Here is a 144179-nt window from a genome sequence, read left to right as displayed (position 1 = left end):
CTGGTATAGACCAGGGGGCCTCTTACTACATCTAGTGCCCTTGGGCCCCCATCTTAGCTGGGGCCTTTACGTCTTCCTCTTGTACCTATCAGTAGAATCGACTTGCCGATCAAGGGGAGGTCGTTACACAAAACAGAGCTGAGGGGTGGTGGGTTATGTGCAGACGGAGTCTATGGTGGAAGGCTGGTAAAGGTCCAGCTGGGGAAGACAAGCCCTAGCCCCGCCCCTTCCACCTGAGGCCCTGCCCCTTGAGCCAAGCCCCGCCCACTCCCAGCCCGATCCTTCGTGGACACCTAGAGGGCTGGAAAGGTGTGGAGGGGCCCTCACAGCCCTGGGTCTGGCCCCAGAAGTGCTGTGGTGTGGGAACTCAGGCAGACAGAGCTTTGAGGAGGACCCCGTCCCTTCATAAATCGGGGGGTAGAGAGGGAGGGGCATGGCTGCCACACACGGCACCACAGAGGTGCTGGCCAGTGCTGCTGCTCATAGGAATGTGTCAACAGGCTGGTGTAATTTAGACAGGCCCCTGGGGATGTCAGGCTGGGGACACCTCTGTTCTAGCCCCGGAAGGAGAGGGCACAAAGGTGACTCTAAACCACCAGAACCTCCCTTCCCCTGGGGTCCACGCTCTGGGAGGTGCAGCCTAGAACCGCCCCCTGGGCACGTCATGGGCGGAAGACTCTGGGGCTACGTCTAGACGACAAGCCGCTTTCGAAAAAGAGCGTCTCGACTACAACTAGTACTTTCGAAAAGGCGAGCCGCTTCTTCGAAACAGAGCACCTCGGCTGTCTGGATGCTCTTTCGAAAAAGCCCCGTTTGCATTCCATAGCGCCTTTTTTTGTAAGAGAAAAAAAGGCGTTTTTCCTCGTAAAACGAGGTTTTCCGAAAAACCTGCCGCATTCTTTCGATTTACTGTTAACAGGACACGGCGGCAGCCTAGCCACAGGTAAAGATTTTACAAAAAAAGGCCACTTTTTTCAAAAAAAACCTGTAGTCTAGACACGCCCTGGGTCTGGGCTGGGGAGGTGCAGGAAGGGGAAGAGCCACCGGCTGCGCAGTGAGCCTGTTACCTCAGGCCTGTCCTACCAGCTCTGGAAAGGAGTCGCTTGAGTTCTGAAACTGTCCCCGCCTCCCCTCCCTTTGCCCTCTGAGTGAGGCAGCTGAAGGGAAGTTAATGCCACTTGGTGAGACTTTTACTCGGAGGAGGGATTCCGGCTGCACGTCTGGGCCTGCCGGGGAGGTTGCTGTGGAACGTGGCTGCCATGTGGCTCTGTTGTCCAGTCTGCCCACTGGGTCTGGCTGGAGCAGAGAATTCAGACCCCAGCCTTCGACTCTTCCCCCCCCATCTCTCTGCACCTCTGAGGGGTGTCTCCCCACTGCCTTGCATCTTGGGCAGTCATCCACAGCTGGGCCAAGTAGGTATAAACATCTCCTCACTCCCCCCTCTGGCCTGGCTGGCTTTCATAACCTGTAGTTGCCAGTTGGGAGCGATGAGGCGTGGGAGTCAGTGAGAAACTTTTGGGGGGAAATGGGAGAGAGTTTGTCCTTGGGGCTGGAGGGGGAATTTTGAAAATCTGACCTACAACTTCAGAAAGCAAATGAAAACAAAAACCCCACCCACATTTAAACAAAATAAAATCTCGGGATTTTTAAGCCAATCTCAGGATTTTTAGCAGCGGATTTGGTGTGTTTTATAAACTCTCGGATGCTAGCCAGAATGAGGCGTTCATGATGACCCATTGGGCAATGCGGAGGGGAAAAAAATCCCATCCCAGACTCCTGGTCTTGTTTTCATTTGTGTTTGTTCCCCACTGACCGCAGAGGAGAACGAAGCGGACTGCTACGCTCTGGGGCAACAAGGGATTTCTGAGAGAAAGCTGAAAAAGGGGGCTCAAAACCACAGTGGCGGTATGGATGCAGTTCTCACATGCTGTGAACTGGCCGTTTCAGTGACACCAAAAAGAGGCGCACTGGTTTATAGCCGCAACGTCCCTGGCCCCATGTCTCGGGCACTGAAAATCTCATTTCAAGATACCCTGGGGCCTCTAAATTTGTGCCCATATAGGCTGCAATGTTGCATCGGCAGTCCTGAGAGGCGTGATTTCACACTGTGTATGTATCTGTAGGTACCGAAGATGACACAGCCCTGTAGACCTTAATTATCCGGCACCAGCCTGCAAGAGTCAATTCCCCCCCGCCCCGCAAAGTGAGTGCAAAACATCCCACCCTGAGCTGTGTTTTACACCTCATCCGCACGGATGTAAATGACCGCCAACTGCCAAGCAGCGGATAATCGGGGCCTTGAGGCTCTGTGTTTAATGTTTCTTAGCAAGTAACTAGTTTAGAATTCTTTGCTGACCTCATCACTGGTCTGTTGGCAGAACTCACACGCACAAGGGTTGCAAAACTGATTAGTGATTTTTGCATGTCCTATCAGACATGCTTAACAAGGGGCCAGCTTTTCATAGCCCCGATCTACCCTCGGGCGTTATTTCCTAACGACCTCCCCCCCCCTTCGGTTACATTTATAAGCGGCACGTCTACACGACCAAGCTCGTTATTTCAAAATAACAGGCTGCTTATTTCAAAATCTGTCCTCCCATTTTCCTCTGGCAACAATGCTAATTTCAAAATAGCGATTTCAGAATAACAGTCGAGTGGATGCTCCGGTGCTGCTATTTCGAAATAACAGCTCCCCAAAGTCATTCAAACTAATTACTCCCCAGTGCTTCCTGGGGCTCTAAGTTGAGGTAGTATGTCCACATTAAAAGACCCAGCCTCGGATTGATTTTGAAGCTTCACCATAGTGCGGACACACTAGTTTGATTTTGTTATTTTGGGAGTTAATCTGTGGAACTCCTTGCTTGAGGAGGTTGTGAAGGCTAGGACTATTACAGGGTTTAAAAGAGAACTAGATATATTCATCGAGTCTAAGTCCATAAATGGCTATTAGTCAGTATAGTTAAGGAATGGTGTCCCTACCCTCTGTTTGTCAGGGGGTGGAGATGGACGACAGGAGAGAGATTGCTTGATCGTTACCTGTTCGATTCACTCCCTCTGGGACACCTGGAACTGGCCACTGTTGGCAGACAGGATACTGGCCTGGATGGACCTTTGGTCTGACCCAGTATGGCCATTCTTATGTTCTTATGATGTTAGTTATTTCGAAATAGTTTCCTAGTGTAGACATGCCCATAAAGTGTTGAGTAGAAACTCCCAGGAAAGAAAAGCTTTTGAAGACATCTGAAGCTGGGCATATAAAGTTACTAGATGCTGTTTTAAAATGTAAGGCTAACACAGTTAATACAGCCACTAAAATATCAGGAGGTTAGCGTCTCTGTAGTATAAGTAATAGGGAGGTAGCTGTGTTAGTCTGATCTTGGTAAAACAAAAGGAAAAATATGTAGAACCTAAAAAGATAGTTTCTTAGGTGATGAGCTTTCGTGGGGCATCTTGTGGTATGTTGCTCTGGCGATTTACACCGCTGGGAATCTGGCCTCTATATGTACGAAATTCTCCCCCCCCCGCACGCACACACATAAATATACCTGGGCGTAGCTGAACTTCGGTACAGGGGCGTCATTGGAGACCCTACATTTTAAAAGTCCTGCCGGCGACATTCAAACCCACTGGAAACATCTGCAGCTGCTCCTCGACAGACAGACAGTCTGATGTGAATTATTTAACACAAAGTGCCATGACCTCTATTAACAAAGAGAGATGCTTCGAGGTCTGCAGGCAGCACCCTGGGATGCGGCCGGATCCAAATCAAACTAAAGGAAGATGGGCTAGCGGGTATTGTACGAGCCTATGGAAAGTGGTGGCCGGGAAAGCTGCGGCAGAGAATGCATGCCAATGCACTCCTCTGGTAGCTTAGCTGGTAAAATCACACTCATAAATTGTGCAAAGGCTAATGATGGACAGCAAGGGATGTGCACACCCCCATACGGCCTCTGGAAAGGAGAGATTTCTGCAGTGATCTTGCACTTCCAAAAATCAAATTATATTGAACTTTCCTGGGTGGGTTTTTTTTCCCCTTCCACCCCTCTGCCATCAAAAGAAAGAACTGAAAGAATCGCGCACTTCAAGGCTTTAAATCTGAAACTTCCTAATCCCCTGAAGTCCACACTAGACTTCTTGCCTCCATGGAAACACCAAAGCATTCATCCAAGTGATTGGCCTCCAATGAATTTTAGATAAGACAGAATGGAAGGGAATTGATGTGATTTTAATGCAGAAGAAAGCGGTGGAAGGGAGGTCCACTTGGTTCATATTTGAATAAAGCAAACATGCCAGACAAAAGGCTGACAGCTGTAAATGACATTGTCAGTACAAAAATTATCAGCCAGTTTACAATCTGTTTGCTTATGTTGAACAAACAGAATGTGTGTGGCATCCTGTGGGTTCATGAATGGCAGAAATACTTGCAGGCTCCAGAGAGCGGCAGATATCTGTTCTCTTCCAGCCCTGCCACTATTAGATAGCCATTTGACAGCCACACTGGGAAAAAAAAAAGGAAATTCTCTCCGCTGCTTTTTTTCTTCCCTTTTGCTTTAAAAAAAAAAAAAAAAAAAAAAAAAAATACAAGACAAGCCCCAAAGTTGGGACTAGACCCTTGTCTTTTTGTATCAATGGTGTGAATTATGTTGGCAGTGGTGCTAGATCAAGCTGTTTACTAATGTGTCTGACATTCCAAGTGACAAACCTTCAGTTACCTAGCAAGGGTCGCGGGTAACCGTCTTTATTTTTGATTCCTTCTAGGAAGCAGATTCTGGGAGCCCCCCCCAAAGAACTGCACTTTCCCTGCATTGTCTAGCCTGTCTCATCCCTCGCTTTGCTTTGAACTTGTTTAACATTTCATACTTCCACTGAATCTCCCCCCCCCCTACAAATATCAGCTACAAAGAAAGCAAACAATGATTTAAAGGGTGTCAGTGCACGGAGAGCTGATGAAATATCTATTGTCTCCTGAAGATGGGGGCTGCAATTTTTAATCCAGTCGTGTGTCATGAGCAGCGGGGGTCTCAGTTTAACCCTCAATCCGGATCACACGTCAGAAATCAGTCTCTTTCTCCCTCAAGCCTGGGAGAAGCGACCCAGTGACTAATTTATCTTCACACTTTGTTAGTGGATCTTTATGGTGCTGCTGCTGTGTGATTGTCTGTCTCTGCCCGAAGGCATATGGCTGAATTCTATACCTAATAGAACTTCACCTTTGAGTTCAATTCTATTTAATTCAGGTTCTTATCCTACACCCATCACCATGGTATCTGAGCACCTATTTGCACTACATACAGCTACCCAAACAATCGACCTCCTAGCATATGGTAATCTCACATTAAAAAGCAAGTGGACATGAATGCCTACCTTTGGATTTTTATTTCTCCTTCCAGATATGACCATTATTACACCAGCGCCCTTATACCCTGAGCACAAAAGATATAAGAAAATCGATCTTTTTTTGTGGTGGATCATGTCCATCTCTTTCATGTAGATTTAAAAGGGAAGAAAGAATCCGTTTAGTGGCACTTGGCTTGTTTGATCAGAAAGAAAAAAAAATAATGACAGGTGAGTATGGTCTGTTTGCAGCAGATAAAGGGAGTATAATAAAAACAGAAGAATACAACAATTGCTTTTCAGGCAGCCAAGCATCAAAACACATTTACTTCTATGAAAAGTTTATCCAATTATTGCACACCGGATGACGCTTGCTAGGTTGTGTCCCTCTTTTCATTTTAATTTAATTGCTGTTTCTTTCCCTCTGATATGGCAATCGGTCATAAAGAGTTGACCACCATTAAAGCTGTTTGATTTGGAGCCCTGTAGTGTTTGACTAAGAGGGTAAATGCAAATTTGATGAAAGAATAAGGATAAATTTACATATCAGCTTCAGCTCACATGGAGAGAGTAAACATTCTGTTTATCTCAAGTGTCACTTTATGATTTCAGTAGAATATAAAACTGACCTTGGCCCAGTCATTGCAAAAGACCTGAATGAAATATATTGTTGTCTAAATACAATTTACTCAAGTAGAACTTGTCAGCAAACCCTGCATAACTCAGCAAACAGGGTTAGGCAGCCGGGTCTATGGGACAAAATTGCTCTGATAAACTCCAAAATGAAATTCTTGACTGCGTTATAATTGGCAAGAGAGAGAGGAAGAGAGAAGGCGCTTACCCCAGAAACACAATTTCCTTAATCGGGGGGTACTTTAAAAACACCTTTGTTTTAGTGTGATTAAAAGAACAAAACACTTACAAATAAATAAGCAGTTACAAAATTACTAAGGCAGCATAAAGCACTTTACGGAATTATTGTAAACAAAATACCGTACCACAGCTGATAGGGTTTTGTTGCTGTTTTTAAAACACAAACACAACAATCTACATGTGTTTTGTAGGTTTTAATCATTTGATTGCTACACTGTTCTAGTTTATAGTGGTTCTTTCCCTCGCATCAGTTACAAATAAAATGACTCAGAGATGTCTTTTTGGATTTACACTAATTTTTTCATTTTCTTCTGCCCAATTATATCACTCTTCATAATCTCGGAGAAGAAATATGGAATTTTGGTTGCTAAAGAAGGTTCCTTAGCTTGTATAAAAATACTTTTCAACAATTCAAAATGCAACCAGTATTTTTGTGTGCTTCTCTGCCAAATTTTTTTTTTAAATTGAGTCAAACTGACATTTTCTCCTCCTGTAATGTAAACGTCTCACAAAAGTATCAAAATTACTAGTGATTCCTGTTCAGTTAATGATGCTGTTTATTTAATAACAAGACAAAACAATTAAACAAACATGAAAGTAATTTGACCCAATGTATTTAATCCTGACAAAGAAAAATGAGAAAATAGAAGGGGAAATCTAGTATTAAAGTAAATAAAATAGTCTGACCTATTCTACGGATCTAGCAGGCTTTTTTTTTCTTCTCCTTCCATGGAAGGACCTAACATAAGGATATACGGGAAAGAATTAAGGAGACACTAACAAAGAGGTTATGTCTAATTTTTAATTAGGCTGTTTCTTTAGGGGTTTGATCCTGTTCCCCCTGAAATTAATGGTAAAACTCCCAGCTACTTGTATGAAGCCCGAGGATTTCTTATTAGATGCACTCAGAATCCATCAAGGAGTCAGCAATCACACTACCTAGCCCCGCTGCTATGTTGTTGTTTTTACTGACCACAATCACTAACGGTTCCGCCTGAGATCAGAATCCCAGTGTGCAAGGTGCTGTACAAATGCATGCCTCAGTCTTTGCAAGATCAAGGTCACGGGAGAGACAGTCCCTGCCCCCAAAGAGTTTCTGTTTTAAACAAAGGATGCCAGGAGAAACAGAGGCACCGAAAAGCAAAACGATTTTCCCCAGGGCCACTGGCTTCTCTTAAAGAAGCACCCAGGAAAAGATGTGCTAAAATCCTTTACTCACCCTGCTGATTTTGGGGAAGCTGCACGTGCGACTCAAATGAAATACAGAGAGGTCCTTGCTCAGTCAGGGGCAAATTTTGCCATTTTTTCTCCCGTTGAGCTATTCCACAGATGAGCCCTTTGAGTTCCATGGTATAACCCAGGGATGGGCAAATATCACCCAGGGTTAGCTCTTGGTGGGCCCGCACTGCTGTATTTATCTGCATGGCTGCAGGTATGGGTGACTGCAGCTCCCATTGGCTGTGGATCGCTGTTCCCGGCCAATGGGAGTGGCGGGAAGCCGTGTGGACCGGGACACAGCTTCTCAATGCTCTGATTGGCTAGGAACAGTGATCTGCAGCCAATGGGAGCTGCAATCACCTGTATCTGCAGCCTTGCAGGTAAATATAGTGGCAGCGGCCCGCCAAGGGCTAACCCTGGTGAACCACCACCGTGTTATTGCCCAGTCCCGGGTCTACCCCATGGAATAAGCATGATCAGAATCAATCGGGCACAGTCTGGAAATTCTGACGCCATTGAAGTTCCTGATAAAACTTTGAATAACTTCAAACAACCTGAATTTCATCCTAGACTTTTTGTATTATGCCATAGCTACAGAAGAGCATAAGAACGGCCGTACTGGGTCAGACCAAAGGTCCATCTAGCCCAGGAGCCTGTCTGCCGACAGTGGCCAGCACCAGGTGCCCCAGAGAGGGTGGACCGAAGTCAACGATCAAGCGATTTGTCTCCTGCCATCCCTCTCCAGCCTCTGACAAACAGAGGCCAGGGACACCATTTCTATCCCCTGGCTAATAGCCTTTTATGGACCTAACCTCCATGAAATTATCTAGCTTCTCTTTACACTCTGTTATAGTCCTAGCCTTCACAGTGTCCTCTGGCAAGGAGTTCCACAGGTTGACTACACGCTGTGTGAAGAAGAGCTATTAAATGATGACCATGGTAACACATTTATTATTTAATGGTGGCCATAGCTCTTTTGTAGTCTTTTTTGTGTGTGTGGTTATTTCTTCAGTGAGCTCCTTGAAAAATACCACTTCACGGACAAGGAAACCTATAGTCCTAATGCAAATTCCTACTCAATGTCACGGGACTCTTGTCTTTCCAGGAACTGCAGCATGGATCACGTGGGTTTATTTTGTGGAGATAGTTAGTAAGATTTCGTATCCAGCTGCATGCTTCTTATAGGAGCCTGTGATACATGTGGGAGAAGCTATGAGTTCTTAAAGGCATCATTCTTGGAATAGTGAGTCCCGTCATTGGTCTGGATTCTGGATCTTTGGTGTCTATTGTTTTTCAAATAGTGCTAAGAATCACCAACGGAGGTCAGGTCCCATTGCTCGAGGGGTGGTAGCTACATATATATGCTAGCCCCTTGTCCAAAATGCCTACAATCTGTGCACTCAATTTTGGCTTTTCGACATGATCTGAGTCCAGGATATTAGGAAGCTGCCTGGTCCTTGGAGCTGACTATCACAGGCACAAACTGGTTTCAGATTTTCCCCTTGCGGTATGGGAGGAGGAGAAAGAATTAGTACCAGCCCTATTGCTCACAAATGGCTAGCTCTACACTAGGCAAGAAATTCAATTTAAAATACGCCACTCCAGCTACAAAAATTGCATGGCTGGAACCAACTTAACTTAACCCGAATTTCTGGGGCAGTCCTCACAGTGGGAGGTTGACATGAAAAACTTTCCCATCGATTTCCCTTACTGCTTGCAACTCCGAGGAGCACCAAGGTTGACGGGAACACCCTCCATGTTTGATTTAGCAGGTCAAACTAGATTTACTAGACCCGCTAAATCAAACCCTGGAATATCGATCTCCAGACGGTCAATTTTCCGGTAAATATAGACAATAGATTAGTGTCCTCTCCAACAACTTGGCTGTGCTGGCTAATAGAGCTAAAAAACTGAGAAAAAAATTACACCAAAAATGCAGATTCATCAAAATGGAAGCTTTTCACAGATACAGGCAGTCCCCGGGTTACGTACAAGATAAGGACTGTAGGTTTGTTCTTAAGTTGAATTTGTATGTAAGTCGGAACTGGTACATATTGTAGGGGAAACTCTAGCCAAACATTTCTCCAGAGCTCAGTTTTATTCTGCCACACCTCACTTCCCTCAGTCCTTTATTCTCAAGCTGAGGTGTCTGCTGAGAAAAGCCGCTCCGCGTCTCCCTGGTCTGCTGGGGGGGCGCTAGCTTTGCGTCTCCTTGGTCTGCTGGGGGGGAAGCAGCTAGTGCGGGGTTGCCTCACCCCGTTTGTAAGTAGGGATCCGATGTAAGTCGGATCCGTGTAACCCGGGGACTGCCTGTATTTGTCCGACGGACCCTTTTCCATCACCACCACCAACAGGTGACGAGTTTCGAAGCCCCCACACAACAGAACACGCCGAGATTTTTGAAGCGGACAATTCAGGTTTTCCAGTTCCAGACAACTTTTCGTTAGGCAACGGGATCTACTGAGCGTACAAGGAGGAAACATGGCCCAACGCGGAATGAAGTGTTTCCAACTCAGGTTACCTGACTTCATTTGGGAGGTTTTGCCATTTCCCATTCAATTCCCCTGGCCAGCAGCAAACACAGGGGCAGGTCACGATCCTCATGTAAAAGCCTAAACCTCAGAGCTGATGGCATTTGTTTCTTTGGTTAAAACCCTCCTCCTCCAAAAAAAAAAACAAACCAAGAAAATCTTTTGTGAGTTGAAGCACAAGGACAGCTGTTTATGGAAGGCTGTATGGTAATTGCTATACATAGCAGCCCATTTGTATGAATAGACAGCGCCAAATTATGAAATAAGCTCTTTCAAAATACACTCGAAAAAAGCTACGCAAGTAGCGCAAATTGGGTTGCTCGTTTCGAGCTAAGGGTTCTGTGTAGACACACCCTTAGGCTCTGTCTACACTAGGGAATTGTTTTGAAATAAGTTATTTCCAAATAATAACTTCCAAAATAACGATTTCGAAATAAGCTAACCCTCTTCGCAAGCAGGAGTTATTTCGAAATAACAGTGTGGACACTCGGCTTGTTATTTCGAAATAAGGGGAATTATTTTGAAATAACTCCCCAGTGTAGACATGCCCTTAGGGGTGAATTAGAGCTAAATAACAGCATAGAACGCTGAACGCCAGACTGGTGGCTGTAAACAAACTTTCTGGGACCGCGGGAAACATGGCCATACCCATGAAAAGTGGACATCCAGCTCACTAAAATCATTCTAGATGATGGACGTTTCTGGACCAGAGAGTTCTGGACTAGAGAGGTTCAATTTGTAGCCATAACCAGGATATTCAGAAGTTGTAGCAAGACCTCTAGCTTTAACCATCTGAATCTTAGGTGAATGTCCAGAATATGTTGCAAAAGGGATTTTAATCCTTGATATTCAATGGGCTAAATTCAACCTAGAGTTTACACAGGTTTTTGCTGATGGAAATCCTGGTGAAGGCTCCTAGTTTGTTGGAAGACTGTAAGAAAAAAGAGTAGCCCATAAGTTTCCTTGTATGGCCGTGCATGATGGTCCGTATAGGATCAGTGCAGCCCCCGAAATAATGCTGTTGTGGCATGAACAGCCAACCCATGCAAAACTGGAATTCATTTACAGATTTGATACTATTCCTGTGGGCTTAAAAAAGGCATTCACTAGTTGGCACATTACAAAGCCAATATCTCCTGCCTTTAATATCCGCATTTCCACATAAAAAAACTATGTCTGGATGCACTAAATAGTCGCATTGACATGGGTCCTACCATTGACAGGTACTGCTTCTGCTGTTATATCTCTCTCTTGGTTTCTGTTATTTCTACCCCATTTCAGCTGATGAAGTGGGTTTTGCCCACAAAAGCTCATGATTCTATATAATTTGGTTAGTCTCTAAGTCCTGGTTTACACTAGGGAGTTTTTTCGAAATAACTCCCCTTATTTTGAAATAATAAGTGGAGCGTCCACACTACCAAGCCCGTGATTTCGAAATAACGGACTGGTTATTTCGAAATCTGTACTCCTGCTTTCCTCGGGGGAATACGTTTATTCCAAAATTGCTATTTCGGGAGTTATTATTTCAAATGTAGTCATTTCAAACTAATTTCCTACGGTGCCATACGACCACTCATGGATCAAAGCAGCCTGTTCAAAATGGCTCAGCATTTTTCCCCAGGAAATTTCAAACATTTTCATGTTTTAAGAAAAGTTCTCCCAGATTTTTTTTTCAGATTTTCGAGGGAAGAGCAAAACCTAACTCCATTTCCATTTTTTTTAAAGCTAATTGGTGATTAAAAAACCATGATTTATGCTGATTTATACCGGCAGAGGATCTAGCCCTAAATATTTCAAAGCCAGCTGAGAAAACAACCCCTCAGATGGTATTATTAGATGATACTTTACAGTATGCGGTTTAAAAAAAAATTCAGCTGCTCTACGGGTTGGTGATTTCTTTGCCAGCTTTTCCTAGCTAAGGTACAACCTCCCTCCTTCTCCCTCCCCCGGGTGAAAGATAGGGCTGAGCGTGGAAGTGCTGACACCACCTCAATTATAGTGCTGCTTTGGGGCTCTGGTATAATGAAGGAATTTTCTCCTTTTTGCAGGATGAATACTAATTGCTGGGTGGGGGGGGGGGGAGAATAGGTTGTAATGCAGCAGCAGCACAGTAGTATGGTGCCACCTAAAGGAGTTGGAGGCAAAAGAATGCCAGTCCTGGTGAAAGTGACAAAGACTATCGGGGTTACTTTGTTTTTTCTCTTGCCGTTAAAAAAAACACCGACCCAGGGTAAAGCCCCTTCTTTTCTCTGTTGTCAATTCTGGCTTTCTGTTATCTCCCGCCAGCTCCTCTGAGGAACTGGGGTTTGCCCACAAAAGCTCATGAGACAAGATATATTTTTGTTGGTCTCTGAGCCCTGGTCTTTACCAGTGTTTTATTTCATAGGTTGAATGAATAAGCGGCACAGCCACACAACCAAGCCTGCCTTTTCGAAATAATGGGCCGCCTATTTCCAAAGCTGTCCTCCTGCTTTCCTCGAGGAATCATGCGGCTTTTCAAAACAGTTCCAACATTGCGGTCATGGGGATGCGCCGGTGCCTGTCTTTCGGAATAACGACTCCCCAGGGTCATGACCCCCCAGCGCTTTCTGGGCCTCTACATCCAGGGAGCGTGTCCGCATTCCCAGAGCCTGCCTCGGGCTGATTTCGAGGCTTCACCATAGCGGGGACACGATTTTGTTATTTTGGGAGTTGTTAAATCGATGGGAGTTATTTTGAAGTAGTTTCCTAGTGTAGACGTGCCCTATGGTGCCACAGGACGATGCATTGTTTTTAAAGTTACGGACCAACACGGTGACCCCTCAGAAGACATTCTGGGGAAGTAAAACCCCAGTTGGCGCACCTTAGGTGAGGTGTGCGTGGTTGTACGGATAACAGGAGATGGGCACGTTAGAAATATTTGCACACTCGGGTCTGCCGGCCTGAGGAAATGGTAAGACAAAGCTGCCCCATCTTAGGAGACACATTCTGCCCCTGCTTCTTCTTTGCCCCAGAGGGCTAGTGTGTTACGGCGCTCCCTGGCTACCTCCGCCGCACTGGCCGGTGTGTTGAGGGGGCGGAGGAATGGGTCCGTGGCAATGCCTCTCTGCATCCCACCCCCCGGTGAATGTGGAGGAAGAGAGCAGGCCTGGAATCTTCTAGACCTTTCCTTCACCTGACTGGAAATTGAGGGGCCTTATTCCTTTTGCCTCTTTATCCCTGGCAGCGTAAGGCCGGAGCTAAATTAGACCTGGCAGCTCAGCTTAAGGGACGGAACTCCAGCTATGTAGACTACGCAGCTGGAGTCGGCTTGCCTTAAACTGAGCTTGGTGGTGTCCCCACAGAGGGAGGCTGATGGGAGCAAACGCTCTGTGATGGTGTGGGCATACCTCGCACTGGGGGGGATGGGGGGAGTGAAAATCCTATGAACGGAGGAAGCCCCGCCCCTTCAAGCAGACTGGGCATGCTCCAAGTGCTGGGGCAGCATAAAAGACAAGAGAGTAGCTCAGTCTGGGCTGGCCAGCGGAGGAGAAGGATCTCCAGCCGGAGCTCCTGAGCTGCAGCAGCAGCAGAACAGGGGACTCAGGAGACGGCCGCTACGCAACCCCGTGGAGTTTCTGGGAGAGGCTGCAGCCAGGGATCCGGGAGACCCGGCTGCTACGTGGGACATCGACCCATCAGAATCAGAAGGAAGTGACCCAAAGAGGGTGCAGGAGCGGCCTCTCCCACCCAGGTACACTCGGCGAGTTTCAGGCAGATTCCCCGCCGAGGGAGTGGCAGACCGTTCTGCCACTCACGGGGCCCTGGGTTGGGACCCGATGGAGCAGGGTGGGCCCGGGTCCCCCTACCAGGGCACTTGCCCCAACCCTACAGACTCTGGTCATTAGACCCTACTGCCCTACTAAAAAGGGCTCTCTGTGCTGCCCTGAAACCTGGGCTATTTACTGACTCTGGCCATAAGGCCATGCTGTCCTGAGACAAGGGCTGCTTATTGACTCTGGCCACTAGCTCGTTCTGCCCTGGAGCAAGGGCTGACCAAAATGGACTCTGACCAGTAGGCTGTATTTGCCCTGAGAGAAGGGACAGAACTATTGACCTTAGAGACAAAGCTCAACTACTCTAGACAGCAAAGGGATATTTATGGACTATAGAGATGGCTGATGACCCTGTGGCCGATCAGGCGGCATCCACACCCCTGAATATCTTCACACCTGCATACGCTGTCACACGCTCCCATCACCTTCCCATACTCTTGGCAAGAGCAGGAGTACCGGATGCCACTGAGGGCACTCTCTGAGTTCGATTTAGTAGGTCTTCGCTAGACTCGCTAAATCAAACTCTGGAAGATCAATCATGGCAGCAGCAATTTTCCTCAGTGGGAAGACGTGGCCTAAGGACTTTTGTTCTGAAGTAGAGATAGCTCATTCTGAGGCAGGGATTGTGGATAAACTTTGAAAATGGAGGTTTAGTCTCCTAGATCAACATTTCTGGGTATATTTCCAGCTGTGCAGAGTACCGGTCTCCCCATTTGTAGGGGTAGAGTCCATTTCTGCTTTGTACCCCCCTCATGAGTGGCCGGGTGAAGAGCCTGCAGACATCTGGGAGGAACCATTGTGCCTAGTTTTACTTCTAAACTACAAACTTCTCCTTTCTAACAAGCCATTCTTCTGACACTTTAACCCAAAGCCCATAGCTGACATTGCCGGGGTCTGAATATGCAGTGGCTGAGAATTTGAAGAAGGGGAGATCCATGCCAGGGAAGATAATGGAGCAAGTATTTAAGGAATTCATCTGCAAACATCTGGAAGAAAATAAGGTGATAGGTAACAGCCAGCATGGATTTGTGAAGAAAAAATCATGTCAAACCAATCTGATAGCTTCCTTTGATAGGATAACAAGCCTTGTGAATAAGGGAGAAGTGGTGGATGTGGTATACCTAGACTTTAGTAAGGCATGTGCTACAGTCTCGCATGACCTTCTTATCAATTAACTAGGGAAATACAACCTAGATGGGGCTACTATAAGGTGGGTGCATAACTGGCTGGATAACCACTCTCAGATAGTAGTTATTAACAGTTCAGAATCATGCTGGAAGGGCATAACAAGTGGGGTTCTGCAGGGGTCTGTTTTGGGACCAGTTCTGTTCAATATCTTCATCAATGATTTAAATGATGGCATAGAGAGTACGCTTATTAAGTTTGCAGATGATACCAAGCTAAGAGGGGTTGCTTTGGAGGGTCGTCATTCAAAATGATCTGGACAAACTAGAGAATTGGTCGGAGGTAAATAGGATGAAGTTTAATAAAGACAAATGCAAAATACTCCATGTAGGGAGGAATAATCTGTTTCTCGCACACAGAATGGGAAGTGACTGTCGAGGAAGGATACTGCAAGAAAGGGATCTAGGGGACACAGTGGAGCACAACCGAAATATGAGTCAACAGTGAGACACTGTTGCAAAAAAAGCAAACCTGATTCTGGGAGGCATTAACAGGAGTGTTGTGAGCAAGACAGAAGAAGTCGTTCTTCCGCTCTACTCTGCGCTGGTTAGGCCTCAGTTGGAGTATTGTGTCCAAGTCTGGGCACCGCATTTCAAGAAAGATGTGGAGAAGTTGGAGAAAGTCCAGAGAAGAGCAACAAACATGAGCTAGGAAACATGAGCGATGAGGGAAGACGGAAAGAATTGGGCTTGTTTAGTTTAGAAAAGAGAAGACCGAGAGGGGACATGACAGCCGTTTTCAGGTATCTAAACAGGTGTTACAAGGAGGAGGGGAAAATTGTTCTCCTTGGCCACTGAGGATAGGCCAAGAAGCAATGGGCTTAAATTGCCGCAAGGGAGGTTTAGGTTGGACATTAGGAAAAACTTCCTACCTGTCAGGGTGGTTAAACACTGGAATAAATTGCCTAGGGAGGTTGTGGGATCTTCATCATAAGAACATAAGAACGGCCATACTGGGTCAGACCAAAGGTCCATCTAGCCCAGTAGCCTGTCTGCCGACAGTGACCAGCACCAGGTGCCCCACAGAGAGTGAACAGAACAGGGAATCTTCAAGCCATCCCTCTCCCGTTACCCGTTTCCAGCCTCTGACTGAGGTTAGGGACACTATTCCTACCCATCCTGGCTAACAGCCATTGATGGACCTAACCTCCATGGCTACGTCTAGACTACATCCCTTTTTTGTAAAAGGGATAAGGGATCTTTTGGAAAAGGCTTTATTTTCCGCAAGATCCGCGTCTAGACTGGCGCTTTTTTCCGGCAAAACACCATGCCGAAAAAAGCGGCAGCCATTTTTATGCTAATGAAGCGGGGGGGAATTAAATCCCTGCTTCCTTAGCAATTGCGATACGGCTAATTTACATCCCTTTTCCGAAAAAGGGATGTAGTCGAGACGTAGCCCATGAGTTTATCTAGTTCTGTTCTGAACCCTGTTAAAGTCCTGATCTTCACACCCTCCTCTGGTTTAGAACATCAGCCAAAAACAAACCGTTTTTGTTTAAGAAAAGAAACTACTTTTTCCCAAGTGAAGGCAACGAGAAAGTTCCTCGAGTAAGTAGACGTATCATGGCTAGCTGGGCATGAATTCTCAGTTTCAGCGAGATCCCATTTCCACTGCTCCGGCAATTATTTATACTTACTTTAAGTTCCCTGCCTACTGCCTGGGAGGTGTAAACAGGCTTTTGTGGGCCTGATTATCAGGTTCAGGATCTAGGTTGTATGTTCATCACTCAGATGCTGCTGGATCTCACCTACATCTTTCCACTGGCTCCAGCCCGCAGAAACACCAGTCCTTATACTGATGACATACAGTGAGAGAAGCTTCGTATGCATGGCCCAGCTACCCAAAGAGCCAAATTCTCCCCTGCTTCGGGACTGCTCTTGGTGCAGAAGCATCCAAGAGGTCCCCTGGCTCTCCTACCAGACAGTACTAAGCATGGGTGGTGGGCGAAGGCCTAGTTGGGGAAGGCAAGCCCCAGCCCCGCCCCTTCTGCCTGAGGCCCCGCCCCTGGAACCAAACCCCGCCCACCCCAGCCCGATCCTTCCTGACCACCTTGTGATGTATAGCCATGGCTTAGCTCCATGCCCTGCCACCTCCCCTTCTGCCTTGACAAGCCAAGTTGCTGGGAGAGGCATAAGCATAGATCTAAATGCAGGGGGGGAAAAAAGCCCAGCAAAGACCTATGTTATACTAGTCTCTGCTGGGCATCTGAGGTCAGCTTGTGGTGCCTTTATACTGCAAAAGGCCATACTGCAGTGACATTCAAACCTCAGGGGTTCAGGAGCCAAATTAGCCATCAGCATTCCACTCCCCCCCAAAAGCCGCAGCAGTATGAATTCCTTATTCCATTTATTAGAGCACTATTCATATTTAAACAGTGTGACAGGGGAAATATTTAGTTTATAGATACACAGTATAGAGAATTCTCACAGCCAATACGTTAAGAACGGCGCGCAAGCTGATAACTTAATTGGTTAACAATACAGGGAAAGCCTCCGGGCTGGTTAATCATTAAATCACGCTGCGTGTCAATTGCATGCGTTGCAAAGAGCTGCAGGAGGCGTGGCTCCTGAATCACCGTTGGAGGATCAGTGCCTTCATGCACAACAGATTGGCTCTTTTTCCTTAAACGTTAGAGAATTTCCCCCCTCCCCCGACTTTTAACATTTTTTTATAAGATCCTTGATGCACACCGAAGGAGCTGAGGGCATATTGGCCCAGGTTCTAATGCGACCCAAATCAACGGTACGTTACTGGCCTATTCTGTGATCCTTAAGTGCAAACAAAGGGTATGCCATTATTTCAGAATAACTTTATTCCAAAATAATGAAGAGTGGGTCTACACTGCAAGTCTTGATTTCGAAGTTATGCCGAGCTGGAGGACTTCTTACTCTGATTCCTGTAACCCTCAGGCTACGTCTACACTGGCATGATTTTCTGAAAATGCTTTTAACAGAAAAGTTTTCCGTTAAAAGCATTTTTGGAAAAGCATGTCTAGATTGGCAGCATCGGTGGCCAATCTAGATGCTGTTTTCCGCAAAAAAGCCCTGATTTGCGCAAGAGGGCTTTTGCCTGAACGGGAGCAGCACAGTATTTCCGCAAGAACACTGACGATCTTATATGAGATCGTCAGTGTTCTTGCAGAAATTCAAACGGCCAGTGTAGACAGCTGGCAAGTTTTTCCGCAAAATCACATGATTTTGCGGAAAAACTTGCCAGTCTAGACACAGCCTCATTGTATGAGGAGTAAGGGAAGTTGATGGAAGAGGGTTCTTCCTTCGACTTCCTGCTGTATAGACAGTGCCAAAAGCCGAATTAAGCTATTTCGACTTAAGGTATGCAATTGACGTAGCTCCAGTTGTGTGACTTAATTCGGCTTTTGCCCTGCAGTGTAGACGTGCCCAAAGTGGGGTAGAAGTCCCTGGCTTCTATTTTCTCCTCCTTCATCTGTTGAGAGAACTCGGTGTGCACTTTGGGACCGGATTTGTAAATAGTTTCTGTACTGTATTTGTACAGCACCTTGCGCAATGTGCCCTGAGCCCAGAATTGGGATTCCCAGGTATTACAGGGAATATAGTGATACACGGAGGTAGCTGGGCAGAGCCATGATGAGCTATGCTCGAAACTGTCCTTTGCCGCTCATATAAACAGACAAATAGGTGCATACATTGGCATTGAGAACAGACTTTGAATTCCCTCTGGTAAGTTCCTTACATTCAGAAAGTTGCACTTGGTCCAAAATTCTTTCCGTGTGACATAGCTAACAAGCCCAAACAACAACAACAACAACAAAAGAACCGACACGCTGCATGCTAGGCACTAGACGTGACTTACTGGCGAGTCCCAGGAATTCTCTACTCTGAATCCCCGACACATTAAGAAGGTCCGTGCTTTTGTTACTGTGATAAATTATTTTTTTCCTAGGATTTCACATTTTTACAGCTTTTTCTTTTCCTCCCCCACGTGACTCAACTTGAAATGGATAAGACCACCCCACAATACAGACACCATGCAAAATGTAAATGTCATTAATCACCTCCGTTACTTTTCAATCCAATTTGTTCTCTTTCTTGGACTCTTTCCCTTGTGTTATTGGAAAAATAAACAGACACATATTTATAACAGTCCCTTAGGGCTAAGTCAACAGTTGCATTTACTTTCTGACTCAACATCTTCAGCTCCGGCTAGATAGCCTTTAAAACTCTTCCAAACACAACAAAGAAATAACTGCATTTTCCAAAACAAATCATTTGGCTTGCATACAGCACGATGATAGATGTAACACAAAAAAGTTATCTTAACATTGTACCTTGGTTTCTAGGCTCTGTGAGTTTAAAAGTGATAGCTTAGGTTGAAACGCGTCTTTCAGATTTCTGATAGTCACGTTGAGACATGCTATAGCCTGTACTAGAGGACAATTCGTACATGCCGTGGGTGCATCGTGAGGTTAAGGACATGGACAAATTGGTTTTCAACCACTCAAACCAAGTATTAATAGACAATTAAAACAGGCCCTCCAGAACTTAATTCTGTTTCACACACCATCGTGACCTTAGGCTATGTCTAGACTGCAGGCTTCTTTCGAAAGAGCCTCTTTCGAAAGATAGCGTCTAGACTGCACGGAGAAATTTCGAAAAAGCGGCTTGCTTTTTCGAAAGAAAGCATCCAGTGAGTCTGGATGCTCTCTTTTGAAGAAGCCCTATTTACATTGAAGAACGCCTTCTTTCGAAAGAGGAACTTTCGAAAGAAGGCGTTATTACTCGTGAAATGAGGTTTACCGCCATCGAAAGAAAAGCCGTGTTCTTCCGAATTAATTTCGAAAGAACGCGGCTTGAGTCTGGACGCAGGGGAAGTTTTTTTGAAAAAAGGCTACTTTTTTCGAAAAAAACCCTGAGTCTGGACACAGCCTTAGTAAAGTTAAGAGCTCAGAAATTAGGAAATACCGCAATTAAGGTTTTAGTGTTAGTCTGTAAGTTTAAAAAACTTTTAAAAACAATGAGTGGTCATGAGAACATAAAAATGGCCATACTGGGTCAGACAAAAGCTCCATCTAGCCCAGTATCCTGTCTGCCAACAGTGGCCAATGCCAGATGCCCCACAGGGAGTGAACAGAAATAGGGAATCATCTACAGGAAATAGGGAATCAGTCATCCATTTCCAGCCTCTGACAAACTTCTAGGGACACCATTCTTACCTGTCCTGGCTAACAAATATTGATGGACCTAACCTCCATGAATTGATCTAGTTCTTTTTTGAATCCTGTTAAAATCCTGGTCTTCACAACATCTTCTGGCAAGGAGTTCCACAGGTTGACTGTGTGTTGTGTGGAGAAAAACTTCCTTTTCTTTGTTTTAAACCTAAATCTGGGGCACCTTAGAATCATGAGCTTTCGTGGGCAAAAACCCACTTCCTCAGATGAATGGGAGTTGAAATAACAGAAACCAAGATATATCTATATCTATATCTATATATCTAACTATATCTATATCTATATCTATATCAACAGAAGAAGTCCCTGTCAATGGTAGGACTCAGGTTAATGTGGCTAATTAAGTGGGCGGGATGTCCCCCATACAGAGCTTTTGATGTGGAAATGTGGATGTTAAAGGCAGGAGACATTGGCTTTGTAATGTGCCAACCAGTGAACATCTTCGTTTAGACCACTCGTTTCCAGAATTAAGGTTGTTCACTAATACAATAGGTCCCCCTGGTGTATGTGCAGTCTGGTGCAGCTTTTAATTCAATGTTCACATGCTATTTCCCCTTCCCCCCGCCCCCACTGCCTCATTCAGGGTGCAGGATCACTTCCTCTGGGAATGAATTGCCAAGTGCATTAATTGCCAGGACATAGCTGCTACACTGCTTGGAAAGGGGGAAGTGGAATGCAGCTGCGAAGAACTGGATTGGAGCCTTTCTTCCATCGCAGGCAGCGTGTGTAGACATGACCAAGCTAGCTTCCACCTAGCTAACGCAAATAACAACAGCAACGGAGCCGCAGCCTACACATCCCACTGTCCTGGTTTTTGCCCAAGTGTGTAGGTGTACGGGTGCAGCCACCGTGGCTGGGATGGCTTCACCACTATTGTGACTCCCACTAGCGAGGTCAATGCTGGCTCAGGCATGTCCACATGTGCTCCATTTATACCTCGTGGCTGCGGGGTGGACATGCCCCGAGTTCTGAGGTGACGCTGGATAAACGAGGGGGCGTTAATTGCGCGTTCCTCCTTGTTGAAGCGCCGGATTCCCACGGTTGCTGAGGACTCACAGGGGCCAGTGAAGTCGGTGGGAGCTCTGCTGGGAAGTCACGGAGCTTTCTGAGAAATCAGACGTGAGGCAACTCAAATTGGGCCCCACCCTCCTGCAGTTAATGGCACTTTAGACTCGGGGTCACAAGGCCTCCTCTGCAAAACAGGGACCCCCCCTTTCAGTTCTCAGGGATGTGGTGAAAATACATTCTTCAGTATTTGTGAAGCGTGAAGACTTTATAGTGAAGATTAGCCCAGGAAGAATTTAACAATTCTTGTCTTCAGAGCAGGATTTGAATAGGGTGTAGTAAATAAGACCAGAGGTTTCACATGGAACCATGAGGCTAAACCAAAGGGCTGAATAATTGCTCACAAGGGCCTGGTCTACACTACTTGGGAAGGTCAAAGTAAGAGACGCACGTCCAGCTACGTAATTTATGGAGCTGGAGTCGACGTATCTTACATCCCAATCCACACAGCTGGGGGTGGATGGGAGGAAGCCCTCCCATTGGCTTCCTTTACTCCTCGTGAGAAGTAGGAGTACCGGTGCTGACACGGACACCCTTTGAGTTCGATCTTGTGGGTCTATACTAAATCAAATCCTGGGAGGTCAACCGCAGCAGGGTTGATCTTCTGTGTAGTGTAGCCATGTCCTAAGTGAGCCCTATTCCCCACGTGTCCTGCAGGAGGCAGAAGTCGTGTGAACCCCCCCCCCCCCCGATATGACCTGTAAAACCAATGAGAAGTTCTTGGCACCTTCGAGACAAACCGATTTATTATGGCACCAGCTTTCGTGACTTGTAACTAGACTTCATTTGTAGGCCATTCCCAGTGGTCAAAAAGACTGAAAAAGCCAGGAATCCCGTCGTGTGGGCTTGGGTTGGAGTGAGGGTGGCGAGTTTCAGTCGGAGGTCTTGCTGGCGGTTTCATCACGACAATCTTTCGTTTAAGCTTACGTAACCCACACACCTGGGGGGTGGGTGGTTCTCTGGTCCATGGAGTGGCACATCGCCTACTTGCAGCAGAGAGGTCAGAATGAGTGAGCTCTACAGCCTACACCAGTGGTCTCCAACCTTTTTACACCAAATATCACTTTTTAAGTCTCAGAACAGGCGAAGATCTACCACCCCGCCCCTTCCTTGAAGCCCCACCCCTTCCTTGAAGCCCCGCCCTCTCTATTCTCCTGTCCATCACTTGCTATCCCCAGCCCTTATACACTCTGTTAAACAGTTTATTTTTAAATTATGCAATATATAAAATTAAAATCACATGTTTATAGTTATGAAATAAATGGTCTGTTTTTAATTCATGCTATTTAAATGTCAAATGAAGCATTTACAATAATACATTTTGTTCTCTGCTATTTTGTAAATCTAAAATCAAGTATTGATAATTCTATATTTTTTTTCCAATAACAAAGTCTCAGTGTGACACCTGTGACTGAACAGTATCTGCCAGTGTCTTGAAGTCTGGGTTGTAGTCTGAGATTGCTAGTTGTATATAGTCCATCAGATGGGCATCTGTGATCCTGCACTCAGCCTGGAAAACTTGCTCCAGCACAGCTGGAGCTAGATGCAGCCTCCCTGGGCTGAGCGCAGGGCAGCCGGGCTGGAGGGAAGAGAAGTGACTACCCGGCCAGCTGGCCATGGTGCTCAGCCAGGGTGCACCAAGCTCCATGTGGGCAGGGGCAGAGGAGAAGCCGCCGATCAGCTGGAGCACGGGGCAGCCTCTTTCAGCTGAAAGCCACAGTCAGCTGGGTTGTTTCAGCCCTCCCGACCTCCCAGCTCCCACCATTCCTCGCAGCTACTCACCTGTGTTGTTGCTCGGTGAGTAGCTGCTCCTCAAATGAGGAAATCTAATGTAAATGCACTACGCAGGCGCGCAGTTCAGAGAGGGCTCAAGAGCTACTCTTAGAGCCCCTGAGATCTACCGGTAGATCGCGATCTACTGATTGGAGACCACAGTCCTACACCGAGACTCAGCTGGCTTCATAGCTGAAGCTGTCGTAGCTCCATTAAGCTCCAGAGATCCCAGGTTGAGTTCTGCCTGCTGGTGGTTAGACTTCATTTTTCATTCCTGGAGACTCTGGATAAAGCTGGAGTATTGTCACCCTTAGGTGGAGCAAGGAAGGAATAATTAAGCAAAGATGGCCACGTGGAGAAGGCTCTAGATTGGAACCCGGGAGATCTGCATTTCCTTGGGTGAGCCACATGAGGGTGAAGCCTCAGTTTCCCATGTAGGAACTATCACAGAGCACATTCATGCCCTGGTCGATTTATATTTTAAGATCTTCAGGGAAATGTTGCTTGCTGTCTGTATGACGAGCATCTAACACAGCCGTGTCCTGGTCGCAATTACGTCACAGGAAGCTTGTATTTGACACTATTACCTAGCCCATGGGGCGAGGGGGGGTGCAAGACTTGTTGAGAGAAAAAAGGTCCCTGCCCCTTTAAATTTTACATGTCCAGTATTTTCTGTTTTTTTTTTTTTTTTTTAACCAGACAGAAGACGTGATTACCGGACCGTCCAGGTGAAAACGGCACACCTGGCAACCCTGCTAGCTCAGGAGGCTCTTAATCAATAATCTAATCAACAATCCAGGCTGCTCTGTTTCTCCTTACTCAAAACGGGGAAGACTACACGACAGTGGTTTATTTATTAAAGGGGTCCTTGGTACGGGTCCATATAATGTATTGTGCATGATTAGAAGTTGGTGCCCCCTTCAGGTGGCATGGGGTAGGCAATACTTTTTGCAGGGGGGGCCTCTTCATGAATTTTGGTAGTGGTTGTGGAGCAGCTCCACCCAGAAAGGGCGGGGCCTCGATTGGAAGGGGCGGGGCTTTGGTCAGAAGGGGCAGTTCCCTCTAGGTGGAGAGAGGAGACTTTGCACACTCCCCCACCCTCAACCCCCAAAGGCATGATGTCATTCTCTGTTCAAAATGGCTCCTTCTAGGGGTCGTTCATCCCTGGTGGGGAGAGGGAGCTGCCAGTCAACTCTGAACAGCAAATCACTTTGCCCCTGCATCTCGATTGGCCTGGGGGCAGGGGAGCGGCAGGGCGGGCCAAATCAAACGAAATGGCGGGCCCAATCCAGCCCTCGGACCATATTTTGCTCACCCTTGCTATAGAGAGATGCCAGGATCCCAGCTTGCACAGACGCTGGGTTCTCCCCACTGCCAGTTTTGTTTGCTCTTAAGTCTATATCTATTATCTACATGCTTAGGAGTTAAACAAAGCTCACGGGTGACTGTTTGTAAAGCTAGGGCTCTTCTTCTGCCGGGGCTCCCCACAACCCCCCGGGGGACAATCGACTGGCCACTAAGTTATTCCAAATATTTTTGAATGAATGTGTCAGCTGAAGATCCCTCAGCATAAAAAATACCTACAAAGACTGTTTGCAAAGTAAATTTACCCTGGATTTCCGATACCCAGGAAAGTTTTTTCTATTATATTTATTTAAAATTACAACAGTTTACATTAGAAACAAGCTCAAACAATTAAGGTAAAAGATAAATAACTGCATACAGTTTAATTTTACAAAGCGCAAACATACATCTTTCATTGTTCCATTATCGGCGCATTAAGCACCATATAATTGCCCAATGCATTTTTGCTGACTTACAAGCGTGGAAGTAAAACAGGTCCGACGTTTATGCCATGATCTTTATTTCCGTCCATTACGCAAAGCGCTGCCCGCGAGGATTCCGGGTTACCCAGGGGCCCCCGTCAAGTCAATCTCGGTTGTGGCATTTCCAGCCCCAACTCAGCGATGCTCAACAATCCATCCACCGAGTGCACTCGGGCCATGGAGAAAGGGCCGTTCAAAGCACAAATCTTTGCCTTGCTCACCCGTCTCCATGAACCACTCAAGACCTCAGCTTCCACATGATGTTCTGGGGCCCAATCCAACGGCCACTAAAGTGAACAGGACTCTCAGGATGTGTCTAGACTACACGCTTCTTTCGAAAAAGCTTCTTTCGAAAGAGATCGTCTAAACAGCCACAACTTTTTCCAAAAAGTGATCGGCTTTTTCGAAAGAGAGCACCCAGGCAATCTGGATGCTCTCTTTTGAAAAAGCCCTGTTTGCGGTCAAGAACGCCTTTTTTCAAAAGAGCTCTTTCGGAAAAAGGCGTTCTTCCTTGTAAAATGAGGTTTACCGCCATCGAAAAATCCGCCGCGTTCTTTCGGTTTAATTTCGAAAGATTGCAGCGGCAGTCTAGACATAGGGGAAGTTTTTTTGAAAAAAGGACACTTTTTTCGGAAAAACCCTGTAGACTAGACATAGCCTCAGAATAAAGGCCAAATGACAGAGCATCCCATGGTTGGCCTGTCTGAAAGCTGCTATAATAATAGTGGAACATTAGGGCCAGATGCTTCATGGGAAGGATGGACGGCTCTTTTGCCTTCAATGGAGGTACGACACTCCATCTCTTGTAGATTTTCAGCAACAGAATGAAACCCTGGACCTGCTGAAAGCAATGACAAAATTCCTGTTCAGGGCTGTCCTTACCCATAGGCAGACTACACAGTTGTGGAGGGCATCTGAAAATGTGGGGCACTCCTAGGTCTTAGTGTCCACCTACCCGCCTCCTCCTCTCTCTGTTCTGTGGCTCTGCTTCCTCCGGTGAGGGACATCGATCCCGGGAAAGAGCCATTCAAGCGGCAATGACGTTATTTCACAGTCATCCTGCCAACCCCGGGTCTAGACTGTCGGTTTCTAAATTTACGGTGTCACTCAACAGACCTTCGTGTAAATTTTGCTTGACAAATATTTCATTAGCGTGTGGCTGAGGATTCTAAAAATTGTCACCCCACTTCCCTGGCTGATGTGGGGCAGAGGGGCACCATTTTTATTGTACCGTATTGGGCCCCACTAATCCGGTCTTGTTCTCGTTGACGCCAGTGGGGCAGAATTTCCCGTGACCCACCGTTCGACTGAGGAGCTCAAAGCTTTTTACCTGCGCAAGTACCACCGAGGCTCAAAACCCATCGCCAGCGCTGGAGACAACACAGAGACACAGGAATTCTTTCCCCACGGCCCAGGATACGAATCCACCGCCCCTTCAGATGCTGGCACATCTGGTGGGCCCCGTGTCGGGGGAGGGGTTGGGTCCTGGCCGCTTTAACCTGATGTGCACCACTCAATTGACCGCAGTTATTAAGAAAATCAAAAGCCCAGGGAAGGATTACCTCAGAAAGGACACGTTAAAAGTCACCTTTAAGCTCGCTCCTGTGGGACCAAAACGCTGTGACGTCTAGTCAGGCGGCACTGAATGTGTGTGGTGTAGTGTCCTGATGTATGACAGTGAGTCACTGTCAGCTCATACTAGCCATCCCAGGATGCCCCAGGGAACACGCCGATCCCCCGTTGAAGATGCTGGCTTTGAAATAACCCCCGTTGAAGATGCTGGCTTTGAAATAACCCATTTAAAAGGGGGAAATACTGACCTTGTAACTCTTGTACTAGAACCGCACCCCTCTGCATCAACCAGAGACATGCCAAAGCAGTGGCCACCAAGCGATAGGTCGGGATCGACGGAGAGACCCTGGAGCTGCTGACAGGGGATCCTAATCAATGTTTCCTCTAATTTTTTTTCAATCCAGGAGTGGAATAAATTTTGTTCTATGCACTGAGGCACATGCAGATGTGCACCACCAGTCGACACACACAGGCTGCCAGCTGTGGGCACTGTGCTAATCAGAGTGGGAGGAGCAGTGGACTCTCTCCTGGGCTGCTGCCCAAGCACTCAGCTTACAGGGAATACTGATCTTGACTGGTTTTGCTGGGACAAGTGTCGGCACCTCAGCTGCTTCTCTCTCCCCCGCCATGTGCTCCTGCTTTTGGCTTTAGAGTTGCCTCTTGGGAGCCTCCTGCTGGCTGTGGAGGCAGGGGAGGCAGAGGAGGAGGGCACTTGTTGACAGAGTTTCCTGTGGAACTCCTTGCCAGAGGATGTGGTGAAAGCTAGAACTTTAACAAGGTTCAAAAAAGAGCTGGATAGATTCCTGGAGGTTAGGTCCATCAATGCCTGTTAGCCAGGATGGGTAGGAATGGTGTCCCTAGTCTACCCTTCACATTTTTCAAGCGTTGTCCTGGCAACACTTCAAAGTGAGTGCCTGGCCACGGGTAAGCCACCTCAATGAGGAGCATAACTCCCAGCACTGGGAGGCCATTTACGCCGGCGCTTTACAACGCTGTAACTCGCTGCACTTTGGGTGGATGGGTGTGTTTTTTCACACCCCTGCGCCAGGGCGTTGCAGCGCAGTGTAAGTGGCTGTATAGACGTGGCTGGAGAAAACGGTGGGCAAAGCCGCCTCCCTCCAAGACTCTGTCTGGCCAGTGTCAATAAACCTGCCCTCAGAGCGAACCTCCTTTCCAATTAGTGCCCTGCCTTGCCAAAGTGAAGTTACCGAACGGAGCATGGCCTGCTGGCACCCAGAACTCCTGAGCTCCGTCAGCATGGGAGATCTTTCCCAGTCAGGCGTCATGCCGAGATACAGAAGACAGGCTGGCAGAGGTGCCAAACATCAACGCTGCTGACACACTACAAGATTGGTCACCGGTCCTCAACGTGCTACTCATCGGCTTGTGGAAATGCATCGAGGTCACTGAAGATCTTTGAATTCGTTTCCTTCTCACCACTGATCACACTGTGATATCTAGCCTCATTTAGCACACGGACTTAAATTGACAGGGGTTTTCCCCCTTTCTTTCTCTGCCTCCTCTCCCCTATTTTTCTGCTTTATAATTTAACCTCAGTGTCTCTTGCTCCGTATTTGTCATCTGAAGAAGTGGGTTATGCCCACGAATGCTCAAGATGCTATTTACATATTTTGGTTAGTCTCTAAGGGTACGTCTACACTTGCTCCCTAGTTCGAACTAGGGATGCAAATGTAGGCGACCGAAACTGCTAATGAAGCGGGGATTTAAATATCCCGTGCTTCATTAGCATGATCTCACCGGCGCGTTACTCCACTCAACAGCTGTTTCGAAAGTGAAAGTGCGTGCCGGGATGCGTTCGTTTGAACCAAACCCCTTGGTTCGAACTAACGTTACTCTTCATTTTTTGAGGAGGGTACATCGACACAGCAGTGTAAGTTCAGAATAAATGATGTTAGTCCAAAATAACATAGTCCTCATCTATACAGTAACCAGTTATTTTGATATAATATCGAAATAATGTCGAGCTTGAGGACTTCTTACTCCAAGTCCTGTAGCCATTATTTTAAAAGGAGTAAGGGAAGTCGAAGGAAGACTGCTCTACCGTGGACTTCCTGATGTGTAGACAGCGCCGAAAGCCGAAATAAGGTTTTGTGACTTCAGCTACGCAATTGAAGTAGCTGAAGTTGTGTAGCTTATTTCAGCTTTAGCCCTGCTGTGTAGACATGCCCCAGGGTGCTACAGGACCATTGCTGTTTTTTACGTTTTTTTCTGTCCCCAAGAGTAGAACGGGTGGAATCCTTTACTTACAGGGATTCTGATTTCAGTTGCTGTAGGTTGAAGGCAGAGTAGTTAAGAACGTAAGAACGGTGATATTGGGTCAGATCAACGGTCCATCCAGTCCAGTATCCTGTCTGCCGACAGTGGCTAATACCAGATGACTCAGAGGGAGGGAACACAACAGGTAATCCTCATGTGATCCCTCCCGTGTCACCCACCTCCAGAGAAACAGAGGCTAGGGACACTATTCCTACCCTCCATGAATCAATCTAGCTCTTTTTTGAACCCTGTTTAAGTCCTAGGCTTCACCTCATCATCTGGCAAGGAGTTCCACAGGTTGACTGTGTGCTGAGTGAAGAAAAACTTCCTTTTGTTTGTTTTAAACTTGCTGCCTATTAAATGAAGATTAAAAGTTCTCAGTGATGCCAAATGAGTTACTCTGTGTTCCCACCAATGTTAGTGCAATCTGTATCTGGCCCTGAGCATGATCAAACCAACCAGGAGTAACTACAATAGGCTGTTAAAATCAGAATATTTACTGTTTAATTGGGTTGTTATTTTAAGTATCAAATGAGTCATATTTTTAGCCACAAAATATACTCTCAAAGATTTGCAGGTGTTTAACTGGAATCCTATCAAACTTCAACCCTGCATATAGACCTTTTTGAAGGAGTTCCCTGTCTTTCAATAACAAAGACAATTGGAAACGTCTCTTCTTTTACATCTGAACAGCTGGTACATATGCCCCCCCCCTCCTCCATTTGTATTGTCAATATCTGCTTCCAATTGAAAAGACACGATAGGATGAGTTCTCAAAGGAACCTTTGTTTCTTTCTTTTAAAACTTCACGAACAGCTGTGTTCTTCACAGACCACTTCCTAGTGGAAACACCCCACCAGTAATGCACTGCACAGAAAGCAACTTCTGAATTATCCAGCAGCTGGCCTGTTGGCAATTTATTACAGTAGTTTTTAAAAATCATATTAATCTTATGAGCGGTTAGACATTTTCCTCATGTACAAAGCATTTCTAGGGGCAGATCCTTAGCTGGTATAAGTTGTGTAGCGTCAAGGATGTCAGCGAAGCTTCAACAACTTATACCAGCTAAGGATTTGACCCTGTAAATGCTTTGTATAGGAGGAAAATGTCTAACCGCTCATAAGATTAATATGATGTATAGCATCAAGGATGTCAGCGAAGCTTCAACAACTTGAAGCCAGCAGAGGATCTGTCTTGTAATTCTAGTTTTAAAAAGTGTTGCAACATCCAGTTTATGCAAACTGAAGGAGGGCTCATGATCTCGGAACCACTTACCAGCAAAAAATGAAAAGCGTTTCATCCATAGGACATACCCACTTCGCTTGCTATGACATTACAGTGCAAGGTCCTCAGCTGGTATAAACTGGCATAAACTAAAGTCAGATCCAAAACTAATACAAGTCAGGCTAGCCCTTTGGACTTCACCGGTATGTCTACACTATGGGACAAAGTCGAGTTAAGCTACACAACTTCAGCTATGTCAATTGCGTAGGTGAAGTCGAAATAGCTTAACTCGTTTTTTTGGTGCTGTCTACGTAGCAGGAAGTCAAAGGAAGAGCACTTTTTCTTCAACTTCCCTTACTCCTCGTGAAATGAGGGTTACAGACGTCAGAGTAAGAAGCATGTTTTTTCCAAATTGTTTCGAAATAGCGGGCTTTCCGTGTAGATGCACACTCTTATTTCAAAATGACGTGAGTTATTTCAAAATAAGCATGCAATGTAGACATAACCCACTAGAGCTACCGCAGTTTAGTACAGCCGGTGCACAGAATGGGATCACTTACTTTGCCTTTGGGCCACTTACAGGGCTACATCAGACTACCGGGGAAAGGAATTTTACTGGAACTCAAGTTATATTTAAAAAAAGGCCTTTTCATTCCAGCTGCATTATTCGCATTCGTGTTCACAAAAAGGGGCCGCTAAGGCAGACACAACGGTGATAACTCAGTAGCGAGACAGTCCCAATGCCTCCGCCGTAACCCGCATACACACACACACAAAAGCGACGTGTCACAGCCCGAAGACGAATGCTTCTGGAACAATACTCAGCCACAAGCAAAAAGGGCCAAAGGTCAAAAGTTATTTGGCTAAGTCAGTATGCTTTTAGTCGTCATACGCAGTGGTCTGAAACAAAACTTTCAAAGGTCAGTTTTGTCTCCTGGTCTGTCCCCTGCCTACACCTGCTTTTATGGCTTAGCCTGTACAAAAGAACAGGCAAGTGATCGCTGGAAAACCACCACCAAACAGGCTGTTTCCTGTTGTAAAATTAAGTCCGAGCAACGTGGAATCCATAGCAAAGACATGAGCATTCACTCCCAGGGCAGCCCAGAATTAGCCACAGGTTTATGGGTGTTTCTCGTTCCCGTTCCAGCTACATGCCAGCAAGTCAGCAAGGCCTCCATCCTGCACCGATGGCTTTACGTGGTTTTCCCATTAACCATGTCCTTGGCAGAGTCACTCCTGCGGCCAACGCTCATCGCTGAGCGATGTAGGCAGGTCCTGCCCTGATGCAGTGGTTTGAAATTGATGTCAAAGAGCATCCATCAGTTTCAGGGTGGTTTTTTTTTTATATGAGCTACAATGTTTTCATCCGTTTAATATTGATGACACAGAGAGACAGGGGGCTCTGTGTGGGTAGGTGGAGGCACGGGGACGATTGAGATAGCGATATGTCAGCGTTGCTTCGTTCTTTGCAACACTTTGGGGTGACTGTCGCCTCTTTGCATTTCTCAAGCAGTGCCGAGGGGCAGAGAGCTGCTGAATTTGGACGAATAACGGTTTTTGTTGTATGGGAATACATAGTGATGTCTGTCTTGATCACAGTGCGGATCCCTAAAAGAGCAAAACCCAGGCCTGTCTCAAGTCTGGTGCACGTAAGGCCAGGTTTGGGAGGGAGAAGCTGTGAGAGGCAGGAATGTTTTGCATAACAATGCAGATTATGCATAGTACACGAGACCACGTCAAGAACACGCGACAATCAACCTTGTACTGGTACTTCTGTTTCTGAGAAGCAAAAATTACAGATGTAGCCATAAAACTGTTAATTACGCGGGTAGTTTTTGCAACATCCTGAGTAGCAGGATGTACCCCAAATAGGGCATTGGGTATTGTAGGTAATCTTCCACAATACATAATCAATTGGTAAATATTATTAGAATGACCAAGTCTCACTTTGCTCTAAAACGGGCTTGGTAAGAAGAATCTATGGGAGGGAGTGAGCAGTATTGACCCACAGGTCTTGCTCATTGTAACTAGAAGTAACAGACTGTTCCCACCAGTGACCCCAGCGTGTGGTGCACCTACGGGTGGGAATCAAAGGAACCACAACCTCCTGTCTGGTACTGTAGGTAGCATACGGGTGACGTGTGAGTGAATTAGGCTTTATTATTGTATTATAGTAGATCTTCTATTAATTGCTTTTGCATTGCTTTGCGCTGTATTAATTACTTTAGAATTTATAGTATTGTATAGTCATTGTTTTTAAGGCTTGTAAAACTTAAACAACTATATTAACTGCGTAAAGCTTGCAATAAATAAGAAAGTGGTTAAATCTCTCTGGAGTGTCCTGGTTTCCTTTGGATCTAAAATAAATCAAACCACACGACAACTGCCCATTCCCTGTTTTGGCTCAAGCGTATTGGAGTCAGGACTCAGTGCTGTTGTACTCTGAGAATTCTCAGATGGAACCCAGTCCTTTGAACACCAGTGCCACATGGCTTAAATTAGAGCAACCCTTAGGCTAACCTAAACCCATGACTCTCAACCTTTCCAGACTATTTCTCTGATTTGTCTTCGTACCCTGCAAATTTCTCTTCCCTGAAAACTACATGCTTTATGGAATCAGACATCAAAAGTGTCACAATGCGCTATTACTGTCAAATGGCTGACTCGCTCATTTTTACCATCACATTCTAAAATAAATCAATTGGAATAAAAATATTGCACTACCTTTTCGGTGTATATAGTATAGAGAGCAGCACGAACAAGGCATGGTCTGTACGAAACTGTAGTTTGCACTGACTTTGCTAGTGCTTTTTCTGTAGCCTGCTGTCAAACTAGGCAAATATCTAGATCAGGGGTTCCCAACCTGGGTTACGGGTACCCCCAGGGGGTATGAGAAGCTTGTCAAGGAGATATGGGGAATATTTGGCAAATAACTAGATTATTATTACACTTATTATTAATGTGGATAAGTGTAAAGTAATGCACATTGGGAAAAATAACCCCAACTATACGTACAGTATGATGGGGGCTAATTTGGCTACAACAAATCAGGAAAGAGATCTTGGAGTTATCGTGGACAGTTCTCTGAAAACTTCCACACAGAGTGCAGCGGCGGTCAAAAAGGCAAATAGGATGCTAGGAATTATTAGGAAAGGGATAGAAAATAAGACCCAGAATATCTTACTGCTCCTGTATAAAACTATGGTACGCCCACATCTTGAATACTGTGTACAGATGTGGTCTCCTCATCTCAAAAAAGATATTTTGGCCTTGGAAAGGGTTCAGAAAAAGGCAATTAAAATGATTAGGGGTTTGGAACGGGTCCCATATGAGAAGAGGTTAAAGCGACTGGGACTTTTCAGTTTAGAAAAGAGGAGACTGAGGGGGGATATGATAGAGGTCTATAAAATCATGAGTGGTGTGGAGAGGGCGGATAAAGAAAAGTTATTTATTAGTTCCCTAAATAGAAGAACTAGAGGACACCAAATGAAATTAATGGGTAGCAGGTTTAAAACTAATAAAAGAAAGTTCTTCTTCACACAGCGTGTAGTCAACCTGTGGAACTCCTTGCCAGAGGAGGCTGTGAAGGCTAGGACTATAATAGAGTTTAAAATGAAGCTGGATAAATTCATGGAGGTTAGGTCCATAAAAGGCTATTAGCCAGGGGATAAAATGGTGTCCTTGGCCTCTGTTTGTCAGAGGCCGGAGAGGGATGGCAGGAGACAAATCGCTTGATCATTGTTTTTGGTCCACCCTCTCTGGGGCACCTGGTGCTGGCCACTGTCGGCAGACAGGATACTGGGCTAGATGGACCTTTGGTCTGACCCAGTACGGCCGTTCTTATGTTCTTATGTTATATCCTAACTGAAATATTCCAAAAGTAGTAGTGTTAGTGAAAAAAGTTGTGGATTCTAGAGTCTAGAATTTATTTCCTTTCATATTGAATAGGGGGTACGGGAAGGTTTACTAAAAGCCAAGGGGGCATGGGGACTGAAAAAGGTTGGGAACCCCTGATCTAGATGAATGGATGGACTCTGGAAGACTCCTGGTGGAGAACCACTGATGGAAACCATGGCAGAATGAAGGCAGATGCATAATGAGAATTAGGAGCCTGAACTCCATCAGCCACTACATCAGGAGCTCATTTAACTGCACGTCCACTAACGTGGTCTATGCCATCAAATGCCAGCAATGCCCCTTTGCCATGTATACTGGCCAAACTGGGCGGTTTCTATGGGAAAGAATGAATGGACACAAATCAGATATCCGAAAAGACAACACACAGAAACCTGTTGGAGAACACTGTAACCTGCCCGGACACTCATTAATGGACCTCCAAGTCACCGTGTTGTTTCAGGACAATTCCACAAGCCAAATACACAGGGAAGGGTTGGAACTTAACATCATTTACACGTTTAATTCTTATCAGAATGGAATGAACAGAGACATTAGCTGGCTCGCACATTACCTTCCGCATCTTAATGACTTAACCAACCAACCAACCAATGGGGGTGCTAATTGTTCTTATCAGTCTCTTGTAACTAATTGAACAATCTATTCACTGTCTTTTTTCTCCTTTTTTCCTCCCCCTCCCCCTTTCCCTTATTAATTCTTGAATCTGGACTTCTAATACTCCAGTCATCTGAAGAAGTGGGTTATGCCCACGAAAGCTCACAATACCATCTACACGTTTTGTTAGTCTTTTTAAGGAGCAACTAGAGGAATTTAGGCCTACTTTATAATATGCCCCATTCCCCATCCACCTAAGCTAACTTGAGCTATGCAAATAGCATAGCTGATGTCAACATGCTTATTGTAGTGTCCTCTATGCGGTAAGGTTGGTGGATGCTACTCTCCCATTGGCTCCGACTACTCTTCTCATCCCGGTGGAGTACCGGAGTTGGTGGGAGAGCACTCGGAGGTTGATTTACCATGTCTAAGCAGACACAATAAATTGACTGCCAATGGATCAGTCGCTGTCATGTCAATCCACCATGCAGTGACGACGAGTCCTAAGTGATGGAGAGAAGCCAGGGGGGCTGAATGCCAGCTTTCTTCTATTGCCAGGGGTCAGTGTGACTCACTGAGTATAAATGTTAAACCACACACCACGTGAATAGTGTGAGTATCCCGCCAATATCAACTGGAGATCTGCATTGGTGGATCTCATGGAGGGGACTGAAGGGAATGACTAGGGGTATGTCTACACTACCCTCCTAGTTCGAACTAGCGGGGTAATGTAGGCATACCGCACTTGCAAATGAAGCCCGGGATTTGAATTTCCCGGGCTTCATTTGCTTAAGCGGGGAGCCGCCATTTTTAAAACCCCGCTGGTTCGAACCCCGTGCAGCGCGGCTACGCGGGGCACGAACTACCGTTACTCCTCATTTCATTGATGGAACTTTGATCTGACCCAGTCACCACAATAAACAATAAACAGGACTGTGTAGCACTTTTAAAGACTAACAAGATGGTTTACTAGGTGATGAGGTCTGGCCCACGAAAGCTCATCACCTAATAAACCATCTTGTTAGTCTTTAAAAGTGCTACATAGTCCTGTTTTTTGTTTCAGCTACGCCAGACGAACACGGCTACATTTCTATCACTACAATAAACAATAGTTGTGTAAGAAAAAGTGTGTGCATTATTGCTATGGGATGACGCTGTATCATTGAATTCAGTGATCCCTTTTTCATTTCCTTCAGTGAGTTCAGGAATTGCTCCATAATAGTCATTGTTAATAATGGGCCCTGATATAATATTGTATTCTGATTGCTTATGTAGGTTGAGCCTCTCTATTCTGGCATCCATAGGACCTGGTCGGTTCCAAACCAGAGAATTTTCCAGACCATGGGATGCATTACCCACACTTCCACCCCTTGTGGGGCTCTGAGAAGACATTTAGGGGTAAATTAGAGCTAAATAACAGCACCGAACACTGAGAACCAGGTCTGGGGGCTATAAACAAACTTTATGGAACTGCAGGAAACTTGGTTACACCCCCATGATAAATGGACATCTGGTCACTAAAATGATTCCGGATGATGGATGTTTTTGAACCAGAGAGTTCTGGATTAGAGAGGTTCAACCTGTATGCACTGAAATCCAGTATAATGTGCTTACTTCTGTGTCAGTGGCCCAGATCTACTGAGTTGTTTCGGTACCCGACTCCCATTTATTTCAATAGAAGTTAGGAATCCAAGTGCTTCTGGGGATTTGTGTCTTTGTTCCTAGACAAAGTCTAGGAGGAGACAATTGTCCATGCATCTGTCCTACATATGTCATCAACACGCCATTAAGAGCAGTTTCAGTCACAGGCGGAGAGCAAGATCAGTGTACAGCGCCTGTTTTTTTAAAGGCATGGAGCATGCAAAGACCAATGGAAGTCAACGGAATGTGAAATTGTTCATCCCCACTGAAAACTGGTCCATTGTGGCTTGATCCAAGGTCTGTAGAACTTAGAGGAAAGACACCCATTGACTTCTATGGGCGTGTGGATTAGGCCTTGCATCACTAGGGATGTCTGAAGGAAAATGCAATCTGAATTAAAAAAACAAACAAAAAAACCCCCTGCTGTTTAGACTGTAAACAAACTGTTTGGGGCTTAATGTGTGTTCATGAGTCACACCGCGGTATGTAGGCTAACAACTCAACTATGCCAGTAAACCACAAATCCTCTAAATCAATATTGGTAAGTTGACTGTACTAATAATGGCAAGTCGTGCAGTAGGTATGAGTCCTCTGAGGAAAGGCGAGGGGATTTTTAAAGAAAGGTGAAACCAAGCGCACAAGCAACACATGTTGAAAGCGAGGAAACACTCCGCAAAACTGTTTAGAAACCGCAATCTTGAAAGCAATCTTTTGTGCCCCTCTAGAACGAAACCAGATAACGCTACCTTAGGATATTCCAAAAGATAAAGGGCACCTCTGTGCCCATCAGCACCATGTTTCCTGGCGATAACTTGGATAGGTAATAAGGGAGGCAAGATACGTGGGACACCGTTGCACAAAAAGCCAACATGATTCGGGGATGCAATAACAGGTGTGTTGTGAGCAAGACACGACGACTCATTCTTCCACTCTACTCTGCACTGGTTAGGTCTCCATTGGAGTGTTGTGTCTAGTTCTGGGTACCACATTTCAGGAAAGATGTGGAGAAATTGGAGAGGGTCCAGAGAAGAGCAACAAAAATGATGAAAGGTCTAAAAAACATGAGCTATGACGGAAGACTGAAAGATCTGGGCTTGTTCAATTTGGAAAAGAGGGGAGATGGTGGTAGCTTTCAAATATCTGAAAGGGTGTTACAAGGACAAAGGAGAAAAACTGTTTTCTTTGCTCTCTGCTGACAGGGCAAGAAGCAATAGGCATAAATTGCAGCAAGGGTGGTTTAGGTTGGAAATCAGGAAAAACTTCCTGTCTGTCAAGGTGGTTAAACACAGGAATAAATTGCCTAGGGAGGTTGTGGAATCTCCATTACTGGAGATATTTAAGAGCAAGTTAGACAAACATCTATGAGAGATGATCCACACCAGAGCTACTCAACATGCGGCCCATAGCCTGTTTGTTTGTGGCCTGCGGTGCGATTTGAGTTTATGTGGGGCTCAACACATGGCCCGCAGGTGGAAGCCAAAATAAAAAAGAGTCAGTATAATGGTCTTCTGTTGATACACGTTTTAGTAGTTCAATTCCTGGACTGTCATTACTCCTTAAAAGTGCTGTCATATGGGTGGAAATTGGGTAAATACTGCATTGTATTAATATCAGCAGGACGGACTTAAATGGAGCCTGCATGTTGCGTAGTCTTGCCTTAATCTTTGTATTCATGCACGTCAGTGTGAAATAAGCTATTTGCATATATTTGCATATCTATTTGCATGTATATGCAACCATACTTAAGTTGAGGCCCTCGGCATGTGCTGTGAGTATCATTGTGGCTTCCAAAGTTGAGTAGCCCTGATCTAGATGGTGTTTGGTCCTGCCATGAGGGCGGGGGACTGGACTCGATGACCTCTCGAGGTCCCTTCCTGTTCTAGTGTTCTACGATGCTATGATCCCATTAGATCAGCTCAGGCTTTGAATAGGGTAGCCAGGAGGCTCTGAGAGGGTGAGGGAGTAGCAGGGAAGGAGCACACTCAGGGGAGGGGGCAGAAAGAGGAAGGAAAGAGGCCAGGCTGGGGCAGAACCAGGGCAGGAAGAGGTGGGACAGGGACCCAGGGGAAGGGGTGGAACAGATCTGAGGTTGGAGTGAAGCACCCCTGGGCTAGAGGAGAACTCAGCGTCTATGGCATAGGCCCTGACTTTGGTAGGTCCTGGGGTGGTTCTAGAGTGGTTAATCCAGACCAGGAACCGGGCCTAGGCGAGCATACAGTGCTCCCAGCCTGGTGCTGAGGGAGCCCCCTGGTGTGTGTGTGTGTGTGTGTGTGTGTGGTGAGGGGGATGTGTTGGAGAACCAGCCTGTCCCAGACTCACAACAAACTTGAACGGCTCAGCTGCCCTGCTGGAGTGGGGAGATGGGCCCAGCCCTGACAGACAGGAGCTGGGGCTGTGGGGTGAGTTCAGACTTGTCCTCCAGTGCCCCCCCGGGGCCTCCTCTCTGCACAGGCCAGCAGGAGGGGTGTGGGGCTTGTGGGTCACACACACACACACACACACACACACACACACACACACACACACACACACGACACAATGCAGCTGGTCGAACCCCTGCGTCCGTCGGCTCTCTTGCGACTTACCCCTGGCTTCAGCGTACCTGGGTGCACTGGGACAAGGCCCAATGTCCTACGACTTTGTCATATCACCAGGGTTAATTGGCTTTTCCAGGCTCGGTGGCTTCTGGGCCAAGAACCCCAGTGGGTTTCCCCAGTGAGGTCAGTCCTACCTTTCCATTAGCAACCTTGGGGGAAACTCCATGAGACAAACCCCTTGAAGAGTTCCTCTTCAGGCCCCCTCCTGTGCCCACTTCTGGGGGGCCGTCAAGACCTTCTAACTACACTGCTTTTTGTTTACCCACCACAGGGGTGAATGGCAATCCAAACGAGCGTGCCCCGCCTGAATTTAAATACAACCTCATTTTCAAGTCATTACCAATCCCTCATTGAATAACTCTCCGAAAACCTCTCTTCTTGCAGATCACATTCCCAAGCACCCTGCTCCTCCAGTGCCTTGTTTAATGGCCTGTCACATGCTCCCTCCAGTGGACAAAGCAGTTAAAAGCGCAGGGCAATTTTGCAAAAGCAGATGCTTAGTGAGGATCGTTATTCCATGACCTCACGGCCTACCCCGTGACTTCAAACAAATCGGACGGACATCGGTGCCCAAATTCCAATTAGATTTCAGCGGGAAATGGACCACTTGAGCCAGACTGTCAAACATATGTAGGCACTCAAGTACCTTTGAAAATGGGATTTTCAAAGGCGACACCCAAGCCCCACTGAATTCCAGCGGGAAGCATTTGGCTTGATGGGGAAGCATGATTGAGGTTAGTTTGGGTTAAAGGTAACATGACACCTGAGTCCGACCTAAATTGTACAGTAATGCCTTCAGGTGGATTTTAAGATGGCAGATTTGCAGCCTAAATATGCCTAGCTTAAAAATAAAAATCAAAAGCCAAAGCATTACCCTCTATTCTGCACTGATTAGCCCTCAGTTGGAGTATTGTGTCCAGTTCTGGGTACTACATTTCAGGAAAGATGTGGCAAAATTGGAGAGGGTCCAGAGAAGAGCAACACAAATGATGAAAGGTCTAGAGAACATGAGCTATGAGGGGAAACTGAAATAATTGGGCTTGTTTAGTTTGGAAAAGAGAAGACCGAGAGGGGACATGAGAGCAGTGTTCAAGTATCTAAAAGGGTGTTACAAGGAGGAGGGAGAAAAATTGTTCTCTTTGGTCTCTGAGGATAGAATAAGAAGCAATGGGCTTAAATTGCAGCAAGGGAGGTTTAGGCTGGATATTAGGAAAAGCGTCCGACCTGTCAGGGTGATTAAACACTGGAATAAATTGCTTTGGGTGGTTATGGAATCTCCATCACTGGAGATATTTAAGAGCAGGTTAGACAAACATTCATCAAAGATGATCTAGATGGAGCTTGGTCCTGCTGTGAGGGCAGGGGACTAGACTTGATGATCTCTCAAGGTTTCTTCCAGTTGTAGGATTCTATGATCCCGGTTATCAGGAAAAGGTCATGTTTAATTTGGCCTTCTCTAGCCTGGATTAGCTATGCCTGATCTAAACTGGACCACTTTTCTTAGTCAAGATAAACCCTTAGGCTTCTTCAAGGCATGGAAACTTGCTTCTTTTCAAGTCCATGCCAAAATGCCCATTGACTTCAATGAGGCTCAGATTTTAAACTCATTGCCTAATTTTAGGGTCCTGAATTTGAAAACGATAGTCCGTTTTTTTTTCCTCCTCACACAGTAAATATTTTCAAGGCTGTCTGCTTTTCCTGCAAAACAAAGTTGCCCTGAATAAAACTCCTCCCAAAGAAGAACCCAAGTAGCTTCTAGCCTCTATTTTAGGGCCAGAACTGGCCACGGTTTTCAAAAGGGACTCATCATGAGGGGAGCTTCTTAGAGACTCAGAGGAGACCGTTATAAGGGAAGGGTTTGCAGAAAGGGTCCAGCATGTATCATTGGCAAATGAGGTTCTTTCAAGGGGTGTCTATTGGGGTGCCCCAAAATGGGGCAGAAGGGAGACTCCAGGAATGATCACGTCTGAAAATCTTCAGACGTTCACCCCGTCGAAGTGACCTATCGCAAATGAACGCTGTGCTCAGACACACTGTGAGTTTGTTCTTTCCTGACCCAAAAGAGCTTCGCCTCGCTGCACGGTCTCTTGCATGCCCTGCTCTTGAGCAGAGAGTAGAGGTGGGTGAGTTGCCGCCGGCCCCGAAAGCAACCAACTTTTCAGCACCCAGTGCCTCAAATTCATGGAACCACCTTGCTCCTTTGGTTAATGAACAATGGGCAGGCCATTGTTCCGGAGTTTGAGAGACTGGGCAGAAAGAATGTACCCTGGCAGCTTATTCCCGGGTGTTAGGCAGAAGGCAGTAAAAGTAGGAGCACCGTGACCTCCCCACTGCCGTCCAAAACCAGCTTTTTTGTTAAACCAACCGCCAGGCTCCAGCCTGCTCCTTTTATATCCCAGTTCTAAAGGCTGCAGCATGGCCTAGCCTGGGGGGTTGGACAGGGAGGGTGAAAAACGGGGCCACATTCCTTCGAGAGCCGGATAGAAGACAAAGCTCTGGAGAGTGGTCCATCAGCACCGGGCCCAAGGGAATTAGAGACCGTGGCTTTGCTCATTCGAACCAGTGACATGCCTCCTGCCAGGGGAGCTACCTCCGACCGAGCTATGCCCCCTCAGCCCTGCAGGACGAGGGGAAGAGTTGTTGCTGCCTGTTGGCAGCATGGCAGGCAGCCCTGGTCTGTATCTAGCCTGGTTGCCTCCTTTCCTGGAGCAGCAGGGAAAGTGGGGCGCTGCAGGGGCAGTGCCAGGGCTACCCCAAAGCCCTACATAGGCAGGGTCTACAGGGCTCAATCCTGCAAGGAGTGGAGCGCTAAAACCTGTGGGAGTTGAGGGTCCCCGGCATCTTGCAGAGCTGAGCCCACAGTCATGAGCTAGCCCAGAGGTGGGGAACCTTGGGGCCTCATGCGGCCCCTGGCTTCAGTCCCTGAGGCGCGGCCTGGAGCACAAAAATGCACTAGCCTGGCCCCCCGCCCAGGCTCTGCTGCGTGAGGGGATTGTGGGGAGTGTCTTTCTCCTCAGTCCAGAGTCTCGTCCGTGAGGGTTTGTCTGGGGTGGGTTGTTTGTTTTGGGGGGATTTTTTTGGGTGGCTTCTCACTTGTGTGCGGCTCCCGACTGATTTTTCTCTGGGTCCGCAGCCCCCAGCCCAAAAAAGGTTCCCCACCCCCGATCTAGCCCTACACGTAGAGTCAGCTGACATTCCCGTGAAAGACGTGGGACGGATGGCCTGCCAGGTCAGCCACCAGACGGAGATGGGCTGGCACTCAGCCCGTAAAACTGACTGAGGGGGGAGGCTCTTTTGAAGCTGATCCAGATACCTGGCCCAGGTTTTGTATAGAGCTAATGGGGAGGGGAGGCGAAACATGCACTACTTTTTAACACCCCCCCTTATATATATATATATATATATATATATATATATATATATATATAATGAACGGATGTGACAGTGATTTCTCCCTTCTCTGCCAGCTCGAGTCCTAAGGCAGGGGTGAGGAACCACTTTTGGGTCAGGGGCCGTTGACCCGTATGAAAATCAGTCGGGGCTGCACAAAAATGAGAAGCAAACCTCCCCGCCTACATTCTCCTCGCACACCAGCGCCCTAGGGGGCCCTGGCTAGTAGATTTTGTGCCGCCCCATGCTCTGGGATGGGGCCAAACATGAGGAGTTCAGTATGAGGGAGGGAGCTGCCGGGAAGCAGGCTTGGGGTGTGGGTAGGAGGGGGACTGCAGGACTGGACTGTCAGCTCCCCAATGCAAGTCAGGGGCCAGATCCGGCTTGGGCCATAGGTTCCCCACCCCTGTCTTAAAGCTTGCATGGGTTTCCACAGAAGGTGCCCAGAAAAATGGGGAACTGAGGAGAAGACCAGGGAAGCATTTCCAGGGTAGGCAGATTTTATAAAGAACATAGTTTGAAACTTTTTGGAGGCTTGGAATGTCCCCACAAGTACCAGAGAGATGGATTCACCGGAAGAGTACAAGGAGGTGCTAAGAGATGCATGATCACTTTTCACATCCCATTATTTCTCAGCTCATCACGTGTCACCTTCAGATGGGCGAGATATTAGAGAAATTATAAAATACCAAAAACGGGATGCCACGTTTCTTGTAGCCTGCTCAGAAATATTGCCCTGGCTGCTTAATCCAGTTGCCTGCATTTAGAGACGTTCATATCTAATTACATGTTTTTCCAGATTCCTGTAAGGAGCAGGGGTAAACAGTAAAGTTTCAGTACGAGCCTGTATTTTAAGTAGCTAGCAGCAATAGCTGATGATTGCCCCTTGTTTAGGGCTATTCTGAATGAGTGATGGGGAAAAATAGCATATATTTTTCAGTAGTAATGATCGCTGCTCAGATCTGGAGACATACAAATTCTTTCTGGATTATATATGTAAATTAAATTCTACCCCACTGGTAGATGAAGTTAACTAAAATTTTGCTTTCAAGAACGTGCACAGAGCTGTTCCAACATATGATCTAATTCTGTGTATAAGGTGGGTCACCTTTTTTCCACCAAAACTTTTTTTCGGTGGAAAAAAATGAGATTTTGGAATAAATGAATGATTTTGTGGGAAGTGTCTATTTTCCTTGAGAAAATTATTTTTTTCCCCACCAGAAAATCAAAATCCTCAACATGCAAAACTTTTGGCCCCAAACTGAACTTTTTTTTTTTCCAGTTTATGGCTAAAATATATTTTCGTTTTTTTCTGGAGTTTTTGGTCATTGTGCAGTTTCAGAAACCAGATTTTTATGAGGGAATTCTTTTGGATTGTTTCTGAGCGCTAGAAATTCACCCCTCCCCCCATTTCTGACCTGCTCTGACTGCATGGCTGGACCACTGCACTCACATGCATTTAATTGTGGGATCAGGGCCCATATTATTATTCTTGGCATCTTGGATTCACAGAAACAATGGAACTCATTCTGTTAAAACAAACACCTCCCGTATTAGTTAAATCAAACTCCTTTCAAACAGGCCGATCCTGACATCAGAAAACGCAGTTTTCCTATTAAGTCGGAAAGCAATTATCTTGGATTAGCATCAGATCAAAAGGGATTACTTCAAGTATTGTTTTCAAAACCCGCAGGTTGGGTGGAATTATTATACCATAATAATGCTGAAAGCACTGAATATTAGTTACATTTATACAGGCTCATGATAGAAAATGTATGGATTTTCTCCCATTGCTGCTACAGGTTGAACCTCTCTAATCCAGAACTCTGTAGTCCAGAAACATCCGTCATCCGGCATGATTTTAGTTAGCCAGAAGTCCACTTTTTATGGGCGTGGCCAAGTTTCCTGTGGTCCCATAAAGTTTGTTTACAGTCATCAGTTCTGGCTCTCCATGTTCTGTGCTGTTCTTTAGCTCTAATTTGCCCCTACATGATCTCAGACAGCCCAGTAAGCAGTGGAAGTGTTGGTAATACTGCTAGACAATACTGACGTCCCGTGGTCCAGAAAATTCTCTCGTTCGGAACCGGTCAGGTCCTGAGGGTGCCAAACTAGTGAGGTTCAATCTGTACTATGCTGTGACCTCATGTTTTTGGATCAATGATGTAACTGCATGTATGAGATTAAAACGCAACCCATTATTAATTAACGTGCGTTTTTCTGAGTTTTCACCTGTTTCTGCACAGGCAGATGCAGATTCGCAGGGTTGTCTCTGGCACTGCGTATTGTATGAGGGATGGGTTAGAATGATTCAAGTGCCCGGCATTCTGATCAGTAACTCTTCAGAAATGGTTAGAAAAAATAATCAAAGACAGCGCTGCAGAAACAAATGCAGGAAATCGTTTAACACAAAATAAATACAAACTATTGAAATGCTGTATAAAAATAATAACTGTTACAGTGATCCTTCGTCTTGGCCATGCCCATCACTTACAATGCCTGGTTATGAGTCATTCAGAATAATCCAAAAGGCAAATGGACATCATTTTAGGTATCCAAGATTTTGATGGAATTCTCTCCTCTCCCCTCTTAAGAATGGCCATAATGGGTCAGACCGAAGACCCATCCAGCCCAGTATCCTGTCTGCCAACAGTGGCCAATACCAAGTGCCCCAGAGGGAATGAACAGAGCAGGGAACCCTCCCCTCCCCTGTTGCCCATTCCTAGCCCCCCAAAAAGAGAAGCTAGGGACACCATTCCTACCCATTCTGGCTAACAGCCATTGATGGAGCCATCCTCTATGAATTTATCTAGTTCTTTTTTGAACCCTGTTATAGTCCTGGTCACAACATCCTCTGGCAAGGAGTTCCCCAGGTTGACTGTGTGCTGCGTGAAGAAAAGCTTCCTTTGGTTTGTTTTAAACCTGCTACCTATTCATTTCATTTGCTGACCCCTTGTTTTTATGTTATGGGAACGAGTAAATAACTTTTCCTTATTCACTTTCTCCATACCCGTCATGGTTTTATAGACCTCCTCTCCCTCCCCTTCTTCACCCCCCGCAACCAGTGAGGACGAGGAAAAACTGACTGTACCCATCTGGATGGAGGTCTGATGCTGGGGCCTTTTCTCTCACTTTGGGCAGCTTACTCAAGAGCTGGTCATATGAAGAGGTCTTGCACTCAGGGAAAGCAAATGTGGCGTTTTGAATGGAACTGGAGAAACAGGGTTTTGTTGCAGGAGGGACCTATATTGGCTCAGGACCCAAGGCTCAGGAATATAAACATGAGGCTGCCTGCTGATGCGCTAACCCAAACCCAAACCCTAACTCTATCAGTCCAACAGTGGGACCTCAAGTCATAACACTGGCCTATCCAAGCTGAGGCAACTGCTGTCGCTCCAAGGAATTCAGGAGTGGACAACAAGACTTGACTGCTGTGGTGCTTGATCATTTAGGCCCCAAGTTGCTGGGGCTTTTCCCCCATACATGCCCCTGAACCTCAAAGGCCCCTCAAAAAAGTAGCAGGGAATATTTCCCAGTCTTCATACATTACATGGGTGACCACTGATCTGCAAGCTGGCGGATCAGAGGTGGCGGGTGAAGGCCAGCAGGGGAAGGCAGCCAAAGCCCCGCCCATTCTGCCCAAAGCCACGCCCCTTCCCCGAGACCATGCCCCTTCGACAACCTTCCTCCCACCCCGGCCAAGCCCCGCCCAACCCAAGCAGAGGACCGGGACTGTCGCACCGTGTGGCGTAAGCTGGGCAGCGTAGGCAGTTTAGGGAAGGCAAACGTGAGTGATTAAGGGAGTGTCTCTCATGTAAAAGGTGGTAATCCCAGGATGGGCATCACGCCCCAAAGTGCTGACGGAGTGAGGGTATCGGCACTGAAACCTGGGGGGGCCCAGCCCTTCATAACACACACACATTCCAACTTTCTGCCTCTCACGCCCTTCAGAGGGCCCCGGGCAAATGCCCACGGACGCCGGTGGAAATACTCCCGTTGATTTCAGTGGCCTTTGGATCCGGCCCTGAAATTCTCCCCCTTCAATTTCCTCTCACCATTCACAGTCCACTAGTAAAGATCACCCGACAAAACTCACCGAAAGACTAGCCTGCCCAGAGAAGAAGCGAGGGAGAGCTTTGCGATTCTCCCTGCGGCCTTTGCTTTGGAGTAGATTGGGGTCAGGCGGTTTTGATGGACTTGACTTTCTTGGACAGACAGAGCATCATTGAATTGGTCGGTCTCTAATACAGGGGTGGAGAACCTTTTTTGGGGCGGGGGCCACTGACCCACAGAAAAATCCACCTCTTTGACCCCTGGCTGAGAAGGAGAATGACACTCCCCACGTGCCAAGGAGGACCCAGACTAGTAGATTTTGTGGCCCCCCCCAGACTCTGTGGTGGGCCAAAAAGAGGGGTTTAGTGTGTGGGAAGGGGCCGTCGGGAAGCAGGCTTGGGGCGTGGGGTCTAAGCGGGAGGGAGAGCACAGGAGCGGGCTAGGAGAAGAGCCCTTAGCCCTGGAGGCCGGTTCTAGGCAAACCGGGGGCCGGGTTCCCCAACCCGGCATTAAAAGAATGAGGACTCAGGAAATATGGATTCCAGGCCAAGCTCTGTCACAGGCTTGCTGTGTAACTTGTATGGAAATTATTGCACATAACATCTCAGATCCCTTCTCTGTAAAATGGGAGGTAATAATAGCTAATTACAACACAGGAGTAGTAGTGTATTAATATACTGGAAAACATCAAGTGGGCACTTTAGAAACTAACAGATTTATTAGGGTATAATATTTATTGCGCCCTAATAAATCTGTTCGTCTCTAAGGTGCCGCAGGACTCCTCATTACTTCTCCAGATACAGACTAACACGACTCCCCTCTGAGACGTAATATACTCAAATTTGCAAGGACTCTGAGGTTCACAAAGTGAATACGCCGTTAGAACCTACAGGCAAATTGTTTGTATAACACAAGCACGTTATATGTTAGAGCACACCATCACCATAAATAAAAATGACCAATCTGACCACCTTCTACACCATGACGCACAAAACAGATAAATAATCACAAAATATAACTTAAAAAACAACAGACAGTCCTGCAGCACTTTAGAGGCTAATAAAACATGGAGATGGCATCATGAGCTATCAGTTGTGCCCACGAAAGCTCATGGTACCATCTACATGTTTTGTTAGCTTCTGAGGCTACGTCTAGACTGCACACCTTTTTCGACAGAGGCTTTGTCGACAGATACTGTCGACAAAGCCTCTGTCGAAAAAGAGCATCTAGACTATGATCAGTATTGTCGAAAAAGCAAGCTGCTTTTTCGAAAGAGAGTCTAGATGCTCTCTTCCGAAAAAGCACAGTTTCCATGCAATAGCGCCTTTTTTCGAAAGAGTACTTTCGAAAAAAGGCGTTATTCCTCATAAAATGAGGTTTACCGCTGTTGACAAAACTGCCGCGTTCTGTCAACTTACTGTTGACAGTATGCGGCGGTAGTGTAGACGCAGGTATAATTTTGTCGACTGAAGCCAACTTTTGTCCACAAAACCCTGTAGTCTAGACACACCCTAAGGTGTTGCAAAACAATTTGTTGTTACATTTTAAGTTTTTCCAGTTACAGACTAACTGGGCTTCCCCTCTGAAGCCCCAGATTTAACATAGGCCTTTCAGTTGCAGGGATTTGAGGTTGCTAGGCGCTACAGAGCACATGTTGTTTTAGAGCGCCACCATGTGGACAAACAGAGCGTAGCCTCGCCAAACCTGGCTTTCTGCGGCACATTGTCATAAACCAGCCATTCCACTGCTCTCAGACAAGGGGATGACAACAATTGTCGTCCTCACCTTAAATATCAGTGCTTGTGTGTCAGTCCGTGTTTGTGGAAAATTAAAATAATATATCCACGGTGTAGGACACATTGCGACCTTATCAATCCATGTGTGTATGTATGGTGTGTGTGTGTGTGTGTGTGTGTGTCACAGTCTAGCCCCGAGTGAAGCTAACAGTGTGATTCTCACCCCCTCAAATTTTCCAACAGTTGGCAACGTTTTCAGGTTTCCTCCATGACATTTTGCAAAACTTTCTATCTTCATTAAGCCAAAGTCATTCCGAACATTGCAGACCCTCATGGGAACAGAGCGGTGACAGGGTGCCCCTAGCAGCTACAGATAGAACCCTTAGGAGGCCAGCACCCTGCTTACTTACTTCACCAGGACATGGGGCTTGGTTAGGGTAGGGGGGAGTTAGGTAGCTTGGTTGGGTTTGGAAGACAAGAGGGATCACTTAACGCCTGTAGGGAGCTAATGAGGAGAACCTATGGAAGAAACCAAGTGGTACATAAGATTGGGAGCAGGCAGGGGAATTAATCCACCTACTGTGGTGGAGTGTTGTACCTGGAGTTTAAGGAAGAAATAATCCACACCCACTTGTAGGTACATCCGTGTACTGTATAATTCACCAGGGCATTCCGGGAGCAGAACGGGGAACCTGTTCTCAGGCTCCTTGAAAACTGCAGGACAGCTTCTGTGGCTAATTACTTATCAATCCATGTGTGTGTGTGTGTGTCACAGTCTAGCCCCGAGTGAAGCTAACAGTGTGATTCTCACCCCCTCAAATTTTCCAACAGTTGGCAATGTTTTCAGGTTTCCTCCATGACATTTTGCAAAACTTTCTATCTTCATTAAGCCAAAGTCATTCCGAACATCGCCAGCAGCCAGCTCAGATACCCAGAGCTTCGCTTTCATGTGGTGACTCGAGTTCTCACCTCTAGTTCTTATTTAAGCCACTTCTGTATGAGGCAAGCGGGTGTAATACACCTGAAAAGCTAACGAAGCATTGTGTTAGTCCAACAGTGCCTTGAACCAGAAATTGTCCCACAGAGGTCGATGGAATTACTCGTGGAGGAAGATACTCTTCAGTGTGAGTAAATAGGTCGCAATCTGGCTCTCAGGGTACTTTTCTGGGTTTGGAAACTTCTCCTTTGAACGGCTCCATACAAATATTATACACCTGTGCATTTCTGAGGCTGTGATAAGCAGGAAAAGTGAAGCCTGATTGTCCCGAGCATTTGAAGACCAACAATATTGAATTAAGGTGCCTTCTCTAGGGCTACATCTAGATTACATCCCTTTTTCGTAAAAGGGATGCAAATTAGACGTATCGCAATTGCTAATGAAGTGGGGATTTAAAAAATAAAATATGAAATAAAAAATAAAAAATAAAAATGGCTGCCACTTTTTTTCGGCACGGAGCTTTGATGGAAAAAAGCACCAGTCTAGACGCGGATCTTTCGGAAAATAAAGCCTTTATAAGGATAAGGGATCTTTCAGAAAAGGCTTTATTTTCCAAAAGATCCACGTCTAGACTGGTGCTTTTTTCTGGCAAAGCTCCATGCCGAAAAAAAGCGGCAGCCATTTTTATGCTAATGAAGTGGGGGAGATTTAAATCCCCGCTTCATTAGCAATTGCGATACGTCTAATTTGCATCCCTTTTACGAAAAAGGGATGCAATCTAGACGTAGTAGATGTATAACTTGAAGACTTCTGCAATTTGAGAAACCCTGAACATTTTAAATAACTTCACCTAACTTTTAGCTGGTGTTTTTCAAGCTGCTTTACAAAGGAGGTCAGAATCATTATCCCCATTTTACAGAGAGGGAAAACTGAGGCACAGAGACAGTGACTTCCCCAAAGGTGCCCAGAAGCCAAGTGGAGAGAACGAAATACTGAAGGATGACTGAGAATCATTCAAATACACTCAGTTCATCCAGTCCCTTAAATAAATGTAGATGTATATCACGGTGAATTTTCCAAAACTGCCTCTGCTTCTAGCCCCAACTTGCCCTTTGAGCCCTACATTATATACATTTCCACTATCGGCCCCAAACTCAAACAAGCCATCACTAATACGCCTCATGCATGCAGGATGGTTTTCTGTTTGAAGAATCACTCTGCACTGGGACTTTGGGGACCTGGACCAATCCAAAATTCACACTGATGTCTGCTTAGCCAGGTTTTTACCCTGAATTCAGTTCCCAGTCCTGCCACAGTCTTGTTGTGTGACCTTGGGCAAGACACTAAAATAGTTCTTTGCCTCAGTTTCCCTCATTGTAAAGGGGGTTAATATTCCCCTATATCTCTGCAAGAGATAGATTGCTATGAAAGTAGCTTCACTAGGGCTGTGTCTAGATTAAAGGGTTTTTTCGAAAAAAGTAGACTTCACCTGCATCTAGATTGCAGCCGCATTCCTTCAAAAGTTAACCAAAAGAACACGGCAGTTTTTTCGATCATGGTAAACCTCATTTTACAAGGAATAAAGCCTTTTTTCGAAAGTGTTCTTTCGAAAAATGGCGCTATTGAATGCAAAATGCGCTTTTTCGAAAGAGCGCCTCGACTCTTTTTTGAAAAAGCGGCTCACTTTTTCGAAAAATCTGCTTGTAGTCTAGACGCTCTCTTTCGAAAGAGGCTTTTTAGAAAGATTCTTTCAAAAAAGCCTCTTTTGAAAGACGCTTGTCATCAAGATGTAGCCTAGGATGTATAAGGTGCTCAGATAGGACAGTAAAAATGGGGGTGGGTCATATAAATAATCATAGAACATTAGAACTGGAAGGGACTTTGAGAGGTCATCGAGTCCAGTCCCTTGCCCTCACGGCAGGACCAAGCACCATCTAGACCATCTCAGATAGATGTCTGTCCAACCTGCTCTTGAATATCTCCAATGATGGAGATTCCACAACCTCCCTAGGCAATTTATTCCAGTGTTTAACCACCTCTATCAACTCCTTGGCTACGTCTACACTGGCACCCCTTTCGGAAAAGGGATGCTAATGTAGCACTTTGGAATAGGCAAATCCATGGGGGATTTAAATATCCCCCACGGCATTTGCATTAACATGGCTGCCGCTTTTTTCCGGCTTGGGGAAAAGCCGGAGAAAAGCGCCAGTCTAGACATTATTCTCCGGAAAATAAAGCCTTTTCCGGAGGATTTCTTATTTCTTATTGAATAGTAGGAATAAGAAATCCTCCGGAAAAGGCTTTATTTTCCAGAGAATAACGTCTAGACTGGCGCTTTTCTCCGGCTTTTCCCCAAGCCGGAAAAAAGCGGCAGCCATGTTAATGCAAATGCCGCGGGAGATATTTAAATCCCCCGCGGATTTGCCTATTCCAAAGTCTACATTAGCATCCCTTTTCCGGAAAGGGGTACCAATGTAGACACAGCCCTGGAGTATTCTAGGATGCATGTCATCAGGCCCTGGTGACTTGCAGACATCTAACTTTTCTAAGTGATTTTTAACTTGTTCTTTTTTTATTGTATCTTCAGAACCTTCCTACTAGCATTCACTATGTTAGGCATTCCTTCATCATCAGACTTCTTGGTGAAGACAGAAACAAAGAAGTCATTAAGCACCTGCCATTTTCAAGTTTCCTGTTATTGTTTCTCCCTCCTCACTGAACAGTGGGTCTACCCTGTCCTTACTCTTTCTCTTGCTTCCAGTATATTTATAGAATGTCTTCTTGTTTGTCTTTATGTCTGTAGCGAGTTTGAGCTCATTTTGTGCCTTTGACTTTCTAATCTTGCCCCTGCATACCTGTATTGTTTGCTTATATTCATCCTTTGTAATTTATCCTAGTTTCTACTTTTTATATGACTCCTTTTTTAATTTTGAGATCATGCAAGATCTCCTGGTTAAACCAAGGCAGTCTTTTGCCATACTTTCTATCTTTCATACACAGCGGAATAGCTTGCTTTTGGGCCCTTAATAATGTCCCTTTGAAAAACTGCCAACTCTCTTCAGTTGTTTTTCTTTTCAGTCTTGCTTCCTATGGGACCTTACCTACCAGCTCTTTGAGTTTACCAAAATCTACCTTCCTGAAATCCATTGTCTCTATTTTGCTGTTCTCCCTTCTACCATTCCTTAGAATCACGAACTCTATGATTTCATGATCACTTTCACGCAAGCTGCCTTCCACTTTCAAATTTTCAACCAGTTCCTCCTAATTTGTCAAAATCAAATCTAGAAGAGCTTCCCCCCTTGTAGGTTTTTCAACCTTCTGAAATAAAAAATGGTCTTCAATTGCAGTCCAAGAACTTATTGGATAGTCTGTGCCCTGCTGTGTTAGTTTCCCAACCTACGTCTGGAAAGTTGAAGTCCCCCATTATCACCAAATCCTGTACGTTGGATGATATTGTTAGCTGTTTAGAAAAAGCCTCATCCACCTCGTCTAGATAGATATGACCCCTCGATGATTTTCCAATTTGGATGTCTATTATTTGCCAGAGATACTAATGTTTTACCTCTTCTTTTCCTTTTAGGTAGACAGTCTTTGGGAGTATGGGGCAGAGTTAAGGTTATTTTTGTAAAATACCATATGGTGTTCCATGTCTGTACCTTTATTTTAAAGATTGTATGAACTGAGTCTATTTGTAAATTTGTCTCCTGTCTTCTAAATTTCACTCCCATACTTTTAAAATGCATAGATGTTGTCACTGCAGTATCCCTTCGAATGTACACACAGGGCAACCTTAGTTTGGAGTCACTATACTTTTATTAATTTTTTTGTTTTTTTTTATACAATGACTGTAGAACAGCACCCCAGCTACCAGCTAAGCTTGTCTCTGCTCCCATGTGCGGAATTTCAACTCTAGGTTCATGGCTCCTGCGAGACTCCTGAAGTCTATATGGGTATGTCTACACTACCCTCCTAGTTTGAACTAGGAGGGTAATGTAGGCATACCGCACTTGCAAATGAAGCCCGGGATTTGAATTTCCCGGGCTTCATTTGCATAAGCGGGGAGCCGCCATTTTAAAATCCCCGCTTGTTCGAACCCCTAGTCCGAACTACCTAGTTCGAGCGGCTACACGGGGTTCGAACAAGCGGGGATTTAAAAATGGCGGCTCCCCGCTTATGCAAATGAAGCCCGGGAAATTCAAATCCCGGGCTTCATTTGCAAGTGCGGTATGCCTACATTACCCCGCTAGTTCGAACTAGTGGGGTAGTGTAGACATACCCTATGGGACTTCAGATCTTGAGAGAGAGTCTTTAGGGCAGGAGCCTAGCATTTACAAGACCTGAGTTCTATTCCGTGGTCTGAGAGATCTTTAACAAAGCACTTTGGGGACAGAGAAACAGAGGCTGTCTGTAAAGTGGAGTTTATAACACCTTCCTACCTCCCAGGGGTGTTCTGGGAATAGATGTGTAAGATTGGGAAGCACTCAGATTCTATTAGGGAAGTCATCACAAGTAACTTAGCTAGATACTGATAAGCTTCTCAGATTCCCACTTATCCTTCTCCTACAGGTGTTGGGTTGTGGGGTTTTTTTCCAAGACATATTCCACAACAATGAAAAAGGTGGCCCAGCATTGAGCGTCCGTTTACACTTAAAACATCAAAGCAGCTTTCGGTGAGGCATTTCTTGTTCTGGGTGAGGTGCCACCCGGTGTTTCTTGCTCCTTGATTAGCCGAGTTCAGCCCAGCTGCTCCAGATCTGTGCCTCATGGAGACGGGAGTAAGGCCCCGAAGAGGGGACGGGCTAGCCCTGCCATCTTCCAACCGTGCTAGGGGAGTTTGCAGGCTGCCAGGCCTTTCTCAGATGAACACGGAGGAGTGTTTGAATGAGGGCCTTGTGTGTGGGAGGGGGATAGACAGCTTAGTGAGACATCTGACAAAGTGGGTTTTACTCAGGAAAATGATGCCCCAATAAATCTGTTTGTCTTTAAGGTACCACAGGATTCCTCATTGCTTATGTTGGCTGAGATAAGGAGGCTCACTCATGAGGCTATGTCTACACTGTGGCTTTTTTCCGGCAGGAGATATGCAAATGAAATGCTAATTTGCATATCTTGCACTCTCATTAGCATATCATCTTCTGATCTTTTTTGCGGAAGAGGTTTGCCATTAAAAAGCCCCATATAGACGGGGCCATTTGTCGGAAAAAAACCCTTTTGCACAAGAGCCAGTAAACCTCATTTTTTGAGGAATAAGGGCTCTTGCACAAAAGGTTTTTTTTTTTTCCGACAAATAGCCCCGTCTACTGACTTCAATGGCCTTTCCATTGACTTCAGTGAGCATTGGTGCAGGGTCTAAAACATGTGTCACCCTCGGTAGAAGCTCTTCTGGCCTGCTGTGATTTTATTTACCTGTCTTTGATATTCGAAAACGTTTAGGAAAAAGATCGACCACACCTTTTTTTTTAAATTTGTTTGCTAGCACCAATAACATGTTGAAACAAAGTCAGCAAAAAGGGAACATTTTCATTAACAGTTTTGCACCTTTTTATCCTGCCTTTTTCAGTAGAGTGACCCATTCACCCCCTCCAAAACCAGCACAAGAGGAAATATTAGCAAGACCCAATGTTACGGGCCAAAGCTACAGCCCTCTCACCTCCAAACTCCTCTTTCAGCCAGTAAGACTTGGAGGATTTATCTGATCACAAAATAACCCTGAAAGAGCAACACTGTTTTGTATTCCTCCTTTTGCTTATTTCACGGCACGTTCTCTCGTCCCAGACTGAATGGATCCACATGCTGATTTGAACTGGGAAAAAACAAGAGGGTTCAATTAAAAGAGATGTTGAGATTTCAGTGCTACTTTGTGAATAGAGCAGGTGTGGGTAAGACCATAAGAACATCAGAATGGCCATATTGGGTCAGACCAAAGGTCCACCTAGCCCAGTATCTTTTGACAGTGGCCAATGCCAGATGCCCAGAAGGAGTGAACAGAACATGTAATCATCCCCTGTCACTCATTTCCAGCCTCTGATGAACAGAGTCTAGGGACACCATTCCTATCCATCCTGGCTAACAGCCATTGATGGACTTAACCTCCATGAATTTATCTTTTTTGAGCCCTGTTAAAGTCTTCACAACACCTTCCAGCAAGGAGTTCCACAGGTTGACTGCACTGTGTGAAGAAAAACTTTATTTTGTTTCCTTTTGTAGACTCATCCAGAGTCGTATGGGACACGTCACAAAACTTCTGTTGACAAAAGCCTGTAGTCTAGACGTACCCCAGATGGCCCGTTTGCTAGGGAAAACACCGGCTATTACATCAGTATGAAGTTCTCTGCTGAGGGGAAAGATTCCTGAAAGATGTTCTTTTATCTGTGTGGGCCGGTCTACACCGGGAAACTCTTTCAGAATAACTGAATTCGACTTAATAACTCCTGATTTTACAAACAAACTACCGTGTCCACACTCTTGAAATGAGTCCAAGGCTCTGGGAACGTGAATGGACTACCTCAACTCAGCGCCCCAGGAAGCAATAGCGAGTCATTAGTTCAAACGACCCTGGGGAGTCGTTATTTCGAGATAGCAGCAGCAGAGTGACCACGCAACTGCTATTTCAAAATTAGCATTTCTCCCTGAGGAAAGCGGGAGGAGAGATTTCCCAATAAGTGTCCCGTTATTTCGAAATAACAGGCTTGGTTGTGTGGACGCTCCGCTTATCAATTCGACCTAAGAGGGATTATTTTGAAATACAGCCCTGGTGTAGACCAGTTCTGGATGTAGTCCTGAGTCTCTAGTTTCGACCACAATATGAATATTCAGTGCAAGTTCACTGTGGGGAAGAGCACGCTCTTCTAGCTTGGGAAAATCCAGACCGTGGATGGTCAAGGTATCATAGAACCCTCAGACTGGAAGGGACCAGCGATTAGCTAGTTCAGAGTCCTGCACTCCTGGCAGGACGCAGTGTTTTCTAGACCAGTCCTGACAGGTGTTTATCTAATCTGCTCTTAAAAACCTCCAATGATTGCAAATCCACATTTATTCCAGTTTGTAACCTCCCTGAGGGTATGTCTACACTACTCCCCTAGTTCGAACTAGGGGGGTAATGTATGCATACCGAACTTGCTAATGAAGCCCGGGATTTGAATTTCCCGGGCTTCATTAGCATAAAGCCGGCGCCGCCATTTTTAAAAGCCGGCTAGTGCGAACCCCGTGCCGCGCGGCTACACGCGGCACGGACTAGATAGTTCGGATTAGGCTTCTAATCCGAACTATCTGTACGCCTTGTGGAAGTGGAGCACTTTGCATTTGTCCTTATTGAACTCCATCGACTTTGCGTCAGCCCATTTCTCCATAGTGCCCAGCTGAGTTTGAATTTTAAGCCTGTGCTCCAAAGCTCTTGCAACCCCTCCCAGCGTGGCATCGTCTGCCCTGTGCTGTACCAGTGCCCTCTCTGCACCATTATCTAAATCAGTGAGGAAGATATTGAACGGAACCGGGCCTAGAACGGATTCCTGGAGGACCCCACTCAACGTGCCCTTCTAGCTTGAACCACCGATAACGACTCTCTGGGAATGGGTTTCCAACCCATCCTGTACCCATCTTAGAGCCTCCATCTAGGTCAGTGGTCTCCAATTTTTTAAAGCACGAGATCGCTTTTTGAATTTAAGTGCAATCCAAGATCTACCTCAAACCCAAATACCCTGGCCCTGCCTCCTTTGTGCCCCTTCTCTGAGGCCCCGCCCCGCTCGCTCCAACATCCCTCTCTCCCCCATCCTCCCTCACTGAAGGGACAGTGGGTCAGGGTACAGACTCTGGTCTTAGATGAAGGGATTTGGAGTGAGAGAGGAGCTCTGAGCTGAGCCTGGGGCAGGCAGTTGAGGTACCGAGAGGCAGAGCCGGCCCAAGCTACAGGCTGACCGGGCTACCACCCGGGGAGCCCCATTATAGGGGGTGCTGCACCGGCCTGCTGGACTGGGTGGGGGTGGGGCTGCGCACGTGCTGGGTGCCTGGGGACGGGACCGCACATGCACCACACTCCCAGGGGTAGTGCTGCGCTCCCGGGGCCTGGAGCGCACAAATGGCTCAGACCGGCCCTGCCGAGGAGGTTCTAGGTGTAGGCTCTGAGAGAGTGTTTGGATGCAGTGGTGCTCAGTGCTGGGGCAGAGGTTTGGGGTGCAGGAGGGGGTTCATGACTGGGGTAGGGTTTCAGGATGTGGGCTCCGATTGGGCACCACTTCCCTCAGGTGGCTTCTGGGTGGGGGTGCAGCGGGGCTAAGGCAGGCTCACCCTTACTCTGGCCCTGCACCACTCCCTAAGGCAGTCAACAAACTCCATCCCAAGTCTTGTTGTGCCCCCACCCTGCTCTATCCGATTTAACAAAGAGAGAGCCAAAACAGCGGTGGGAAAAGTGCAAAGAGCCACACCAGAATTGTCAAAAAAAAAAAAAAAAAAAAAAGAAGCTGCCTCTTTAAGAAACAAGCTTAGGTTTTTTTGGCCATATAAGGCTCCAAGCTTAGGCTTGATGGCCACCATCTTGGGTGCCATTTTGAATCGCCACCCTGGTGGGCACAGGGGAGCCGGGGAGCGGGAGCTAGGAGCGGGGGCCTTTTGGAGAGGGCGCAGAAGCAGCTTCACAAGCCGCACTTTTGGGGTAGAAGAGCCGCATGCGGCTCACGTGCTGTGGGTCGGCCACCCTGGGATACAGGGTGGGAGAGGGGGCACCTTGACATCAGCACCCTCCTCTTTCTCCCCTGCCCTGCACAACAAGCAGGAGGCTCCCAGGGGTGGCAGGAGGTAGCTCCAAGGCAAAGGGCAGCAGTGGGGAGGGGCAATTGAAGTGCCAGCACTTGATAGCCTCTTGGCCAAACCAGTCAGATCACCTATCAGAGGCTCCCGGATCTACCCGATCTACTGGTTGGTGACCACAGATCTAGGTTGTATTTCCCTAGGTTGTTTTTATGAGACGGTTGTGCAAGAAAAGCCTTATTAAAGTCAAGTTATACGACATCCACCGCCCACACCCATCCACAAGGCTTTTTACCCTGTCAAAAAAGCCATTTGGTTGGTTTGATATGATTTGTCATTAACAATGCCATGCTGTTACTTATCACCGTCTAGGTGTTTGCAGATTGTTTGCTGAATTATTTGTTCCATTATCTTTCTGGGTACTGACAGTTAACTGGTCTGTAATTCCCTGGGCTATCCTTATTTCCCATTTTATAGACAGGCATTATATTTGCCCTTTCCAGTACTCTAGAATCAATTCTTCCATTACTTTTTTTGAAGAAAAATGGCGAATGGCTCAGATATCTCCTTGGTCAGCTACTTGAGTATTCTAGGGTATATTTCATCAGACCCTGGTGTCTTGAAAACCTCTAACTTGGCTGCGTATTTTTTAACTTTTCCTTCAGATTCTACCTCATTTTCACTGACATTCACTATATTAGACGTTCAAAAGCTACTAATCTTTTTGGTGAACACTGAAATAAAACAGTCATTTAGCACTTCTGTGATTTCCACATTTTTGGTTACTATTCTCCACTGTCCCATTGAGTATCGGTCCTTCCTGTCCGGAGTCATCCTTTCACTGCTAATTATTTCTATAGAGTGCTTCCTTGTTACCCTTTATGTCTCTAGCTAGTTTTATCTCATTTTGTGAATTTCTAATTTGGACACTTTTAAGAACAGAAAAGGCTATTTTAGTACAGGTGTTTAGGAAGTAGATTTGATTTCCTGCAATAAAAAAATGAACAAACAAAATCCCAACCCCAAAACCCAACTACATCAACACTCCGAAAATGAAGGTGTAATGGTTTTGTTAAAAACTGTCAAACTTTTCAGGTATTTGGAAAAAAAACCATATGGCTGAATGAAAACCAAAGCTAATATCATTCAATGGAGCCAAGACCAGGCTTAAAAGTCCAGATCCAAGAACCATTGAAATCCGTGGGAGTTTTCGCCACTGATTTCAAGGGACTTCAGCTCAAACCATTAGAGTACGATGCAGGGGGGTGCTGAGAGCCATTGAACCAAACTGTCAACTCTGTGTATAAAGGAGTCATTATAAGTCAGGGAGTCAGCAGCATCTCCTGCACCCCTATTTCTAGCACCTAGCTTATGGTCCAGCTCCCACTGAAATCCATGGAAATCTTTCCTTTGCCTGCAATGGAAGCTAGACTGGTCTTTAAGGGAAGCTGGGGGTTCATGAGAACATCAGAATCGCAATATTGGACCAGTCGAAAGGTCCATTTAGCTCAGTGTCTTGTCTTCTGACAGCAGCCAATCCCTGGAGCTCCAGAGGGAGTGATCCCGCCCCTGTCACCCATCTCCAGACAAACAGAGTCTAGGGACACCATTCCTGCCCATCCTGGCTAATAATCTTTGGTGGACCTAACCCCCATGAATGTATCTAGCTCTTTTTAACCCTGTCAAAGTCCTGGTCTTCACAACATCCTTCAGCATGGAGTTCCACAGGTGTGCTGTGTGAAGAAAAACATCCTTCGGTTTGTTTTAAGCCTACTACCTGTTCATTTCATTTGATGACCCCCTATTTCTTACGTTATGGGACCAAAAGGCTGAAAACCGGCAGTAGATTTACACGAGGGTCCTCTAATATGGTATTTGTGAGATAGTCTAGTAAGTGGAAATCTGTCACTAGCAAAACCGATGGGCTAACATATTGAATGGGAGATTTAAGATTTGGAATCGTATACAGTAAGTTCCTGGGGGGTGCTTGGAACAGAGGCCAAGTGCCAGAGGAATGGGGACTAAAATTGCAAATTAGCCACCCTCCCTCAGTTAATCTTTCGAACTAACATTCACAGCAGCACTCTTTCATATAATTTCATCGTAGCATTTAGCGGTTCATCGATTTCTGCCAGGGAAATTCAAACCCAAACCGTGCACAGTCATCTCGCTTTTGCTTCCTTACTAAAAAGGATTCTTCATTTGGCCCCTGCACGGTAATGAATGTCGGTCTCATTTTTATTTCCCCCAAAGCAATTTTCATAACTGGTGTTCCGCTAATGGACCGTGATCACATATAAGCCCCACAGCAAATTACTCTTAATCCCGTTTGTCTGTGTTGAGTTACCTGAGGGAAATAACATCAAACCGTCCTCTCTGCTAGCAAACTGTTCACCAGGACTTCTCCAATATATATTAATCCCATCATTTAGCTTTGTCACCGGAGAACAAAAATAATTGGGGGAAGAGTAAACAGAAGCGCGTACAAGCCAGGAGCTCGGCATTATTAAACAGTGGAAAGCAGGTGTTCTCAACACCACGCTTAATTTTATTGCAGAAACTTAGGTAATTCTCCTCCTGCATCTGTGCCTAGTAAACAAGAGTTAGAGTCTAATAGATGAGGGAAAACTGAAATGTCTTCACCCAAGGAGTGATGTAGGAGTAACAGAGTATTTCATGTCACTTTCTCTCCCCATTTACTAGAAAATATATTAATTAGGTAATTAAGTGCCAGGTTCTGGTCTGCTTATCCAGGATGAATACCTTTCTCCACAAGCAGAGCTTGGGGCCTTTCTGTGGAAATCAACTGGCCTTGCATTAGACCCTGTCGGATTGATTGCTTTGTAGTTCTTCCAGTATTCAGCAATTCCACGCCCGCCCTACCCTGCTCTTGACCTGTGGATAAATGTGGCTAAGGGTATGTCTACACTTGCAGCCTATTTCGGAATAGGGCTGCAAATGTAGGCATTCGGAATTGCAAATCAAGCCCGGGATTTAAATATCCCATGCTTGATCTGCATTTTCCAGGCCGGGCGCCATTTTTTGAAATTTACAAGCCCAGAATAACTGCCCACTTCTACACGCGGCAGTGAAACTGGCGTTCTAAATAAAGTCATATTTCGAACTCCCTGTTATTCCTCCTACAATGAGGTTTAACAGGTAGTTCGAAATAGGGCTTTATTTTGAATGCCCGTTTCCCTGCCACGAGTAGACGCGGGCAGTTATTCTGGGCTTGTAAATTTCAAAAAATGGCACCCGACCGGGAAGATGCAAATCAAGTGCAGGATCTTTAAATCCTGGGCTTGATTTGCAATTCCAAATGCCTACATTTGCAGCCCTATTCCGAAATAGGCTGCAAATGTAGACATACCCTAAAAGACTAGCAATATGGGGGGTGTGTGTGTGTGTGTGTGTGTGTGTGTGTGTGTATGTTGCTATGTCCATATAGCAGGGGTGGGCAATAATTTTTGATGAGGGGCCACTCCAAGATTTTAGAAAGTGGTTTGGGATGTGACCTAAGTAGGAGGGGATTGTGATCTGGGGCAGGAGATTGGGGTGCCAGGTCTGGGAGGGGGTCTGGGTGCAAGAAGGGGGGGCAGAGGGTTTGGGTATGTTGATTGGTGGGGAGAGGGATGGGGAAGGGAGGGTCTGGGGTGTTAGAGGCAGGCTCTGGCCAGGAGACTTACCAGCCAGCAGCCCAACCAGCCTGCCTACCTGCAGAGCTAAGGTTTGCAGAGCTTAACACATTTCCTAGCCAGCCAGCCTGCCTGCCCAACCATGTGCTTGTGTCAATAACTGAGCCAAGGAGAAGGAGCGTGGTTCTTTTTGGCTGCCTGTTATTCAAACAGGCATCTCCCATTGGTCAGTTTCTGGCCAGAAACCGGCCAATGGGATTGTGCTGAAGCTTTCCCCCTTAGCCTCCAGTTTTGAAACAGAAACAGGGCCTGGCGGTCACATTTCTGAGCAGTGTGCAGGGCAAGTAAGGGAGCCTGCCTCCCCTGCTGCCTCCGCGTGCTGGATCTGGTGGCTTGGTGGGCCAGATCCAGCCCACGGGCCATATTTTGCCCGGGCCTGCCATATAGGATGGGTCTGTTGAGCCCAAAGCTGAATTTTCCTCATATTGTCCGACCTCAGGAACTCATGAGTGATCGATCTTAAATCAAAAGCTTTAAAGCCAGTCTCCCCGGCCTCTAACAACTACATTTTTACATCAAGAGCTAAGAATGGGACACTTCCAGCCTGCTTAATTAGCCTAATTAGCACCCATCCTACAATTGATAGGTACTCCCCTCCCCCTCCCCAGTTATAAATATCTTGGTTCTGGTATTTTCACGCCAGCTCATCCTCTGAAGAACTGGGGTTTACCCACGAAGGTTCATGGTCCTGTCGGCAAACAAAATACTGGGCTAGATGGACCTTTGGTCTGACCCAGTGTGGCCATTCTTATATTCTAATGAATGTTTTAAAATCGTTGCCTGCTTTCAATTAGTTTATAGTCCTCTCACACCCGACTATGCAAAATTTTTATTCTTGGCTCCCCACATGGTACACAAGTAGTTTAGGGGCAGAAAAGTAACACACACATACAGGCACACACACACTTTTACAATCACAGGGGTAGCCGTGTTAGTCTGAATCTGCAAAAGCGGCGAGGAGTCCTGTGGCACCTTATAGACTAACTGAAGTGTAGGAGCATAAGCTTTCGTGGGCAAAGACCCACTTCGTCAGATGCATGCATCTGACAAAGTGGGTCTTTGCCCACGAAAGCTTATGCTCCTACACTTCAGTTAGTCTATAAGGTGCCACAGGACTCCTCGCCACTTTTACAAGTTTTCTAGTTTGAATAATCCAAGATGCCACAGTTAGAAAAACACGTAAATACTTTTATTTCTGCAGCCCCCTGTCATTATTTTTACCAACGTCGACTTAAATGGTGCTTTCATTGGTACTCCACAATGAGGCTCATTACACCAGGTACTAAAATGTAACAGGGACCCAATTACCCACAGTAGCCCCTGATCTAAAGGCAATGTATTATCCCCACTGCCCACAAACGCCAGGCAGCTTGATGCAGGTTCATAACTTCTTCCGTTTCACTGACAACTAACCCAGCCAAGTGCCTCTCTGAGAAACAAACAGCCACCGGATTCATAAAGTGAGCTGTACAGGAAACGTGTGGAGTGCCCTTTTCCACACCGTTGTCACTGGCATTATAAGTCACCTGCTAAGGAGTTGGTGAGCGCACCAGCTTGTCAGCATAGCACATTAGATGAAAAGTTATGGGGTGCAAAACTGGAGAACCTACCAAGAACAACAGGTCACCCATTGATCATTCGTGTCTTTGGACAGTCGTTCATTCTGCAGTTCAATTTAAAACAAAAAACCCCCAAAATCCCAAAGCTAAGTAAGTGAGTCGTTAACACGGCCTATGCACTTTGCATTTTCTTGGGCAGGAAGACTTTTATGGCCCATGAGGGACGGTGAGACTTCAGGAACAGCACCAAGGCGCTCAGGAGAAAATGGTTCTATTCCAAGCTCTCCTCTTGGCTCACTGGATGGTTTTAGGCGACTCCTTTGCTGGCTTGGTAAAGCGACTTGAGGACCTTGTGACACAAATGTGTCATTTCACACTAAAACATCATTACAAGAGTCAAAACAAAACGATTGTGTGGCTGAGTGGAGAGAAAACATCTTCCTCAAAGTCCTTGTGGATCTATTTTGTTTCCTTTAGCCTCTGAGCAGCGCCACATTATGACTTTCCTGGGCTGTAGGCACTTTTGACTTCGTGGGCCCCTTCCTCCATAAAAAAAATTATTAAAAATTATTTTTGATATAACTTTAAATACTTCAACATTTTTTTTCTGTTTTAGGCAAAATTTAATAGATTTTCGTGGACCCTAAAAGTTTCATTTTTTTCTAATGTGAGAAAAAAATTAAAACTTTTTCTTCGACCCTAAAAGTTCATTTTTTTCTTCTGATTTTAAAAGAAATTAAAACATTTTCGTGGGCCCCTAAAAGTATCGTGGGCCCTGGGCACTGTGCCTACTGTGCCTAATGGATAAGTCGGACCTGCCTCTGAGGACAGGCCAACTCCCCCAGGTTTCCCTTGGCCCCAACACAAGAGATGTATCCCAACTTCGAAACAAAGGCGATACAACTCGTTCACAACATTGTTTTAATTTCCAGTTAGGCAAATCCCCAATCCCAGCCCAAAGACTAGATCTAATCAATGCTGCACACCTCTGTCTCCAATGCACTAGACTGAATAATGGCAGAGAAGTAAGAGGCAATAATTAATTCCAGGTTTTCCAGCTACCACATTAAATCTTGAATTACTTTTCATTTCAAATTGAAACCACCAGTCTTTTAGTACCCACTGTTATAACAGGCTGTTTTGAGAATCCAGACATAAATAATTATCCTTGGTAATGCAGGTGGATAAGCCACTAGAGATCCTAGCAATTATAGTAATAACTGTATTAATAATACCACTTTACCCCACTGAGAAATTTTCCCCATCTAACAGGTTTGGGCATTACTATTATTATTATTAATAATAATAATTATTGACTGCAAATCAGCACAGCCCTATCCAATATTCTCTCTACTTTTTTCCATCCAAGTGCAGAATAAATTTTGTTATGCACACCAAGGCATGTGTGGATGTGCACCACACACGGCCAGCTGTGAACACTGTGCTAATCACCTGGACAGCATTTGAATCTCTCCTTGGTGGCCACTGAAGTGCATAGCTTCCAGGGAACACTTGTCCTATTTCCAATGGTGGCTGGTCATACTACTACACAGATCAGGTTTAAGAATTATAAGGAGTATTGGTAAAATGACTCAGAGGCATGTAAAACATGACTGAGTTGTTTGATGGGAAATGATGTGTCATTGCCACAAGGGGTCCCAAGGCTGAGAGATGAGCAGCAGAGCTTCTCAAAAGTTTCCTCAGTGAACTTTTTTCATCCAGAATATGCTATTTTGTCAAAGCTGAAACTTTCCACAGGTTTGTGTTGCTTCTGACAAAGTTTTGTTTGTGCCATCCGGCCAGAACACTTTCATTTTTCATTCGGCAGCCACTTTTCCTTCCAAATTTCCTGTTTTCAGATACAAATAGTTGATTGGTTTGAGAGGTGGAAATTGGAACAGCACATTGATTGTATTGGGGTGTTCTGATTGACCTGATGGCTCCCCTCCCTTCCCAGAAAATTCCAGTTTGGGGGAAATGTCCAAGATTTTGGAGTAAAAAACAAATTCTGACATTTCAGAAAAATTCGCTCAGATTCTCAGTGCCTGAAGATCTTGAAAGCACGATTCAACAAAGGCTGGACATTTATAGGGGAGAACAAGAACATCCCGATTTACCATAATCGCTAACCAAAAGTTCTGGAAGGGAAATAAAGCTTCACACTTCAGGGCATAAAGCAGTTTCTTCCTGTTGGCGGTTAGGAGACAGCCTGCTACGGGAGATGATGGTCAGTTCTCTGTATGCAATATTAGCTACTGCTGGAGACAGGATCCTGGACTAGTTTGACTCTGGCAATGTCTCTGTTTCAATGTCGAGCTGTATTACAGGCAGGATCCTTAGTTTTCTCTTATATCCCACCCTCCTATTGCGAACTGCAGCCCAGTTGCTTCTGCTGGACTCTGCCAGAGCATTTTTAAATGTTGCCACCTATACAAAGGAATACAGACAGCGTTAAGAGGTGGTGAATCTGGAGTCATTTTGCCTTGGTCTACATTATACTATATATTTGGTATACATTTGCCTGCCCTTATATCGAAATAACAAGTGAAGCAACCACACTACCAAGTTATTGTATTTTGAAACAATAACTCCTGCTTTCCATGAGGAATAAATAGCGGTAGCTTGGATGCTCCACTACTGCTATTTCAAAATAACGACTCCCCAGAGTAATTTGAAGTATTGTAAATTAGCATATATAACTCGCACTCGTGTATAACCCACACCTGTGCATAACCTGTGGTTTTTCCTGAATGTGTAAAAAAAGTTTTCACTAACTCGTGGACGTGTAGAACCTCTCCTACAGTGGGAACATGCTAGTTTGATTTTTTTTATTTTGGGAGTTATTATTTCAAATTTAGTGACTTTGAACTAATTTCCTAGCATAGACGTTCCCTAAGACTCCTACCACTGGAGAGGTGTGGGTATGCGTGCTGCAGTTCCCACAGATATACTTGAAGAGCTGTACCTGCCCTTACGCAGACTATGTAGCTGCATAGGGCAGTGTTTCTCAACCAGTGGGACGTGTACCCTTAGGGGTACTTGAGAGAAGTCTGAGGGGTAACGTCAAGACAACTGACATTTGGAGAAAACTGAATTTTTGTTTTACGTTTTACAGCACTTTATTATTTTGGTACTTTTGACACCTAAACATTACATCGCCTGCCCAGCTACGATTAAGTTGCTGAAACAAATGTGTTGCAATACTAGAACAAACATTGTGTCTGAAAACTGTAGGTATTGGGGGTACAGGCAGTCCCCGGGTTACACGGATCTGATTTATATCGGATCCCTACTTACAAACGGGGTGAGGCAACCCCGCACTAGCTGCTTCCCCCCAACAGACCAGGGAGACGCGAACCTAGCGCCCCCCCCCCAGCAGACCAGGGAGACGCGGAGCGGCTTTTCTCAGCAGACACCTCAGCTTGAGAATAAAGGACTGAGGGAAGTGAGGCGTGGGAGAATAAAACTGAGCTCTGGAGAAATGTTTGGCTAGAGTTTCCCCTACAATATGTACCAGTTCCGACTTGCATACAAATTCAACTTAAGAACAAACCTACAGTCCCTATCTTGTACGTAACCCGGGGACTGCCTGTACTTGCTTTTTTTTTTTAATTTTTTTGAAAAAGGGTTTATTTATAAAAAAAAAAAAAAAAAAAAAAAAAAAAGGCTGAGAAACGCTGGCATAGGGCACCTGAAAATTTGGGGCACTGCTGGGTCTTAATGTCCACCCTCCCACCTCTTCATAGGCTCCTAGAACCCTAGGGCTGGAGGAGACCTTAGGTGGTCCCCGAGTCTAGCCCCCTACCCAAAGCAGGCCCAACCCCAATTCAATCATCCCAGCCAGGGCTTTGTCAAGCCGGGACTTAAAAACCTCTCGGGATGAGATTCTACCCCCTCCCTAGAGAACGCTATCTCTGTTCTGTGGCTCTGCTTCTTCCAGAGAGGCTCTAGTGAGCTTAATTGGTCTGGTCTCTTCCAGCCCTAGGATCCTAAGAGGAGGCCCCTTCCCAGAACTCAGGCAATTTTCCACGGTAGCCTGGCGGCATCCGACGGGTTCAGCTGTGCTCCCCGTGTATGGACGATGTCGGCGTGACAATATCCTGGCCAGACTGCTGAAAGCCACCGAAGGGCCATCGGATGCCAAGAATCTCAGAGGCGGCCTGGGAGGGAAGGAGTTTGTGGGATCGCCTACCATCATCTCAGATTCTCTTGTTGATTTTCCAGTCGACTGCGACCCAAAGGACTCTCGGCCGGGTGGGACAAGGGTAGCGGATACTCCCTACCAGTGGCTGAGTTCTGAGCCATCTCTCTGTCTCAACGTGCCTACGGTTACGGGGGCCTTGATTTCTGTGTCACACGAACATGTGGGATTCAGAGGCGCCGTGCGCTGGTGGCTCTAAACGAAGCCAGACGCACGCCTCAGGTGGGGTGCAAAAAGATCTGAGTGTCCCAGCGACCAGCCGTCGGACCGGGGCTAGTCCCTGAGGTCTCCCTGGTGCCGTTTAGGAAAGCAGTGTGCGGGTCCCTGCTTTAGGCCAGTGGTTTTCAAACAAGGGGTGGTAGAATATCGGGCACTGGGGCTTGGTGCTGCAGGGAGATCAGGTGAACACTGGGGTGGAGGCTACGGCAGCTCCCTGCCTGTCCTGGCACCGCAGATGGCGCTGCACCCCAGAAACAGCTGGCAACAGGCCCGGCTCCTAGGTGGGGGGAGGAGAGCGTACAGGGCTCCGCCCCCTGCCCCAGCCACTAGCTCCGCACTCCCATTGGCTGGGAACCTGCGGCCGGCTGCTTCTGTGGCGCCAGGAGAGGCAGGAAGCTGCCTTAGCGCTGTCGTGTGGTTCAACTTATTGTAGATCCAAGGGAAACCAGGACATGCCAGGGCAACTTCACCACTTTCTTATTTATTGCAAGCTTTCAGCAGTTAATACAGTTGTTTCAGTTTTACAAGCCTTAAGAACTATACAATTTCAACCTTAAATACTCTACATTCTAAAGCCGGTAACACAGCGCAAAGCCGTGCAAAAGCAATTACTAAATGATCAACTATAATCCAATAATAAAGCCCAATTCACTTACACATCACCCGTGTGCTACCTACAGTGCCAGGCAGGAGGTTGTGGTTCCGTCTTGTCCCACGCATTGGAAGGCCACGCACTGGGCCGCCGGTGTGACGGGCCTATTGACTTCTAGTTACATCGCGCAGGAGCTGTCGGTCTATCCTGTCCATTCCCCCCCGTTGATTGTTCTGAGACAGCCCGTTATATAGCAAACCGGGACTTGGTCATTCTACTAATATTTACCAATTGATTCCGTATTGGGTAGGATACATAAAATGCCCAATGCCCCTATTTGGGGTACATCCTCTCACTTGGGATGCTGCAGCTATATGCACAGTTGACAGTTTTATGGCTACATCTGTAATTTTTGCTTAATTTTTGCTACAGAAGCCCCAGTACAAGGCTGCTTGTCCGGTGTGCTTGCCGTGGTCTCGCGTACCAGGCTTAATCTGCATTGTTATGCAAAACAATTCCTGCCTCTCAGGCCTTGCTTGTGTGCTTATTTGCACCAGATTTGAGAGAGGCCTTAAAGGCAACATCACCGTTTATTGCAGACATCACTGTATTGTGTCGGCTTCCCTACAAACGCCCCTGCTGCACTGCTGCTCTAGGGAAGCCCCATATTCCCCAGCCCTGACCCCCCCAAAGATGGAACCCCCTCTACACCCCACAGTTCTCCTCCTCACCCCATGCCGGGGCCTGAACTCTAGTCACATGTTATTGGGTCGTGGGCATCAACGATTTTCTTCAACTGGGTCATGAGAAACAAAACTTTGAACATGCTCTGGACAACACGGGCCATTCATGCGGCAGGTCGCTAGATGGCAGTGTCATGCATACTATGCTTTTCCAGAATGTGGTGGCAGCTAAAAATGCCTCTGATTGTAAGTGATTCAAACCTGCATCCCCTTGTATTAAAAAATCAAAAATCAACGTACATTGAACAAAGGGCTCTCTGCCCTTTCTGTCCACATTTCAGGTAGGGACCAGTTAGGCCGTATGCTTCCCCCATAGTTGGGTTATGCCATCAGGATGCGTCAGGTTACGCCAACTAAGGGAATGAACAAGAAAGTGCCTTTCCCATAGAAAAAGTAAGTTCCGTTGTTTCACTAAACTGGTGATGGCCTTTTTCTAATAGGGGAACAATATTCGTGAATGCGTAGTACTAGGTACCAATTCATAGAAAAACATCGCTGTACAAAACAGGGTGATAAGAATGTTTGAACCAGTCTGATGTTTCATTGTTGCCCATAGCAATTATCGTGAAGCGTCCTTCCACACCGAGAGGCCGCAATCAGTCCTTATTGTGCTAGGCGTTGTACAGACACAGAGCAAGAACAGTTCCTGTCCTTGACGAGTTTACTGTCCAACTGGAAAAGGCAGCCAAAGGAAGGATTAACAGCCTGCTTTGCAGATACATTACAGACGCACAGAGAGATCAGTGTGACTTACCACTAATTCCTGTCACTTTGTGCAAGGCAGGGGCTGGAATCCACAGCTGCTGAGCCCACGACAAACATCTTCATGAGACAGGTGAATTTTTTCCATTCTGAACTATTTTTCTCCGCGTGCGCGCCCACTCGGTCGACTGAAACCTCTCGCCTTTGTGATCAATTCACCCCTTTCAATCAGTCCCGTGTACAACCAACTTTCCTTTCCCATTTTATTCCCACTTTATTTTTTTTAAAAAGAGGGTTTAAAAAGTGACACAAAACACGTCATTTTGACCGGAAACAAGAGTCTGGACTTGATTTGTCTGGTTTGTTTGTTTTGTCCCCCTCTTCCCCCAATTTTACAGTTTGGCCAAACAAAAATCAGTTAATCGTGCAGCCCTCATCGTTGCCGTAAGACCAGCCTTTCTTTGGCAGATAAAGAGGCCCGCTCGCTCACAGAGAAACACCAATGGGGAATGACGCTGAAGTGGGAAAAAAGGTAGTTAGGCAGCAAAAGATGTTGCGGGGTGTCATGGAGTGTAGGGGAGTCCCTGGGCCCTGAACTCCCATCCACAGTCAATATGACACTCAGCCGGTAAGTAGAACGGAAGGTTTATTCGCTGACAGGGACTGTGTAGCACAGACTTGTTACAGGAACCAGGGAGCTGTCAGTACAACCCATCTTGGGGATAAGGGCCCTGGCCCCCAAGCTGGCTAGACTCCCCTTTCCCTAAGCCAGCCGAAATCCGAACTCACATATCCAGCCACTGGTCTCAGCCCTCTAGGCACCCCTGCCTGCTTCCCAGGCCAAAGGTGTTATCTGCTGTCACCTGGTCCTCAGGATGTGAGAGACTGAACATATTTCCACAGTGAGTTGTGACCAGCCTCCCCCTCCTCATCCAGAGTGTTGCAGTGCCCAAGGAAACTGAGGCACGCACACACACAGAGGCTGTGCCTAGTCTACACCTCTCTGTCGACAGAGAGATGTAGATTAGGCACGCCTAAATTGCTAATTTAAATATCCTGTGCTTCATTAGCATAAACATGGCCGCCACGTGTTTTTGAAACAGAGCTTTTCGAAAAAAAAACCCTGGAAGTCTAGACGTGGATCTTTTGAAATATAAACCCTTTTTCAAAAGAGCGTGTAAACTTCATTTTTTTAGGTTTACAGGATCTTTTGAAAAAGGGTTGTATTTTCAAAAGATCCGCGTCTAGACTGCCATTTTTTTCGAAACAGCTCCATTTCGAAAAAAAGCGGTGGCCATGTTTATGCTAACGAAGCGCGGGATATTTAAATCCCCGCTTCATTAGCAATTTCGACGTGCCTAATCTACATCTCTCTGTCGACAGAGTAACCCAGAGTAACTATAGAACAGCACAGGAGAGTGGAATCACACACAACACAGGAAAGCAAAGTGAGTACACAGAGTGAATACAGGGACTGCAAGAGTGAGTACAGCCCCCACGACATCACACCGGGCAGGAAGGATGGATGGGGAAGACATCAGGATGGAATATGGAGAAAAGGAGATGGAGATGGTAAGAGGGTAGCAGGGAACAGATGCTACGAGATGAGTGAAGAGGACTTGAAATTCATACCCATATTACACCAAATAATAATAATAATAATAATAATAATAAAAAGAACACACTGAATTATGGGACAATCATTCCAGCTGTGGGTTCCAGCGACTGAATAAACAACTCACCGCGGGTACATCAGGACACCACGAGGGGACTACGTAATCACGCGCTCTGCTCTCGGACTTTACGATGGCCCCAGACAGGTTGGAAACGTAGCCTCACCAACAGCTCCCTTTTGTTTATTCTAGGTACCGGTCACTTCTCAGTTCATGAGCACTTCTCCTGCTGTGGTCAAACACTGCGCTTCGTGCGGGAGGCACAAAATGAAGGCAGATTCACTGACCTCTTTAAATTCTCATTTTCCTCCAATCCAGTCAAACTCTTCAGCCTCCTGTTTGCTTTTGTTTGACCGGTCTCTAATTTGTCAGCCTTTTTGCTGGTAATATCAGTCACAATATGCTGCGTACAGTCACAAACCAGCCTTACAGAGGGGGGGTATTTTATCCCTGCTCTGAGAGAGAAGTTTTGTGTGTGCAGCCTAAAATGGCCTCGCCTTTTGTGGCCACAGTGTTGCATGGCAAACTTTGGTTTAGTTTTCCCTCAGCAATCTCTCCTATCGCTCTGGGAAACCCCGAGATACACATCAGTCTAACCCAATGTATGAGGAGTGTTACACTGACCCCTTTCCCTTCAGCCACCGATTTTGTAATTCGGTCACAGGAAACGAGTAGCATGCTACGGTCCTGATCCTCTCTCAGGAGGTTATGGGCTAGAAAGTTAATTGCAACAGAGAATTCAAAGTCACCCCTGAAGGATATTTGCTGAGAGCATGGGCAGCGGGTGAAGGCCCTGATGGGGAAGGCAGGCCCTAGCCCCTCCCCTTTTTCTCCAAGGCCCCGCCCCTGGAGCTAAGCCCCACCCACCCCAGCCTGATCCTTCCTGGCCACCTGCAGGGCTGGGGCTCTGCCATGCCACTGCCCCATTGCTTCTCAGCAGCCAAAGGGTAAATTAGATTTACCCTTCCTGGCGGCTGGGGCATGTAGGCAGTTTTGGGAAGACAATGCTTTCCCTTGCCTACACTACCCATCACCCATGGCTAAGAGTGGATTTAAAAGTGTTTTCCATCATAACTTCACGGGACCCTTATTCATGAATTGCACCAGGGAGCCAATTTCTAACCTGGGACAGTCAAAAGTCCAACTCTGCCCCTGAGTACCTCTTGTGAGCATCCTGACACACTCTGTGAGCAAAACCCTGGCTCCATAAGCATTGGCCAAACTCCCCATGGACTTGAATGGGACGAGGATTTCTCCTCTGGTGAAAGGGCTTGAGTGCACGGATCAATCCCAGTTGTTATCTGGAATGGCAAACCATTCCGAATGAGAAATAGGAGAAAAAAAATCAAGATCTGCTCACCAACGGTCGGTGAATAAGGAAATGACGGACGCTGTCAAATTGCTTGCTACAAATCATTTGCCCACCACTAATTGAGTTGCTACAGCCGTCCAGTGAACAGTACTAGTATTATTGATTAGGATTACCACAGTACCTAGGAACCTAGGTTACGGAACAACCACAATGTATAACCGCTGTGTTCTCCATTAATTAAAGGGGAAAATGCACGTACACCCTTTTTTTCTTCATTCTGAAGGATAAAAAATGAATATATAACCTTTCAGGCTATCTCTGCACTACAGAATTTTTTTCTGGAAAAATGGCCATTTTTCCAAAAAAAACCTCACTTACGTCCACCCTGCAATCACGTTCTTTCGGAAAAATTTTTGAAAGAACAGAGGATTTTTTCAGACATTGGTAAACCTCTTTCTATGCGAAAGAACGCCTTTTCCGAAAGAGCTCTTTTGGAAAAAGGCGTGTGTGGACAGGGAAGAGGAAGTTCTTTTGATAGAAGAGGAAAGAGGAAAAAGCACAGATGCCTGGTGGCCATTCTGCCCATAGTAATCACAGCTTTCATGAGAGATAGCGTCCATTCAGTGTGGACGCTACCTTTTGAAAAAGCAGGTTGCTTTTTCGATGCACTTTTGTGTGTGGACGCTTTCTTTCAGAAGAAGTTTTTCGGAAGATCTGTTCCAGAAAAGCTTCTTCCAAAAGAAGCCTGCAGTCTAGACATAGCAGATCTTCTTTTTGATTTTTATACACTTGAACATCTTAAATCTGGCAACCCTGGGAAACAGGATTACTGGATTCAATGAGGGGAGACAGATATTTTAAGAAAAAACAAGAGGCTGCAAATTTTCCACTGGCCCTGTGGAGCACGAGCAACTTGGTGACATCACCGCAGCGTACGTTGGGCTGTGACGAGAGGAAGGGATGCGTAGACGGATGCTGTTTGTTTTTATACCACTAAATGACTAAGGGAAGGCGGTAAGGGGAGCTGCTCCAATGGCAGCTGACGCTTTAACGATGGCTGACGGGAGAAGCCGTTTTCCGCCTTGACACAACAGCTATAATTCCCAGATGAGGTAGGTGCATGCAGATTAGCTCTGCTTTCGTTAGCACCTAAAACCAGCAGCGAGTCTGCGGTAGTACAGGCTAGGCTAGGCACCAGAGAAAATCCCAGCCAACGCCCTGGGGCCAAAGCCACCATCTACGTCACTCCAGTTTCACTGCTAGTTTTAGACCCTGGGGTCAAAGCCACTGGGGTCAAAGCCACCATCTACGTCACTCCAGTTTCACTGCTAGTTTTAGACCCTCGCTCGAGTGGAGCTAGCGTGTGTATATCTACCTCGGCCAGGAATTCCTCAGTCCACCGGCGTGATGGATGTGCCTTTAAGGACCTCAGCTTGGTGATGTTTTTTATGATGTCAGCGGTAATTGGTTTTGAGACAGACCCGCTCCTGCCATTACCCGCAGCTAGATTTCTGGGGAGTCACCTCACCCGCTAACCTAAGAACATAAGAACGGCCATACTGGGTCACACCAAAGGTCCATCCAGCACAGTATCCTGTCTGCCAACAGTGGCCAGCACCAGGTGCCCCAGAGGGGGTGGACCGAAGACAATGATCAAGTGATTTGTCTCCTGCCATTCCTCTCCAGCCTCTGACAAACAGAGGCCAAGGACACCATTCTATCCCCTGGCTAATAGCCTTTTATGGACCTAACCTCCATGAAATTATCTAGCTTCTCTTTAAACTCAGTTATAGTCCTAGCCTTCACAGCCTCCTCTGGCAAGGAGTTCCACAGGTTGACTGCACGCTGTGTGAAGAAGAACTTTCTTTTATTAGTTTTAAACCTGCTACCTGAGGAGAACCAGGCCCCTCTACGTTTTGGCGGGAAAGGGAGCATGGCACGACCAAGCGTGAGGCAGGTGAGAATAGGGAGAGAGCTCACAAGAAGAGGCGGAGAAAACAGCCATGTACGGCCACAGAAAGCCAGGCACGGGACTTAGGGAATGCTCCAATACACATGGAAGTCACTGGAAAGTCTCACATTGACACGAAGGGGTAACAGAGCAGCCCTGTAACGTCTCCTTGGACTCAAAAATTCTCTTTGCAGCCCCTGTTAGTTGGGAGGCCGAAAAATCAACCCCTCGTCTCCACTCCCCGGCCCTTTTACACATGGAAATGCAATGCAGTTGGCATGTATAATTCCGTGGTTTTAAGGGATGAATGCACAGGAAATTAGCCACACAGCTCCACATAATATTAAAGGGAAATTCTCCACTCCCCAGATTGGAAGCGTATCCCTGTCGTACCCATTCCGCTCACAAACAAAGGAATCTAATTACATCTTCATTTTACTTCACTTGGTTCCCAGCAGATCTATTTTATAGCTCTGCCTACTCTGAGAAGGGTGGGCCTGCGGAATTTTATTCTCTCCAGATGTTTGCCTCCCAGCGGTAACCTAGTTCTTGCATGGGTCGTCTATGGTCTCTTCCCTTACATTGGTAGAAATGGGTACCTCACCCTTAGACCTTCGTCCTCCCCACATTCTGCAGGCCTGTCCCTTAAATCCTCCCATTTCTATTTCAGTTTTTCTAGGTCGTTGATAATCGTCCACTTCCGGGTCATTCTCGGTCTACCAGAAACGCGGGAAGTTCTTATTAAGTGACCTGAGCCTGATTTACCACTTAAATCGGCACCATGAGAATCCAACGGTTTTCTCATCTGTCACAGGATGCGCTCACCACTAGGCCCTCCTGCCATGCCAGGATCAGTTCTCTTTCCAGATCCCCCTGTTGCGGTTTGTCCTGCTATCGATCTCTTGCTCTCTGCGACTCAGGGGGCTCTGTCTTCCTGGGGTAGCCCTCCCACCAGGTGATCATAGACCTCCCCTTTGGAGGAAGCAAATCTTTCCTTAATAGCCTCGGGCAGTTTTCTCATTCACTGTCCTGTTTCTGAAGGTGCCAGTTCCCCAGTGGCTGGTGGGGAAAGCTGGGACCTTCCTTTATGCTGAGGGCTAACTCAGTCCCCTCGAATCAGCAGCCAAAGTCTGCCCTGGACTAAACCTTGCTGCATTTTCCCTGAACCTTTCTGACACCCGGCTCCCTTTGGGTTTGCTGCCCTTTCTCCTAGCGAATAAATAGAGATTCAATTCTGTAGCTCCAACCACCCCTCCCTTGCCCCAGCGTGTAACTGCAAATTACTTCCCTACAATCCCCCTTTCTTCTGCTAGATCCCTGATTTTATACTGAGGGGGGACTGAGGGGGCGACTGAGGGGGGATATGATAGAGGTCTATAAAATCATGAGTGGTGTAGAGAGGGCCGATAAAGAAAAGTTATTTATTAGTTCCCATAATAGAAGAACTAGAGGACACCAAATGAAATTAATGGGTAGCAGGTTTAAAACTAATAAAAGAAAGTTCTTCTTCACACAGTGTGTAGTCAACCTGTGGAACTCCTTGCCAGAGGAGGCTGTGAAGGCTAGGACTATAATAGAGTTTAAAATGAAGCTGGATAAATTCATGGAGGTTAGGTCCATAAAAGGCTATTAGCCAGGGGATAGAATTGGTGTCCCTGGCCTCTGTTTGTCAGAGGCTGGAGAGGGATGGCAGGAGACAAATCGCTTGATCATTGTCTTCGGTCCACCCTCTCTGGGGCACCTGGTGCTGGCCACTGTCGGTAGACAGGATACTGGGCTAGATGGACCTTTGGTCTGACCCAGTACGGCCATTCTTATGTTCTTATGTTATGTTCTTATAGAAACTCCTCCTGTTCTCCCCCAGCTTAGCTTCTGTGTTAGGAAGGATACTGTCTATTGACGTTGATTCTTCTCTGCTTCCTTTTAACTACCCAATCTTCAGGTGCTTACTGGTTCCCAGCTCTGCCTTCCTGTTTTTCCCTTTGATTTTCCATACCCTCTGCTCCCTGTCTCCCACTCCCTTCCTGTTTGTCCCCTCCCCCCGCCCCCTTCTCTCCTATTTATTTTGGGTCTGCACATCCTAAACTCAGAACTCCGGTCATCTGAAGAAGTGGCGGGGCCAAGAAAGCTCATGATCCCATCTACATGTTTTGTTAGTCTTTAAAGTGCTACCAGACCACTTGTTGTTTTTTCCTGTACAGACTAATTGAGCTACCCCCCGAAGCTTCTTAGCTTCATAAGCAAGCCCTGGTCTACACTAGGGTGTTATTTCGAAATAACTCCCCTTTGGTCGAATTAATAAGCGGAGGGTCCACACGACCACACCCGTGACTTTGAAATAGCAGGCTACTTATTTCCACATCTGTCCTCCTGCTTTCCTCAGGGAATCATGCTAATTTCAAAATAGTTATTTCAAAATAGCGGTCGTGTGGCTACTCCGATGCCGCTATTTTGGAAAAAACTCCCCAGACTCATTCAAAGTAATGACTCCCCAGCGCTTCCTGGGGCTCTAAGTTGACGTAGCGTGTCTACATTCACCGAGCCTGTCTCGGACTGATTTCGAGGCTTCCCTGTAGTAGGACACACTAGTTTGATTTTGTTACTTCGGGAGTTATTACCGTACATCGATTTTAGTTATTTCAAAATAGTTTCCTAGTGTAGAGATGCCCGGAAGGTTTTCTTCTCCATCTAAAATATCACCCAGCTCCCAGACTAATAGGTCTTTCTGGCCATGAGAGCAAGTGGAGGACAGACAGACAGACAGACACACAGACAGACAGACAGACACACACACACACACACACACACACACACACACACACACACACACACACACACACACACACACAGAATTGTTGTTCTCTTGGAAGGTGTCCCTGATCAAAACCCAGAGAAGTTTCATGAAGTGAAAAAAGGGTTTACATCAAATCAACCGAAATGTCTCATTGCCATTGCTCTTGAAATGTTTCCTTTAATTTCCACCCCCTTTTAAAAAGATTTTTACTTTTCTTTACCAAATTTTGAACCAAAAAGAAGTCATTTGGACATGCAGCATCAAACTTTTCCTTGTGAAAATATCACAATGGCAAGTTTTGATCGTTTAAAAACTGCGTGTGTTTTTTTCCAGAGGTTTTTTTTTTTTGAAACAGGAAATTTCTCAGAACTGACTCTCTCGTGAGGAATTTTGGTTTTGCTGAGTTGGCATTTTCTGATGAACAGTCCCCTCCCCCACCATTTTGTTAGAAATTTCCAAGATCCCTTCTTCACCGCACAACTTCAATTTTATGCTAGCATAACTCCACTGATTTCAAGAGTGCTGCTCAGACAGTAACGTTCTGCTGCTCACCCCGAGAAGAGGTGCCAGAAATTGGGCTTTGAGATCTGTTCATCTTCCACTCCTTCGGTTTTCTTTACTGTTTCATTCCCACATCCTTCTATCGCTCTGAGCCAGGACTTAGGAGCAAACATTCTAGGGGCTAGAACAGGGGTGGGCAAGATGCAGCCCGTGGCTCACCCTGCCACTCCCCCACCCACAGGCCAATCAGGACCTGGGTGTGGGGAAATGTGCCAAGTCATTCGCTATTCAAAGTGGCTGGTGGCTCCCTCCCCCTCCAGGGGGATGTGGCACTTGGAGGGAACCGCCCTTTTCCCCTGAGGCCTTACCCCTTCTGGAGGGGCAGATCTGGCCCATGACCAGGAACCAAACTTTGCGATGTGGCCCTCCTCCAGAAATGATTGCCCACCCTGGATTGGAATCTAACCTACACCATATGCCTCGGAAGATAGGCAAGAACCCTTCTTAACTTCTTGTTATGCAGCCTACCTGGATCTTTGTTTCCTCTGTTTGTCTTTCTCCAGTCTTCAAGGACCCACCTTACCTGTCCTCCATGAATTCTGGAAGAGAACTACTAACGGTTCAGAGATGGCGTCCGCTACTTCCCTAAGTACTTTACGATGAATTTCATCAGATCCTGCTGACTTGAATACAACTAACTCATCTAAATACCCCTTAATTTGTTCTATACCTGTTTCAGTTTGTGTTCCTTCTCCCGTATTGTGAATATTGATTCTGTCGAGTATTTAGTCACTGAAGCAAAATAGGCATGAAACACGCTAGTGTCAGTTATTAGCTCTCCTTTCCTGCTAAGTAAAGGACCTACACTTACCCTCATCTTTCTCTTGCTCCTAATGTATTTAAATAACAACTTCTTATTGCCTTTTATGTCCCTTGCCAGGTGTAACTCACTTTGTGCCTTAGTCTTTCTGATTTTGTCCCCACATTCTTGTGCTGTTCTTTTGCACTCCTCCTGAGCAATTCATCCGCGTTTCCACTTTTTGCTTTCTTAACATCATGAAATACAATGTCCTTATTGTTTGCCCAAGACAGGCTATTTGGCAGCATGTCAAATCTTCAGATTTCTAATGGGTGCCTGCTGTGTAGCATGACACCATGACCATATCATATTGGGGAATGTATCATTTTACTCCATCCTGCGCACATGATCAAGTTTTACTCTCCAAAACTATCCACTTAGCATTTGTATTAGTAATACGAACCGGCTTCCTTCAGCTCAAATGCAAGGAACATTAAGAATGTGCTTGTTTTGTTTTGTTTTGTTTTGTTTTGTTTTCTTAAAGTGTCCTCTGCCACTGCAGTAAACTTTTCCAGTGTATCTTCTTTACAGAGCTCTCTGAGCTAACCGACAATAAAAACACATAAGACGATCCAAAGGCTGGAAGCTAGAAAAAAAATACAATTGAAAATAAGACAACTTTTGAAAAGTGAGGGCAATTAACCAATGAAACAGCTTCCCCAGGGATGTGGAAAATTCATTGTCGTTTGGCCTTTTTAAACGGAACAGAATTGTTTTTCTACAAGCTATGCTCTCACTCAGCCAAAGTTATTAGGTTGGCAATGTCCACTTCTGTATAAAGAAGAATAATTCCCATAACTGCGGGAACCACTGGGTGAAACTTTCTGGCCTGAGTTATACAGGAAAGTCATACTAATATTTGGCCCTGATTCAGCAAAACACATGAGTTTAGGCATGTCCTTCAACCTGATGAATCCCATTGATTTCAACAGGTCCACATACTTCAATAGGACTACTCAGGTGCTTAAAGTTAAGCATGTGATTAAGTGTTACGCTGAAGTGACGCCACTGTTAATTTCTCACAGTTATATTCCTGAAGTTACGGGGAGTTGCCTAATTTCTTTAGGAAATGTCCATACCTCTAAACATGCACCATTATTATGGAAAAACTCAAGAACTGAACATTAAAAGTGTTGATAAACGGCTTTTTATGATGTCATGTGCCTCAAAGTAATCTGGGTCTAAGGCTGCCTGCCCCTTACTTCTATGGCCACATAGAACCGGGTCTGTGCTGTGTCTCTGAGAAGCAATAAGCCCTCTCTATTCTACGGGATGGCGGAGTCACATCTTGCTGCAGATGGGGGTGCAGGGTCTGGGGTCAATGACACGCTGCCACACTGGGTCAACAGGAGAGTTTCTCTCAATGATCCAGCATGATGTAGACTACACAATAAGTAAGTCTCCCATTGACTTAACTTACATTTCTCGTTTCAGTAGACTACTGGAGTTGATGGGAGAGTGTTCTGTGGTTGATTTGATGGGTCTTCACAAGACCTGCTAAATCAACCCCTGGTAAATCGATTGGCTCAGGGTTGGTCTCCCAGTAGTGGAGACAAGTCCTTTGGGCCTAATCTGATGCCTTCTGATGTCAATGTGCATATTTCCTATCTCCAAGGAGCACTGGATCTAGCTCTAACTGAATCATACCAACAGAGTGTTTTCTTTTATTTTGCAATATCTCTTTGCTAAACTCTTTCAGGGGGAACTTGTGAGCAGCCTGGTGCTTGTTTGTATAGTGAACAAGATCCAAATGGATCTGTGGATTGTGTGTTGAAGGCTATGGTACAAGGTGGTGTTTTATCTACAGCAGAAGGATGCTTACGGTATAACAATGATCACGCACACAGTGAGAGAGTCCCTTTCCCCAGACTCTTGCCATCTAGATAGACAGGGAAAAGATTATCGTACTCTCTATTCCAGATGGGGAACTGAGGAACCAAGATTCAGCGACTTGCCTGAGGTCACCCAGGCAGTCAGTGGCAGAGAGAGGAATTTAGCCCAGATCGCCTAAGGACCAGTCCAAGGCCTTAACCACAAGACAAACCAGCTATGAAATCCCCCACCTGAGGCAACAACATGTTCCTCTATCTAGCCTTATGTTACTGGTATTCTTAATCAGCTGTATCATATGCCGGAATGCTTAGTGATTGAAGGGATTGGTTTGCTGCATGGGTGACTTTTGTGAGATCCCAGCTGGAGGTTACAGTCTCCTTCAGGCGTCTATATGAGACAGGAACCTCATATAGCAGATAAAACCGCAAGTGTGTGAATGGGGTTATTTGCCCCGTGTGTGTTGCCGTTCGGACTGCCCCAGTAGGACCCGAAACTTATGTGAAACAGTTCTTTCTTTCTAGGAATTTACAAGCTCTGGCAGTAGAACTTGACATTTCAGTTAGCTAGTTCTCTCAGGGGACTTTTAAGCCATCCTCTCGACCCCGACATATTGAGGATTACTTATAACTTCAGTAGTAACTCTGATGGAAGTTACAATCTACACGGAAAAATACTAACTGGCTAACTTAGTCACTAGGCAATCCAAAGGGGTAAGACTAGTTCTTGCTGAGGACCACTGGTTAAGAGCAGTTGGAACACTGATGAAATTCCAGATGCCTTTGTCTTTACCATGGACAGCTGTCCATGGTAAAATCTCCCAGGATTCCAGCAGATCAAAATGTAGCACTGCATGCTAGGCGCTCACACCTCTGCAAGTTACATTGCCCTATTAACCATGAAGGCAGTTGCAGTCTGCTTGATTTTATGCCAGGTGGATATGACCTCAGGATCTGGGAAGCTTCTGGCATAGCCTTCTTTATTAGAAATGCCCATCAGTTCAGTGTGTGAAGGTCAGAGCTAGACCCTTTGTCCAATAAGATGCCAAAAGAGCAGTGAAGATTCCAGCAAACTCTTGGAAAAACTCAGGCTGTGTGAACACAGGGAAGGTTTGGTGGCAAACGTGCTGTCGACATGCAAAAGTGAAAACCGATCAAACTGGTTTTTCTGCCTCTGATTGGTGACATTTCCTGACCACATTGCTAGCTCCCCTGTAGATAGATAGAGCAAAGCATTGTGGGCGGGCATCCCGCCATGCAGTATTGTGGGAAGGCAGAGCTGATCCCTATGCTTCTTGGGATTCTCTCCGAGTTCTCCCATAGCCTCTTCAGCTTCTGGGAGCAGCATCTTGAGTAGCTCCAGGAGCTCTCCGTGCTGAGGAATGTCCAAGTAGCACAGCCATTTCTCCAGATCTCCCTGGAAGCAACAGTCTGCCTGCCTCTGTGTCCCTAGCAGGGAGCATTCCAATGATTTGCTCTTTTTGTTTGTTCCCCAAAGGGAGCAGGTCACACAGCTGTCAGACACTTTCCGGAGCTTTGAAAGGGGAGGGAGTATATGCCTGCAGGGCAGCAGAGATGACAAAACACTGAGCACAGTCACCAGGGCTGGCATTGTGGGATACTGGTAGAAGCCAGTTCTCTGTACAAAACAAACAGCCGAGTCCACGCTGGCTCTTTGGTGAAAATAGAGGGAAAAGACAAAAGTCTCTGGCGGGGCTGGACGTTTTTTGTTGCCAAAACTGGGTGTTTTCCCAACAGAAGTTGCATTGCAGTGTAAACGCTCTCTCAGCGTTTGGTTAGTCCTGCCATTGCCCACTCCTCCATCTGGCCGCAATGCAGGGGCCAGGACACCAGAAAGGTACAGCAAGGTAAGTTGGACAGCAGGCGCTTTGATGAGACTGCTCATTTGGGAGATGGTGCTAAACTCCTTAAAGCCTGCTCACAATGTCTCTGGGGAATGGTGTTCAATGGAAAACTTCCTTCCAGACAAGAACTCCAACCACAGAAGATGGCATGAAGGCACAGGGAGAACTAGCAAATCGATTGCATGTTCTTCTGGTTTTGTCATTAGGGTATCTTGAGCTGTGTTGTCCAGTAATTGAGTGGTGTGGTATAATGGAGCATATAGAAACCTACACTCCTTGAAAGTTTTACAAGGCACCAGAACTTTTTTGTGTTTACTTATTATTTGTTTTGGAGCTGTAGCTAGAGGTACCAACCAAGATCAGGGCCCCATTGTGCCAGGCACTGCATAGAGAAAAAACTGGGCTCTGCCCTGATAAGCTTGCCATCTAAAGAGAAAAGCAAACAACCAAAAATGACTTGGTCAATATTACACAATGATTCAACGACAGAGCTAGGAATAACACCCGGATTTCCAGAGCTAGCTGTCGGAACAGGAGTCAGGCCCAGTGGTCAGAGCAGATCGAGAAGGCAGAACCAGAGTGGTGGTCAGGAGAGGAGCGAGTGGTCAAAACCCCGCCAGAATCATGAGAGGGGACAAGCCAGAGGCCGGAGCCAGAGGGTTTGGAGTAAAGTAAGAGACTAGGGGTGGCATCGGCCCAGGCATAGGCTGGAACAAGGACTGGTCCAGGAAGCCATCCTGGTGCCACTGGAGGCATGGAATGCATTAAGCACTTCCGTGTTGATGTTCCTACAAGGCTCAGATGATGATGCGCTGGTTCTTCCATCCAATCAGGGAGCACAGTAACTTAGAAGAGGTTATTGGTCCCCGCTGAGCTCATTGGGTTGCTAGGTGACCACGCTCCCAGCCAGCTGAGTTCCTGGCAGTTGATAGAAAAACAAAATATTTGTGTGTGAAAATGGATCCTTTCCCCCCTCTCGTCACTGAACTATGAAATTTCATCTGCCCTTCAAACTCCATCATTTTTGACCATCGCTCTTCCAAACAAATCCGGGCCTTTATTTTGCTCTCTCTCTCTGTGTTGGCCTTGTTCATTGTCAATAACTTTTATCCTGCTCTTGTGCCATATTCACTCAATGTTTTCTTCCCAGCGTGAAATCCTTGTTTATGAACCGGAACACCCTGTATTAATCTGACATTTATTTTGGATATGGCTGGATCTCCATCCTCTCTTCACTTCCTGAGAAGCATCCCGGATCCTTCCTTTTTCTCTGCACTTCCCAAACGAAAGAACATGCCTAATTCGTTTTGAATGGTAAGGATATTTTCAGGAGCTCTTTCTGCTTTTGTAGAAGCTCTCTGCTACATTTCCTTCTTTCCCAAAGTTACAAATAGATCTTTCATAAAAATGAGTTTTTGGCTCTTAGTAGAAATGGTCTTCTCTTCTTTTATTCACTGATTTATTTCAACAGCTAGTTTGATAGATATTTTCCATTGAAATCATTTTTCAAAGGAAAAACGCCCTTTTTGTCTGAATCAAAACAGTTAGGAAAACAGGTCAATTAGGATGAAATTTCATTTAGAGAAAAAAAATGAAATGAAATGTTTTTGGAATGAAACATTTTGATTTCTTTTTATCATCAAAACACTTTTGGAAACATTTTTTATTAAAAAAACCAACAACTTGAAAATGGTCAACATCAGAACAAAACCGATTCAAGTATATTACAACCACAAATTTTAATTAGTCCGACATCGTTTGGAAAAACAATGATTTCGCAGGACGTGGTGTTGTTGTTTAGTTTTCTTCCATTTTAAAATGGAAACATTTGGAAATTGTGGCGTTTCCCAGGAAATAGAAAATCCAGTTCCCACCCCGCTCTACTGATAATCTCTTGTATACCGTGACATTCAATTTGAGGTTCTCCAAGCTGATTTTTTAGCAATATTCTAAATATTCTCATTTCTGATGCACTCATATTTATACAACCTCCGGCATCCCTTTCCCCCCCACCCTCCATTTCCAATCTGTAACTGTTTTAGATTTTCACTGCCTGGCCAAAAGAAAGAAATGTACGTGGTTGCTAGCCTGAAGTTTGGTCCACTTCCATCAATTTCTGATATTCCTAGCTTTGTGGTGTAGTACTCGAAAACAATGGACCTATGTCGGGGTGTGCATACTTTGCACTGGGACAGGAGGGGTTAAAACACTGTGGGCAGAGGAAGTCCCGCCCCTCTACCCAGACTGGGCATGCTCCAAATGCTGGAGCAATATAAAAGGGAGTGGCTCAGCTCAGTCTGTGCTGGACGCCAGTGGAGAAGGTCTCTGGATCCCCCAGGAGCCCAGCAGACGGGATCCAGAGACAAGGGAGACCACCCTGAGTTGCTAGCACCGGAGGAGCACAAGGGAGAGGCTGTTGCGGGGGAACCAGAGGGCCCAGAGACCATATGGAAAATCCCCGCACCAACTGAGGTAGGAAATGACCCAGGGAGGGGGCGGGAGTGGTATCTCCCACCCGGGTGAGCTCGGCGTGTTGCGGTTGGATTCCCAGCCGAGCAAGTGGTGGAGCACTCTGCCACTCCTAGGGCCCTGGGTTGGGACCCAATGGAATACAGTAGGCCCAGGTCCTCCTACCAGGGCTGTTGCCTCAACCCCCCATTGACTCTGGCCCATTGGGCTGTGTTGGCCTGGACCGAGGGCTACCCTTATTGATCCTTGCTGCTATTGACTCTTGCCATTAGGCTGTACTGCCCTAGACTGAGGGCTGTGGGTATGGACCGATAGAGGTTGCTGATGATCCAGCTGCTGACCAGGTGGCATCCAAACCCCCAGGATCCTGCACTTCAAGAGATGGGGCGTGCATCCGCCACAATGGGCCCAACTGAGGAAGGGCAGAGTCTGGTCCTTAGACACAGGAGGCCATCAGCATAGCTCTGTTGTCTTCAGTGGACTCACCCCAATTTGCACGAGCTGAGAATCTGTCCCAGACCTGCCTGGAGCCTGGATGCTTTTTTCCGGGGCTTTTTTCCCCAATAGTTCCTCTGAAATATTCTTCACCTCGCTTGACAATGGTTTTTTTCCGTATTGGATTTTAGCTGCCAAGTTGCCAGAGGTGATTGCCTTGCGAGAAGTCACATTGGGAGGAAGGGACAGACGCGTCTCAGGTTCCAAGACAGGCTTCTGTGCATCCCCAGGATATTAGTACAGACGCTTCATGTTTACTACGTAAAACTATCCCCCGTCATCTAGCGCTTTAGAAAGAGCTAAAGAAAAAGTGCCAGGTACCGTGGTGATAAAGAGCCTGCCAAGTCAGTAAAACAATACAGGGTTTGTTTTATGCACTCGTATTTCTACAACCACAGGATACTGGCGCAGCGTACTTCTGTGCTGATATTTGTCAGACAGGTCTATTTAAGGAAGACTGCCTTAATAGACAGTATTCTTTCTATTACCCCTCTTTCCTTTACCACTCATATTATACTTCCTCTAGGATGTTTAAAGATGACTGCCTTCAAACAAGAGGCATTTACAGATTAGCCTGGTTTTCTTTGTAAAACAACAAAAATCTTCTTTTTTTTTCAACTTTCTTTTCACAGCAGGCCGGCGGAGCAGAGTGCAGACCCAAACCTTCATCATGTCCTTCTCGCAGCCTGTGGCCGGGTCACTGTCAGAAGTGGGAGTCGAGGCAGGGAGTCACACACACGCCTGGCAGGTCGGGGTTTAAAATGTCGACAGCACCTTCCATAGCCAACGGAACCCAAAACATCCCTGAAGGAAGAAAAGGGGCATCGCCAGATTGGCTTGCGTATGTGGCGGGTGGCTGGTGGGGCAGCATCACCCTCCTTAGGAGCATCTCTCCAGTTAGGGTGCTTGATTACTTTCTGGGTTTGGGCAGTGGGAGAGGCCAGACTCGCCTGTTTCTAGCGGGTGTCACTTTGCGGATCTCACATGCTATCCCCGTAAGGCCGGGGTTGAGCTGCAGACGCAGAAGGGGAGTCCGCACCGTTTTAAAATCTACCGAATGTAACAACCAGCTGATTGGAAACGTGAATCTATCAACCTCTAGAAATAGCAGTATCATGGGGCAGACTCGCTTTCCTAGCGCCTCCAGCTGGTTGCTCTGGGAATTAGCTCGCTGGATGCTTCCCTCTTGCTGGTGTCTCCCCGTGTTTCTTTGTCCCTGGCATCCTCTTCAGGACACTGCCCTTCGGTAGTGCCCACCCCAGTGTCGGAGCCCCCCTACTTGCACTCCAGTGTCCTCCCCTCCCCAGGGCACCCAGTTCTCCTCCCAGGGAACACCCAGTCCCTCTGGAAACCAGCTTGCCTCAATGACCCATGGCCAGTCTTCATCTAGCCCCTGCCTCAGGGGCACTCTGCAGCCTGTAATGGCCACTCATCACTGGCAAAGGGGTGTGGACCTGCTGCCTCTGCCTACCATTAGCGTTGCCAGATGGTTAACTAAAAATACCAAACACCCCCCACCCCGCTCAAAAAAACCAGGGGAAAAAATTCTGTTGAGGAAAAAAAGGGGGGAGACCAAAGTTGTTGAGCAAAAAAAAAAAAAAAAACCAGCATGGCCCCTTTAAAGCCTTTGAAACTTTTTTTGCCAGCGGCCATCTTGTTTTCCTGATCAAGCCAGAATACAGCTTCCCTGCAGAACCAGGTAAGCGGGGAGGGGAAGCCCGGTTGCTGTGTGTGAGTAGGGTTACCAGGTGTCTGGTATTTTTGCCTCCTGGCAGGGAATAAGAATCAGAAAATACTGGACATTTTAGGTGTCCGGTATTTTCTGAATTTTTTTTCACCGGACAGGAGGCGAAAATACCAGGCTGTCTGGGTCAATACCAGACACCTGGAGACCCTACCAACCATGGCTGCCCCTCGCAGCCCCAGTAGCTTCAGGCCTTGCTTCAGGCCCTGCAGCCTGGGAGCTTGGTTGGCCAGAGCCTCCCCGGACCCACCTGCCTTCCCAGCCCTGCTCTAAGCCAGGAAGCCTCCAGCTTCCCTGGCAGTCAGATCCCTCCTGTTCTCTGTCCAGAGCAGCCATCAGTTCTCCCCTCCCTCCAGGACCCCTTCCTTATATAGCCCCTAGCTGGGCCCTCGTCAGCAAAAACTGCCTCAGCTGGGGCTTTGCTTACAGCCCTCGCTCAGGGCTGGGGTTTTGCCCTTAAAGGGCCAGTGCAGGGCCAAACACCCTGTCACAAGCAGATTTTTGGCTGGGTCTTGCTATTCTTTGGGCCTTTCCCCAGCACAACCGTTCCCCGGGAAGAGCTATATTTTGGCTGGGCCTGTAGAAGGGAGTAAGAACAATCTTTACCGCCCTGGACAGGCTACATAGTTCTTGGGTCTGACAGCTTCCCTGTCAGAACCAAACATCACAGCTTCACCAGGCGCTGCAGACTGGTTACAAGCCCTATGATGAGCGGCTATATAAAGCCCTAAGGATCACACCCCTGTGTGGCTACGCATTACATGATTCATGCCAACCAGTGCCTGCTCACTTCTGGCGGCCATTGCACCGCTCCACCCACTTCCTGTCCATGTGTTCTGGAGTCAGGAGTAGCAGGTGTTTGAAGGCTAGCTAACCTGTAGGGGATGCAACTGAAGGTGGAAAGAGAGGGAAAGGTTAAGGGCTTGTCTGCACTACCACAAATCGATCTCAGGCCATGTCTCCACTTGCCACGCCTGAAATCAATTTTCTGGTGTTTGATTTAGCGAGTCTAGTTGAGACCTGCTAAATCGAATGCTGAGGGTGGGTCCAATCAGCACCAGTGCTCTTTGCAGTCATGAGGAGTAAGGGAAGTCGATGGGAGCATTTTCTCCCATCGACCTCCCTCTGCGAAGATGGTGCCAAGCTCAGGTTAAAGTAAGCTGACTCTAGCTACATATATTACACAGCTGGAGTTGCATACCTTAACCAAACTTTCCAGGTCTAGGGTAGACCTGGCCTAACATACACAACTTCACTTACATGAATACCATAGCTGAAGTCAACATTGTTAGTTCCAATGGCTACACTGCGTTGTGTTGATGAGAGAAAGTCACTTGTCGACTTCTCTTATGCTTCTCGGGGAGATAGACTACACAAATCGATGGGAGAGTGCTCTTCCATTGATTTAGCATGTCTTCACCAGGCTGGATACATTGACACTCAGTTGCAGCAGCACCAATCCATTGGCAAGTGCAGACATCCCTTACTCCTGTTTCCACCTCTGTGGACATGTAGTCAAAGTCAATCTAGCCAGCTGAGTCTCAGTTCTACCCTGGGATGGACTAGAGTACCGCATCTTACTCACCGCATCTTACTCACCGTTGACTTTAAAAATTCAGTCTGACACGTAGACAGTGTTTGTAACATTACTTACCTGAGTAACAGGGATGTAAGGAAGAAATTAATGTTTGTAAAGATCTTTGAGATCCTTGAATGAAATACATTATGGGAAGAATAATGTACAATTCAAAATCTCCCATCCTCCCCCCATTTTTCCCCCAAAACTTTGGATTCTGGACTATAGAAAACTGTTGTTTCAACATCGTTGAATTAATTTCAATAGCACTGAAACATTTCCTTTTATTAAGGTTAAAATATGTCTTTTGAGAAGGTAAAAATGTTTCATTTTGACATTTCATTTTGAATAACTTTGTGTTGACTTTGATGCTATATTAAATATCTACATGAAACATTAAAAGTAATAGATTTCCTATCAAAGTTGAAAACAAAATATTACTTTATCAAAATGAAATGTGGCACCATTATTGAAATGAAAGAAGAAAGTCAAATTGATTTATTTCAGCATTTTCCTATCAAAATCTTTGTCAAAAATCATCATGTTCCCATGACAAGTTTTGCTTCCATCAAAACTGATTTTTTTTTAATGGAAAATTGCTCCGTCAAAATATTTTCAGACAGCTCTAATAAGAAGCAAGGTTGTCACTTGTGTATATGTGACCGAGGAGGGGAGTAAATTAGCATAAACCCATCTCTTGCCTAGATCCTTGAATCCAATTGCATAGGTGAGAGCAAGCTAGTAGCTGGGACAGGACAATAGGTGATGGAGCACTCAGTATATTGCAGAAGACAGGCTACTAGACTAAGTGGACAATGGGTCTGACCCAGTATGGCCTTTCTTAGGTTCCTAAGCTCCAGAAGCGAGAGAAGAATGTGGGGAGTAGGTGGAGATGACAGTGGATGAGAGGATGCCAAAGCTACCACCTTGTAGAAAAAGCGAGGCAACAATTATTACTGTCTTAGGCCATGTCTTCACTACAAGGAAGATCAATGCTGTCGCAATTGATCTTTCGGAGTTTGATTTAGCAGGTCTAGTACAGACCCACTAAATCGAACTCAGAGGGTGCCACCCATCAGAGGCGTCCTTTACTCCCTGTGAGGAGTAAGGAAAGCCCTGTCAACCTCCTGCTGTGGGGACAACGGGGAAACTCGAATTAAAGTACATCGACTCCAGTTATACAAGTCAAGCTACAGAAATTATGTATCTTGATTTGACCTTCCCCTTTAGCATAGACTTGGCCTGAGTTACATCTTCCTTCCTTCCTATCATCATGGGACAGTGCAACCATGTATTGCCCCATCTGCAAGGCTAGGAGCTGTAGTACAAACAAGCTCTACTTAAATACCATTTTTTTTTTAAACAAAGAATACTTGTTTTCTTCTCCATCATCTGCCCCCTGTGGACATATCAGTGCAGTTTCTTGAGATTTAATAGGCATTCTATTAGCTTCATCAGAGTTCTTTTTCTTAAATTCACAGAAGAAATGCAATCAGCAGAATCCAGGAAATGAGCCGGAAAAAAAAAACTCAGAGAAAGAGTTAATGAAACAGCACAAAACCAAAACCATCCCCTTTTTGCTGGCACACATACATGTCTAATATTATCTTCGTGGCTTTTGGCTAGATCACTCCCACCTGCAGCAAAATGTTCAGGGGAGGAAGGGCCGGAAGGAGAGAAAAAAATTCTTGTTGGAGTTTTACGGAAATCTCCTCTTAGGCCTACTCTACACTAGGAGTTTAGGTCAAATTTAGCTGCATAAGGTCGATTTTCTAGCGGAAGAGGTTGGTGGAGGGCAATGTTTTTTGATGGCACCAACGTCTCCCATCACTGTGGCTCTTTAGGACCCACTGATCTGAGATGTCCCCTTTGTGTGGTGGTAGGAGCCATCCTGGGGGGACCAGTGGTGCTGTTGGAAGGTCCCCTATGATAGCAGCATTGGTGAGACCTAGAGAGAGGTAGCACAATTCCAAACCATTGTACAGACAGCCTGGAATTCAGCATGGGAACCTTTGGAGTCTACAGGGCACAAGGCCAGGAAAATGACAGCTCCACCTATGTGCCCCGCTGTCCCCTATTCCTCCTTCTCTGCCTCCTGAACACTGCAGAGCTCTAGACCTTCAGAGACCCAAGAGATCTATGTTCAGATCCTGACTCTGCTACAGCATCTCGAGCAAGTCACATCGTCTTTCTGGACCTCAATTGCCCATCCATAAAATAGGGATAATAACTCATCCCTCTTGTCTACTTGGATTGTAAATTCTGTGGGACAAGGAGAATGAGTGCACGATGCCTTGACCAAGGGATATGATAGAGCTCTATAAAATCATGACTGGTATGAAAACAGTGAATAAGGAAAAGTTATTTACTTATTCCCACAATATAAGAACTAGGGGTCACCAAATGAAATGAATAGGCAGCAGGTTTAAAACAAAACAAAAGGAAGTTTTTCTTCACTCAGCACATGGTCAACCTGTGGAACTCCTTGCCACAGGATGTGGTGAATGCTAGAACTTTAACAGGGTTCAAAAAAGAGCTAGATAGATTCATGGAGGTTAGGTCCATCAAAGGCTATTAGCCGGGATGGGTAGGAATGGTGTCCCATGCGTCTGTTTGTCTGGAAGTGGGTGACAGGAAAGGGATCATGTGAGGGATCACAACAGGTAATCCTCCCTTTGGGGCATCTGGTATTGACCACTGTCAGCAGACAGGATACTGGGTTACATGGACCTTTGGTCTGACCCAGTCTGGCTGTTCTTATGACCCCTATTGGACCCTGTAGGCTGTATCGTTGTAACTTTCAAGGAAAGGAGACTTTGCACCCCTCCTTTTCTATATGTACAAGAGGCGGTCTCTTTATGAAGGGATTTCTCTATACACAACTGCCTGGGTTTTTCTCTGCACATCGACGTGCGTTTTACATCTGCAAGATAGACACACATACAAAAGAAAAAGAAAAAGATGAACCAGATCGTTGAGCTAACGAAAGAATGAAAATGAAAAAGAGAATCGGTGATGTGCCAGAACTTTTACTTTTTATTAAAAACTTAAGTGCAGAGGATAAGGAGACACCTGGTTTTGATTTTTTTTAATAAAAAGTCAAATAATCCCCACAAACAATTCCTCTGCCATGGTTTCAATCGTAGAACCCTACAGCTGAACTTTAAAGGTGCCTGTGAAAGAAAGAATCATTTTTGTCCAAAACTCAATATCATATTGTATTTTATTTGAGAGCAAGAATGTAGCAGACGACTTTTTTCCTTCCCGAGATGCAGCAATTTTAGAAGCTCCATTTATTTACTAAAAGCAAAAGAGGGATGGGAGCAATTGAAAATATCTTACGACTTAAATTGAAGAGGTAGTGGAGAGGCAATGGTATATTTCATCCACACACTGAGGGATAACCTTCATTTTCCTGGACATATAAATTGAAATCTTAGTTTTGCTGCCATGAAACATCAAATACAGCATAATTCCAGGCTAGGATGAAAAATTAGCTAGCAGCAAGCCAGCTGTTGTGTTGAGATAATGCTACTTTTTTTCTTCCTTTCTTTTAGAAATGATAGGAAATGTTCCTTTTTCTTTCTGTTGTTGGACAGCTTTCAGTTTGCAGAATGTCACCAGAAGCAAAGAAAAGAAAACAAAGGCTTCTCTAGTGGCTATGGTAGCAGCATTGTGTGTGTGGCCAGGTGTACACTAGACCTGGCAGCTCGGCTTAAGGTACTCAATTCTACCTTTGTAGAATATGTAGCAGGAGTCGGCTTGCCTTAAACCGAGTTTTGCAGCATCTCCACAGCAGCAAACACTCCTATTGGTTTCCCTTACTCCTCGCAAGAGCAGGAGTACTGGCCGCCAGCGGGGATGCCCTCTGAATTTGATTTAGCGAGTCTGAACTAGACCCACTAAATGGAACTCTGGAAGATTGATCGCGGCAGCGTCCATCTTCTGCAGAGTGAAGACAAAGCCTGAGAGACCCAGGATCCATTTTCTGCCATGTAACCTTGGACAAGGTGCTAAGTGTGACATTTATAAAGGCATTCGGGTCCTGAAAGCTGCAGAAAGGTTGTTAGTGGGTTTTCTAACCATGTCGCTCCTGTTGAAAGCAATGGATCTTAGGAGCATCGGTCCTTTTTGAAAATCCCTATCTGCCTCTTTAGTCATCTTTAAAAGTCAGTCTTGCTGAGACTCCATATGCCATCAGAGATATGTGGAAAACACAGGGATAAAGCCCACCGAAGTACCATAGATGGGTAGGGGCCCTAGGGGAGGTGTCAATTAGAATTGGTTGAAAAAATGAGAAACTATATCCAATTTGTTAAAAAGAAAAATGTAGTCGGCATTTCACTAATACAAAGCAGGGCCTGATCCAATGTGAAAGCAATGGGAGTTTTTCTGTTGTCAGGGAGCTTTGAATCATGGTGGAGATCAGAGAATCACAGAACACAGAACTGGAAGGGCCCTCGAGAAGTCATCAAGTCCAGTCCCCTGCCCTCACGGCAGGACCAAGCACTGTCTAGATCATCCCTGACAGGTGTCTATCCAACCTGCTCTTAAATATCTCCAGTGTTGGAGATTCCACATCACCCCTAGGCAATTTATTCCAGTGTTTAACCCCCCTGACAGGACGTTAGGAAGAGATCAGCACTGCAGAAAGGATGTAGATGGAGAAAGGGCGTGAAAAAGAAAAGAAAAGGTTAGATGGAAGGATCTGCTTTTGAGGTGATGAGCACCCGTACCTCAGAGGAGGAACGCACGAGTCCTTCAAGCACAGGCCTCAAGATGAGGATGAGGCCAAGGGACTAAAATACAGAGGGGAAAGGCCATGACATGTTCTTTTGTTTGAGATTTAAACATGGAGACCTGGTCGAAAAAGGCTAACGCTTTGGCCTACTGCCATTGAAGCCAACAGAAAGGTTGCCAATGGGGGCATTAGCTGAAAGGCCCAATTTGACCTCTTGGCTCTACATGTTCTGTTCCCAGAGGCCTGACTTGATGGGGAATTGGGCGTGAGGAGGGCAGCAGGCATGTTAAATGCGTATCCCAAAGACAGGGAGCATATTTCTCTTTACATTTGGGCCGCGGGGACTGTCTGTGTGACGTTTGCTACAACACAGAGCCCGTTAATCATCACCAGCACCTCAATAACGGGAGCGGCTGGTTCTACAAGGCGCAGGCAGGGCCTAATTGCGGGCACTGCTGAGAGGCCAGGAACAGTGACTCACCGCTTCCTTCTTCCTTCCCTGGAGTTTTCCTTTCCCCAGGACGTGTCCAATGGTTTGTATCTGAAGGGACAGATGGTGTGAACATTACATTAGCCTGCCCACACAGGGCTCAGTTCATGGCTTTGCCAAGCAAGGGGCAGAGAGCTGGACTCTCCCCTCTGTCGCCTCCTTGCTCTGAGGTGGAAGTACCCTGTGCCGACTTTATACCTTGGGGCACCACCAGCGTAGGCAAAGCTCTGCCCATTTCCTGCCCTGGCCCACACATGGCCATGGGGTGGGAGTAGGATGGCGCTGCTAAGGCCACTTTCCCCCCTACACAGACATTGGGTGCCCTGTACAGAGAGCAAAGGGCATTCAGGGGTTACCCAATCACACTCTCTTTGCCTCTTTATTAGCAATTATGGGGACTTTGGGGTCTAGCTCAATGCTGGGCAACCTGTGACCCATTAAATGTTTTGTTAGTGTTGCCCACGCGCAAGTGTAACCACCACAGGGCAGAATTGAACCTGGGACCTCTGGAGCTTAGTAGAGGAGCCTCTCAGCTTAGGCTGTAGAGCTCCCTTGTTCTTATCTCTCCCTGTAAGTGGTCTAAGCGCCACTGTATGGGACAGTGAAGCACACAAGGCGGATGGGTTACACAAGGTTGCCAGATTTTGCTGGTTTCTGCCCGAGCAGTGTTTTTTCCTAGTGGTGTTACTAACGTGACACACACGTGTGGGGAGGTGTGTGCTGATTGCACACAACATTGACGGTGAGAGCCGTGCGCTCCCTCTGCATCCAGTCAAAGCGCCGCCATGGTTCAAACCCTGCAAATGCGAGGAACGCAGTTAGCAAAACTACCCCATCCTGGGAGACCATCTTAGTTACAGAAATCTTGTGGCCTATTACGGTGAAGGCCGTTCGTGCAGCCCACTCACTAGCCAGGGTTGCCCCTCACTGGTCTAGCCCATGGTCTCCTCCACTTCTCCTTGTCCTTTCCCCCTCAGTACACAAGGCCATGGCCCACTAGACTAGACAAGAGACAGTCCCATGGCAACGGTGGGAGGAGAATGGGCAGACAAGAAGAACGACATTCACAAGCAGAGCTGGTTAGAGGCATTGACAAGCGGGGCGGTTGCCTTGGATACCAACTTACAGAGGGGGGCTGTCCAGCTGTAGTGTTTTAATCTGCTTTGATTGGCCATCCATTTTTGCTCTGTTTTGTTTTTTCCCTGCAATGATAGGCTAGACTTTCCCCCGCCCCCAGTTGCCGAAAATGTGATTTGCCCCTGTTAGCAATACTTTTAGGGCTGCTTCTCCTCACAACACTAGCACCACAAGTCACAAGAACATCAGAATGGCCACACTGGGTCAGACCAAAGATCCATCTACCCCAGTGTCCTGTCTGCTGACAGTGTCCAGTGCCAGGTGCCCAGAGAGTGTGTATGGAACAGGGAATCATAGAGTGATTCCTCTTCCGTCATCCATTTCCAGCTCCTCACAAACAGAGGCTAGAGACACCATTCCTACTCAGTCTGGCTAATAAGTATTGATAGACCTAACCTCCATGAATTTATCTAGTTCTTTTTTGAACCCTGTTAAAGTTTTCATAACATCCTCTGGCAAGGAGTTCCACAAGTTGACTGTGTGCTGCGTGAAGAAAAACTTCATTTTGTTAGTTTTAAACCTGATACCTATTCATTTCATTTGGTGACCCCTACTTCTGGAAACAAGTAAATAACTTCTTTATTCACTTTCTCCACACCGTTCATGATTTTATAGACCTTTATCCTATCTCCCCTTAGTCTCTTTTCTAAGCTGAGAAAAAAAATAGCTTAGCTATCACCCCAGCTTTGTTTTCTCCCAGAGAAAGCCAACCACAAAACAACCCCACCTCACCAAATCAACCTAAACCAAAACAACCCCCAGTAAAAATAAATTAATACAATTACAAAGAAATAAACCATGCTAAATAGAATTTTTACACCCCCCCCAAAGTCAAAAGGACCAGAGCCTCCATTAAGTCTAGTGAGGACTTCAATCTTTCAAGTGGAAGTTGCCACATACTCTGCAGAGGAGCGGCAGTATCAAAACCTAAGCTGTGATTGGTTGGTTAGCTGGTAGATCGATATTAACAAAGAACTGAGTTCCCCGGTTCTCTCCGGCTCTCAAGATGGATGGCAGCGAGTAACAGCGACATAGTAAATGGCAAGTCATTTCCTTGTCCTTTCCTTTCCTGTTCACGGCACGGCTCCGTCTGGAATCTGCCCGATTCATGAGCAAAATGACTGTGTCGCTGTCGGTGATATTGCTTCTCTGAATTTAATAGGCAGGAGGCAAGGTGCAGATTTTACAGGATGCTGGAAAAGAAACGTTCCAGATTTCTTCAGGTGGAGGCCAGATGTGTGTGAGCTGTGGCGGAGGACAGAGTGACTTCTGACAAGCCAGCTCTTGGGAGTGCTCTTTTGCACAAAGCAGAGAAATAGAGCCAGATGGATTCCACCCGCCCAGCGATGCATTTGGCTAGTTGTGTCAAACGGCCAGCACTGGATCCCACGGTTTAAGGATCCCACGGTTTAAGGTACTGTGTAAAAACAAGTCATAAATGATTTGAATTCAAGAGGAGTTCATGACAGCATGAGGTGTTGAGGCCTGGTCTACACGTAGTCTGAAATAACCCCTCCTGAAGTTGAATTTGTAAGCCATGTGTCCACACCATCAAGCTGGTGGTTCTGGAATAAGGGGCTGCAGATTTGAACGCTGTAGTCTTGCTTTCCATGAGGAATAATGCCAATTCTGAACTTGTAAGTCAGGAGGGGTAATATATGGAGATAGACCCATCTCATAGAGCTGGAAGGGACCTTAAGAGATCATTGAGGCCAGTTCCCTGCCTTCAAGACAGGACCATGAACCATCCCTGACACATTTGCCCCAAATAACCCCCTTGAGAACTAAACTCACAACCCTGGGCTTAGCAGGCCAATGCTCAAACAACTGAGCTATCCCTCCCCCAGCTGGTTTCAACAAAAGTATGGGGCACACTTGACATTACCTCACAATCTACATTACGTCCTACTTAGCAACTACCGAACAGTTCTATTTTCTCATTTATATTTTCTCAATTTATTTCCCAAACAGAACGCTCAAATACTGGACTGTCCAGTTCAAAACTGGACACCTGGCAACTCTATAAGTGAGGGCTATTCAACATGCGGCCCATTTGTTTGCGACCCGTGATGCAGTTTGGGTTTACGTGGCGCAAAATACGTGGCCCATGGTGGGATTCTTTGAACATGGCCTCCTCCGGGAACACACTTTACAACGGCGAGTCAATATAATAGTCTTCTGTTGAGATGCGTTTTCGTAGTTCAATTCCTGGACTGTCATTGCTCATTAAAAGTGCCGTCATAGGGATGGAAATCGGGTAAATATTGCAGTTTATTAATATCAACAGAACTGACTTAAATGGGGCTTGTGTGTTGTGTGGTCTTGCCTTAATCTCTGTATTCATGTCTGTCAGTGTGAAAGAAGCTATTTGCATATATTTGCATAGATATTTGCATGTCTATGCAATCACACTTAAGTAGCAGCCCTCGGCATGTGCTGTGAGTATCATTGTGGCCCCCGGGGCTTCCAAAGTTAAGTAGCCCTGTTGTAAGACCAAAATGGACGCGCCAGTGCCACTAATTCAAACTAATTGGCCTCCACGAGGCCTCCTGCAGGTTTCCAGAGTTCTTCCTGGAGCTCTGAGTTTGAGGTAGTGCGTCCACGTTAACGGAGCCTGCCTCGGACTCATTTCGAGGCTTCCCTGTAGTGAGGGCACAGAAGTCTGAATTTGCTAAATCGGGAATCCAGAAGTCGAATTTAGTACATTCAAAATAATCTCACGTAGTCATGGCTTCAGTGCCAACTCAGATCGTAATGGGATCCCACAGAAAAATGGAGTTTATCATGAAATTCAGTTACACTGTGCCCAAAATTAGAGTTGGCTGGGAATTTTCTGAAGAAAAGTGGTTTTTTTGCTTAAGAAAATGTCAGTGCATCAAACCAAAATTGCTCGCAAGAAAGGTTCAGCTTCAGAGAGTCTTCTGGCTAGAAAACTTTAAAAAGAAACCCCGTAGTTTCCAAACTGTCATGATTTGACATTTTCGTTTTATTTTTAAATTCAAACTTAATTTTCCTTTTGACGTTTTAGTGAATGTGTACTCAGAAAGTTAAAAAAAGGTTGAAACGGAAACAAAACATTTCAAAAAGATTGACATGAAATGTTTAGATGGGCTTGATGTGTGTGTGTATGTATAGATTATTGGACTGCGCAAATGTTCAAGATTTTGACTTTTCCTCCCATTCCAGGACGGGAGAATTTTTCCTGAATCCTAAAAACTTTAGCAGGATGAGAAAACCATTTCTTGTCCACCTCTCCTCGCAATCTCATTCTGCTGCTTTACATTAGGAGACTTGGGCAGGCTCACAATTTATTACTGTATAGGCCAGCACTAAGTCATTACCCCTCTGATGCATGACAGGAAGGGTCACTCAGAAAAGTACCTCAGGCCCACATCCTGCATCTACTTCTGGGATAATGCAGCTTTTTCAGAGGGTTTTTTTCAGAAAAAAACTCACTTATGTCCACACTGCAGTCGTGTTCTTCCGAAAAACAAATGGAAAGAACAGAGGGGTTTTTCCAACATTGGTAAACCTCTTTCTACAAGGAAGAACGCCTTTTCCGAAAGAGCTCTTTTGCAAAAAGGTGTGTGTGGACGGGGAAGAGGGAGTTCTTTCAGAAGAAGAGCAAAGAGGAAAAAGCACAGGTGCCCTGTGGCCATTCCGCCCTTAGTAATCACAGCTGACCTGTGAAATAGTGATAGAAATGTAGCCGTGTCAGTCTGGTGTAGCTGAAGCAAAATACAGGACTATGTAGCACTTTAAAGACTAACAAGATGGTTTATTAGGTGATGAGCTTTCGTGGGCCAGACCCACTTCCTCAGATCAAATAGTGGAAGAAAATTGGCACAACCATATATACCAAAGGATACAATCAAAAAATGAACACATATGAAAAGGACAAATCAAAGTTCAGAACAGAAGGGGGATGAGAGGAGGGAGATAAACGTCTGTGAGCTAATGATATTAGAGGTGATAATTGGTGAAGCTATCTTTGCAATGGGTAAGATAATTAATGTCTTTGTTTAGACCTAGGTGAAAAGTGTCGAATTTAAGTATGAATGACAGTTCAGAGGATTCTCTTTCAAGTCTGGTGTTAAAAGGTCTTTGAAGCAGGATGCAGGTAATCAAGTCGTTGAGACAATGCCCTTTCTGGTTGAAATGGCAAGAAACTATTTTTTCTTTGTGATCCTGTCTAATATCTGTTTTGTGGGCATTGATTCTTTGGTGAAGTATCTGAGACGTTTGCTTCAGCTGACATGTGAGAGAGCGTCCATTCAGGGTGGACGCTATCTTTCGAAAAAGCTTTTTCGATGCGCTTTGGCAGTGTGGCTGCTGATTTTTGGGAAGATCTCGTCCGGAAAAGCTTCTTCCGAAAGAAGCCTGCAGTCTAGACATAGCCTCAGGGCCAACGTCACAATGCGAAGACAATCCACACTGTAGTATACAAGACCTGTGTCGTATTCCTTTAAATAGTTTGCCCCCACTGTCCTTTATGTTTGAGATGCCTCCAGAAACCTACTAGAGCAGCATGTCTACGGAGCTAAGTTTTGTGTATTGAGCGATCTAACATGGCTGCGTGGTCCTTTCCTATGACATAAGTAGAGTGAAAGACGGGTACCCAAGCAATAGCAGTTCTGCTCCATCAGGGCCAGATTCGGACACCGTTACCTCATGGAGTAGAATGTTCCTCCCTCACCGACATCGAGGGGGCAATTGGCATTCAACGAGAAAGGCGATTGGAGCCAGCCCTTCAGAGAACCTGACCATGGGTGAGTTAAACCTCAGACCACGGCACTGTCACGGAATTCAAGCAACGCCTTGCTAAGTGATGCTGAGCAATCTAACATGTGGGCTACACGAACGGACATTAGCCTCAGAGAGGAAAGACCCCACACCTGTACAAACATGGCCACTGGGCGGCATGAGGAGAGGGGAGGAAAAGTAGAAACAGCAGCAGCAAGTTACCCTGTTTCAGCCTGCCTCCAGCTCTGGGATTTTGTAGAAAAAAGGGGTCCATTCCAACAGGCAGAAGAAGAAGAATGAAGATAGGATGCTATCTCATCTTACTTCATTATCTGCCAACATCTGGGTTAGCCTGTATGCTGATCACTGCTGCTTTCCCACAGATAGGCAGCTGCTTTTTTCTGGTAGGGTAGTTAGGGATACATTTGTGTACACGCAATAGAATCCCCCATTTAAAATCACAGTTAAAATGGAATGCAAGAGGTACATGAATACCCATTGATTTAAAATGGAGTAGAATGAGAACTGGTTGTTTTTTTGTTGTTTTCACTCCCTCTAAGGCACCTGGCATAGGCTTCTGTCGGCAGACAGGATACTGGGCTAGATGGACCTTTGGTCTGACCCAGTATGGCCGTTCCTATGCAAGTTCTAAATATGTTTGCATCCAAAAAATTGAAATTTCAAACTAAAACATTCCCGCCTGCAATTTTTCCATTTTTTGTCAATACAACCTGAAAATTAAAAAAAAAAAAATCTAATTACCATTTTTTAGGGTTCCAGTTTTTTCTTTCTCCCTTATCACTGATTTTTTCCTCCCTTGGGTCATTAAGGAAAATAAAAGGGGTGAGAGGAGAGGGAAGGAGGAGGAAAAACCCACATCCAAAGATTTTCGAAACTGAAATAATTTCAAAAGCAGAAATGGTCCCTACATCCCGTTTCATAACCGTTTCCAAAGAAATGAAATATCTTTTGTTTCTGAAACCCGGGGAGTGAAAGTTATTTCAAAGTTTCCACTTTTGTTTTGGAGAAAACTTCTCCCTCCCTTTTTTTCCAGCTCTAGTTAGAGCACAGTAGCTATTAACGATTTTAAAAAGGAAGAGAAAAACAAAGCATAGGGGACCTGTCAAGATCTAAGAGCTGAAGTTTTTCAAAGCCACAAAAGGGATCTAGGCCTTGTCCTGATTTAAGAAAAAAAGTGTGCTATTATCACTACATAATTAGCCTGGGGTAATATCCTAGTAAACACAAGGCAGTTTGCAGTTTTCATTTGCAGGTCGAATTAAGGTCTATGGGGAAGGCTACTAGTCTTTGGATATGGCTTTGTTGCCAAAAAGGTGTGCTTCTCGAGAGAGATAACTGATATTTCATAGCCCTGTAAAATCCTCCTAGAAACAAGGTCTTATTGCAATGGAGCTATGCAAGGCCAACTGCAGATGAGTGGTGTATAGGCAGTCTCAGGGTTACATGGATCCGACTTACATCGGATCCCTACTTACAAACGGGGTAAGGCAACCCCACACTAGCTGCTTCCCCCCAGCAGACCAGGGAGACGCGAAGCTAGCGCCCTTCCCCAGCAGACCAGGGAGACGCGGAGCGGCTTTTCTCAGCAGACACCTCAGCTTGAGAATAAAGGACTGAGGGAAGTGAGGTGTGGGAGAATAAAACTGAGCTCTGGAGAAATGTTTGGCTAGAGTTCCCCCTACAATATGTACCAGTTCCGACTTACATACAAATTCAATTTAAGAACAAACCTACAGTCCCTATCTTGTACGTAACCTGGGGACTGCCTGTAGTGTAGACATTGCAGCAAAAACAGTCTGTGTCTTGTCTCCATTCGATGTTGACTGTGAGTAGCAATCACGTTAGTTATCTTGCTGAAGAAACACACCGTTTTAGCAGTGAGGATGCTTCCTCTATGGTTGACCTGTTAACTTGTGTGCAAACTATGAACCGCCTGTCTGTAGTAGGATTTCCCCTCAATTAACTCAAGTGAATACTGCTTTCTTGGCACAACAAGTGGTCCTGTGGCACTTTAGAGACTAACCAACAGATATAGAATCATGAGCTTTCGTGTGCAAAACCCTTTTCATCAGATGAGTTGGGGCAGAAATAACAGAAACCATGATCATATATATATATATATATAAAAGCAGCAGAAAAAATACCTGTCATTTGTAGCTGAAACAAAATACAGGACTATGTAGCACTTTAAAGACTAACAAGATGGTTTATTAGATGATGAGCTTTCGTGGGCCAGACCCACTTCCTCAGATCAAATACAAGGAAGTGGGTCTGGCCCACGAAAGCTCATCATCTAATAAACCATCTTGTTAGTCTTTAAAGTGCTACATAGTCCTGTATTTTGTTTCAGCTACACCAGACTAACAGGGCTACATTTCTATCGCTATTCTGTCATTTGTAGGATCATGTTAATGAGGCTAGTTAAGTGGATGGGATATATCCCATACGAAGCTTTAGATGTGGAAATGCTGGTGTTAATGGCAGGAGAAATTGACTTTGTAAGGCTAACCCGTTAAAGCATTAGAAAGCCAATTTCTCCTACCATTAACACCAGCGTTTTCACATCAAAAGCTAAGAATGGGACATATTCAAGCTACTTAATTAGCCTCATTAACAAGGGTGCTGCAATCAACAGGTACTTCTTCTGCTTTTGTATCTCTCTCTTGGGTTCTGTTACTTCCACTCCAACTCATCGGACGAAGTGGGTTTTGCTCACAAAAGCTCATGATTCTATATATTTTGCTTAATCTCTAAGGTGCCACAGAACTACTCATTGTTTTTAAAGTTATAGACTACCACGGCTTCCCTTCTGAGATCTTTTTTGACAGTGAAGACAAGACCTACCTACCCAATTCCAAATAATGTTCATTGGAACTGGGCATTCAAGCCTCCGTAGGCAGCTTTGAAAATCGCAGCTGAGCGGAACACTCCACTGGTGAGCTGCTGACGAGGGGGAGCATTTTCAAATATGCCTAAGCAATTCAGGAGCCTAAATCCTATTTTCAGAATTAACACAAGCATGTAGGAGTTCAATCTCACTGAAAGCAAATAGGGCTTACATGCTTCAGGGCCAGATTGTTAAATGTGTTTAGATGCCTAAAGAAGGAAATAGGAACCTCCCATTGTGAGAAAGCTAAGTAAGTTCGAAAATCCCATTTGGCTTCTCTCTGTATTTAGGTGCCTAAATACTGGACAGTGGCCCTGTTGAAATTTTTACCCTAGCTCAGAAGACGATGGCTATGCCCCAAGAGAAATAGGTCGAGTCCCTGTGAAGGAGGGCCAAACCGGACAGCCTCTACGACGAAGGAGAAATAACAAATCAGACATCAGAAATGGCACCACACATACCTGTAAGGGAACATTTTAACCTGCCTGGACACTCAGTCATAGATTTAAAAGTAGCCATTCTTTTACAAAGGAATTTCACCACCCAATTACAGAGAGAGACAGTGCAGAATTGGTATTCAGCTACAAATTTGACACTGTTTCCCTGGGCTTGAACAAAGGCATTACTGACTTGAAATAAGAGACACAATTTGTATAGCTCAAATTGCGTATCTATCTTATTTTGATGCTATTTCAAAATAGCTTATTTCGTCATTTGGCGCTGTCTACGCAGTGCCAAATTTTGAAATAACCCGCTATTCCAAAAAGTCCCTTACTTCTCATAGAATGAGGTTTACGGGGACATCAGAATAGCGAGCCCCATGAGCTCTCTGTGAAGACACGGAATAGCTATTTTGGGACACTCCGGTATCCCAAAATACACATTGCCGTGTAGATATAGCCTAACTGGATGTCGCATTATAAAGCCAGAATCCCCTTCCTCTGACGGTGTATATTTACATCAAAAGCCAAGCAAGGGACACTTCCACCCTGCTTAATTAGCCTCGTTAGCATCAGTCCTGCAATTGACAGGCACTTTTTTTCTTTCCCTCTGTTATACATTTCTTGGTTCTGTTATTTCCACTCCAGCTCATCTGAAGAAGTGGGTTTTATGCCCACAAAAGCGCCAGATCCGTTATATTTCTAAGGCGCCACAGGACTACTCGTTATCGTTACCCTAATTCACTAATTGGCAAAGGTACAAAGAATCTGAACGAAATCCTGTCAGTGCACTCGTACGGGACCCTTCGACCTGGGCCTTGTTTCACCAGAGCCCCGGTCATCTACAACAGGGTGCGAGAAAAGAACGACACCCCCATGTTGGCCTCCAGAAGTCCCACAGGCTCTGTGCAAGTGGAGGCATGGCCCAGGCAAAGAGAGCGGTGGAACATGGAGGTGTTTGGGGGATGGGAATTAGTGGGTGGAGACCGTCCCTCAGTCTGGCTGACCTGGTCTCTATGGCTTGGGCCCTCAGCGTCCATTTGTGTCTGATCCCCAGTGGTTCCCTGTTCCCTTTCAGTCTGTTAGTAGACAGTTCAACTGCCTGGACGTAAGAACGGCCAGACTGGGTCAGACCAAAGGTCCATGTAACCCAGTATCCTGTCTGCCCACAGTGGCCAATGCCAGATGCCCCAGAGGGAGGAAACACAACAGAGTATCCTCTCATGATCCCTCTCCTGTCACCCATTTCCAGAAAAAAAGACTCCAGGGACACCATTCCTATCCTTCCTGGCTCATAAATATTGATGGACCGAACCTCCATGAATCTATCGAGCTCTTTTTTGAACCCTATTAAAGTCCTAGTCTCATCCTCTGGCAAGGAGTTCCACAGGTTGACTGTGCACTGAGTGAAGAAAAGCTTCCTTTTATTTGTTTTAAACCTACTGCCTATTCATTTCATTGGGTGACCTCTAGTTCTTATATTGTAGGAATAAGTAAACAACTTTTCCTTATTCACTTTCTCCACAAGAGTCATGATTTTATAGACCTCTATCATATCCCCCCTCAGTCTCCTCTTTTCTAAGCTGAAAAGTCCAAGTATTTTTAATATCACTTCATATGTGACCCGTTCCAAACCTCTCATCATTTTTTGTTGCCCTTTTCTGAACCTTTTTCAATGCCAAAAGATCTTTTTTAAGACGAGGTGACCACATCTGTGCGCACTATTCAGGATATGGGCGCACCGGGGTCTCCTTCTCTATCCCTTCATATTTCAGGTCAGAACTTCTCTTCTAAATTGCAATTTACCACGGGCTGAGTCAATCACCACCTACATCCCTTGTCCGTCATCCTGACATGAGGCAGACAAAGGACTTCCCAGGAGAGCCCTCAAGATGGATTTGTTGCAAGTACAAAAAATAAACCAAGTGAGGGAGAGAAAACAACACGCAATCACCATTTTTACATTCCTAATATACAGATTTTAATTTACTCCAGGAAAATCAGACCCGAATAAGAGCCAGACTAGCAGTCTTGAGTTGGAGACCAGGTTTAAATTCAGCCGGCAGCAGATGTATTGCTAACCCTTAGCGTCATAGCAATAAATCAGAAACATGTCAATTATGAAAGAAATGTGAACTGGGAGGGAAAGTCCACTTCTATCTCAGTTTCAGTAAAAACGGGAGAGAAAAAGCAGGAGAGGAAGGATGGCCTAAAGGTTAGATTGCTGAATTGGGAGGGCGGGGTTCAATTCCCTGCTCTGCCACCGGCCTATTGTGTGCCCTTGGGCAAGTCACTTACTCTCCGTCCCGCAGCTCCCTAAAAGTCAGATGGGAATAATAGCATTTCCCTGCCCCACAAGGGTGTTTCAAGAATTAATCCATTAGAAACCATGAGGTGATCTGATTGTATGGGAATGGGGCCCAGATAAGAAGCACAGACAGAAAGGGAGGCCTTGGGGCTAAGGTATTGGCCTGCGAGTTGGGAAAGTCAAGTGCACTTTGTGGTTCAGAGCCTCTCTCTAGACTACATCTCCCATGATGCACATTGGTATCACACCTCTTGGTGAGAGAAGGCAAGGCATCATGGGAGACGAAATCCAGCTGGGAAGCCCAGTCCATAGAGAAGTCCCCTGGGGCACCACGGCACCATTTTAGAGCCAAAGTATTTTGATTCCTGGCTGAAACAGTTTGGCTACGTCTACACCAGCATGATTTTCCAGAAATGCTTTTAACGGAAAAGTTTTCTGTTAAAAGCATTTTCGGAAAAGCGCGTCTAGATTGGCAGGATGCTTTTCCACAAAAGCACTTTTTGCGGAAAAGCATCCATGGCCAATCTAGACGCGGTTTTCCGCAAAAAAGCCCCAATTGCCATTTTCACGATCAGGGCTTTTTTGCGGAAAACAGTACTATGCTGTCTACACTGGCCCTTTTGTGCAAAAGTCTTTCGGAAAAAGACTTTTGCCCGAACGGGAGCAGCATAGTATTTCCGGAAAAGCACTGATGATTTTACAGGAGATCGTCAGTGCTTTTCCGGAAATTCAAGTGGCCAGTGTAGACAGTTGGCAAGTTTTTCCGCAAAATCAGATGATTTTGCAGAAAAACTTGCCAGTCTAGACACAGCCTTTGGTTTTAGGCACTCTGGTTTGGGTTTTGGTTAAAAAAAAAAATAACACTTTCCACGAAAGCAGTCTGTTTTTGAAAGAAAAAAATTAGTCACCCCCCTGATTTTCTGTCAAACAAAACAAAACTGGTGAGGCCACATCTGGAGTGTTGCATCCAGTTCTGGGCCTCCCATTAGAGAAAGGATGTGGACGCATTGGCGAGGGTCCAGCGAAGGGCAACAAAAATGATTCGGGGGCTGGAGCACATGACCTATGAGGAGAGGCTGAGGGATTTGGGCTTATTTAGTCTGCAGAAGAGAAGAGGGAGGGGGGGGGGGGTTTGATAGCTGCTTTCATCTTCTTAAAGGGGGGTTCCAAAGAGGATGGAGAGAGGCTGTTCTTAGTGGGGGCAGATGACAGAACGAGGAGTAATGGTGTCAAGTTGCAGTGAGGAAGATCTAGGTTGGATATTAGGTTCACTATTTCCCTAGGAGGGCGGGGAAGCACTGGAATGGGTTGCCTCAGAAGCTGGTGGAATCGCCATCCCTAGAGGTTTTGAAGTCCCAGCTTGACACAGCCCTAGCTGGGACGATGGAGTTGGGTTGGTCCTGCTTCGGGCAAGGGGCTGGACTCGACTCCTTAGGTCTCTGCCAGCCCTGGGATTCTACGTAGCATCTCATAACCGAGCCCTATCTTATGAGGCCTGTTCTTATCTTGAGATTTAGGGCGACAGCCCCTAGCAGTGCCCCTAGAACTCAGAACTCTTCCGGGAGTCCTGAAGCTTCTTCGTCTGAGTTGACGCTCCACAACTCAGGCCGGTTCTACTTCTTTTCAAGCCAACCCGCCCAGACCCCTGCCTTCTCCGTGCGATCGTAGAGACAGCACCCGCAGCTGTCGCCCAGAAAACGTGAATCGAGGGGCTACTCCGGAACAGATGGGGAGCCCCTGGCTTGTGCATGTGGGAAGAAAAGGGGGGAGTCTGTCTCCTGGATTTCTGCAGACCCCCCTCCTCCCCGACAGGTATGGAACGCAAGATTCCCATGTAGTAACTCTCTGTTCGCCACTTGTCTAAATAGTCATAAATCACCAGTACATTCCCAGTTCTGTTGGGGAGCATTCGACTTCGCACACAGGAACCTTTTATGAAGGGGGGGGCTCACTGTGTTTCAAGTGGTGTATTTTGGTTACTTTGTGGTGTGGTGTTGGTTTGGGCTATATGCTTCAACACTCTTTTTGGTATCATATGCTTTATATTACACAACTCCCAAGCACTGAAATTATTTGCTTTAGGACTCTCCCGCTTTCATCCCTCCTCAGAGTTTGAACTTGCTTCTCCACATAGGAGACAATTTGGGGGGTTCTTTGTTTTGTTTGCCTTCCAAAAGCCCCTATGGATATTCGAAGGCAGGAGAAAGGGGAGAAATCCAACTTTTTGATGTGTTCATGCATCTGCCTTGTTCTTGCTCCCCCGATAATTTGAAACATGCGGCTTTCAAGGAAGCAACAGCCTGAAATGAACGCCGATTTCTTGCAATGACTTGCAGAGGGATAGTTTTCTCCCTGACACCCTGAAAAAAAAGTCATCATTTTGTGTCGACCACCGCTACGATTCCTTTCATTCAACGAGATGCCAAGGGTTTAAAGCTGCCCTCCATGGCATTGCGCTGCCTTGCTTTTGTTAATGCTCACTTCTGCTTTTGCTTGAAGGGAAGGACCTTCAACCCCGAAAAGGAAACAGCCACACTTTATAACAAGGCGATCTTCAGCTGGGATTGTCATTTCCTTTCAGCTTGACCTGAGCATCAGATGTTTGACTCTCTCAGGAATCGAGGGGAGGAAGAATAAACATACCCAGGGACCCACGCCTACAGGCGTGTGCCCGGACAGTAGCCACTGAAAAAGTCGGGGGGCCTAGAGAAAGCTTATTCTAGCTGCCAACGCACGGATGGGCGTTTGGAAAACTCATCAGCAAGCAGGAAGGTTGCCAAAGCTCCGGGTTAAGCCTGGGTGGTCACCGGCAAGGAAAGTAAAGGGCTGCAAACAAGTGATTTGACATGATGTGACAGGTGACTGTTTTACCACATGGCGAAAGCAGCGTTGCCGCCGCTCGGCTGTCGAAAGAGAAAATCGTAGCGATGTAAGGAATCATCGGTCCACAAAAGCCACATATAATACAGGTGAACACCAGCTCTCATTCGGCTCAGGTTTCTGTGGGCCAGACTCCGGCCTGCGCGCTGGTTTTGGAAAGATAAGGCTTCACACGACACAGGGTGTTAAGTTTTATTTAAAAAAACCCAGCTCTGGGGTTCAATTAAAAATGGCTCATGTGCGCGATGGACACAAGATGATTTGAAGGTCCTGATTCAGGGTTCGCACCCCTCGCATGCTGATTGGGGATGGACGAAGGCCAGGTTTACATGAGGCAATGTAGGGTTGTGTTGGGTGACTGTTTCTCACCCGGGTGCGTAAGAGCGGTCCAATAAATCAGTGTTTTTCAACCTTTTTTATAAAGTACCCCTTTAAAAAAACTACGAGTACCCCCAGTACCTACAGTTTTCAGACACACACACTTTTTTCTACCATTGCAACACATTTGTTTAAACCACTTAATCATAGCCGGATGGACGATGAAATTTTGGGGTGTAGAAATTTTGGGGTGTAAAAAGCACAAAAATAATAAAGTGCGGCAAAACTTAAAACAAAAATTCAGTTTTCTCCCGATTTCAGTGGTGTTGAAATTCAGACGTCTCTCTGGTTGAGATACACTGCAATAGATTACGTGGCCATGCTTATTCAGTCTGGGAGCCATCTGAGGTGCTGATATGGTCCTCTCTCCATTAACGTAGCCTGTGAGCACCTCACACTATCACATTTATCCTCACAAACCCTTGTGAGGCTGCTATTATTCCCATTTTACAGATGAGAAAGCGAGGCACTGACAACTAAGTGACTTGCTCACCCTCCAGGGGAGCTGACAGTCTTGCTGGGTCCCTGGGTAAGTGAGGGAGGCTCCGTGTTCCCAGAAAGGGTGGGGCCTTGGGAGGAAGGGGCGGGGCCTAAAGCGGGAGAGGCTGGGTCAGGACAGCCAGTCCTCTGTGCCACCTAGACTGGAGAGCATCCCCCCCCCAGAGCCGCCTGGAGCACACTGCACGGTGCTCCAGAAGCAATTTAAAGGGCTGGTCTGTGACAAAGTCAGATTAACCCAGACTAATTGTGGATTTGGTTAACAACTTGACAGTTTGGAGAAGCGGGAGAGGCTACTGCGCCACGAGGTATATAAAGAATCTGCCACCAAACATGGCATTTTCACAGGAATCCAAAGAAATTCGGTGGCCAGTCCACGGGTGAGCCCTGAATCCCTTAGCTCTGCAAATCCCAGCTGGAAAGCCTAGCGCCCAATTCAGCGCGTTCAGCCACCAGGCCGTGAGACTCCTGACGTGCGTCCACCATGTACACGGGCGCCTACGTGAGCTCGGATCAAAGCCAAACACGGGAGCCTGGACTGAGCGGAGGGCAGGCCGCTGTGTGCGAACGCTGGCGGAGCAGAAATGCCCAAGGCAGAAAGCGGAAACGCCGCCACGCGGCGAAAGGAGCCGCGGTTCCTTCGCACGGACCCGTGTCTCTGCTGCAACGCCGTCCCCTCGCCCGCCTCGGAGACACGCCGGGCAGACGTGGGTTGTCGCCTCCCTTCTGCATACACGCCACGTGAGCGCTGGGCAGAGAAACAAGCCAGAGTGGCCACCGTGCCTAGGACCCACGGACAGGTGGAACCTCTCAAATCTGGGACTCTGGAACAGCCGTGGTCCGGCAGAGAGCCCCGGCCAGCTGGGAGTCCGGTAGCCGGGACATGTGGCCCATGGATGGGAAGTCACAGCTGGGGCTGGTGGTGGCCAGGCCGGCAGTGGAGGGGCTAGCAGCTGCCGGGAAGCCACAGCCAGGCACCTTGGCAAGGGCCAGGAAGCTGTAGCCCCAGCAGCAGAGGGGGCCGGTTGCCGGGAGACCTGCCGGATCAGGCACAGAGCCCAGTGTCCGGGACTGGGCCAAGAACCCTGAGGGGAGCCAAGGAGCAAGGCCGGCAGCCAGCAGCGGAGCGTTGACCTTCCCTGCTCTGGCAAACTCCCTGGTATTGGACCACGCAGGCCTTGAGGGTGCCGGACCAGGGAGGTTCAACCTATAGGCATACGCTGAACAGAGTTGGGCACGGTCGTGGAACCATAGGGTATGTCTAGACTATGTGGCTCATGTAGATGAGTTTACTAGACGTAGGAAAATGAAGCGGCAATTTAAATAATCGCCACTTCATTTACATCAAAATGGCCGCCACGCTGTGCCGATCAGCTGTTTGGTGGCACAACACAGTAGGCTGGACGCTCTGCGGTCAACAAGGGAAGTCTTTGTCGACCGCTCTGGTAAACCTCATTCCACGAGGCGTAACGGAGCAGTCGACAAAGGCTTCTGTTGTCGACCGCGGAGCGTCCAGACTGCCCCGCTGTGCTGCCAAAGAGCTGATCGGCACAGCGTGGCGGCCATTTTGATGTAAATGAAATGACGATTATTTAAATCGCCGCTTCATTTTCCTAAGTCTAGAAAACTCATCTACATGGCTTCGTCGACGGAGCCATGTAGTCTAGACATACCCACCGTGTCCAGGGGGTTGCAAAGTAACAAGGCAACACTGAAGGCCGCACCCAAAGCTGTAGGCTCTGAACAAGTTTGCTCCCTAGAGGTCACTTTTTCCGTGCTGGGGACAACGGTATTCATCTAAAACAACCAGAGAGTGACCCAATTCACACACAGCCCGAGCGCTTCTGGGACGCTCCTAACAGTGCCAGTTCTGAAGGTCAAAAAAAATGGCTTCCCCCTGCCACAAAGTTCACTGCACATTCAGCCCAGGCCGCAAAAGCCTGGGTGGAAAGGAACTTGGGGTGCAGCTGAACCCCCAAAAGGCCCTGGAAACAGGGGGCTCAGCAGCAGGACCCCCGGACGTTATTTCAGGGCAGAACAGAAATTTTTAATTTTCAGGGAAGAGGTGGTGAAATTGGAGCGGGTCCAGAGAAGAGCAACAGAAATGATTGAAGGTCTAGAAAACGTGAGCTGTGAGGGAAGGCTGAAAGAACTGGGCTTGTTGAGTTTAGAAAAGAGAAGACTGAGAGGGGGACATGATAACAGTTTTCAAGGATCTAAGGGTATGTCTACACTACAGCGCTAATTCGAACTAACGGATCCAGACTAAAAAACTAGTTCGAATTAGAGTTTTGCTAATTTGAACTAGCATGTCCACATTAAGTGGACCCTGAACCACTTAAAGAAGCAGTGCCGGCAGGGCATTAGAGGAGGACTTAGAGCGTGGAGATGCTGTCTCAGGGTAGCCGAGGACTGTGCTTAAAGGGTCCCAACCCCCACCCCGGACAGACAGTTCTCAGGGGTGCCCCGCTTGCAAAGCAGTCCTGGCTTGGATTACCCGGACTACCCACACTGGGCACATCATAGCACTCAGCCATCAGACCGGCTGCACTTGCCGCAGGCTGCCATCTGGGGAGAGGGGGCATTTGGGGGGCTGCAGAAGAGCTTCCACCTCCAGAAGCCCGCAGAGCCAGCCCAGTCCTCCCCATTGGGGGCGCGTACCCCATTCCTCCCTCACCTCCTTCCACTTACCCTTCCCTAGCCCCCCTTCTTGATGTACAAAATAAAGGACAATTGTGTTCAAAAATGGAATCTGTCTTTATTGAACAAAACTGGGGGAGACTGGGAAAAGGAGGTGGGAGAGGGGAAGAGAGAGGGTGGGAGAGAGGAGGGCAACTAAAATGATCAGGGGTTGGGAACAGGTCCCATATGAAGAGAGGCTAAAGAGACTGGGACTTTTCAGCTTAGAAAAGAGGAGACGGAGGGGGGACAGGATAGAGGTCTCTAAAAGCAGGAGTTGGGTGGGGAGGGTGCATACAGAAAAGTTCTTCATTAGTTCCCATAAAGAAGGACTAGAGGACACCAAAGGAAAGGAATGGGTAGCAGGCTTCAAACTAGTAACAGAAGGTTCTTCTTCACAAAGCAAAGAGTCAACCTGTGGAACTCCTTGCTGCAGGAGGCTGTGAAGGCTAGAACTAGAACAGAGTTTAAAGGGAAGTGAGATCAAGTCATGGAGGTTGGGTCCATGGAGTGCTATTATCCAGGGGGTAGGAGTGGTATCCCTGTCCAAGGTTTGTGGAAGGCTGGAGAGGGATGTCACGAGACAAATGGCTTGGTCACTGTCTTCGGTCCATCCCCTCCAGGGTCCCTAGGGTTGGCCGCTGTCAGCAGACAGGCTACTGGGCTAAATGGACCTTTGGTCTGACCCAGTACGGCCATTGTAAGCTCAGGCCTCAGGGTCGGGGGTCTCAGTGGACCACCTTGATTTTCATGCACACCTGCTCCTGGGAGGCCAGCCTGGCAGCTCTCCTGCCCTAGACGGCCACTTTCCTGTGCCTAGTGCGGAGGTCGTGGATGAGGTCCACGATGTCCGCACTAGCCCAGGTGGGTGCCCGCCTCTTGCAGTCCCGGGCAAGCTCCCGGGAGCCGCCAGCCTGGTCCCGGGAAGAGGGGGAGGGCTGGGGGGCATCGGGTGGGTGGCTCGATCCGTGCCAGGTGCAGGGTCTGCTGGGCTGGGTGCTGGCAGGCTTGCACCTGGCACGGGCACCGTAGCCAGCCCGTGCCCCTTTAAGGGGGCCGGGGCCGGGAGGGGGGGAAGACGAGTTTCCCTGGTGTTGGCCAGAGTGGCCACCAGGGAAAGCTGGGGAGGGCTAGCCACCCACTAGTTCGAATTAAGGGGCTACACACCCCTTAATTCGAACTAGCTAGTTCGAACTAGGCTTAATCCTCGTAAAATGAGGTTTTCCTAGTTCGAACTAAGCGCTCCGCTAGTTCGAATTAAATTCCAACTAGCGGAGCGCTAGCGTAGCGCCTATTAAAGTTAGTTCGAACTAACTTTGTAGTGTAGACATACCCTAAGCTAGTCGCTTCCTCATTCATCTGCCTTCACCTCTCAGCTGCTTAGACAGTTTGTAGATGAAATGGTTGAGTCTGGAGTTTTAACCTGTTTTGTTAAAGCCTCGTTACTCTAATCGCCTCTGTTCTACGCCTGCCCCACTCCAGTTCAGCTTCATCCCGTAGATTGGAAGGCCCTTGGGGCAGGGACCAGTTTTTGTTCGGTGTCTGTACATCATCTGACACAAGGGGACCTGACTGCATGAGTGGAGCCAATTACTGCAACTAATAATTAATTCCATGCACAGCCACCATCAGAATCGGTCCATTTTCTAGAATAGACCCCCCGCCTGGGCCTGTTCACAGTCTGGTCCAGTCAACGATGCTGGAACAAGTGGGAGGGAATATTTCACTTTTGGGGGTGGATAAGGAGCCGGCACTAACCTCTCAAACTGCAAAGGGTGATCGCCTCCCCTGCCGCAAAACACAGCCCCAGTGCGTGTGCAAGGCTTGCAGATTGGGGCAGGACATGGTACCCTAACCCTTCCAGTTCTGGAGTCCTACAATGATTCCAGAGCTCTTGGTTCCTTTAATAATTCCCAAGCCTACCCCAGGACTGTGTCTAGCATTTCCCCAGCACCAGATCCTGCTGCTTTTTATGCCGCAGAATCAATAGGCTGGTCGTTTTCAGCATGTAACTCCAGCGGTTCAAAACCCCTCTGTTTTGGTTTGCAGGGCTTCATGAAAACCTTCTTCTCTGTCCCCTGAGCTGTGCTTTGTCTGAGGACTGAACCAAGCCCAAAACCTCAACGGGAAATGGCTCCCAAACGACAACGTTCCTTGGCTCCGCCCAAACCCCCTTTGCCCTTGGGGTCCTCTCTCGCCACTAACAGGAGATTGCTTTGTGCAGGTGCTTCATTTCCCTTGGGGTACTGTCTGCTGAGACATAGGCAGCCCCCAAATGAAATACCAGCAAATAGGGGATTTGTAAATCGCCCCAAAAATAACACTAATCCCCAGAGCTTTTTGTTGGCTTCTCTCAAAATGCTTTACAAAAGGAGGCCGGTAGCAATTATTGCCATTTTACTCCTGGGGAAACCGAGGCATGGAGCGGCAAAGTGACTTGCCCAACATCAGCTAGCAGGTCAGTGGCAGAGCCAGGAATAGGACTGCATTTGGTGCTCTATTCACTTGGGCTATCTCTAGACTGCAGGCTTCTTTCAGAAGAAGCTTTTCTGGAAGAGATCTTCCAAAAAAACGTCTTCCAAAAGAGAGCGTCTACACAGCAAAAGCACATCGAAAAAGTGATTTGCTTTTTCGAAAGAGAGTCCACACTGAATGGACGCTCTCTCACATGGAAGCGGTGATTACTATGGACAGAGTGGCCACCACGGCACCTCTGCTTTCTCCTCTTTCTTCTTCTTTCAAAAGAACTCCCTCTTCCCCGACCACACGCCTTTTTGCGAAAGAGATCTTTGGAAAAAGGCTTCTTCCTCATAGAAAGAGCTTTTCCATGTTGGAAAAACCTCTCTGTTCTTTCAATTTCATTTTGAAAGAACGCGATTGCAGTGTGGATGTAAGTGAAGGTTTTTTTGGAAAAATGGCCGTTTTTCCGAAACATCTCTGCAGCGTAGACGTACCCTTGGACACACTGCCATTCCCAAAGAGAGACAGGTGGTGGCCAATAGGTTGGTACCGAGGGGAATGGGCCTTTGGAGATGGGAGGTGAAGGAAGTGGGCGTGGTGACCATCATGTGGTGCTGGGACCAGAATTGCCAGCCCCTGGCATTTAAAAGAGCAGGATTCAGAGCTCCAAAAAAGCACGAGTCGCTTAAAAATCCTGAGATTTAACAAGATAATAAATAGACGGTGCTCGGTCCTGCCGTGAGGGCAGGGGACTGGACCCGATGGCCTCTCGAGGTCCATTTCAGTTCTAGTGTTCTATGATTCTATGATTTGCTGCCTGGTTTTCTGAGCCTTTGGGGTCATATTTCAAGCTTTGCTTGGTTTAAAGGGAGGGGGGAAGCTGAGAATCTCACCTCCTCCCCTGACTCCAGGACCTGGGGCTTTAAGACCACCCCCAACTATCATGAGAGCTGGTGGCACGGTGAGAGGGGGCCTGGCCACCCACCTCCCCAGGACAGCGAAGGAGGAGAGAAGATGCCCAGACGCAGCAAAACTTGAGGCCTGCAAGAGCGAAACAGCCTCCAGTCGGGGGGAAACGCTGGGTTCTGCTTCAAATGTTCCCCGTGGTTTTGTTTTGTCATGAAACGCTTGCCTGGCTCCAGCCTGCGAGACAACGTCTTACGGCGGGGGGATGCGTACGCCCCTTCGCCGGACCAACGTTCAGCTGAGCAAACTCTCCTGTCAGCCAAGAAACGATGGCCTCATTCAGAGGAGTCTGGCTCACCGTGTCCATCCCCTCTCACTCACTTAAGCCCCCTCTAATCATGAGAAAAATCCAGGCTGTCTTTTTCAAAGAGCGCTGCACTTCATAACAGCAGCTGAACTAACCGCAGGCTTAACCAGTTCCTCATGCAACCCCCCCGCCACTTGGAAAGGCAGCCTTCCTGCAGCGGCTCCCATCTGCCATGGGACGGCAGCAGCAGGCAAGCGGTCTGGCAGCTCCGAGGCCTCTGGGCTGTCCTTGAAAGTGAGTCATTCCCACAGGGCTGTTTACATCTGGCCCTCGTCTCTTCACCCAGCAATGCGACTGGTAGCCGGAGATTCCAGGGCCATGCGTGCTGGGTTGTCTACTCGGAAGCTTCCGGAAACATTCTGAGGAGGCTTCGCCGTGTCCGTGGCCCAGAGGTCTTAGGGTTCCAGGGAAGACGACACGCAGATGGGCCGAATGCACGTCGAGGCTGTGCACTCAGCCAGAGGGAAAGGACTGGCCAAAGCAGCTGCGTTGAGAAATGAATTCCACCTCCCGCCTCTTATTTTTAATAGCAAACAGAAGGAGATAAGTGATTAGGGACGGAACCCCTGAATAAAAAAGTACAAGGTTGTCTACCTCACGGCCTATTCAAGGGGCACGAATATAGTCAAAAATTTGTGACCCACGATATGTCTAGACTGCATCCCTCTGTCGGCAGAGGGATGCAGATTAGGCAGATCGACATTGCAAATGAGACAAGGATTTTAATAGCCCGTGCCTAATTTGCATAAAAATGGCCGCCACATTTTGCCGACTCAGCATTTTGTCGGCAAAAAGCGGCCGTCTAGAGGGGGATCTGTTGTGACAGATCTCTTATGCCTCCTGCAAGGCTTTCTTTCCCGACAGATCCCCCTCTAGACTGCCGCTTTTTGCACACAAAGTGCTGAGTCGGCAAAACACGGAGGCCATTTTTATGCAAATTAGGCACGGGATATTTAAATCCCTGCCTCATTTGCAATGTCGACCTGCCTAATCTGCATCCCTCTGCCGACAGAGGGAGGCAGTCTAGACATACCCCCAGTGGCTTAGGTCCCCTCCTTTCACAAGCCTCACGAATTTTTTAGAGAGAGTTTGAAGCCAGCAAAAAGACTTCCATGTGCTTTGGTGCATGCCCACAGGCTTTGAGATTAGAGCACCAGGGATGGGGCTGGAGGAAAGAGAGGCAGGTATCATGGATGGGCCTGGGGTCAGGCAGTTAGGAATGCAAGCTGGGATCCCGGCGGCGGGTTCCCAAACTCGGGAGAGTCTGTTTATAGCGCCGGAAGATCAGATTTCTTACAACTCTTTCCTGTGTCCCATACTGCTGAAGCAGGGATCGGGCTTATCGCACAGTTCTCTGGGATACCAGGGGGAGGTGGTGGGCCCTGGGATGGGACGGGTTAGGCAGGTTCGAGGACAGGGGGCTGAGACCTTGTCTGCACTACCCGCTGGAACCACACTGCAAGAATCCATCCACCGGTGCTTGATTAATGGTGTCTGCTTAGACACGATGAATCGACCTCGGAGCACTCCCCCGTCCACGCCAGGACTCCACCAGGATGAAAAGAGCAGGCAGAGTGGATGGAAAGAGAAGCCCTCACTGACCTTACTGCGTGGGACACCGTGGGAAGCACATCAACTTCAGCCACGCTATCCGCGTGGCTCAAGTTGCAGATCTTAGTTTGGCGGGGGGAGGCGCGAAGGGATCTGGGAGAGTGAGGATGGAGCTGATGTACGCATAGTGTAATATTTCTGGGGAGGTGGAGCAGATCTGGAGGTGGAGGGGGAGGGGGAGGTGTCTCCACACATGTAAACATGCACCCACAGAAAATTTCAGCGGGTGCACGTTAACCAAAATAAATGCACTTTAATGCCCCTCGTTTATACAGCTGCACTGATTTACAGCTGCTGGGCATCTGCAGCATGTCCAGATCTTACCTAAGTAGTAAATCTGCTGAATCCAAAGCTCATCCAGGCCATTGTATGATATAAATGGCCTATCTCTGCTGAGCAATTCAGCCAGAAATAAAGGACTGGTAAAAGTAAACAATTAATGCACGTGCAGGGTAAACAGCACCGGAAAGCAGATTAAAGGCCGGAGCCAAAGAAACCAGCTTAAACTGAAACCGAAGAAAGTAGCGATCCAAACCAGACAGATGTCTGTGGAGATTTATATAGCTAGCTTAGAAGTCAAGAACAGCTCTGTATGGTGTGCATGCAAATGGAGTGTCTGTGGTGCCATTGATCACAATCAATCACTCTGTAATGGCATTCAATCTGGTTTAGATACTGGGCTGAGTTAAGAACTGGTGCCGAAGGTGGTAAATTAGCCTCAGACTGCCTGGCAGTCACTCACTTACACCTGCCATACGCAGCCCTGAGCGCCGGGGAGTCTAAATTAGTTTAACAGCCTTATACATCACTTCTGAATGTGCCCTGTTTTCAGAGGGCGAAACATCACATCATCGGCAGAATGTAACCTGGCACAGTTCCGAAGGGACACCGATTTACATCTGCCGCAGACTTGGCCCAGGGTTTTCTGACACACGAGTGACAAAACTTTGAGGGACACATGTTTGTGAGTTATTTTGTTGACTTAATAGTGTTGCTTCTCAGTTGAAGTAGAGACCTGGAGTTGTACGGAGCCCCACACCTGTGCTACAATCAAGACTGTGCTTGCCAATCCCTTATTTTCACGTGTAGCTGGGAATATTGTGCAAATATCCACCATTCAACATAGAGGGGTGCCTCTAAAACAGGGGTAGGAATTTTTGACTAAATGTTTTTTCATCTAAAACTGTTGATTCGTCAAAACTGAAATGGTCCATGAAATAGGGTCGGTTTTGACTAACTTTTCAACTGAAAAAAAAATGTGCGTTGAAACATTTTGTTTTGAGAATTTCAAAACAAAAACAAAAATATCCGGTTTTCCACCTTGAAGCAACTTTTCATTTTTATTTTTAAGCTAATGAGACTGAAAGAAAGGCCGAAATGGAAACAAAACGTTTTCTAATGATCAAAATGAAATGTTTTAATTGATCTGAACTACATTTTTGGGAGGGAGGGGGCAATTTTTTTTTTTTTGAGATTTCAACTTTTCATCCAGATTCGCAGGCTGGTTAAAATGTACAAACTCTCAAGGAGAATTTGCTGAATGGGAAAACTGTTTGCTACCCAGCTGTATCTGCATCATCTTTGTTATTGGCTCTGGAGTTTTGCAGTTGCGGAAAGCCAAGTGAAAAAATGCACAAGAAATGTAACCTTTCTGCATCAGCTTCTTAGACCCCCAATTTCTAATCCATGTAGATTGCTGGGACAGATTTAATGCTTCTGCCAGCTAATAGAAATGCAAATGACCTCCTGTCCTCATCAATATGTTATTTTGCAAGATGCAATCAGAAAAGTCAGGAGAAAAGTCAGACCTTCAGTACGGTAGCTATCCTGATTTAGGAAGGGCAATTCCAATTCATTTGAACAAAACAGCTATAATTTGTTTGACTCTGTCCTTTCAACGAACCTCTTCCATTTCCTTTTGTTGACTTGAAATACCCTCTAAACTGTTTCCACATTACAAATATTTCTTCATATGTAATACAATGTGTTTGATCATTGTTATTATGAAGAGTCTATGAGTTTTTTAAAAAAACTCTAGTAGTTCAAAGGAATTAAGAGATCTCTTCTATTTCCCCCTCTCCTCCTAATGTGTCTGTGGATAACTTTGAAACATTGATTGATAGGCTGTTGATATGGTCTGATGTAAAAGCCCTGGGGCAAACACACACACACACACACACACACACACACACACACACACACACACACACACACACACACCCAATCTGCCCCGAAGAGCTTACAATCTAAAACTGTGGTGCCCAACCATTTCTAGCTACATTATTCTGAAAATGTAAATAATATAGTGGCTACTCTGATAGCCAGCTAGCCACACTCAACTAGCCAAACAGCCACATGTGGCTAGTGGCTAGCGTGGTAGGCACCACAGCTCTAAATAGACAAAGGGTGAAAAGGGGAATCAGAGATTAAGTAACTTGACCAAGGTCATGTAGCAGGTCAGTATCAGAGCAAGGAAGTCTCCTGACTTGTGGACTGCTGCTCTGTTCACTAAACTACACTGCCATCTAGTGGATGCTTTGGTCCGTTACCTTTAGGGCACCTTGAATAGGTCTACACTGCACTGGAAATATAGGGATGTGGGAATTCACCCAGGCCTGTGAGCTCAATGTTTCCAAGCTCACATTTGAGTGTCCCCACTGCAGCATAAACCTGGCTTTACCATTGCTGGCCCTATCAAAACACTGAAAACGGAGTGCCCAGATGAAAAAGACTGAGACTCATTCTGTTCCAGTGAATTTTCCAGCTTGCTAGGGTGGGTTTACTGGGGGAAATTGGCTTAAAGTAAAACCTATCATCACTTGCTACTGCTAACTCAGTGAACTGGATTCTCCAGCCTCCTCTTGCACTCTGGACCTGACCCTGTGGTGTCTGCTCTTTAGGTGCCTTAGAGCTTGTGGCCTACAGTAGCCCTGCCCTAATTCTGCCTGCCCTATCACAACAGAACGGCCATACTGGGTCAAACCAAAGGTCCATCTATCCCAGTGTCCTGTCTGCCCACAGTGGCCAGCGCCAGGTGCCCCAGAGGGAGTGAGGAGAACCGGGGCTACACTGCGGCGTTATTTCAAAATAGCAAGGTGAGCGTCCACACGGCAAGCCCGTTATTTCAAAATGATTTTGACATAACAGGCTTCTTCTTCCGGAATAATAAACCCTCATTCCACGAGGAATAACGTCTCTTCCTTAACGGCTATTTTGAAATAGTGGGAGTGTGGACGCGCCACTGCTGCTGTTTCGAAATAGCTCCTTCCCATGGTCATTCAGAGCAATTACACCCCAGGGCTTCCTGGGGCTCTAAATCGAGGTGGCTATCCACATTAGGGGAGCCGGCCTCAGACTAATTTTGAGGCTTCCCAGTAGCATGGACGTACTATTTCAAAATAGATATTTGGGGAGTTATTATTCCAAAATAGCTTATTCTGCAATAAGTGCGTAGTGTAGACATGCCCCAAGTGATCCCTCTTCTGTCAACCATTTCCAGCCTCTGACAAACAGAGGCTAGAGACAACATTCCTACCCATCCTGGTGGACCTAACCCCCATGAATGTATCTAGCTCTTTTTAACCCTGTCAAAGTCCTGGTCTTCACAACATCCTCTAGCAAGGAGTTCCACAGGTTGACTGACGAAGTGGGTCTTTGCCCATGAAAGCTTATGCTCCTACACTTCAGTTAGTCTATAAAGTGCCACAGGACTCCTCGCCGCTTTTTCAGGTTGACTGTGTGCTGCATGAAGAAATACTTCTCTTGCTTTGTTTTAAAGCTGCTACCTGTTCGTTTCATTTGGTGACCCTTAGTTCTTACGTTATGGGAACAAGTAAATAACTTTTTCTTATTCACTTTCTCTACACCACTCATGATTTTATAGACCTCTAGATACCCCTCTTTTAAATTTGCTCTCCATCTTTACGCCAGGATCTTTTAGCTGGCTTTCCACCAGCAACAATCTTCCCTGGGCATTAAGAATTCTTCACTGGCCATGTGAGCCGTGCAAAAGAGACTTAGTGCACCCAAGAATGTCTCCCTTAGGATGCTAAACAACAGGGCAAACGCTTGTGTGGAAGGACTCCCTCTACTCCCTGCTCACGGCAAAATTAAAAAAACCCAAATGCCAAACCACCAAGGAAAATGAAATGAAGATGCATGTTCCCCCTGGCCACCAGACATATTAATAAATGGAATAATATTCATAGAATGAAAAAAGCCACTGAAGCACTCTGGCCATACTATATTAGTGGTTAGAGGCTAGAATGCTCTTTATATTATATTGTACTCCCAAGAATTCCTTTTACAAAAAAACTTATTACCAAACTCAGACGTCCGCGTAGCATTCGCTGAGCTCCCATGAAGTATTAGTTGAGATAATCACTGGGATATTCATGCTGCATAAACCCTTCATTAAATGCCCATGGAAATTTGGGTTATCAATGTCAGCTGAGAACATTGGCCTTTCTGTTCTCTTATGGAAACCAAACATGTTGGCAATGTATTTTGACAGTCATATATCAATACAATGTTGTTCAGACTTAGTACAAGAATGGTATGTGGGTTTAGCATGGCCTGTGTGTGGAGGGTGGGGGAGTTGTCTTATTCTCTGTGCAAAGGGTACATTTTCCTAAGGAGAGCTGGTCGAGAAAAAAAAAATCCACCCTCCAGGATGCGCCAATATTTCAAAAAGGTCGTTAGGACGAAAACTTTCATAGAAGAGGAAGTTGCAAATAAACCCCCTGCTTTCACATTTGAGATCAGAACAGAAAGTTTTGACATTCCCACGCCAGAGTGTTTCATGTTGGGTTGTTGAACAGAATCAGAACATACTGAATTTTCTTGGATTGACCTTAATTTTGTACCTCTCAGCTGGGCTTCCCGACCAGACCACAACTCCCATTATACACGGGGTCTCCATGACTCCCATGATGCACCATGTCAGTCCAACCAGAAGAAGACTGGGGCATTATGGAAGATGTAGTCCAGCTGGCAAGTCAACTTCATAGTGGAGAATGGGGTCATCATGCCCTTGAACTACAACCAAACGTAGATGAACTTCCAATTGATTTGAAATGAAACATTTTGATTTAGTTTAGCAAGTCACAATGTTTCCGTTTGGGTCAACTTGACCTGAAATTAAATACTTGGCTTTCATTTGTCAAATGGAAAACAAAAACAAAATTTTGTGGCAGAAAATCAATTTTTTTCCCAAGGAAAATTTCAATTTTTCAGACATTTCATTTTCTGCCAAAGAGATGGAAAATTTCATGGAAAATTCCCAGCAAACTATAGTACTAAGTGTGACCTAGCTCCCAAGAACTCAATGGAAAGACTCTAATTGACTTCAAGGTACGTTGGGGCAGATTCCTTCTGAATGTCAGAAGCCACATGCCTAAAACTAAATACTAAGGGCAGATTTCCTTCAGATGAAAATGTTTGTTAAATGAAACAATGAGGCTTGAAATGTAAATTTGAATAACTTCTGTGTAATACCCATGGATGATCTGTGAGAAGCAGACCTTCCCTAGACTTGGTCCTGATTAACATTCAGGCCTAGACTTTCAAAACATAGGGTATGTCTAAACTACATGCCTCCGTCGACGGAGGCATGTAGATTAGACAGATCGGCAGAGGGAAATGAAGCCGCGATTAAAATAATCGTGGCTTCATTTAAATTTAAATGGCTGCCCCGCTCTGCCGATCAGCTGTTTGTCGGCAGATCGGGGCAGTCTGGACGCGCCGCGTCGACAAAGAAGCCTTTCTTGATCGGCACAGGTAAACCTGGTTTCACGAGGTTTTACGCGGCGCGTCCAGACTGCCCCGATCTGCCAACAAACAGCTGATCGGCAGAGCGGGGCAGCCATTTAAATTTAAATGAAGCTGAGATTATTTTAATCGCGGCTTCATTTCCCTCTGCCGATCTGTCTAATCTACATGCCTCCGTCGACGGAGGCATGTAGTCTAGACACACCCATAGCGACCAGGTCTTCTGCTGTGTCAGAATAACTCCATTGACTTCAGTAGAGCGACATCAGTTTATACCAGCCAAAGATCTGGCTCCAAGTATTTGAGGCTAGGTTAAGCCCTCATATCCATCTTTAGGTAGCTGAGTAAATGGCTGATTGTCCCAAACGCTGACCACCCAACAGCCTCCCCTGAAAATCTTGGTCCCAAAATTGTGGGTGTTTTGCCAAATCTTATTCACATTTTCCAGACTTCTCAGGTCTGCCATATGAGGCTGGAAATCATCTTGGAACATCTTGTGCAATTTTTGCAGCTTCCTGCTTTCGAATGGGTAGAAATAATATCAAGACAGTTTTCTTTACAGGATTCCCCCTTCACTCCTCTCTTCTGGAGACTGAATAAACCCAGTTCCCTCTGCCTCTCCTCGTAAGACATGTACCCCAGCTCCCTAATAATTTTCCTTGCCCTCCACTGGACTTGCTCCAATTTTTCCACATCCTTTCTGTAGCGAGGCACCCAAAACTAGACACAGTACTCCAGATGGGGCCTCACCAGTGCTGAATAGAGAGGAATAATCATTTGCCTTAATCTGCCGGCAGTGTTCCTCCTAGTGCACCCTAATACGCCATTCGCCTTCTTGGCTACAAAGGCGCACTGTTGACTCATCTCCAGCTTCTCATCCACTGGAATCCCCAGGTCCTTTTCTGCAGAACTGCTACGTAGCTAGTCAGTCCCCAGCCTCTAACAATGCTTGCGATTCTTCTGTTCCAAGGGCAGGATTCTGCACTTGTCCTTGTTGAACCTCATCAGATTTCGTGTGGCCCAATCCTCCAATCGGTCTAGGTCACTCTGGACCCTGCCCTCCATCATATCGACTTCTCCCCCTAGCTTAGTGTGATCCGCAAACTTTGAAGGTTCAACCCATCCCATCACGAACATCATTAATGAAGATGCTGAACAAAACTGGCCCCAGGACCCAATCTCTTAGGGCACTCCGCTTGATACCAGCAGACAACTAGACATCAAACCTTTAATCACTATCCAGTGAGCTTGCCAGTCTAGCCAGCTTCCTATCCACCTTATAGTCCACATGTTAACTCCTTATGCTAAACCATCTTGTCCGCCTTACATTGAACTGCAACACCAAGCACCTTTCTTAGACCTGAATCTGTGGAGCATGAAAGGTTGTGTCTTTCACCAATAAAAGTTGGTCCTATAAAAGATATTACCTCACTCACCTTGTCTCAACAATAAGATAGGTGGTTAAAAACAATTAAAATGGCTATTATAAACTATCTGAATCCAAGCAAATTTCCTCTTTCTTCTATGGACTTTTTCTTGAACAAGGATGATGAAATTTGGCCTGGTGTAGCAATTTTTATCTTCATGGTACTTAAAACCATTAAAGTGGGACTACGATAAACAGTGACTGGTAATTTTCCAATGTAACGTATTTTCACTGGAAAATGCAGATTAATCAAACCTGAACATTTTCACCAGAAAGGGTCCATTTTAATGAAGATGTTGACTCAGAAACGTTTGGGAAAATGTGTACAACGGTGGACACGTTTTGTTTCGACATTTTTTTCCTTAACAAAAACAATCTGCTTTGCTAGTTTGAAAATTGTGATTTTTTGAAATTGAAGGTCATTATGATAAAAAATGTGTTTGAAAATGGTCAAAATCAATGCAGAACCCTTTATAAGTTTCAAACTGAAATTTTTTGATCGGCCCAAATGGATTTTGTGTGTGTGTGCGTCCGCGCGCAGATTTTCAGGTTGCAATAATTCTGGAGATTTTAAGGTTTTGCAGATAGGAAATGTTTTTAATAATATTGTGAAAATTTTGGGATGGGAAATGTACATTCAAGCCATTTATACTTTGTGGGCTCCTGCTTTCTGGACATAAATCTCCAATCCACATCTCTCAAATATTGAGGAAGTCTCTATTCTCCCACTATCTGTAGAGTATATCTGTTTGAACGCTCACCCAAAGGTTGTGGAAAAGAAGGGTCCAACAGACATTTTTCTGCTCAAAGGGCTGGCAGTCTCTCATCTGAGTCCATAATCAGTGTCTTTGGATTTATAGCTCATGTGGGCCTTGAAAGGGAATTCATTTTGAAATGGACAATAGTCCATGTTAGAGCTGGTTGAAAAATGCTAATTAACTGGCACTGAAAAATTCCAAAAAAAACGCTGGATTAAAACCAAACACCCTGTTAAAATGGCTATTTGTTTGCCAGCAAATGAAACATAACCCTCAAGTTTTCAGCTTTTGAAAAATGTTTTGGTTAAAATTTATTTGACCAAAACCCAAAGTGAAATAAGGAAAATTTTAAGCAAAAAAAGCTGACATTTGTTTTGTTTTTGCTTTTGATTTCTAAATTAATCAAACCACCAGAAGTTTTCATCCAATATGTTCATGCTGGCCAAAAAGCCTTTTTTCACTGGAGAAAAATGTTTTGTCAATTTTTTTTAAAACCAGCTCTAGTCCTCCTACTAGTTGTTTTGGGGTTTTTTGTTATACCATCTGGCTATGTCTATGCTCGCGGCTTCTTGCGCGAGTAATATGCAAATGAGGCGAAGCGTGGAATATCGCCGAGCCTCATTTGCATACCTAATGAGCCACCATTGTTTTCAGAAGAGGCTCTTGCGCAAGAAGGAGCTGTCTACACTGCCCCTTCTTGTGCAAGAAAAACCCTCTTGCGCCATGCCGCTACACCTATTACGTTTCAGGAAGAACGGCGTTGCACAAGAGCCTCTTCTGAAAAAAATAGTGGCTCATTAGGTATGCAAATGGAGCTGGGCAATATTCCACGCTGAGCCTCATTTGCATATTACTCGCGCAAGAAGCCGCGAGTGTAGACGTAGCCTCTGTGATGCTGAGTTGGGGTTCCCCCAATCCTGCAGCCCCATAGCAGCAAGAACAGTCTCCGCCAGCCAGAGAATAGAGAGGGGTTATTGCTCCTCCAGGATACAGCACAGCATAGACTTGATATTGCTACAGAAGCCTGGGCCAGGGTGCCTCAGATCCCTTGGGTTGGGGGGAGGGAGTCCATCACCCCCCTAGACTGCCAGCCCTCAGTTTAGGCTCACTCCCTCTTGTTTCCCAGTCAGCAACTGCCCCTTCACCGAAACCTCCCTCCTTTGTTTCCTGCCTGCCTTCAACCGGTCAGACCGGTTGGGTCTTTGCCTATGTCAGTGGTCCCCAAGGCGGTGCCCGCGGGTGCCATGGCACCTGCCGGGCCATTTATGTGTGCCCACAGAGCAATCTGGGCTGGTCCCGCCCCCAGGCATGTGGCAGGTGCCAGCCCCGGGCGCATGGGTGGCCCCTGCCCTCGGGGTCGCGGCGCATGCCAGTGCCGGCCCCGGGCCCGCGGCACCTGGGCAGCCCCTGCCTGGGGTCACAGCACATGCCGGTGCCAGCCCCTGGTGCACGGCACATGCCTGGTCCCGCCCCCAGGCACGTAGCCCGTGAGTGGCCCCGCCCCATACGTGCGGCACGTGAGTGGCCCCGCCCCCAGGCGCCCGGCAACCCCAAAACGTTGGGGACCACTGGCCTACGTGACTTAAGGCAGCCGTCCTGCTGGGCAGTGCTACCGGTACCAGCCAGTAGGGGTCAACCCCAGAGGATATGACCTGCCCACTCAATCACACCATCATAAGCCAAGAATCGGATACAAATGTCACAGCTTGGACCCATCGAGTAGCAGAAATTACTTCCAGTTTTGTTTCAACATGACGTAGCGCTTCCTGGGTTCCAGGTTGAAAGGAAACCAAAAACTCCAAAACAAAACTAGACCCAAGCTACGACTTTCTGGCTAGATTCGATCTGAAGTGACACATGAACTTGAGTTTGCTCAAAAAAGTCAGGCTAACATCACCCATAAAGGTCTGGGAACCACGGCAACCAAGCTGTGCATGTGGTTGATGCATCGTTGTTCATTGGTCATTACAAACAGCAATGGCGTCGCGCCTGAGCGAGATGAGGTGATTTCCCGATAAAGGTCAGCAGGACACTGCAGGAGCGAAAAAGGCTCCTACAAGGGAAAGTTCTGGCACCAGGAAAACTTGGGGCCAGATTCCAGGGAACAGGAGACTCCTGTGGGGAAACCTGGATGGGGTCTGGGCCTAGACGTTTGAAGGCCTAGAGGCCAAAGTCAGAAGGCTGAGCTCTAGCTAGGACAAGCTGTGAGAACAAACTGGGGCAGAAGAAGAGCTCCAGTTGAGAGAGAAGACAGCTAAGTAGGGACTTTTCAGTGGTGAGGGGCTATGCTTTGTAGCCCTGAGAGTTGTTAAGAACCATTTCTGTGTTAAAACTGATATCAGGCAGCCAGGGTACTAACCCAGAGAGAAGCCTGTGGGAAGTTAAGGGACCTGTGACAGAGCAGACAAGGCCCTGGACCAGAAAGAGCCATAGACAAGTCCTCCAAGAGGCTAGAGAGGCTTTAGAGGAACTGGCCAATCAAGCGTCAGGGAGGCCTACAAAAGGAGCTGCAAAACTCTGCAGCAGTCTGTGTGGCGGCAGAGCTCGAAGTGAGCCGACTATCAGGTTGACCGAGGAAGTTGCCTTTAGGAGGGGAAGCCTTGGAGGTGCCATTCTCTCCGAGGGGGAAAAAGGACTGAGGGGGAACTGAGAGACAGACACCTGCAGAGGGCGCCGCGACACACGTACCCTGGAAGGGGTTTGAGTCTTACATCAGAGTGTGACTTAGCCGGAGGGCTGAGTAGCCAAATGGCTTTTAAAATGGCAGCATAGACAAATGCACTCAGCCAGACGAGGGGTACTCACGGGAGGTGAGCGCCGTCCTGTTACAGGGCGCTTCTGAGGGGGAAAAGGAAGCAAAGTGCAACAGAATGACCTACATCCACCAACGGGAGCTCAGGAGGTAGCCAGCTGTTTGACAGAAACCTGGCAATTTCTTCTGATTTGCAAAATATTTTAGTCCCTACCCGCTACTCCAACAGCTTTGGCGAAATATTTTTTCCTTGCGCTACGTGGCAATCCTACCCCAAAATGGGGGTTGCTAGGACAATTCCAACCAGGCCCAAGTCACTTGCTTCCTGCTTTCCACACAAAGCTTTTGAATAGCCTTAATTAATACCAAACAAGGGCCTTCATTGCACCACGCCATTAGCAATGTGGTGTAGTGACAAACGCAGGAATCCCAAAGCAATTGCCTCCCATCCACACCCTCCTTGTGTTTATATGCTCATAATGTTCTAGGGTTGTTTTCTGGTCCCGCATGAATTCATTCCTTGTATTTTGTGTTTTATAACTTGCACGCTACGAATGCTTTTGGCCAAAAGAGAGAAAGAAAAGCAAAAATGGAGTCTGCGTTTTTAAAAATGTAAACGGCTTGGTCCAAAAATAGTGATTCCCCCCAAATTCAAGTTCCCTGAATTCTAAATCCCCCTGCCTTTCAATCTAGACCAAGATCGCATTTCTGAGGTTTATTTATATTTATTATTTTTTATTCCTATTTATTTTATACCCAGTCCTGGCTGGGATGATTTAGATGGGGTTGGTCTAGCTTGTAGCAGGCGTCTGGACTCCATCACCTCCTGAGGTCTCTTCCAACCCTATAGTTCTTTTCTATTTTGCCCATTCTACCTGGAGGTTCATTAGACAAAGGACTGATGTGAGCTCATTCCTGTTGACAAAAATGGCATGCATCTCGGGCTGCGTCTACACTCGCATCGGATCAACCAGACTTTTGTGGTTCAAGGGTGTTTAACACTCCCCCCCCCCCGCGCATAAACCACAATTTTTTGCTGCAAGTGCACATAAAAACATAAGAACGGCCATACTGGGTCAGACCAAAGGTCCACCTAGCCCAGTATCCTGTCTGCCCACAGTGGCCTATACCAGATGCCCTAGAGGGAGAGAACACAACAGGTAATCCTCATATTTTCCCTCTCCTGTCACCCATTTCCAGAGAAACAGAGGCTAGGGACACCATTCTTACCCATCCTGGCTCATATGGATTGAGGAACCTAGCCTCCATGAATTGATCTAGTTCTTTTTTGAGCCCTGTTAAAGTCCTGGTCTTCATAACATCCTCTGGCAAGGAGTTCCACAGGTTGACTGTGCGCTGCGTGAAGAAAAACTTCCTTTTGTTTGTTTTAAACCTGCTGCCTATTCATTTCATTGGGTGACCTCTAGTTCTCATATTGTGGGAATAAGTAAATCACTTTTCCGTATTCACTTTTTCCACACCAGTCATGATCTTATAGATCTCTATCACATTCCCCCACCTTGGTCTCTGCACGTTGGAATGTTGGTTAGCTGTCAGGAGCACTCCCCTGCTGACAAAGCAAAACTCGCTCATTGGCCCCTTGTTGCGAGTGGAAGTGTTTTGAGGGCAAGTGCTGACAAACTGTGTTCTCACATGCCGACTTTTAGCGGCAGGGCTGTGTCGACACCTCTTTGTTGCTGAACGCTGCACGGTGTAGACGAACCCTAACTCTGTGGGTGGGATTAGGGTTCTGCTGTCTGGTAGGAAACCTACTTTCTGGCAACTTGAATAGCAACATTCAGCTTGTTTCACAACGGTTACTTCTATTATTTAACCCGTTGAAAGGAAGGGAGCTGATTTAACGGCCCCACGAGGCCGTGCTATAAAAAGTGCAGGGCTGGCAAGAGGTTTTGAAAAGAAGTCAAATAAAAATGAATACGACTCTTGCTAAAGCTGGGAAAGACAAGATGGGGGAGGCCATATATTTTATGGGAGCAAATTCTGCTGGTGAAATAGGCTTTTGAGCTCACACACGGCTCTTCCTCAGGTCTGGAAAAGGCACGCCAAGCCTCACAGCTAACTGCAAGATTATGGAGGGTAAGTAGTCAGCTCATAGTCTAGGGGACCATTCAATATAGAGTGGCCCATTAACACTTCGGCAGCAATAAGACAAAAAAGGGGGAGGAGAATTGATGGGTTACAGATTGTTGCAGTACATTTAATAAAAACTTAAAAAACAAGAAATAGTCTAGTACACTGTTTCTTAAACTTTTTAAGACCAAGGAACACCAAACAATAATTTTTTTATGAGGGACATCAAGGATTTTTTGTTGAGCACACACACACACACACACACACACAAAAGTTTGGAGGTAAAAGGGTGGAGGTGAGGGGTAGTTATTGAGTTAAAAAAAAAAAAGGTCACCTGCCCCTTTAAGGGTGGCCATTTTTAACTCTGTTGTTCTCCACGGCACACCTCCGACTGCCTCGTGGCACATGGAACACAGTTTAAAAACCACTGGTCTAGTAGCACCTTAACGACTAACAAAACATGTAGATGGTATCACGAACTTTTGTGGGCACAACCCACTTCTTCAGATGGCCATCCGGGTTGTGCCCACAAAAGTTCGTGATACCATCTACATGTTTGGTTAGTCTTTAGGGTACTACTAGACTATTTGTTGTTTTTTAAATGTTTCCTGTTACAGTCTAACTCGGCTACCCCTCTGAATAAATTCAGCGTTTCTTCTTCAAAGGAATATCACAGTGAGAAAGACAAAGTGTGAAATTGACCATCCTATGCAAATTTGACACTATTTCCCTGGGCTTGAACAAAGACATTAGCTGAATGTCGCATTATAAAGCCAGCTTTCTGTGCATTTAACATCTCATTTTGACATCAAAAGCTAAGTATGGGCCACTTCCAGCCCACTCAGTTAGCTTCGTTAGCACCCTTACTTCTATTGACAGGTAATTTTTTTCTTCCCTTCCTTTTCTGTTATAAATTGTGAGTTCCTGTTATTTCCAGTCCAGCTCATCTGAGGAAGTGGGATTTGCCCAGGGAAGCTCATGATACTATATATTTGTTAGTCTCTTAGCCCTGGTCTACACTGGGGCTTTATTCAAAATAACCCCCCCCCCCCCATAGATTGAATTAATAAGTAGAGCGTCCACAGTACCAAGACCGCTATTTCAAAATAACGGGCCGCTTATTTCCAAATCTTCATTCCTGCTTTTCTCGAGAAATAACTCTAATTTAGAAATAGTTATTTCGAAATAGAGGTAGCGTCGAAATAGCGACTCCCCAGAGTCATGCAAAGTAATTACTCCCCAATGCTTCTAAATTGAGGTAGCGCATCCACATTAATGGAAGCTGCCTTGGACTAATTTAGAGGCTTCCCCATAGCGAGGACACGCTAGTTTGATTTTGTTAAAGCGGGAGTTATTACGTCGATTTAAGTAATTTTGAAATAGTTTCCTAATGTAGACACACCCTAAGGTGGCACAGGGCGACTGGTTTTTTTCAGCGTCTCTGTTCAATCAGTGATTTTTAGCATCGACCAGAGCTGTGTGTGGCTCAAAAGATTGTTTCTCTCACCAAAACAAGTTGGTCCAAAAAAAGATGCTACCTCATCCACCTTCTCTCGCTAATATCCAGGAACCAACATTCTTCCTTTATTAAAATGTCAAATTACCAACGTTGCCCTTTGTTAGTCCTTTATTAAGACTAATGGACAAAAACAATCTATTTTTCCTGATCGGTGAATTGGTAAACACCGCTTATTGGTTATCTGTTTCTCGGCACTACCGTCTAAAGAAGCGAGTTCTCTTTTCCATGCATTATAAAGGCTGAAAAGTTTCTCATTGACTTCCGTGGAGCCAAGATTTTGCCAGAAGTTGGTACTGTTAATTGTGTACATTCAAAGTGGCATTTTCTACAGTGTTCAGATACTATTTTACACATTGTGCAGGTAGGAATCCGTGTAAGTAACATTTTATAATCGATTCACAGGCAAGGTGCTTTGATTATATCGTAGCTGAGTTCTTAGAATGCATAGAATCATAGAATCATAGAATAATAGGACTGGAAGGGACCTCGAGAGGTCATCGAGTCCAGCCCCCCGCCCTCAAGGCAGGACCTAGCTCCGTCTACACCATCCCTGACAGATGTCTATCTAACCTGTTCTTAAATATCTCCAGAGAGGGAGATTCCACCACCTCCCTTGGCAATTTATTCCAATATTTGACCACCCTGACAGTTAGGAATTTTTTCCTAATGTCCAATCTAAACCTCCCCTGCTGCACTTTAAGCCCATTACTCCTTGTCCTGTCCTCAGAAACCAAGAGGAACAATTTTTCTCCTTCCTCCTTGTAACACCCTTTTAGATATTTGAAAACCGCTATCATGTCCCCCCTTAATCTTCTTTTTTCCAAACTAAACAAGCCCAGTTCATGAAGCCTGGCTTCATAGGTCATGTTCTCTAAACCTTTAATCATTCTTGTCGCTCTTCTCTGCACCCTTTCCAATTTCTCCACATCTTTCTTGAAATGTGGCGCCCAGAACTGGACACAGTACTCCAGCTGAGGCCTAACTAGTGCAGAGTAGAGCGGCAGAATGACTTCACGAGTTTTGCTTACAACACACCTGTTGATACAACCTAGAATCATATTTGCTTTTTTTGCAACAGCATCACACTGTTGACTCATATTCAACTTGTGGTCCACTATGACCCCTATATCCCTTTCTGCCATGCTCCTTCCTAGACAGTCGCTTCCCATCTTGTATGTATGGAACTGATTGTTCCTTCCTAAGTGGAGCACTTTGCATTTCTCTTTATTAAACCTCATCCTGTTTACCTCTGACCATTTCTCTAACTTGCTAAGGTCATTTTGAATTATGTCCCTATCCTCCTTTGTGCATCTTGCACAAAGGAAACAGACCAGGTTTATGCAGGGAGGCTCAGGTCTGCGCGTTATTTTTCCTTGCTCCGTATTTGCCTGTAGAAGCATATGATGAAACGCTCATTTTTTGCCCATCGTGTTAAAGTTTGCTTTTGGAAATTTTAACAACCACGTCCATCAATTTTGCAAATGCACATACAGAACTTTTGCAGCGTTGCCAACTTTTGTGATTCTATCTCGTACCGCCTGGAGTTTCTCAGCTGCATGGCTGCAGAGAAACGTAAAAATTCTCCAAAATCCAGAGTCAAAGAACCCTCACTCCTTTTTCTTTTTTTAGTTAAATCTCATTTTTTTTTGAGCCAATCGCATGATTTTTCGAGGTCCTGTCTCATGGTGGCGTAAGGCTTGGGACTATTGATAATACTTTCAAAAACACATAAAAGTGAGTGGCCCTTGTGAAGTTAACAGCTGTGTCTAGACTACATGCCTCTGTCGTCAGAGGCATGTAGATTAGACACATAGGCAAAGTCAAATGAAGCAGCGATTTAAATGATCGCGGCTTCATTTACATTTACATGGCTGCCGTGCTGAGCCGACAAACAGCTGATCAGCTGTTTGTCGGCTCAGCGCGCTAGTCTGGACACTCCCCTGCCGACATCAAAGCCCTTTGTCGGCAGCCCCGTTATTCCTCGTGGGGTGAGGTTTACCGGGGCTGCCGACAAAGGGCTTTGATGTCGGCAGGGGAGCGTCCAGACTAGCGCGCTGAGCGGACAAACAGCTGATCAGCTGTTTGTCGGCTCAGCGCGGCAGCCATGTAAATTTAAATGAAGCCGCGATCATTTAAATCGCCGCTTCATTTGCCTTTGCCAAAACAACAAATCTACATGGCTCCGTCGACGGAGCCATGTAGTTTAGACATACCCTAAGTGCTTTGATGGTACAGGGACAATGGATCCTTTCCTATCTTTAGGTGTCCAACACATTAAACAAAGATCCATGTGAGACTTTCCCATTGTGTCCTTTCCAATGAAGAAAGCCCTTGTGCCGTACGTTCTAGATCAGTTAGTTTATATGTATTCTCCTGCAAGCTTGGCGTTATAAGGTCCCTTGTTTCTAAGACCCCCTTATAGAAAAAGAACATGGTATATTCCAGGCCTGAATGTTGTCCAATATTCCCGGTGGAGCAGAAGGCAAGTACTTAGCCTGTCATTAATTAACTCCCCGGCTGTAAAAGAGCAGATCTAGGCCCGGGTACTTTTCTGACAGTGGATAAACAAATCATAAAGCTGATTGTTTGCCAGGCACCCATTTGGGGTGGGGGAATGCGGCACTTGCAAGATATAGGAAGGTGGGAATGTCTCTAGGTGCTGAAAAACGCCTTAGCAGCTCCGCACCGCCGCAGGAGGATGGAGAAGCAGTGACGGCTCGGATGCATCCGAATGTACCGAAGGATAATGCGGGGTTTGCCTCAAGGTATATTTTAAGCAAGCTGTCCTTGCGCGCGTGAGGGGCAGATGCTGCATCCCCTCTGCACGGTGTTCCTAGGAGTGGGGTAGATTTGCAATACCGGAGTGAGTGCGCCATCGGGCCTAGGACTCCCCCAAGCCCCACCCCTTCCTGCCTTTGCCCCGCCCTCCTCTCCCATGGCATTCTGTCCCAGAGGAAGCAGCTTTGGGGATCACCAGGAGGGCCTGACGCCATGCAGTAGCAATAGTTGCACCCCCTTGTGCTTCTCACGGTGGCAGGAACCACGGGGGAAGCGGAGTGCACTGGGTAAACACACTCACTCTGCTGCTTCCCCGGCTCCTGACGCCACATGGTGCCAGGCCTCCCCCCCCAGTAATCCCTGAAGCGGTGTCCTCAGGAACGGGGTGCCATGGGGGAGAGAAGACAAGGCAATGGCAGGAAGGGGCGGGGCTTGGGGGGCCAGTAAAGGACAGCCCCCCTCCCGCCCACCAGGAGTCCAGATTGCACAATTGCTCCAGCCGAATTTGAGACCCTGTCCTAAGAGTCATTCCATTATCTTGCGGCAGGGATCCAGCACTTATCAGGCCTGGGGGAGTTCTGCAATTGTTGCATTAGTAAAAATTCCCCCAGGACTGGTAATGCCACGGCAAGCCTTTCGTTCTCCCCATGGGATGAGCTTCCCAGCTCTGACTCGGTGGCACTGCCTGAAAAGACTGGGTGGGTGTAAAGAGACTGATTTTAGAGCGCCAGATGCCCACTTTTCATGGGTGTGGCCACGTTTCCCACAATCCCCCCTCTGCCTGCGTCTCAGACCTTACCTGTGCCTGACTGGGAGCGTGGCTGCTTCAGCACACCTAGCCCATCCGGCTCAAAGCCCGACACCCAGTCCAGGGATGCCCTTTCCTTGAAGAGGGGAGCTCCCACCCATGGCCAGGGGGAATTCTGTGGATCAGCCTAGCCACCAGAAGTGGCAGCACTTCAAACGGATAGCAATGCCAGACAGCAGAGTCCTCCCATCCTGATTCCCCCTCCCCCAGACTAGAGATGGAGCATCATGTTCGGCAGATTCACTAGGAACATATTGCCAAGGGAAGTATACTACCTGTGGAACTCCTTGCCAGAGGATGTTGTGAAGACCAGGACTTTAACAGGGCTCAAAAAAGAACTAGATAAATCCATGGAGGTTAGGCCCATCAATGGTGATTAGTCAGGGTGAGTAGGAATGGTGTCCCTAGCCTCTGTTTGGAAATGGATAACAGGGGTGGGAATACTTGATTCCCTGTTGTGTTCACTCCCTCTGGGGCACTGGGCATTGGCCACTGTTGGCAGACAGGACACTGGGCTAGATGGACCTTTAGTCTGACCCTGTATGGTCATTCTGACGTTCTTATGTCCTTATTTCAAAGGGAGAACTGTAGACATATAATAATAATAATAATAATACATTGCCCTGCCTATAAATTTGTTTTCTCCAAGCATGCTCTCCTCAAGGCGATTACTTTGTGGGGTTTTCTACCCACGCCTGCAGAATTTGAAAGCAGACAAGTGAGACTTTTCTGGTCAGAGGCCCAATAGCTTTACATTTCAGCGGTTACACGTCCCTAACAGAGACTGTAATCTGTGTCTAAAGGTATATCGGGAAACAAGTCAGGGACGAGAAGAAAGGCGGAGAATGCAGACAGATATAGACGTGGGAAAAACCCGCCACGTGGAAGTATTTATATGAGCCTTTTCTCACGGCTCAAACAAACCCTGTGCAAATGGGCGTGCATAATAAGCCAGAAAGATTGGGCAGACCAGAAATGGAGGAGGACGGGGTTAGAGAGATGGCAATACAGAGCAAGTCAGTGGATATTTATTGGCTGAAGATTTGCTCTTGTTAAGGACTCGTGCTAATAAGGCAAATACATGGTGGTGGTTTACCATTTCTGACCAGTCTTGAAGCGTTTTGCTGATCCTTTGGTGCCCAGCCAAGGCGACGCTGCTGGAGCGTTCTGCAGGATTCGGCACAACGGGCACACACACAAAAAGGCTGCATTTTCACTGTCTCTGTTTATTAACCGAAATGGATGGATTCGTACGGGAGCTGCAGATTCCATGAGGAGTATGATGAAGTTTTCCTTTCCGGCACATGTGCTCTAGGTGGAGCTATCCTGGCTGCAGGGTTTCTTCACGGAAGGATCACAGCGATCAGATTTTTTTGGGGGGTCTGGGAGAGATGCTTTTAATGGCCGTCTGGTCATGTTTGAAGGCTCATCTTCCACCACGTCTACTCACCACTGTTCCACTGCTCTTGGCTGAGAAACTGACAACATTCTGGTATGTGGCACGGGGAAAAGTTTACAGTGGAAATAATTGGCAGCCAGTGCAGATGCAGTGAGTTCCTCATAGAACACTAGAACTGGAAAGGACCTCGAGAAGTCATCGAGTCCAGTCCCCTGCCCTCATGGCAGGACCAAGCACCATCTAGATCATCCCTGACAGGTGTCTGTCTAACCTGCTCTTAAATATCTCCAGTGATGGAGATTCCACAACCTCCCTGGGCAATTTATTCCAGTGTTTCACCCCCTGATACTTAGGAAGTTTTTCCTAATGTCCAGCCTAAACTTTCCTTGCTGCAGTTTAAGCCCCTTGCTTCTTGTCCTATCCTCAGAGGCCAAGGAGAACAATTTTTCTCCCTCCTCCTTGTAACACCCTTTTAGGTACTTGAAAACTGCTCTCATGTCCCCTCTCAGTCTTCTCCTTTCCAAACGAAACAAGCCCAATTCTACCAATCTTCTCTAAAGGCTCATGTTTTCTAGACCTTGAATCATTCTTGTTGCTCTTCTCTGGACCCTCTCCAATTTCTCCACATCTTTCTGGAAATGCGGTGCCCAGAACTGGACACAGTACTCCAACTGAGCTTAATCAGCGCAAAGCAGAGCGTAAGAATGATTTCTCCTGTCTTGCTCACAACACTCCTGTTGATACATCCCAGGATCAGGTTTGCTTTTTGTGCAACAGTGTCCCACTGTGGACTTATATTTAGCTCGTGGTCCACTATGACCCCTAGATCCCTTTCTGCAGGACTCCTTCCTAGACAGCCATTTCCCATTCTGGTGTCAAGTATCAGAGGGGTAGCCGTGTTAGTCTGAATCTGCAAAAGCGGCGAGGAGTCCTGTGGCACCTTATAGACTAGCTGAAGTGTTGGAGCATAAGCTTTCGTGGGCAAAGAGCCACTTCGTCAGATGCATGTAGTGGAAATTTCCAGAGGCAGGTATAAATATGCAGGCCAGGATCAGGCTGGAGATGACCAGGTGGATCCAATCAAGGAGGATGAGGCCCACTTCTAGCAGCTGATCTGGAGGTGTGAATTCCAAGAGAGCAGAAGCTGCTTTTGTAGTTAGCGAGCCATTCACAGTCTTTGTTTAATCCAGAGTTGATTGTGTCAAACTTAAAGATGAACTGTAGCTCAGCAGTTTCTCTTTGATCGCAGTTTACAGAATGCTTGTTGAAGATCTTGTAGGTGTAGGTCTCTGTCTGAAGGGTTGGAGCATATGCGGTTGTACCTCAGTGCTTGGCTGTAAACAATGGATCGTGTGGTGTGTCCGGGATGGAAACTAGAGGCATGTAGGTAAGTATAGCGGTCGGTACTTCAAAGAGAAACTGCTGAGCTGGAGCTCATCTTTAAGTTTGACACAATCAACTCTGGATTAAACAAAGACTGTGAATGGCTCGCTAACTACAAAAGCAGCTTCTGCTCTCTTGGAATTCACACCTCCAGATCAGCTGCTAGAAGTGGGCCTCATCCTCCTTGATTGGATCCACCTGGTCATCTCCAGCCTGATCCTGGCCTGCATATTTATTCCTGCCTCTGGAAATTTCCACTACATGCATCTGACGAAGTGGGTCTTTGCCCACGAAAGCTTATGCTCCAACACTTCAGTTAGTCTATAAGGTGCCACAGGACTCCTCGTCGATTTCCCATTCTGTACATTTGACACGGATTGTTCCATCCTAAGCGGAACACTTTGCATTTGCCCTTATTGAACTTCATCCTATTCCGACTGTTTCTCCAGTTTGTCCAGATCATTTTGAATTCTGACCCTGTCCTCCGAAGCACTTGCACATGAAAGTGGGAATGTGAATTCTGTATGAATATCAGTTTCGGCAGGGTCGTTGAGGTGTTCCCCCTCGAGGTCCCTTGCCGTTCTAGTATTCTATGAGGGACTCACTGCATCTGTAATCAAATTGCAGCAATCCAGACCCACAGTGACAAGGCCTGGCTAACTGTGCGGAGTTCCACAGCTGGGTGCACAAAGAAAGATTGCAACTCTTGTGCCTCGTACGAATGATAAAAGCCACGCCTCCCTTGACACCCAGACACAGGAGGAGAGCCAATAACAAGCAGCAGCAGCTGTGGGTGTCAGTGACAAACAGTCGCCAGACGTGCTCACTCAAGGGACCTGATATCATCTCTGCCTGTGAGCATTCTGTCAGTCAAGCCTGGCTTGAATCTCAGCTGGCTAATTATCATCCGAGGCCCAATTCTGCAACAATGTTTCCTCTACTCCTTCCTATCCATGTGCGGATTAGTTCCATCCATGTATGGAATATTTTTTTCCAATGTGCACCGAGGCACGTACAATGTGCACCACCAGTAGAAACAAAACCTAGAGGTGGGTGCTCTGTGAATCAACTAGGCAGCATTTGACTGTCTTCTGTGCCCAAGAGCACGGATTACAGGGAACACTGTCGTGCAGAGAGGATGAGAAGTGGATTTAAGATTGTCATCAGCATATTCTAGATACAATAGCCTCTCTCTCTCTTCCTTAACCTGTGGAACATACCCAAAGATATCCAACCGATACATGCTGGGTAGGAGAGGCTATAGAGCAGAACCTTGTATAACCCGACAGGAGAATGCCCCTCAAAGCAAATGAGCAACTCTTCAGGGCTACTTCCTGGATTAGCTCCCAAAGAAAGAAACAAGGATAGATACTTTATATTATATGACCAGCTCTATAAACTAGCTGAATAGACTTCATTAAAGGATGTGTTCATCTGATTTGGAAGTTACTGATTGCATAGGAGCATTTCCTAAACTGTAGGTGCACATCCTTTGGGAGGATGGACAAATGTTTGGTGGACAGACTTCTCAATTGTTCGGGAGAGTCAGCTTTCATTAAAAAAAAGTGTAATCCTGATTGTAAATATGCTTTGTACTGCATCAGTATTCTCTCTAACTTTTTCTAATCTGTGCGTGGAATAATTTTTTTCTGTGCACCAAAGCATGTACAGATGTGCACCACCACCAGTAGAAACACATGCTGCTGGCTGTGGGCATTGTGGGTGCTCTGCTAATTGGCTGGGTGGCATTTGAATTTCTCCTGGGTGGTCTTTCAAGATCTCAGCTTATAGGGAACACTGCTCTGTATTCCCATTTTGAGGCATCTTTACATTGCCAGAGTGGTGGAAATCGGCCTTAACATACATGAGAATCAGGCACAGAACTTGGATCTATTGTGATTAATTAAAAAAAACCCATGAACGGTATATAATTAATAATAGAGAGCTCAGCCTGGGTTTGCCGAGAGTCTGAAACAATAGCTCTGAGGTTAGCCCCACTGCTTATGAGGATGCTGTACACTGGTAACTCCTTTCTCACCTGAGATGAGCAGTGAAATACAGGAAGTAACATGATATTATATTCTAAAGAAAAAACAGGTTGCTACTTAGTAATAACTATATTAAAAAATCACTTGAGAGCAGGTTAGAAACTACGAGAACTTAGGAAATCCAACAATCCAGCCGAAAAAGTTCTCAAAAGTCCTATTGTTGGCTTGCTGTTGGCCCCCAAGGCTATGTCTACATGACACTGCTAACTGAGATAATTGACACTTGGGTCCGAGCACCAGGGTTAGCATGGCTAGCACCTGAGCGTTTCTCCTGCCAAGTCCTACCCTATTCCCATGTCCTCATTCTTCTGCCCTTCTGTGTGTGGTTGAGGGCAGATCCCATCGCTTGGAATGCAGAGATGCTGCAAGATTCAGTTCCGTTAGTTGCAGGAGAACTTGTCTGCCCCCCAGGGGGAATTGTGGGAAGGACATTGGAGGACTGTGAGGAACTTGCGTAATCTTGCCAGCATCTTCACTGCAAAATGGGCAGGTTCTAGACTGAACTAAACCACAGCTCTGGCTTTCACCCATATTCCCAGCTGTGCCAGCGATGGGTTCAAAGAACAAATACACACGGGCTACATCTAGACTGGCATGATTTTCCGGAAATGCTTTTAACGGAAAAGTTTTCTGTTAAAAGCATTTTCGGAACAGAGCGTCTAGATTGGCAGGACGCTTTTCTGCAAAAGCACTTTTTGTGGAAAAGCGTCCATGGCCAATCTAGACGCGCTTTTGTGCAAAAAAGCCCCGATCGCCATTTTCGCCATCGGGGCTTTTTTGCGCAAAACAAATCTCAGCTGTCTACACTGGTCCTTTTGCACAAAAGCTTTGCGCAAAAGGACTTTTGCCCGAACAGGAGCAGCATAGTATTTCCGCAAAAAGCACTGACGATCTTACATGAGATCATCAATGCTTTTGCGGAAATTCAAGCGGCCAGTGTAGACAGCTGGCAAGTTTTTCCGCAAAAGCAGATGATTTTGCGGAAAAACTGGCCAGTCTAGACACAGCCATGACGTCGAGGGTTGTGCGTGTGGATGGAAGGATGAGATGGGAATGGGGTTGTACACCTACCCCACATTATTCCACCCGGGGTGTGTTTTCTTTACTCATTGCACCATTTTAACAAGCAAGGAGGGGTGCCGCTTTTGAAGGAGGTACAAAAACTTTCCAATGAAAATCCCCCACCCTGAATCCCCATTTTTACAACGTTTAATACAGATGCCACCACTGAAAATAAAGTAGATGGGGAAAGGGGGACGCAAAATCAAACCATTGATGTGTGTAGGCGTGTTTCTCAACTTATAAAGTATCTCTCTTTTTTAAAAAAAAAAAATTATAAGTACCCCCTTTAAAAAAAATTATAAGTAGCCCCAACCCCTACAGTTTTCAGACACACATTTTTTTCTACCATTGCAACACATTTGTTTAAACAACCTAATGATAGCCGGGTGGGCGATGAAATTTTGGGGTGTAAAATGTATGAAAACAATAAAGTGCTGTAAAACTTAAAACAAAAATTCAGTTCTCTCTAAATTTCACTTGTGTTGATGTTATCCCCCAGACTTCTCCCAACTACCCCTAAGGGTACTCGTACCACTGGTTGAGAAACGCTGATGTAGGAGACCACTCCAGGTAAGCTAACATCGTGGATCATAATACACGTTTCACTAGCGCCTCTGAGGCAAAACCCTTTTTATTTAACTGGAAAAACCTGCCCAGAACAGACAGCATAATTCATCTCCGGAAAGTTATGGTTGGCTGTAGAACAGAATACAGAAAGTTTTCCTACTAACGCTGAAATGCTTTTCTTTTAATTGCCCGGCATTCTCTCTTCAGCAGCTTAAACTCTAATTCGTATCTTGGCCGTGGCTTTGAGATCTCACTGTTCTTCAGAGAACATGGGTCGTTTTTGTCGTTTTCAAGCATTTTAACCACACACCTCCGTTGCCACTAAAAACTAACACTTATTGGCCCAGGGTTTGCATTTTGGAGACCTACGGGTGGGAAACAATGGAAGGTAAATAGCTCGCTAAATGGGTAGGTTGCCTATTGTTATGAACGTCCTTTTAAAAACCAATATTTGTAAGCTGAGGTAAGAGCCAAGTTAAGGAGATTCCATATGTCATTTTTTCCAAGTTAGTTCATTTAGCCAGTTTAGATCGGGCTGCTCTTTAACCATGTGAGGCCAAAAGGAAAGATTTGTGATCAAGCTGTTGAGGAAAGGTAGGGAAGAAGAGTTCAGACCTTAGGAGTGGATGTGGGGTCATGCTGAGTTTGTGGTGCTATATGAAAAGAGACTCAAAAGACTGGGACTTTTCATCTTAGAAAAAAGGAAACTAAGGGGGGATGTGATGGAGGTCTATAGAATCATGACTGGTGTGGAAAACGTGAATAAGGAAAAGTTATGTACTTGTTCCCATCACGTAAGAACAAGGGGTCAACAAATGAAATCAATAGGTAGCAGGTTTAGAACAAACTAAGGAAAGTTTTTCTTCATGCAGCGCACAGTCAACCTGTGGAACTCCTTGCCAGAGGATGTTGTGAAGGCCAAGACTTTAAAAGGATTCAAAAAAGAATTAAATCAATTCATGGCGGTTAGGTCCATCAATACTTATTAGCCAGGGTGGGTAGGAATGGTGTCCCCAGCCTCTGTTTCTCTGGAAATGGGTGACAGGAGAGGGATCACGTGATGATTTCTTGTTCTGTTCACTGCCTATGGGGCACCGGGCATTGGCCACTGTCAGCCAACAGGACACTGGGCTGGATGGGCCTTTGGTCTGACCCAATGTGGCCATTCTTAACTCCTTTGAAGGGTCCCTTAAGTGTAGGGTCCCTTTTGCATAGATGAAACCCAAGGGACCCATTCTCTCACCCCTTCCTTGGTCTTCAGAGGGGGTTACTTATCACATGCTGGAGAAGAACAGAGTCCCAAAGGTGCTACTGCAAATTGTCCTGGTAGCAGGCTGTGTGCCCCGAGCACTGATTCCCTCAAGCCTCCAGGGCTACCCCAGTACTGTCTCACAATACCCTGCATGGCAGAACAGTGCCATTGTCCCCGGAGGGGAAACTGAGGCACAGAGCGGCTAAATCATACGAGACGTCCACAGTGGAGCAGGAGGATTGAATTCTGTTCTTCCAAGTCCCAGCTGAAGCCGTTTCCACAGAGCCAGCCTGCCTCCTCCATGGAATCAGTGCAGGCTTGTGAAACTGAGTCAGGAGTACCGCTAAGAAGCCATCGGTGGCTCATTAGCAGTAGATTGGGGAGGACGAGAGAGACAGGGTGATGTGATCAGCTGGGCTGGAGAATGTGCCCTGGCCAGTGTCATATCAGAAGCCGTACGTGGGGCTTGTTGTTCAGTTTCCATCCTTGTATGCAACGTATTACATCCTTAAACCCTGCAAACCCAAACACCAGCTGGCCCCTCTCAGCTTGAGCTGGGAAACTACTCAGCAATAAACAAGTTTGACCTCGGTTTCAGGTCATAAGCGAGATGAGAATGGCATTGAGCCAGTATGCACTCACCCGGTAAATAAATGTAATATAACTAGCGTAGGGAGTCCTGTGCCTGGTGAGTTTCACCAGGGACCTAGACCTCGGAGGGTGCCCTGGATTCCCCCAACTGGAGCCACGCTGACCACAGCCCTTGAAGTGAGGATCAGGAACGGGACTCCCGGTGGAAGAGACGTAAGCATTCCAAGTGCCCTCTCCTCTTATATGCGTTGCTCTGTAGTGCTTGCTGATGCGCACCCTGCCTGGAGTAGCAGTGACTTAGTGAGATTAATCAAACAAATTATCCCTACTAGTTGACTCTGTTGAAGTGAATCCATAATCCTGTTTGTCCACGGCCCTGTGAGTTGCCTACATAGTGCTGATAATGAGAAGGACCCCAATGAGAGAGAAGGGGGTGGCTGAGAGAGAGAGAAGCGGCCAATCAGAAAGCAAATGGCCGGGAGACACAGAACCTTGCGATCACTGGTTTGGGCTGAGCTAGTCTAATTGAGACGGAATGGCCTCTTTTGGCATTTGGCACAACTCGGAGCAGCCTCCGGGTTGCTTCATCCACCAGGGACTTTCCACGGGCCAGGACTCACTGGGCTGCCAGGTTCTCTGGCCACACCCTTCCTGCTCCCCAAACGTCCCCTACACTGGGAGGCTATGAGATTGCGGCATGGAGCCTGCTTGGGGTAGATTCCTCTACCCCAAAGGAAACTCTAGCTGCCCTCATGGGCAGCATTTCCAGCTCTTTCAGGCTGCTATGGCCTGAGCCATCCAAAGCAGCTAGAAAAAGAGACCAAAGATCCAGCTGAGTCTCCTCTCAATAGGGTTTTTACACCAGTGTAGCTTGATTTACAATGAGTGGAGTTAATTCTGATTTATACCAGAGTAAATGAGAGGGAGCTCTCACGTGGTACCCACAAGGAAAACGCAAAAGAGGAAGACCTCGGACAACGTGGAGAAGGTCTACTGAGATTGAAGGACAACAACTGGGATACTCCTGGAGTCAGCTAGAAGTTTTGTCTCAAGACAGAGTGAAGTGGAGGAGACTTGTAGATGACCTATGCTCCATTCGGAGTACAAGGGTTTAAGAAGAAACAACGAGAAGGAACGACTATGATCAGAGAGGTTGGCGATGAGGACATAA

This window comes from Pelodiscus sinensis, chromosome 3, assembly GCF_052426305.1.
Source record: "Pelodiscus sinensis isolate ZL-2025 chromosome 3, ASM5242630v1, whole genome shotgun sequence".
NCBI classification, from domain to species: Eukaryota; Metazoa; Chordata; order Testudines; family Trionychidae; genus Pelodiscus; species Pelodiscus sinensis.
This window is presented reverse-complemented; position numbering follows the sequence as displayed.